General features: G+C 36.9%; 1 protein-coding gene, 1 non-coding gene and 1 pseudogene across 3 annotated transcripts; 2 read left to right on the top strand and 1 right to left on the bottom strand.

Annotated features, from left to right (window-relative positions):
• Positions 1-17,846: 17,846 nt before the first annotated feature.
• EMC2 (ER membrane protein complex subunit 2) lies at positions 17,847-76,661 on the top strand. 2 transcript variants are annotated; one of them, XM_066379355.1, is made up of 12 exons: positions 17,847-17,931; positions 33,659-33,772; positions 34,282-34,346; positions 36,639-36,724; positions 44,755-44,812; positions 56,398-56,483; positions 56,635-56,694; positions 61,436-61,517; positions 62,257-62,367; positions 63,407-63,511; positions 72,110-72,197; positions 76,527-76,661. In XM_066379355.1, exons 1-11 carry the CDS (start codon positions 17,892-17,894, stop codon positions 72,194-72,196), a joined length of 894 nt encoding a protein of 297 aa, XP_066235452.1. In that variant the 5' UTR covers positions 17,847-17,891; the 3' UTR covers position 72,197; positions 76,527-76,661. The 2 variants fall into 2 exon arrangements, with proteins under 2 accessions (XP_066235452.1, XP_066235451.1); XM_066379354.1 differs by lacking the exon at positions 76,527-76,661 and having other exon boundaries at positions 72,110-72,609.
• On the bottom strand, positions 66,357-66,464 carry LOC136401875 (U6 spliceosomal RNA). The gene has a single exon (XR_010750800.1). It is a non-coding gene; the product is annotated as a U6 spliceosomal RNA (small nuclear RNA).
• Positions 76,662-100,384: 23,723 nt separating the features above from the next.
• Positions 100,385-101,161, top strand: LOC136398100 (cysteine-rich secretory protein 1 pseudogene; annotated as a pseudogene).
• The last annotated feature ends 43,018 nt before the right edge of the window (positions 101,162-144,179 follow it).

Genomic DNA, 144,179 nt, shown 5'->3' on the forward strand with positions numbered 1-144,179 from the left:
TGCAATCAAGGTAGCTAGGTCTGCAGTGCTGACTGGGGCTGGGACCAGTCTCGAGATGTCTTACTCACATGGCTGGCAAGTTAATGCTGGCTGTTGAAGCAGGCTTCAGTTATTCACCACGTGGACATCTTTGTGAAGCTCATGATATGGCAGCGGCCTGTCCTCGGAATGAGTAGTCTAAGGAGAGAGCAAGGCAGAAACTCTAATGACTTTTATGATTTAGCCTTAGAAGTTATACTCCATCATTTTTGAGATATTCTATTGATAATAAAGGTCATCCTATTCAATGTGGGAGGGACTCTACAGTGTGTCCTAGTCAGAGGCTGAAAATCACTGGGAACCATCTTGAGGTTCCTTTCAGTCAGTGACCTTGTGCTATGGCTTGTTTTTATGCTAAGTGAAATAAGCCAGGCAGAGAAAGACAAATATATGATTTCACTTGTATGTGGAATCTAATGAACAAAGTGAACTGAGGAATGAAATAGAGGCAGAGGCGGGGTCACAGGGTGCAGAGGGACAGCTGTCAGACGGAAAAGGGTGAGGTCCGATGGGATGCGAGAAGGTGTAGGGATTAGTGAAATTATATATATATAATATGTATAATATATATTTTAGTGAAATTAATTATATTAAAATAATATATATATATTAATTTCACTAATATATATATATATTATACATATTATATATATATAACACAGAGGTACAGATAACAGGACAGCAAGTCCCAGAAGGAAGGGGGGAGGGAGTTACAGGGAGGGGGGCAGAGGGGGTGTAATGGGGGATATAGGGGTGAGAGTGAGGGTACTATATTGAGTGGGACACTTGAATCCATGTTAACACAATAAATTAAAGTTAATAAACATTTTTTAAAAAGACAGAGAAATCTCAGAGAAAAGAAAAACACTATTTTGAATATCACTTTCATATATGAGTCAGAGGAGCCGGAAAAAAGAAGAGGCAGCAGTGCAGAGCAAAGTCCACACAACTGAGATTAAATTTCTGTCTTCCTCTTGGAGTGGTACCTAAAATAGAAATTGAGTTTTATATAAATGCAATTTTTTTCTTGGACTTGCACAACTGAATTTGAGAGTCATACCTACTATGCCTCATGTAAATACTTCCTGAAATTAACTACCAAAGTTTTCTTTGTTCACTATTCATCTCCTGTTGCTCTAACTCTTTCTTTAAAATGCATAATTCTTCAATAACTGTTATTCCTATGAGTCTGGGATGTACTCTGCCTCCTTCCATCAAGAATCAATTTCATTATATCATTTTTTCTGGTAGCCCAGAATATGGACCACTTGTAATGTCTTTCTAGTTAGCATAGCAAATGCTAATTGACCCACCTTGGCATTTAGAAGGGTAAAGAGCAGGTTGACAATAAGGATCTTTTTTGGGGGGAAATTACTGATTAAATTTGGCCTTGCTTAATTAAGTTTATTAACAACTTATCATCAACGATAGGATGGCAGCTACCCACTGAATTACCAAGCAGCATTCTGAGTGCAATGTCTTTGGAGTTTTCTAGTGCTCCATGGAGATCTTTAGAATTTTAGAAATGCTGCCATTTTTCAGAGTTAAACTGTTATTCTTGGAAAGATGTTTGAAAATTTTAAATTACTTGGATATATTTGGAATCTGAGTGAAAAAAGAAATATGAAGTTCTAGGTAATTTCTCAATGGTAGTAGCATTAATTCCCAACCTAAGAAAAGAATGAATCATTACTGATTTATGTCTCATAAAAAACAAGCAAATTGTCAAACCTCTGTGGGCTATATATTCTACTTAGTCTTTTCTTCCACAGAAGGCAACCATTGCTAAGCTATTAATCATATACCAGAAAAAAAGACATTCTGTGGAGTTGAAATATAATTTCCATATGCCAAATAGCTTCTGAATCTAGCTAGCACTTCAGGAGAACACACACCTCTACCCCTCACTAAAAATGAAAGATTACAGCCAGAATGAAAGAATAATAATGGCTACTGTGGCAACTATGGAGATGCAGTGATAGAATCTCCCTTGAAGAATTTGCTATTCTGATGAAAGAAGTACAGAAAGCTGACAGCCTCTAGTTATTAATGCCTTCAGGATTATCTGTGCTTCTATGCTGAGGTTGTGCCCTTCTGGGCGACCCCCAACCAATGACTGAATGTGTGAGTCCTAGTATTTGACCATTTTCTGCCCACTGCAGGCTTCCTCTGATGGGTAATCTTTGTTCTGGAGCTTCTCTTATTGAGTTGGCTGATATTTCATCAGATCTAAATTATGGTGTGTGGCTCTTTCTGTCCAATCCTGCCTCCTAGTCTCTTTTCTTCACAGGTATCAAATGTGAATTGTGGTCTGAACGCATTCCCAACCCTATCCTGCTTCCTCCCCCTTTTATCTTTCACATGGAGTGACTTCTAATAAACCTCTTGCCTTCCTAATTCCATCAAATCTGCTTTCTAGAGGACCAAAATGACACAGCTACTATTTATTAAGAACATCATACATGAAGGAGTATATCATATTGTGTTTGGGAAAGTTATTTAATCACTTCCAACTGTATTTTCATCTGTAAAGTGAGGTTGTTGTAAGAATTAAATGTGCCTGACCAGGCAGTGGTGCAGTGGATAGAGCGTCGGACCGGGATGAAGAGGACCCAGGTTCGAGACACCGAGGTCGCCAGCTTTAGTGTGGGCTCATCTGGTTTGAGCAAAAGCTCACCAGCTTGGACCCAAGGTCACTGGCTCGAGCAAGGGGTTACTCAGTCTGCTGAAGGCTCGCGATCAAGGCACATATGAGAAAGCAATCAATGAACAACTAAGGTGTTGCAACAAAAAATTGATGATTGATGCTTCTCATCTCTCTCCATTCCTGTCTGTCTGTCCCTGTCTATCCCTCTCTCTGACTCTCTCTCTGTCCCTGTAAAAAAAAAAATTAAATGCAATAATATACAAAGAGTGATTTGTATAGGGCCTGATGAACATTAAGTATTTAATAACTGGTAAATAACACTAAGAGTGCTATTATGCCATATGCCAGATTCTGTGTGAGGAATTCTGTGTCTACTACTTGTAATTCTGATTATAATCAGCAAGTATTATGATGCTCATTTTACATATGAGGAAACTAGAGTTTCATGAAGTTAAAATAACTTGCCCATATTACTTAATTTACATAGCTAGAACGTTTAACCTGGGATTGAAACCCAGAAAGTTTTGTGGAAGAGAGCAATCAATGTACATGTAAGTTGGCAAAGAATCCATTGTTGCTTCCTAGAACGTAAAGGAGCTAAACAACCTCTAGACATGATATGGACAATTTGTAATTCATACAAACTACTCTGAATATTTTTTTTCATAACTGTAAGTGTATGCTTTTAATTACATCACATTTATGACATTAGAATCTGTTTATGAGTCACTTAAGACTAAGCATTTGTCTAACAACTTAGAAGAGCAATATACAATGCCACAGTCACTCCCTGATGAGTACTGGTCAGTTATTTTTGCTCTTAATTTCGGTTTGTATGATGTTTTCCCATGATTAGATTGAGGTTATATTTAATATTCCATAATCTTGCTATTGCTAGAAAAATTACATCAACTTAAATCATTCCCCCTGCCTGTCTCTGCCTCTATCCACCTACAGGACAAATGTTCAAATCCATTATTAAAAGATGCAAAAGAAATCTGTAATAGAAGCACAATGAGCAGAAAGAAATTATTAAAATGCTGAAATAGGCCCTGGCAGGTTGGCTCAGTGGTAGAGCGTCGGCCTGGCGTGCGGAAGTCCCAGGTTCGATTCCCGGCCAGGGCACACAGGAGAAGCGCCCATCTGCTTCTCCACTCCTCCCCCTCTCCTTCCTCTCTGTCTCTCCCCCCGCCCCCCCACAGCCAAGGCTCCATTGGAGCAAACTTTTCCCAGGCACTGGGGATGGCTCCATGGCCTCCGCCTCAGGCACTAGACTGGCTCTGGTTGCGACACAGCGATGCCCCGGATGGGCAGAGCATCACCCCTTGGTGGGCGTACCGGGTGGATCCCGGTCGGGTGCATGCGGGAGTCTGTCTGACTGCCTCCTTGTTTCCAGCTTCAGAAAAATACAAAAAAAAAAAAAAAAAGGTAAAATGCTGAAATAATTTCTAGTGAGGTAGCAGCAATTTAAACCAAGTGACATCTTTTGGAGCACACCTATATTGTTTCTTACCTCATAGTTTTAAGTTAAAAAATTGTTAGTAAATTTAAAAAATTATGTTACCCAAAGTTAAGAAAACCCCACCATATTTGTGATTGTGCTGTATCTTTAGGTATTAGGTGGTGGTGAATGGGGTTGGTGGAATGGTTAGGGCAGGGGTCGGGAACCTATGGCTCAGAAACCTATGGCTTGTGAGCCAGATGTGGCTCTTTTGATGGCTGCATCTGGCTCACAGACAAATCTTTAATAAAAATAATAATAACTTTAAAAATATAAAACATTCTGAAGACAAGATGGCGCTGGATAGCAGACGTACCAACTCCCACCTCCCAGAACCAAAGTGGATTACAAACTAATTTTAAGAACTATCATCTGGAAAAACCAATTTTGGACTAAACTAAGAGGACTCTTCAACCAAGGAACACTGAAGAAGCCATACTGAGACTGGGAGGAAAAGCGGAAATGCGGAGTGGGCTGCCCAGCTCCCTGGAGCAGATGGCAGCCAGGAGAGACTCGCATGGAGGGAAGTCAGTTTAGCAGAGAGGGGAGGGTCTTGAGTCCCAGGAACAAAGCCACAGCCTGCAGCCCTAGAGCCTAGAAGAGGCGTATGAACAGTGTTGAGCTGGAAAAAAGACAGGATACTGTGTGAGAAAGAGACTGACTGATTTCTCAGACCCAGGATTCTTCTTAAAGGGACTACGTAGAAAACCTCTCTCACAACCACTCACCCGGGGCTCCGGGGAACGGGGAGAGAGTGTAATTTAGGAGGCACAGGGAGAAACATTTTGGGAGACAGCCACCCTATCCCCTGGGACGAGTCACTCCCCAAATCTGAAGTGAATATTTCCCCGGGAAACAGCAATACCAGCAAAGGGAAGCAGGACACCAGCCAAACAAGCTCTCCTGCGGCACTCAGAGCAGTCGTTTAGAAGGAGGGAGCTTTTGGGGCTACAGTAGTGAGTGTTAGGGTCTGAGCTGCAGCACCCCCACCCACACCACTGAGGGCACGCCGGGGGGTGGGCGGCAGTGGGACTGGGAAGCGCAGTTCTGTTGGCAATGGTGGAAACCGGCTGGCCACCACTGAGGCCCAGGTGTGAGCTCAGTCTTGCCCAGGTGGGGAGGAGGGGACATGTGAAAGTGGTCGAGCCCAGCTGCGGACCGCCTGCAATCCAGTCTGCGGGAGAAGGGCGGGAACCCCAGAAGGGGTGGAGACCGGCCCTTGAGCAAGGGCGCAGGAGCACAGCCTTGCCATGCCCGCGAAACCAAGGTTTGTGGCCTGACTTGGGAGCTAGCTCCTCCGCAGGGGTGAGCCAAAGGCCAGAACAGGCGGAGACCCGCTACTGAGTGTGGGCACACAGTCCTGCCTGGCCTGTGGAGCCAAGGCTTGCAGCCCTCCCAAGAGTGGGCTCCTCTTGCAAGGGCAGGGCGAAAGCCCAGAATCAGGTGGAGTCCCGCAGCTGAGCAAAGGTGCTGCCACTGACCTCAGACCTCAGAGCCGAGCATAACACCACCCACGGGGGCAGGGCGAAGGTCAAGGCCATCAAGGCTTGTACACCTGAGCAAGTGATCACAGCCACCCCGTGTAGGAAAGGCAGAAACCACAGCAACAGCCCCAGTGGGAAGGCACCGGCAATGCCCATATCCAAACGCCCTACGCAGCAACAGCAGAGGGGGTGGCGGGCCTAAAGACAGACCATACCTAGGGAACAGAGGCCACACACAGTGGACTCCAGTGGCCAAGACCTTCTTTTACACAGAGAAGATGAGAAGGCAGAGAAATGCAACACAAATGAGTCAAGAGAAATCCCCAGAAAAGTACCTGAATGAAACAGATATAACCAAATTACCAGATGCAGAGTTTAAAATAACGATTATTAGGATGCTCAAAGATATTAGAACAACAATAGATGGTCATTACGAACACCTAAATAAAGAGATAGCAGATATAAAAACGGACATTGAAATAATAAAAAAGAATCAGTCAGAAATGACAAATACAATATCAGAAATGAAGAACACAATGGAAGGAATTAAAAGCAGGATGGATGAAGCTGAGAATCGAATCAGCTAGAGGACACGATGAATCGATAAATAAAGGCATGGAAGCAGAGCAGAAAAAAGAAAAGAGACTCAAAAAGTCTGAGGAAACTCTTAGAGAGTTCTGTGACAACATGAAGAGAAATAACATCCGCATCATAGGGGTTCCTGAAGAAGAAGAAAAAGAACAAGGGATAGAGACTTTGTTCATGCATATCATAGCTGAAAAATTCCCTCAATTAAGGCAGGAAAACATCTCACATGTTCAGGAAGCACAGAGAACTCCATTAAAGAGAAAACCAAAGAAATTAACACCAAGACACATCATAATTAAAATACCAAAACTAAGTGATAAAGAGAAAATATTAAAAGCTGCTAGAGAAAAAAAGACTATCACCTACAAAGTAGCCCCTATAAGGATGACTTCTGACTTCTCAACAGAAACACTTGAGGCCAGAAGGGAATGGCAAGAAATATTCAAAGTAGTGCAGAACAAGAGCCTACAACCAAGACTACTTTATCCAGCAAGGCTATCATTTAAAATCAAAGGAGAAATACAAAGCTTTTCAGACAAAAAAAAAAAAAAAAAATTCAAGGAATTCACTACAACCAAACCAAGGCTCCAAGAAATGCTAAGGGCCTGTTGTAAACAGATCAAAAGAGAAAAAGAACATAGCAAAAGAGGAATACAATTTTAAAGAATAAAATGGCAATAAACAATTACATATCAATAATAACATTAAATGTAAATAGATTAAATGATCCGATCAAAAGACATAGGGTAGCTGCGTGGATTAGAAAACAGGACCCATACATATGCTGTCTACAAGAGACACACCTTTAAAAAAAAGATGCACATAAACTGAAGATAAATGGATGGAAAAAAATATTTCACACAAATGGAAATGAAAAAAAAGCTGGGGTAGCAATATTTATAACAGACAAAATAGACTTTAAAACGAAGACTATAGTAAGAGATAAAGAAGGTCACTACATAATGATAAAGGGAACAATCCAACAGGAAGATATAACCATTATAAATATCTATGCACCTAATATAGGAGTACCTAAATATATAAAGCAGACTTTGATGGATTTAGATGGCGAGATCAACAGCAATACTATAATAGAAGGGGATTTCAATACCCCACTAACATCACTAGATAGATCCTCAAGAAAGAAAATTAACAAAGAAACAGCAGACTTAAAGGACATACTAGATCAACTCGATTTAATAGATATCTTCAGAACCTTTCACCCTAAAGCAGCAGAATATACATTCTTTCAAGTGCTCATGGTACATTCTCTAGAATAGACCACATGTTAGGACACAAAAGCAGTCTCAACAAATTTAAGAACATTGAAATCATATCGAGCACTTTCTCTGATCACAATGGCATAAAACTAGAAATCAACCACAACAGAAAAACTGAAAAATACTCAAACACTTGGAAACTAAATAGCATGTTATTAAATAATGAATGGGTAAACAATGATATCAAAGAAGAAATTTTAAAATTCCTAGAAACAAACGATAATGAGCATACATTAACTCAAAATTTATGGGACACAGCAAAAGCAGTCTTGAGAGGGAACTTCATAACATTACAGGCATACCCCAAGAAGCTAGAAAGAGCTCAAATAAACAACTTGACCCTACATCTAAAACAACTAGAAAAAGAACAGCAAGTAAAGCCCAGAGCTAGTAGAAGGAAGGAAATAATAAAGATCAGAGCAGAAATAAATGACATACAGGCTAAAGAAACAATACAGAGGATCAATGAAACCAGGAGCTGGTTCTTTGAAAAGGTAAACAAGATTGATGAACCTTTAATCAGACTCACAAAGAAAAAAAGAGAGAGGACTCAAATAAATAAAATTTGAAACAAGAGTGGAGAAATAACAACTGACACAACAGAAATACAAAATATTGTAAGAAAATACTATGAAGAACTGTATGCCAAAAAACTAGACAACCTAGATAAAATGGACAAATTCCTTGAAACATATAATCTTCCAAAAATTAATCTGGAAGAATCAGAAAACCTAAACAGACCAATTACAACAAATGAGATTGAAACAGTTATCAAAAAGCTCCCAAAAAAGAAAAGTCCTGGGCCTGATGGCTTCACAAGTGAACTTTACCAAATATTCAAAGAAGAACTAACTCCTATCCTTCTCAAGCTATTTCAAAAAATTCAAGAGGAAAGAAGACTTCCAAGCTCCTTTTATGAGGCGAGCATAATTCTCATTCCAAAACCAGGCAAAGACAATACAAAGAAAGAAAATTATAGGCCAATATCCCTGATGAATTTAGATGCTAAAATCTTCAACAAAATATTAGCAAACCGGATCCAGCAATATATGGAAAAAATCACACACCAGGATCAAGTGGGATTTATTCTTGGGAGGCAAGGCTGGTACAATATTCGCAAATTAATCAATGTGATTCATCACATAAACAAAAGGAAGGAGAAAAACCACATGATAATTTCAATAGATGCAGAAAAAGCATTTGATAAAATCCATCACCCATTCATGATCAAAACTGTCAGCAAAGTGGGAATACAGGGAACATACCTCAACATGATAAAGGCCATCTATGACAAACCCACAGCCAACATCATACTGAATGAGGAAAAATTAAAAGCAATATCCTTAAGATCAGGAACAAGCCAGGGGTGCCCCCTTTCTCCACTCTTATTCAACATAGTTCTGGAAGTCCTAGCCACAGCAATCAGACAAGAAAAAGAAATAAAAGACATCCAAATTGGAAAAGAAGAAGTAAAACTATCATTATTTGCAGATGATATGATATTGTATATAGAAAACCCTAAAATCTCAGTCAAAAAACTACTAGACCTGATAAATGAATTTGGCAAGGTGGCAGGATATAAAATCAATACTCAAAAATCAGAGGCATTTTTATACACTAACAATGAACTGTCAGAAAGAGAAATTAAGGAATCAACACCCTTTACCATTGCAACCAAAAAAATAAAGTACCTAGGAATAAATCTAACCAAGGAGATTAAAGACTTGTACTCGGAAAATTATAAAACATTGATAAAAGAAATCAGGGAAGATACAAACAAGTGGAAGCATATACCGTGCTCATGGTTAGGAAGAATAAACATCATTAAAATGTCTATATTACCCAAAGCAATTTATAAATTCAATGCAATACCGATTAAAATACCAATGACTTACTTCAAAGATATAGAACACATATTCCAAAAATTTATATGGAAACAAAAGAGAACACGAATAGCCTCAGCAATCCTGAAAAGGAAGAATAAAGTGGGAGGTATCACACTTCCAGATATCAAGATATACTATAACGCCATTGTACTCAAAAGAGCCTGGTACTGGCATAAGAACAGGCATATAGATCAATGGAACAGAACTGAGAACCCAGAAATAAACCCACAGTTCTATGGACAACTGATATTTGACAAAGGAGGTAAGAGCATACAATGGAGTAAAGACAGCCTCTTCAACAAATGGTGTTGGGAAAATTGGAAAGTTACCTGCAAAAAAATGAAACTAGACAACCAACTTACACCATTCACAAAAACAAACTCAAAATGGATAAAAGACTTAAATGTAAGCCGTGAAACCATAAGCATCTTAGAAGAAAACAGGCAGTAAGCTTTCTGACATCTCTCGCAGCAATATATTTGCCGATTAGTCTCCACAGGCAAGTGAAATAAAAGACAGGATAAACAAATGAGACTATATCAAACTAAAAAGCTTCTGCACAGCTAAAGACAATAAGAACAGAATAAAAAGACAAACTACACAATGGGAGAATATATTTGACAATGCGTCTGATCAGGGGTTAATAACCAAAATTTATAAAGAACTTGTAAAACTTAATACCAGGAACACAAACAATCCAATCCAAAAATGGGCAAAAGAAATGAATAGACACTTCTCCAAAGAGGACATACAAATGGCCAATAGGCATATGAAAAAAATTCTCAACATCACTAATCATTAGAGACATGCAAATTAAAACCATAATGAGATATCACCTCACACCAGTCAGAATGGCGCTCGTCAACAAAACAGAATAAGTGTTGGTGAGGATGTGGAGAAAAGGGAACCCGTCTGCAATGCTGGTGGGAATGCAGACTGGTGCAGCCACTGTGGAAAACAGTATGGAGATTCCTCAAAAAATTAAAAATTGAACTGCCTTTTGACCCAGCTATCCCACTGTTAGGAATATACCCCAAGATCAGCATAGCACTGTATGCAAAGAGGAAATGCACCCCCATGTTTATGGCAGCATTGTTTACAATAGAGAAGATCTGGAAACAGCCCAAGTGTCCGTCAGAGGACGAGTAGATTAAAAAGCTTTGGTACATATATACTATGGAATAATACTCAGCCATAAGAAATGATGACATCGGATCATTTACAACTACATGGATGAACCTTGATAACATTATACTGAGCGAAATAAGTAAATCAGAAAAACTAAGATCTATATGATTCCATACATAGGTGGGACATAAAAATGAGACTCAGAGACATGGACAAGAGTGTGGGGGTTACGAGGTGGGGGGGAGGAGAGGGAGGGGGATGGGGGAGGGGAGGGGCACAAAGAAAACCAGTTAGAAGGTGACGAAAGACAATTGGACTTTGGGTGATGGTAATGCAGCATAAGCAAATGGGAAAATAACCTAGAGCTGTTTTCTCTGAGCATATGTACCCTGATTTATCAATGTCACCCCATTAAAATTAATCAAAAATATATAAAACATTCTCATGCATTACAATCCATTCATTTCCTACCGCTCGTGTTCATGGTTGTGGGTGGCTGGAGCCAATCACAGCTGTCCTCTGGGACAACACCAAATTTTTATTGGATAATGTGTAACGTACACGGGTTGTTGTATGGCTTTCATGGAATTACATTTTAAAATATGTGGTGTTCATGGCTCTTTCAGCCAAAAAGGTTCTCGACCCCTGGGTTAAGGCATAGGCAACTGTTTACAGACATCCTGCCAGAAAACATAGGTGTAGATAAGCCCTCCTAAGTTCAAAAAGTACATGATTTATTATCTGAAAGATATAATGGCCAGTTAGTACCCAATGTGTCTACCTTTAAGATACTTTTGGCCAAGAGTAGTCAGTATGATCATAGAGAAGAATAGATGACCAGTAAAGTAAGTGATCTGTGGCCTGATGACAAGGGTAAAATACCTCAGAACTATAGGTCTGAATGAATAATTTGTTCACTTGTGGCTAGAGAGATGCTCCCAAACTATCAGAGAGAGACTGTAAAAAATGAAAATTACATCTGTAACAGATTAAGTTGTAATGATGAAAAATGTTTAAGTTGATATTCAGTATATTTTTGCATGAGCTTAACCATAATGCAATTTATTGTGAATACTTTTTTAAAAATCTTTTTACTTTTTAATTTAACATGGTTTCAGGTGTCCCACTCAATATAACACCCTCAATCCCATGCACTATGCCCCCCACGCCCCATGCAAAGTCTCCATTTCCCTTTCACCCCTTTACCTCTCACCCCCTACCTCTATCCCCCCTTTCCCTCTGTGACTTGCTGCCCTGTTATCTGTCTGTATACATTATATATACATAATTTGGCTAATCCCTTCACCTTTGTATAGCCAGTGGCCAGGGCCACCATCGTAGCAGCTGCCTGGCCCATGCAGGTTCGCATTGGATTCGGACAGTCGGTAAAGAAACAACGGAGCCAAAAACTGGTGGGCCATTGTTTTTAATCCTAGCTTGCACTTGGCGGGCAAGTAAAAACACACACTGGGCTCCAAAACTCACTCACATTCAGTGCTCACAACGCTACTGACTTATCCGAGTTTCCTAGAATCAAAGGTTTCTAGCTCACCAGATTTTATTCACCTCTGTTCCCCATCTCCTTCCTTCTCCCTGCACAAACTCTGCACAAACTGGCTTCTCACTCAACACTCCGCCATCTTGGCTGCTTCTCCTGGCCTCCTCCACATGGCCTTTCTCTGCTCTTCTCTCTGCTCTTTCCTGTCTAATGCTAATCTCAGGAACTAAGAGAGGAAGCTCCCGTTCTGCCCCCATTTTATAGTGTAGAAATCAAAACCTTTAATCCAATATACAAAATAGGGAAGTCTCTAATACAAAATCACTTATCTGGGGCATGATGGGGTTGCACCACCCCATATCAAAAAGGGTGGGAAAGGCTTAGTCCTAAAACCAAGCCCCAGGCTACAAGGATCCTGCCTGCCCACAGCCCACAGAGACACACATTAATATCACCTGGGCAACAGCCTCCACGTGGGCAGCGCCATCTTTAACAAAGTGAGCATAATACATTTTATCTGCCCAACAACCTTCTTTGATCCTGTTGTAAAGTACCATACCTTACTTCCATGGGTTTATGTAGAGACACCAAATCCAAATGAATTTTTGAGGAGTTTTATTGATTAAGCCGGCTGCATATGACTAATATGGGGTATAGCTGACCCAAATTGTGCGCATCATGAAATAGCCTTGCAGCTCATTATATAGACTTGATAACATACAGGTTTGGGGGAAGGGTAAAGAAAGGGGAACATGACACAATAATCAATTCATTAACAAGCTTATAACATTTGTCTATAGGATTTTAAAAAACATTTCTACATATTAAAACCTATAAGGTAATACAATAGTGATGTCACTTTACATATCAAGTAATTCACAAATCTTCTAGTGTCTACCTCCCATTCCTTTGTCTAAAGGTATATGTTACTCTCAGGATTCCAGGAAGGGAGGAAGAGTTAAAATCAGTGTAGGGTAAGTAAATTTTGTCTTTTTTTTTTTTTTTTTTTGTATTTCTCTGAAGCTGGAAATGGGGAGAGACAGTCAGACAGACTCGCTCATGCGCCCGACCAGGATCCACCCAGCACGCCCACCAGGGGCGACGCTCTGCCCACCAGGGGGCGACGCTCTGCCCCTCCGGGGCGTTGCTCTGCCGCGACCAGAGCCACTCCAGCGCCCATGGCAGAGGCCAAGGAGCCATCCCCAGCGCCCAGGCCATCCCTGCTCCAATGGAGCCTCGGCTGCAGGAGGGGAAGAGAGAGACAGAGAGGAAGGAGGGGGGGGGTGGAGAAGCAAATGGGCGCCTCCCCTACGTGCCTTGTCTGGAAATCGAACCCGGGTCCCCCGCACGCCAGGCCGATGCTCCACCGCTGAGCCAACTGGCCAGGGCAAATTTTGTCTCTTATTGAAAGGGAAAGGAAGTTCCTCAGATAACCTTTATTCTATAGTTAAAACTAAATGACCCAATTGTCCTTGCAAGCCAGAAAGCTTCTGCATTCTTCTCTCTCCTTTCTTGTTTTTTTTTTTTGTTTTTTTTTGGTTTTTTTTTTTGTTTTTTTTTTTTTTCATTTTTCTGAAGCTGGAAACAGGGAGAGACAGTCAGACAGACTCCCGCATGCGCCCGACCGGGATCCACCCGGCACGCCCACCATGGGGCGGCGCTCTGCCCACCAGGGGGCGATGCTCTGCCCATCCTGGGCGTCGCCATATTGCGACCAGAGCCACTCTAGCGCCTGGGGCAGAGGCCGAGGAGCCATCCCCAGCGCCCGGGCCATCTTTGCTCCAATGGAGCCTTGGCTGCGGGAGGGGAAGAGAGAGACAGAGAGGAAGGCGCGGTGGAGGGGTGGAGAAGCAAATGGGCGCTTCTCCTGTGTGCCCTGGCCAGGAATCGAACCCGGGTCCTCCGCACGCTAGGCCGACGCTCTACTGCTGAGCCAACCGGCCAGGGCCCCCTTCTCTCTCCTTTCTTTAGAGAAAGGATGGGCAAGAAGCCTGACTTTTCCTCCTAAAATATTAATATTAATTTTTGCAATTCTTTGGTACCTTACCACAATCCCCTCCCCTCACCCCCCTACCCTCTGACAGCTATCCTTCTGTTCCTTGTGACTCTGCCTCTGTTTCTATTTTGTTCCTCAGTTTGTGTTCATAGATTCTGTAAATAAGTGAGATCATATGATATTTGTCTTTCTCTGCCTGGATTATTTCACTTAGCATAATAAATCATTTAAATCTGAGATAGAATGACACAAAGAAGACTGGAGAGGAATATTGCAGGAAAAAGGAATAGCTGGGTAAATGTCAGACCCAAGGCACACAGAAGTTTGGCATGTTTGAGGAATAGGAAATGGTTTACAAATAGCTACGGGGTAAAGAGGGAAGGGCAGGTGATGACATAAAAGATGTAGAAGCTAGACTGAGGAAAACTGTGTAAACCATGGTCAAGTGTTTAGAGTACATTTTTATCACCAGGGTGAGCCATTTGAAAGCTGTAAGCAAAGAAATTTTGTAGTTTGACATATTTTTTTAAGACTTGTAAGGCTGCTGTATAGAACATTAGCTTTATACAGCAAGAATGAAACTAAGAAGTTTAGGAGGCTATTGGGGTATTCAGGCAAGAGATAATTGTGGCTTAGATTAAGGTAGTAGTAATGGAGTTAAAAGGAAATAGATGGATTCTAGGAACGTTTTGAAAGTATAATGTAGAACTTGCCAACAGACTGGATATACATATGTAGTATGGTATGTAAAAAAAAAGAATCAAGGACACTTCCCAGAATTTTAGTTTGTGCATCTAGGAAGATGGTTTCATCAACTATGATAGAGAAGAGCAAGTTCGGGAGGACTGGTGGCAGGAATCCAGAGTTCCATTTAGGATATGTTAACTTTGAGATACATTTTAGTCATCTAAATGAATATTTCAAAATAGTAGAACTGAGTTTCAGGGAAGAAATAATGACTACTGGATTTATGAAATTGGGAGTTGTTGGTCAAATAAGTTTGTAAATATGATATATATGTTTGCTCGCTTATAGTTTGCATTGGGTGTGGGGAACAGGCTGTAAGCAGGCAGGGTCTTTATAACCTAAGGCTTAGTTTTAAGACTAAGCCTTTCCCATACTTTTAATACTAAGATCTTTTCAAACTAAGCTTTTTCCTACACCCTTGACTATTGCATGATGTGGGGTGGTACACTTTCATGAGGAATCCCATCATGCCTCAGATAAGTGACTTTGTATCAGAGACTTCCTTGTTTGTATACTGGATTAAAGGTTTTGATTTCTACACTATAAAATGGGGCAGAGGACCTCATGCTGGAGGAGAGCAGAGAAAGTCCACATGGAGGAGAAGAGAAGCAGCCAAGATGGTGGAGTACTGAAGGAGAAGCCAGTTTGTGTAGAGAGAAAAAGATGGGGAACAGAGGCGAGTAAGGCTGGTGAGGTATAAACTTTTGATTCTAGGAAACTCGGATAAGTCAGTGGTTTTGGGAGCCCTGAACGGAAAGGGAAGTGTTTTCCCACTGTGTGTATTTCTTGCTTGCTGGGTGCAAGCTAGGATTAAAGCTAATGGCCCACCAGTTCTTGGGTCCATTGTTACATTACCATCTGTTCAAATCAAATGCGAACCTGCATGGGTCAGGCGGCTGTGATTGGTGGCCGTGGCTACTGGCTTTATAGGAGTCGTCAACATATAAATAATATTTATAGTCACAGAACTGGCACCTCCATGAGAGTGTCCTGCAGTGTCTCTTTTAATCTTAATAACAACTCAAAGTAAATATTTTCTCTGTATATAGCTATACTAGCTTCTTTTTATTCTGTATGTAAGCATCCTTGATGCTGAGTTCAACATACTAAAAGTCAACCAGCTACTAAAAACGGTGGAACATGGATTCTGTTGAGTTCTTAATCTTTCCATCATACCAGGTTGTTTTATTAAAGCATTCAAATATGTGAATTTGAATAGACTATTTTTAATAATTTTTTTTTTTTTTTTTTTTTTTTACAGAGACAGAGTCAGAGAGAGGGATAGATAGGGACAGACAGGAACAGAGAGAGATGAGAAGCATCAATCATCAGTTTTTCGTTGTGACACCTTAGTTGTTCATTGATTGCTTTCTCATATGTGTCTTGACCGTGGGCCTTCAGCAGACCAAGTGACCCCTTGCTTGAGCCAGCGACCTTGGGTCAATGCTGGTGAGCTTTTGCTCAAACCAGATGAGCCTGCACTCAAACTGGCGACCTTGGGGTCTCGAACCTGGGTCCTCTGCATCCCACCCAGTCCGATGCTCTATCCACTGTGCCACCGCCTGGTCAGGCGAGTTGACTATTTTTAATTAAAAAAAATTTTTTTTCAAATGTCTGCTTAGTCTGGAGAGAATGACATTCATTCAGAATCAAATCTGAGTTCATAAAGTTCATAAATTCACGATTCTTTCATATCCTTATGCATCTCCATCTCCTCTGTGGCTGGTGCCATGACAGCTTGTGGGAAGAATTTTTCTTCTTTCTCTTATGTTGATTGCCTCTTTTCAGTAACTCTTAACTATGACTGTTACAGAGGAATTTTTAGTCTTCTTTACTCATTTTACACATTCCCCTTTTTTATAATTTCATGTTCGCATTACTTCAAATACTAAATATATGCTATGACCTTCCAATTTTTGGATTCCACTTTAGACATTTCTCCTAGTCCTGACAACAATTAGCCAGGTGGGAAAGGGTGGGGAAGGAGGCTCCCTGGTGAGGTTCCGAGGAAGGAAGTGTAGGGGCTGTGATGGCCTCATTTGTATATTTACGCAGTACTTCTTTTATTCATTTGTTTATAGGCACTGCTGTCTTCGCTGTTCTTATGGAGTTTCAAATCTAGTGGCAGGCAGACTGAATCCTGGGGAGCGTTAACTAAGGGCATGGGTTGGTGCAAAGACATGAATGTGACATAAGGAATCCCTTGGGCCCTGGCCAGTTGGTTCCGTGGTAGAACGTCTTCGGGTCTGTAGATGTCTTGGGTTTGATTCCGGTCAGGGAAGACGGGAGAAACGACCATCTGCTTCTCCGTGCCTCCCCTCCCACAGCCAAAGCTCTGTTGGAGCAACTCCACCCAGGGTGCTGAGGATGGCTCCTGGGCCTCGCCTCAGGCGCTAAAATAGCTGTAGCCTAGGGCCCAGATGGGCAGAGCATCGCCCCATAGGAGGCTCCTGGTCCAGTCCAAACGCATGAGGGAGTCTATCTGCCTCCTCGCTTCCCACTTAAGGGGGGAAAAAAAGAATCCCTCGGCCACAGGTACATAATGCACCAAGGCTGAATCCCGTTTAGTGCCTCAGAGACTTAACGAAAAATTTGGAGTATATCAGTTTACTCGAGCATTAGAAAGGAAACGGAGAGCGAATACCACTGAGGAAGGAGGCAAGTTGGGGACAAATGTGGGATTCCAGCGGTACATTCCCTGCAGCAGGCCATGACGAGAACAAGGACCTTACCAGGGAGTGGAAAGAGAACGAATGCACTTACGTAGAGAAAAGGAAAAAACCGAGAGCGTACTCATTAAAATCCCAGATTTGTTAAAACTCCACGGTAATACAAACACCTCAACCCAAACAAGTTCTGTCCCACGCGCACAGCCCAGGCCACCTCCGCGTCCCGGCACGCCCCGCGCCGCTCAGCTCGCTCCGCCCCCTGGTCCGAGAGCCCCTCCGCAAAGCCACACGCACGTGCGCGGCGGGTCCCGCCTCCTCCGCTCTCTCTACCAATGAGAAACGATGTCGTAATTTGCTACCGCCCGGCCCCAGGTCACGTGACCGTGTCTCCCCGCCCTCTCACCCAGCTGCCTCTAGGTTCTCAGAAGATGGCGAAGGTCTCAGAGCTTTACGATGTCACTTGGGAAGGTAACTGCGGACGGGGCGGGCGCAGAAAGACCAAAAGTTTTGGGAAGCGGTGAGGGACTCCCCTTTCCCTCGGAAAGCTGGGTTGTGCGGTCTCTCTTCCGCCCTGGCGCTAACACGGAATGGTTGAGTTGACGTGGAGGTGGAGGCTGTGCTATTCCTTAGCGCGGCCACCCACCCGGGTCAGCGGCGTTACCTACCGCTTGTGGTCGTGGATAGACGGCCCTACCTCCGCGCCGATCCAGGGGCCCTGAGCAGCTTCCATCATGAGGCGGGAGGGACCTGGGGCTGCTGGCAGCGCGGAGGAGGCGGGATAGGGTCTGAAGCTTCTTTGCAGCGGCCCTGGAAGGCCTTTTTATTAAGTGCTGTGTTGTAAGGGTTATAATTCTGTGCCCCAGATCCATGAACAAATCGTATTCTGCCTGCCGCGTTTCGTTCCCTCATGAGAGCTGATTTCTTCCTTTTTAATGACTCCTCGTCCCCCATCTCAAAACACATTTACACACACAACGCAACTTCCTTTTTTACTCTCTACCCGGAATTCCTTTTCTGAAGGGGGAACGAACTCGTCTTGGGCATGTGCTCCAGTGTGATGGACTTCTTCCCCCATCCTAGTTCAATGTAAGACGGATTGTGTTCCTTATATCTGGAAGCTGTCAAACTTTGGACCATTTCTGCAACAGATTTTTTCCTTTTTTTAATTTATTTTTATTTTTAGATTTTTTTTCCTTTTCAAGAACTTGAGCAGAAGACATGCTTGAGAGAAGAGCCTTGAGTTTCTCTCACGCGTGAAATTTCTGTGATTGAAATTTAACTTCTCAGTATTTAACATTACACTTCAATACCTTATGTGTTCAAGGAATGTCTTCTTCCAATGGTTAAACAATGGCCTAATAACATGTGTACTTAAAGTTACATTGACTCATGATGAGTAAATCTTTCCGGTATCACAAAGATGCAAACATATATGGGAAAGGGTAAAATTTCTCTATACTCGAATTCAATGGTTTATTATTAACGTTTATTAACACTGTGAACCTCAATGTTTCTACCTGTATTGGAGAATTCCATTATATTAAACAAAAGTATTAAGTGTTGAGTGCTAGATCTTTGATGTATGAAGTTAAGTACCACACAGTCCCTACTTTCATGAGGTTCACAGTCTAATGGAGAAGACAAACCCGTCAATACGTAGTTTTGAAAAGTTTGTAGGATATATTTCTTAAGCTGGATGGTGGATATATATGGCTGTTATTTTTAATGCTTTTAAAATATGTTTTTAATATATCATGCTTTTTATTTTAAGAAAGTGCTAATTGGAAGATATGTTCAGTATAGATTTCTTAGGTGATAATGTCACGTACATAATCTTAAGGAATGAGTAGGTGTGTACTACCAGACAAGGTGATATAACTCTAAGTAATAATTTGGAGTACCCTATGGGCATTCTAAAAGGGGTTGATTTAATTCGGTTTAGAATGATAAATAATAAGTACTTCACAAGGTTGTTGAGGAACAAAAGAGAAAACCTGTTTAAGTGCTTTTAAAGTATAAAAAGATGATCTGGCTCCTACCTGTCTCTCCCTTCCTACCTGTCTCGAGCTTTGTCGGAAGCTGTTCTCCCTGAGTCTGAGGTGGCGGTGTTGGCTTTTGTTGAACTCCCTAAATGTGCCATGCTCCTCTTGTGTGAGGGCTGGACACCTGCTGTTCTTTCCATTACGAGTGGTGTTCTCTCATTGCCCTGCTCTTGCCCCCATTATACATTATCATTTCTCAAAATCCCCCTCAAAGGTTATATATTGCAGAGAGCTTTCCTTGACTATCCCACAGCCCTTCCCCCTTCCTCTTACCAAGATTTTAAAAAGTTAAAAACAAGCAGCACAACCTACCCCTGCTCCTTTAACTGCATGTTTTCATACTGGTGAGGCACGTACCCAGTTGTGATTTGCAAAATGAAACACAATAATACATTTACTCTGAGATAGTGTAAAATTTAACTGAATGAAGGGAGGGACCAGGCTTCTTTTCCTAGAGCCTGACATATGAGAGGATCTTGGTAATTATTTATTGACTAAATGAATTCTTAATTGGATTAATAATAAATGTTAACAACTGTTACAAAAAAACACTAATTTTTCTGGTGTTGGAGTAATTTATTTAGTATCTTAGATAGACTTAGGCAGCTCAGCTATAGAATATAATTTGTTTAGGGTTTAGACCTTTCCAGATTCTATTGTAGGGGGCTTTTAAGAAAGAGTAGTTTAGATTTTTCTTTCAGAAACATAACAGTAATAGATTTTTAAAATGTAAAAGGGTGATGGAAGGACTTTGAGGGATAGCCTTTTGTTTATATTAAATTTTTAGGATGAAGTGTCAGTTGAACCTGTTTCCTTAAGAATTCCATTGAATAGTGTCATGAATTAAAGTCGTAGAAATGGTTAGTTCAAAGAGTGTTGTAATTCTTGTGATAGGATTACAAAAGACCTATATAGTATGTTTAACATTTTCTTAGTCTCTAGTCTGTTCTACAGAAAAAAGTAGAATATATGGTTCATTTATTCAAACAGTTGAAAGTTACTGAGTTTTATTTGAAAAATTATTACTTAGGGATTTGGAGGTGAGAGAGAGTTACAAGGAGGGTATAGTCAGGTTCCTTTAGAGTATTTGGGCAGAATATGAGTAGGATGCCTAGCACAATGCCTGGCATATAGTAGGCACTAAATGAGTATTTGTTGAAAAAACTAAAAATTAAGGAATTTTAATTGTTCATGCTCTCTCAACTTCCTCTATTTTTATTCAGTCCTTCATACTACCACAATTGGTTTTTGTGCTTTATCACTCCAGTAAGGTTTCTAGGGAGACCTGATGCAGGTCTAATATACGTTTGTGTTTCGAACATCTGTACTACATGTGTCATTGCAGATCATCCCTCTGAAAGATTCTTTTCTTGCTTTCTTAGTAACATTTAGGTTCCCATCTTCTCAGACCTTCTCTTTTCTTAGTACTCTACATCTATTTGCTTTTTAATGTCTGGTGTCTCCAGTGCTGCTCTCTTTAGCTCCCTTCTTAATTTATTATTGGGGGTTACTAAATTTGAGATAAATAGGCTCCTTACTGATGTCAGCATAGATGTTAGTGGTTTGTGAATTCCCTGAAATTAGATGCAAAATTGAATGTATGTATAAACAGGTACTTATTTTTGGGAAAAGATGATTCAAAGTTCTCATTAACTTTAAAGAGATCTAAAAGTAAATGTCTTTCTTGGGCAATCTCAATGCCGCCTAACTTGATTTAGCCTATATGCTAAATAACATGTCAATTAAACGTATATTTGACTACTTTGCAGGGTACTGTTCTGGTTTCTGAGGTTACATGCAGTGTTCCAGCTCTCATAGAACAAACATCCCTTGAGATTTCACTACTAAAGATAGGATTTGTGAAGGTCATTTTTACAAGATAAAAGCTAGAAAGGTAGGTTGGTGCCCTGAATGCTAGCATTAGGCAATTGGACTTTATTTTGTAGATAGTTGGGAGCCACTTTCCTATTAAAAAATATAATTAATAACTACTTTTATTAAACTTAAAATTTTAAGTATTCATGTTGATGTAAGGTGGGCATGGCCATTTCTTTGATAGGGCATCTCTTATGAAATTCCTTGTTATCTTTAATAAAACATTTTTAGTTTTGCTTTCTTGACTATAGAACAAAATCATAAAGACTTTTGTCTTTTAGAAATTTATTATGTTCCTCATTATATTTTAAATATGATAGCAAGTTTTTCCAAGCCATTTACCTTAATGGAATCTTTTCAGAGCATCTAGCTTTGCTTCATAGAAATAAGTCTGCCTTTTTGCATTCAAGTTTTCTTTGGCCTAAGTAATAATACTTAATTACACTACATAATTACATTAAGTTAAACTGGCATGAACTTGTTTGCCTGCCAACACAGCTGAGTTTTTTAATATGTATAACAACTGATGGAAACAACCAGAGGCTAGGTGGTGAGGCATTTTAGTCAAGAACTTCTAAGATGCTGTGAGCATCATTAGTATATTTTACAGAATGAAATTCTTTGATTCTGACTGGAGGATGGTGAGAGTTTTTATTGAATCTTATGAATCTCACCCATCATATTTTAATTATAGTACTTATTTACATTCTTTACACACACAGATCTTCTCAGTCCTTCCATTGACCAGCATAGTGTTTAGAGTCAGAAAACAAGCTCTCAGTAAAGGCCTGTTTGCTCATTAAATGAACGCTAGTATATTTATGAACTTTGATCCAATCAATACTATCTGTAGTAATAGCACTAATAATGATGAAAATGGCTTACTGTATATTTTGTATAATCTCATTTAATTCTGACACATCCTGTGAGATTGAGTTTATTCCCATTTTACAGATGAAGAAGCAGACCAGAGAAGTGAAGCAGCTTGTCCAAGATCCCACAACTCACTAATAGGGAGTGCCGTGATTGGAGCGGCTCTTCTGCTTTCCTTGACGCATTTATTAACTAGTTAAGTTTGTCTACCCAGGCTGCCATTCTGTTATTCTTGGAACATGCCAACCTTTTTCTGTCTCAAGAACTTACATTCTCTATTTATGGCTGACTCCTTGTATTTTTCCCTCAGCTTAAAAAGTACTTCCTCAGAGAGGCCTTCTCTAACCATGCTTTCCAAAGGGTCCTCCTTCTCCCAGCCCCTGATATTATCACATAACCTTTTCATTTCCTTCACAGTAATTATCACTGTTGAATATTATGTGGTTTGTCATCTTTCTGTCCTACTAGAATGTAAACACTGTGAGTACCAGAACTTTGTTTCTTACTTTATCCCCAATGTACAGATCAGGCTTGGCACGTGGCAGGCAATTCATAAGTATTAGTTCAGTGATGAGGAACTCCACAGGCTCTGGTCAGTCATCACACTGTACAGCACGAAAGTTAACAGGACCATTGGGTTTCTTAAAAACTTGAATTGCTTAATGAAGTAAATTTTCTAAAATACGTACAGTATCTGGTAGTGATCTGCAGATTTAGTTTAGGTAGAGAAAGAGACTAGTTTGGAAGTTATCTTAGCTGTTTTAGCCTGAGATGATAAGTCTGGGCTTGAGCAGTAGCAATGGAAGTAGAGTAGGAGGTATTAACCTTAGAAATATTTCAAGAATCACGGGAGATAGATACTGAAGGGGGAGTCAGAAACAGTAGTCAAAATTGTAATCCTAAAGTGGCATTAACAGAAATGTAAACCCTGGGAAGGGAAGCCACAGTTGCCAGGAAAAGGTGACTGGTTTTCTGATGTACGTTTGAGGTAATAGTTTATCAAAGGTGAAATATGTTTTCTTCAAGAAATACTTTTAGCTTTATTAATTTTTAGATGAATATATTTAAGGCATTTCTGAACCGATTGATACAGGGTGGGTTGAGTACATGAACACAGAGTTTATTCTTGTATTATTAATTACTGTATTATTTTCAGTACAAACAACTGTGAACCTACTTTTATCCATCCCTGTATGTGACAAATAATTTTACATTGTATTTCTAGGAATATCTGGAGTGTGACAGAACCTACTGTATAAGTGTTACAGATGAAATGCCTGTATAAGTATTACAGATGAAATGCTGCTTAGTTTGCAAAAGCTGTATTTTCATACATAAACCATGTTTATTGTTTTGTGTTCAGCTGTTGTATTTTTTTTTTTTTTTGGTATTTTTTTGAAGTTGGAAACGGGGAGGCAGTCAGACAGATTACCACATGCGCCCGACTGGGATCCACCCGGCACGCCCACCAGGGGGCGATGCTCTGCCCATCTGGGCCATTGCTCTGTTACAACCAGGGCCATTCTAGCGCCTGAGGCAGAAGCCATGGAGCCATCCTCAGCACTCGGGCCAACTTTGCTCCAATGGGAGCCTTGGCTGCAGGAGGGGAAGAGAGAGACAGAGAGGAAGGAGAGGGGGAGGGGTGGAGAAACAGATGGGCGTTTCTCCTGTGTGCCCTGGCTGGGAATCGAACCCGGGACTCCTGCATGCCAGGTTGATGCTCTACCACTGAGCCAACCGGCCAGGGCCAGCTGTTGTATTTTTATATAATAATGTTTGTGACTGTGTGTTAAGGACATTCTTAGCAGTAAGGCTTTTAAAAAGTATGTATCTTTCCTAAAGCAGTTGTTTTCCCCAGTCAACACTAAGAAGTACCCTTTGCAGATTAATTCATTTTTAATTAGGTTTACTCATATATATCCATATAAATGTTTTAGTGTGGGTAAACTGAAACCAAAGTTTCATTTAGAAAATACTTATTCTTAGTATGAGTAATGCATTCTTTTTATTGTTTAATTTTTTCCCCTCAAAATGCTGGAAGAAGACCACTAAATTGATTTTAAATCTCACTAATGGTTTGCAATGCACAGTTTGCAAATGTGCATTAAAATAAATTAATCCTTTTTTCAAATCAAATGGCCTTTTCTTTCAGAATGGCTATTTTCAATATCCTGAAGTCAAGAAGTCAACTAAATAAATTTGTGGGACTATGAATAATTTAAAATTTATCTTTTATCTCATCTTTTAAAATTTCCTGTAAACAAATCTTGAAATGGTATTTCAGTATATAGAATAAAGTGAAGCGGGGAAAGTATAGGATTTTAGAAAGGAGTTCTGGAGTGAAGAAATCAAGTAAGCAGCAGACATGTTTTCCAACTTTTAGTGGCCTCGGTCTCACCACAATGCCTCATGAAAGGAATAATCAGAATACAGGGGGTCCTTGGGTTATAGTTCAGCTCCATTCCTGCAGCAATGATGTAACCCGAATTTTGGTATAAGGTGAAACACACCCTAGCCTAAGTCACTTACCTATCCGAACACAGTTGTAAAATCATAATCTAGACTAGAACATAAAAATACAACTAAGCCACATAAAAAGTAAAAGGACATAAATATACTTTACTGTATGTACAGTGTACTCTAGTAACAGAAAAAATGACAAAGTATAAGTGTAAAAAAATTCCTTCCCTTTATCCCTGTGGTTGGCTTGCACACTGGAAGGGGCATTGCAAGGTAGGAGAGAGTGACCTACTGGGAGGAGGAAGCTGGAGAGGCAGGAGAACCTGCAGAAGGTGCTGGAGACAGTGGGTCAGGTGAATCAGGATTGTCTAAGGAACATGCAGGAGATGCTGGAGATGATTCTACCTGTACTACAGGTGTTTCATCTCGAGAAGCAGCTGATGTAGAGGGGACAGGATCTGTTGCTGGCCTCAATCTTCTTAAAGAATTGTTCTAAGCTAGTCTGGAAGGTTGATGACTTCTCTCCCAAAATCTGCCTATAGCATTGCAAGGCATCCTTAACAGTTGAAACACGTCTCAAGTGTTTTAAGCTTTTATGGGAGTGAGTGTCATAAACTCGAAACATCATTATGTGGAGATTGTTGTAACCCAAGGACCCCCTGTAATCATAGCTAATCTGTTTACCTTTGACCTTTAGTTTATTTCCCAGAGCTTGTGTAGTTGTTAATAAAATATGTAAGCAAATAATGAGCTGCTTACATACACAGTATATAATACAAACATGCCTTTGGCTTTGACGCTAATGCTTTTTTTTGGAGGGTTTAGAGCAGGGGTCTCAAACTCGCGGCCCGCCGAACAATTTTGTACTGATTTTTTTTTGTTTTCAACTGCAGTGAGAAAAGTGTTGCGTAACAGTTGCCTTTTGTAGACCTAGTGCGGCCCGTCGAATGGCTGTGATCTTGCTCTGCAGCCCACATGCTGAGTTGAGTTTGAGACCCCTGGTTTAGAGTAAAACGAAAAGTTTTAAGCCACCTTTGAGGAAGGAGTGAAGGAAGAGCCTTTATTATCAGAGGCAGAAGCAATTATCAGAAATTTTTCTTGAAGATAATTAAAAAATTTTTTTTCTTTTTCAAGTAAGAAGAGGGGAGATAGAGAGTCCCACATGCACCCCGACCAGGATTCACTCAGCAACCCCTGTCTGGGACCGATTCTCACAACCGAGCTATTTTTAGCACCTGAGTGGATGCTCCTTGGAGCCATTCTCAGTGCTTGGGGCTGATACGCTCAAACCAATCAAGCCATGGCTGCAGGAGAGGACGAGAGAGGAGGGGGCGTGTAGAGAAGCAGAGGGTCGCTTCTCCTGTTTGCCCTTCCTGGGAATCAAACCTGGGACATCTATAGTATACACTGGGCCGGTGTTCTACCATTGAGCCAGCTGGCCAGGGCTGATAATTAAAATTTTTGTAGCACATTTTACAAAGTGCTTTACATAAATTAGTAGGAGTCCTAAATTCATGTGCCAAGCAGATGGGGATAATGTGTGAAATTGGGTCAAGGTGATAGTGAGGCTTATGAATAACATTTGAGTCCATGCTCTACCTAAAGATAATCAGATTAAAAATAGCTACTCCCTCCCATCCCCTGCCCCCCAAAAGAAGAAAAGTAAAAACAAAATACATGTACTGGCCAAACAACACCCTAGGGTCTAGGTTTTGCATTATATCCAAACTTTCATCACAGATCTAGTAGGCTGTGATCTTTTATATTGTCTAGCTGAGGTTATAAATGTTAAGTGTTGGGTCCAAGATCACCGTACTGGTAAGTGGCAACATTAGAATTTAAACCTATGCCCTTTATGCCACCTCATGCTCTAATTCAGAAATTGGCAAATTTTTCTTTAAAGGTCCAGAAAGTAAGTATTTTTGGCTTTTTCGACATAGTTTGTCTTAACTATTCAGCTCTGCCATTGTATCACAAAAACAGCCATAGATTATAGCTAAATGAATAAGGGTACCTGTGGCTTTTGTTTGCTTTTTTAATTTTTGTTTTTTAGGATACTGGTTTTTTTTTTTGGGGGGGGTATTTTTCTATTTTTTTAATTTATTTTTTAATTTATTGATTTTTAGAGAGGGGGGGAAGAGAGAGAAAGAGAAAGAGGAGGAGCAGGAAGCATCAACTCCCATATGTGCCTTGACCTGGCAAGCCCAAGGTTTCGAACCGGCAACCTCAGTGTTCCAGGTCGACTCTTTATCCCACTGTGCCACCACAGGTCAGGCAGGATACTGGTGTTTTGATAAAACTTTTATGTACAAAAGAGGAGGCTGCAAAATTTGGCCCTGGGGCTGTAGTTTATTGTCCCATGCTTCTTATACCTTTCCCTCAATGAAATATGAAAAGCAAAGCCAGAGCTGGAGGGATTAAGGAAAGATAAATAGTGATTGGTGTTATAGGATGTACCATTCATTGGCTTGGGTAGAAGCGTCAAACCCTCTTGGTTCAGAAACCAGAGAATTAACACAGGGTATGAGAACAGGGAAGGAAGTAGAAGGTAGATTATTAACAACAGCTAAGACTTTTGAGCACATACTGTGCCAGGCACCGTTCTGCACACATAAATTAACTCAGTGCTCGTTGCACAGCAGTGTGATAGAGGTGTTCTTTTCACTTCCACTTTTATATGAGGACATTCAAGTGTGCTGTGACGAACTCACCTAATCACACAACTGGAGAGTGGCAGAGCTTGAATTGGAACTCGAGGTTTGAGTTTTGCATCTCTCCTCTTGACTGCATACTACTGCATTAGATGGATAGAAGAGAAAACTGAAGAAAGAAGATAAAAATGTAAAACTTAGGATTTGAAACAAAGAAAAACTATTTGGTAAGGAAAGGGATTGTAGGGCAAAATTGAAGTGTATGTGGCACTTTAAAAATATTTTTGAAAGATAAAAATATAGATGATATTTTTATTTTATGCCTTATTTTAAAAATACCTTGAAATACATATATTCTCCATTTCATTTTGTTTTTAAAATTTAGAGCATTTATCAAAAACAGGGAAATATTTGGGTGTTTTCCCATTTAGTCTTTAAGAAAATATTGGTACTTTTCTAATTTTCCCCTTTTCTTATGGGTGATTCTTCATGTTTTTATTAAGGTCCCTGGGAGAGCCTTGGACACAGAGTTGTGTTTCCCCCACCCTTTTGTTGGGTAACATCAGTGAAGAGTTTACCCTACCTCCATTTGGCAATGGCCTGCAGGAGCTGATTTGCCAGCCTTTTCCCCTGCCCCCTAATCTAGGTGGGTCGGACAATTCCGCAATTCCTGAGCACATTAGATATTTTAATCCTTCCCATGCCGTATGTGCTTTTGCTTTAAACTTCATTTAACAAATCCCCTTTGACCCTGAGGGCTTAATTCATATTATCACAGATGTCTTCTTTAACCCTTTTTCCCTTCCAGGTGAAATTAATCTTTTTTTCACCTTTATTTCTGTGCTCTGAGCATACTACTGTCTTAACTTTTATTACATTATTTTGCATTTGTTTACAGTTTTTCTGTTAGATTCTCAGGCACAAGGGATAATTCTTTTTTCATCTTTATATTTCTAGCATCTGTTTTAGAAATAAACTGTCATTATATTTTGAATGACTAAATAGAAGTGGATGTATCAATAGATGAAAGGGAAATGTTTTACAAATCAGAGGTTCTTAAGTAATACAGTGTTAAAACATGATTAAAGAAAACAGTAGAGGTGATACAAACTAACTTTATTTAATACTTGATGAGGTAGTCTCCTTTAAGAGAACTTCAAAATGGGGTAGGAGGCAGTAAGCTTTTTCATTTTTTAAATTATTTTTATTTAGAGAGTCGGGGAGAGAGAGAGACAGACAGGAACATCGAGCTATTCCTGTATATGCCCTGACTGGGGATTGAACCAGCAACCTCTGTGCGTCAGGATGACGTTTCAACCAACCAAGCTATCTAGCCAGGGCTTACTTTTTTATTTACTGATTGATTTCTAGAGAGACAGAGAGAGGAAGGAAGCAAGAAAGGAGGGGGAAAGAAAGCATTTATTTGTTGCTTCACTCAGTCTTGCACTGGTTGCTTCCTGTGTGTGCCCTGACCGGATTGAACCAGCAACTTTGTTAATTTGGGATGGCGCTCTAACTCCTGAGATGATCAGCCAGAGCCAAGAAGCTTTTATATTGAATAGAATAAAGAGCCCTTGCCAGATAGCTCAGTTAGTTAGAGTGTTGTTCCAAAGCACAGACATTGCAGGTTTGACCCTCCATCAGGGCACATATAGGAACTGATCAATGTACCTGTCTCTTTTTCTCTCTCTTCCTTCCTTTCTCATTAAAATAAATAAAAGTTAAAAAAAGAAAAGAATAAAGAACAAAGAGGATACAAATAGAAAAATATCTGATTGGCTGGGCCACATTGTCAACCTTTATGGGAGTAGGAAGAAGGCCCAGGGTTGGCTTGGTTTTGGAGAATTGGTTATATGGATCTACTGCATTTCTGTCAAGTGGAACATTTATAGAGACATAAAAACTAAGTTTCAGATTGCTGACATGGCACCTTGGGCCGAGTGGCTCTATCTTGGGCCTAGCAAGTTATTTCAGTACAGTACTTTGATTACGAATAAATAGAATAAGACTGATGGAAAATTGAAGACTGTTGATAAATGAGATATTTTGTAAAAAATGAGAATCAGTTTTTCTCTTTTATTTTCTAGTTTATAGGCAAGAATTCTGCTTAACGAGCATTGCAGAGAATTCCCATTTAACAGATTAAATGATAATTCTTGGAGTCAAGTGGTACATTTTATTAATTCATGTGGGCTAGCTTTCCTTAGTTTGGGTGTCAGGATATGGGCAAGAGAGAGAGTGTTGAACAGATCTGCAACACAGTAATTTATATTCCCGAGGCTCTTCTTTCCCTTTGAAATAATCTGCCAGGTTGAAAGAGAATGTGGACCCATGGTATGGGGATATGGTTTGAAAAAATTCTGAAAAACCAAAGATGTAGATCCAAAGATAACTATATGTTGTGTTGTGATATAATAAAGAATATCTAGTTGGTGTTCATCCCCGGTTCCTGGTACAGAGCTCCTAAATCCTTGTAATTTCCTGAGTGGTAAGGTTGATAGGAATATTTTTTGTTGCAATATTTTATCTCAGTTCTGGGTTCCTGATACAAGAGTCTCTAAGACCATTAGAATTTCTAAAGTGATAACTGTGTTTTTTTGTACACTATTGAGATCACTGGTGGCTGTCTAGCTTTAAGATGGTGGCGGGTCACCAGAAAGACCAACCCCTGATTAAGGGTTTGAACTTTCAGCCTGCCTTTGACCTCTTGGGAGTGGAGAGGGTCTGAAGATGGGGTTAATCAGCAGTGATTCAATCATTCCTATAGAAAGAAACCCTTATAAAGTCCAAACTCTAGGAGTTGGAGAGCTTCCAGGTTGGTGAACACATCAAGGTGCTGGGAGAGTGACATGCTCAAAGAAGGCATGGAAGTGCCTCTGCTCTCCACTGCCATTGGGCTGTTTCTGAGCTGTATCCTTTATAATGAACAGTGGTAAGGAAATCCCTTTCTGGAGTTCTGTGAGCCGTTCTAGCAGATGTAGAACCTGATAAGGGGGTTGTAGGAACCTGGACTTGATAGTCAATTGGCTAGAAGTAGAGATGGCCCTGATTTGTGATAAATTTGTAAAGTATGGACAATCTGGTGGGACTGAGCCCTTCACCTGTGGGGTTTTATGCTAACTCCCTGTAGTTGGTGCCGAAATTGAATCGAATTAATGGACAACAAGTTGGTGTTTATAGAGTTGTAGAATTGGTCAGTGTGGGGAAAACACCCCCTAATACATTTGGTGTCAGAAGTATTCTGTGGGTAGTAACCTTAACTGTGTATGAGATATGGATTAGATAAAGACAATAGCTTTAGAGAGAGAGAGAGAGAGGGAGGGAGGGACAGACAGAAAGGAGGGGAGAAAGATGAGAAGCATTGATTCTTTATGGCGGCACCTTAGTTGCTCATTGACGTTTTGTCATTTGTGCCTTGATGGGCGGTGGGGGGGGGGGGGGCGGGGGTTCTAGCTGAGCCAGCGACCTTAGACTCAAGCCAGTGGCCATAGGGTCCTGTCTGAGATTCTGAGCTCAAGTTGGTGAGCCCGCACTCAGGCTAGGGACCTCAGGGTTTCGAATCTATCGATAGGTCTTCTGCATCCCAGGCCACTACTATCTACTGCACTACTGCCTGGTCAGGCTTGTTAACTTTATGTTTAAAGGAATATTTTTAGTCAGATATTTGATTATTGGATTTAAATACAATAGCACTATTTGTTTTCGATTTCTGTTTCCTAAGTGAGTAGACTTTGTTTTTTTCCAATACTAGTTTTATATCAGTGATTAAAAGAGTAAATGTTGCCATTGCATTCTTTTAGTAAAAATTTTATGCATGCTACATAATTTGATGAGTTACTTAATGGGATAAAGCTTGTAGATGAATGTTTTGTGTGTGTGTGTGTGTGTGTGTGTGTGTGTGTGTGTGTGTGTGTGTTAAGCTGTCATGGTCTGAAAAGCATTTGTATTTACTAATACTTTTGCAGTCTAACTTGATTCCTTGGGATCTTCATGTCAACAATCGTGGTTTTTTTTGTTTGTTTGTTTTTTATTTTATTTATTCATTTTTAGAGAGGGGAGAGAGAGAGACAGAGAAGGAGAGAGAGGAGAGAGAGAAGGGGGGAGGAGCTGGAAGCATCAACTCCCATATGTGCCTTGACCAGGCAAGCCCAGGGTTTCGAACCCACGACCTCAGCATTTCCAGGTCGATGCTTTATCCACTGCGCCACCATAGGTCAGGCAACAATCATGTGTTTTTAAGCAGGCACAGGAAATATATCTCCCTGATGATTTTGGTTGATTTTCAGAGTACAAAATATTATACTGTAGTAGTTTTATGAGAGATTTGAGATCATTTCCAGCAAATAATAAGCTCTGTATTTTAAAACTGTTAAGTTAATAAACTTCTGTGTCAGAGTTTCAATGAAATTATATTGCTACTCAACTTATTTTTTGAACCTCCCAGTATTTAATTTGGTAAATGACAAACGATTTTCTTCCATCTGTATTTTAAAGGGCTTAATGGCCTTCTTTCTCTCTCCGTCTCCCTCTACCGCCCTCCCTCTTTTGCCTTCTGTTCTCCCCCTTCTCTGCCCTTTCCTCTTTCGCTCTAAATATCTTTTTATTGTAAAATAAAACAGAAAGAATTATACAAAACAAATTTACTGCTGAATTATTTATTACAAAATGAACACCCTCAATACCACTACCCAGGTCAAGAAACAGACCTTTGCTAGCCCTCCCAGAGTTCTTTCTGTGTGCCCCAACCCAGCAAGGCCCTCTTCCCCATCAGTAGCCATTAGCCTGACTTCTAGTAAATACCTCCTGGCCTATCTATAGATATTATACTTTAGTCTTGCCAATTTTTATGAAGTTTGATATATCTTAAAAGTCTCTTGACCTTTAAGTTCCCATTCTATCTCTTTGTTTTCCTTAAAATGTGTCTGTTGAAGAACTTGGCCCATTTTCTGACATGCCGAGTTGGTCATGTTGCTTTCCTTTTTTAGTTCATCATTATCTTCAAAAGGCAGCCCCTTCTATAGTATGAAATACAAGGCCTTTTAGAAACTTAATCTTACTTTTTACCTACTCATCTCCTAATCCCAGTCTGTTTCTTTAATTCTAACTACAAGCATTTTTGTTTATCTGCTGAATTCCTCTTCAACCTTTAACATTCAGTTCAAGATTATATCATATCATCTGCAGATTGAGAGTCAATCTGATTTCTGGGTTTTGGTAGAAGGAATTAATTGTAATGATTTTCTAATACCATTTTTATAAATTTAGTTAGGGTCTCTTGATCTCATGATTTTCTGTTTTCTTTTTTAGACTTTGAACTATAGGGACTCAGTGCATACAAAAGTAATGAAAATCCCACGTGCTTCTCTTATATTTATTCTCTAAGGGCCTAATGTAGTGTTTATTTAATTCATCTGTTCAACAGTTATGTCCATAGAAGAAGGTGGTACTTCAGATGAGTAGGTAAGATTTTCAGAGATAGGAGTAAGAAAGCATGTATGTGATTGGCGAATTGGACATTTAATTCTGCCTTAACTATAAAAGAGGGATCTTTTGTTTACTGGATTAGGTACTGTCCCCCAACCCATTCTATTATTATCAAAATGTTCTTTAAAACTTGAGTTTTCTATTGTATTACAGTATGCAAAGTTGTTCTCTTGGCTTTGTTGTTTGCTAGTGTTTTTGACCTTAAATTATTCATTTTATTTCTTACTGTAAATATAATCAAAAGATGTCCTTTGTTCTGATTTTTTGCTCTTTGTTTTTTAGCATAGTTGTATATCTTTATACATTTATGTGATGTTATATTAATGTTATTAAGGAAGTTTTGTGGTGAATATCCTTTTTGTGCTGATAGCCTATTATGATACCCTGATTATGAAAACTTTATATTCTTGAGTCAGTGGGTCAACTTCTGGTGCACTTTGAATTTTTGAGATTTCTTTATATTGTTTTTGTGAATTTGTCTGGGAAAATAATTCCTCGCTTTTATCAAATTCTGAACATTGAAAAAAATGTTAACCTGAAAAAGTGTTAAGATATGCAGTTGCTTAAAGGAATAGAGGATCTTTGTAGTGGATCCATGCCATTCATTTCTTTTAAAAGTAGTTTTAATGCACTTGCAGTCTTCCAAAGTATCTGTTTTTCTTGTTAAATTGATATTCTGGTTTATGAATTTTGAGATACATGGACTTTTATGTGAGTGTGAGTTTATTTTCTGTATCAAAAAAGTTTACTTCATTTTGTGAATTTTTTTGACATTGATCAAATATATATAATAAGTCTTTTGGTTTTCAGAAATGCGAGATAAGATGAGAAAATGGAGAGAAGAAAACTCAAGAAATAGTGAGCAAATTGTGGAAGTTGGAGAGGAATTAATTAATGAATATGCTTCGAAGCTTGGAGATGATAGTAAGTTTTTAAATTTTTTATACTTATGCTCAGCACATATTCATTTACTGCTCTTAGTTAAAAAAATTTTTTTTTGTTATTTTTTCTGGTGTTTAAATCAGTCTGTCTGTGATTTGTCACTTTAAAAATATTCTCGGGAAGACTTATGATACTTTGAGAAGGCTTTCTAATTTTTGTTAGTACTGAAGCTATAAAAATAGGCGTTTTTGTTTTAAAGCCCACAGGGCTTCAGTCCTGGTCTGGTGAAAATCTATTTCATCAAGAACCCTTTAGAACAGTGAAGGTATTAGATAACTGGAAAATTTTTTTACTTGATTTACTTTATTAAAATATTTTACAATACTGAAACATATAAGGATGCTTTCTTTAATTGCTGATATAATACAGTAAATCAGTTTTCAGTTAAAAGTACTATTTTCTATATTATCAAATGAGAATAATTTATTATCTAGTTTCTGTTGGGAGATTTTTATAGTAAACTTAGTTTTTTTCTCTCTATATGTATCTAGTTTGGATCATATATGAACAGGTGATGATTGCAGCCCTAGACTTTGGTCGAGATGACTTGGCATTGGTAGGTATTTAAATTATATTTTATTTTACATTTAATATACTTCATGCATTATATCTATATATAAGCAGTTAAGACTTAGTATATGGCTTATATAGAATGTTTTCTATAGCTGGTTGTCAAAGCTACTCTTATGAGTAGGTAGGACTAACTAGGTACTTGAAACACAGTAATATTCTTCAATCTTTTAAATACTCCTGAGACATAGATACTTAGTATCCCATTTTTACTGAAGAGGGTAAATTGATTGGTAAAGGTTATCCACTTACTGGGTAAATTATGCTGTATTATAGAGTTTTTTATAAGAAGCAGATAGTTTAAAACAACTTTATCTTTTAGGTTGTTGAATGACTTCCATAGTATATGTTGTTATATACTGTTTTGCAGTATTGTAATTACATACCTTAAAATATTAGAAAGTCCTAACATGTACAGAGCATGACTTAAATTACTAATACTGCTTTTAAAATGGAAGAATGATAGTAGCTTTATTTTGAACACTCATTTGCTAGGTATAATGCTAAATGCTTTGTATCATACTTTATTTGATTTTCACAATTATTTCTTGATTTGTGTTTAATATTATCATCATATTCATTTTGTAAATCAGGAAACAGCTCTCTGTTCTTTTGTTTCTATAATTCTGAATTCTTAAGTCTACTTCATACTCCTTCATCATGTAAGCCAGTAAGTATTACACAGAAACAGAAAATAGAAATACCAGGGGAACATATGCATATCTGAATTAGCATTATTCTTTCCAAGGTAATTTACATTAGGTTGGCTATTCACAGAATTCTAGTGGAGCTGCCAGAGGTGAAAAATACAATCTTTTTGTATTACCTTTAGAACCCGTGACACATAGCTTTTTTTAATATTTCTTGAGGGAAAATTTTGAGTTTTACTTTTTAAATAGCCAAAACCATTTGATAAATTAGGAGGTCAAATTAGATAATAATACAGATAAAGCAGGAGATCAAATTAGATAGCATTTTTTGGTAACATTTATTTATTTATTTATTTATTTATTTTGTATTTTTCTGAAGTTGGAAATGGGGAGGCAGTCAGACAGACTCCCGCAGGCACCCGACCGGGATCCACCCGCATACCCACCAGGGGGTGATGCTCTGCCCATCTGGGCCGTTGCTCTGTTGCAACTAGGACCATTCTAGAGCTGAGGCAGAGGCCATGGAGCCATCCTCAGTGCCCGGGCCAACATTGCTCCAATGGAGCCTTGGCTGCAGGAGGGGAAGAGAGAGACAGAGAGGAAGGAGAGGAGGGAGGGGTGGAGAAACAGATGGGCGCCTCTCCTGTGTGCCCTGGCTGGGAATTGAACTCGGGACTCCTGCACGCCGGGCCAACGCTCTACCACTGAGCCAACCAGCCAGGGCTAATGTTATTTATTTTTTAATGTTTCAGAATGTCTACTAGTCAGTTTGATTGACCTTATATTATGAATTTTGCTTTATGTCAAAGACATAAATGAACATCATTTTCAGTTTTGACTAACTTGAATATTTTTCTTAGCAGGGCAAATTTTCAGCTACACACTTTGAAGCTATACCTCCAGATCATATTAAAACTTATTTGGTTACTTATGCTTTGGAGCACTAGAATAGACCATTTTATAATCCTTACCATTTCTAGCACATCCAAGATTTATAATCTCTCATATGTTGCAGAGAACAGAGTAGGTACTCAATAAATATTTAACTTTTTAAATTTGTCAATGGGTGAATTCTGGATATCTGCCTAAAGGAGATTGATATTTCATAGATTTGGTGTCTGTATTTTATGACCCCAAATCAGGAAGTGTCTACTGACAAGATTAGTAATGACTTCAACTATGAAAAATCAAACAACGTGTTAGTAGTAGTTGCTAGGGACTTGAGAGTACTACCAAAGAACTTAATTTTTATCTAAAGAATGCCTATGAATAGTTAGAAGATACCAGGAAACTGTTGTAGGCATTTAAGTGGGGCCTGACACATTTTTAAGCCATTTTTAAGGAGGAGTAACATGGTAGTAGTTGAACAGTTATTAGTTGGCACACGTTCTGCTCAGTTTTTCAGTTACTAGTGTGACTCATGTCTGAGAACTGATTGTTTCTCTGACTGTAATTTCAGGGTTCTCCTTTAACCCATTATTCATTAGATTAATTTCACTTCATGTCATTAGATCACACTAATGAAATGATTTAGGAAGATATACAGTGAAGACTTATGTAGGCTGTTTCTTGTAGCCTGTTTAGTTAGGTAATATTTCTACAAGTCTTCTTTACCAATTTGTTTTTAGTTTTGTCTACAGGAGTTGAGAAGACAGTTCCCTGGCAGTCACAGAGTCAAGCGACTAACGGGCATGAGATTTGAAGCTATGGAAAGGTAACTGAATCTTGTAAGCCATGTGATCCCATTTTAAAATGTCAAGCATGGGCCTACCTTTCTGTTCTATGCTTATGGCATCATCATTGATTGTGTAAGATTTCTTGCTCCTGAGATTCAGAGTAATGTCAGGGTACTTTTCAGCATAAATCCTGGCCTTTACTTCTCAGTAAATAGGATTTGACATAAAATTGTAATCCACTTACCATCTCTGGTCTGATGAAATGAGATTATACTTTAGAATAAGAATTGATTTCAAAGTCCTGGATCCAAGAATTATTAGCCATTTACCAAGCAAATTACTTAACCTTAAGGTTTTTAGCCTTATTCCTCTGTAAAGCAAGAATATACCTTCTCAGGATTGTTTTGGCAATTAGTAATGATATATATGTAGGACCTTCATAGACACTAAAGGTTATTTATTATTATTACTATTTTATTGAGGTATAATTGACACATAACAATGTATTATATTAGTTTCAGGTGTACAACATAATGATGTGATATATGTATCATGAAATGATTATAGTAACTTTAGTTAACATCTGTTACCACCCATTGTCATAAATTTTTCTTGTGATGAGAACTTTTAAGATCTATTCTCTTAGGAACTTTATATGCACCACGCAGTTTTGTTAACTATAGTAACCATGCTGAACATTACAGCGCCAGGACTTACTTATGTATTTTGTAACTGAAAGTTAGTACCTTTGACCATCTTCACCCATTTCTTATGCCCAGTTGGGCAACCACCTAAGTTTTCTGTATCTATGAGTTCAGGGTCTTTTCGATTCCACATATAAGTGAAATCATACGGTACTTGTCTTTCTGTCTGACTTACTATAGTTAGCATAATCTCCTCAAGGTCCATTCAGGTTGTCATGAATGGCAGAATTTCCGTCATTTTTATTGGTGAATAATATTACATTGTATATGTGTCACAACCTCATTCATCATTTGATGGACACTTAGGTTGTTCTTTGTCTTGGCTGTTATAAATTTCATGAATGTTAGGGTGCATATATCTTTTTAAGATAGTGCTTTTATTTCCTTCAGGTACATACCCAGAAAGTGGAACTGTGAGATTAAATGGTGGTTCTGTTTTTAACTTTTTAAGGAAACTCCATATTGATTTTTCATAGTCATTATACCAACTTATATGCCATGAACAGTGAACAAGTGTTTTCTTTTCTTCACGTTCTTGCCAACACTTATGCCTTGTCTTTTTGGTACTTGCCATTCTAACAGGTGTGAGCTGATATCTCATTGATTGTGGTTCTGATTTCCATTTTTCTAATGATCAATGATGTTGAGTATCTTCTCATGAACCTGTTGACCATTTGTATGTCTTGAAAAGATATTTATCAGAGTCTCTGCCCATTTTATACTTGGATTGTTCTTTTTTTACTATTGATTTATATGAATTCTTTATATCTTTTGGATATTAACCCCTGTTTAGGTATATGATTTCTATTTTATTCTGTTCCATAGGTTGCCTCTTTATTTTGTTGATGTTTCCTTTGCTGTACAGCAGTTTTTTTGTGTGTGATATACTTTCACTTGTTTAGTTTTTCTTATGCTACCTTTGCTGTTGGTGTCAAATACAAAAAACCACCACTAAGACCAATATCAGTTTACCCCCTATGTTTTTTTCTAGGAATTTTTATGGTTTCAGGTGTTATATTCAGGTCTTTAATCCATTTTGAGTTGATTTTTGTGTATGGTGTAAGGTAGTGGTCCAGTTTCATTTACATGTGGCTGTCCAGTTTTTAACACTTTCTTAAAGAGAGTATTTTTCCTCCATTGTATACTCTTAGTGCATTTGTTGTAAATTAATTAACCATACATGTGTGGGTTTAATTCTGAAGTCTCTATTCTGTTACATTGATCTATGTGTCTCTTTATGCCAATATTGTACTGTTTTTATTACTATGACTATTACAAACTATAATATATCATAGTTTGATAATTAAGAAGAATGAGATGCCTCCAGCTTTGTCCTTTTTTCTCGAGATTGCTTTGGTTCTTTGGGGTTGTGTGCTTCCACACATAATTTGGAATTTGTTCTATTTCTGTTAAAAGTACCAATGGAACTTTTTTGAGGTTTGCACTGACTGTAAATTGCTTTGGGTAGTATCAGCATTTGTACTAACACTAGTTCTTTCAATTCATGAGCACAGAAGTCTTTTAATTTATTTGTGTCTTCAATGTTTTTATTCATCAATGTCATAGTTTTCAGTGTACACGGCTTTTTCCTCTTTGGTTAAATTTATTCTTAAATATTTTATTCTTTTTGATGAAGTTGTAACTAGGGTTGTTCTCTTGATTTCTCTTTCTGATAAATCATTATTAGTGTAATGCAGTGATTTTCAACTGGTGTGTCACAAGAATTTTTGAAACCTGCAATATCTGACTATTTAGTCAGGGGCACTGGCAAAAATATAGGTATAATTTTGATTATTCACACCAGACAAACATTGTTGTATTGACTATTGACATTTTTTGACAACCTAAAGGAAAAGAGGTCAGTGCCACTGACTAGTCAGGTATTGCATGTTTTAAAAATTCTTGTGACACACCATTTGAAAATCACTGGCTTAATGATGTCCTTGATTACAAATGTTTTTGATATTTTATAAAGTCCTGTTTATTTTCTTTTTCTTTCTTTTGCTGTTGGTGTCATATCTAGAAACCATTGTCTAATCCAAGGTCACAAAGATGATACTTAATTTTTCTTCTAAGAATTTTGTAGTTTTAGTTTATATATTTATGTCTTTGACCCATTTTGATTTAATATTTTTTATGGTATGGGGTAAGTACCTATCATCATTCTTCTTCATGTGAATATTCAATTGTCTCAGCACAATTTGTCTAGGCACCCTTGTTGCAAATCAATTAAGTGTAAATATGAGGGTTGATTTCCAGGCTTTTCATTCTATTTCATTAATCTATATAGTTTATCATATGCTACACCGTATTGATTCTACACTGTATTGTTGTTATGGCTTTGTATTAAGTTCTGAAATTGGGCATTGTGAGTCCTTGATCTTTTTTCTTTGTTTCCCCAAGATTATTTTGTCTATTCTGAGTTCTTTGAATTTACATAAGAACTTTGGAATTAGTTTATTACTTCTCACCTTTTTAGCTTGGTGGTTCAGGTTAAGACAGTTAAATTGTACTTCAATTGTAGTAGCTTTTTTAAACCAGATTTATTGATATACTTTTTCTCAAACTCTTCACTCCTGGGCTTATATGTTTGTGTGTGTGTACATTTTAATCTCTTTGGATCCTCTCTGCAAGTAAGCAAAGAGCATAGATAATTTAGGTTAGCAGAAACTAATTTTGAATCAGGACGGAGTGGATAAAATCTGAAAGGATTGCTCCTGAATCTGTGTTCTACTCGATATTACTTTTTGTTTTATTTCAAGTAGTATGAATTTCTAGATCATTCCTAAAATACATGAATAGCAAACCACATTCCACAGTTCAAGGGAAATGATTTTTAAAATTATGTTGTAAGGATTCTAGAGGTGCTAGTTTCGAAAGCATACATTTTTATATATATAATTCCTCTACCCTTTTCCAACCATACAAAATATTGATATAGTAGCAATAATTTATTTTTTAAGTATTAATTCAAGTATTCTAAGATACCCAGTAAAGTTTAATTTTTTTCTTTTTTCTTTTTTTTTTGTAGAGAGACAGAGGCTAGATAGGGACAGACAGGAGGGAAAGAGATAAGAACCATCAGTTCTTTGCTGTGGCATTTTAGTTGTTCATTGATTGCTTTCTCATATGTGCCTTGACTGGGGGACTACAGCAGAGCAAGTGACTCCTTGTTCAAGCCAGCGACCTTAGGCTCAAGCCAGCGACCATCGGGTCATGTCTGTGATTCTATGCTCAAACTAGCGACCCTGCGCTCAAGCTGGTGAGCCCACACTCAAGCCGGATGAGCCTGCACTCATACGGGCTACCTTGGGATTTCAAACCTTGGTTCTATGTGTCCCTGTCCGATGCTTTATCCACTGCATCACCACCTGGTCAGGCGAAAGTTTAATTTTTATTAAGCCTTATTCTTTGAAACTTAAATCACCATTTTATTTAGTAAAGTTTTAATGTTTTTATCTAAAGGAGTGGCTATTATACTGTATATGTTATCTTCATCAAATAGGATCACTAATCATAGATACTCAGTCATGACTGTGTAAATTAGAATCTGTGGAATTTAAAAAAATATGTAGTTGCTTGGTTTCCACTTTACTGAAATCAGTCTGTTTGGGTGTAATACAGGTTTTTCTTTAATAATCTCTGCAGATAGGCCCTGGCCGGTTGGCTCAGTGGTAGAGCATCACTCGGCTTGTGGAAGTCCAGGGTTCAGTTCCCAGCCAGGTCACACAGGAGAAGCGCCCATCTGCCTTTCCACCCTTCTCGCTCTCCTTCCTCTCTATCTCTTTCTTCCCCTCCCACAGCCAAGGCTCCATTGGAGCAAAGTAGGCCCAGGCACTGAGGATGGCTCCATGGCCTCTACCTCAGGCACTAGAATGGCTCCAGTTGCAGCGGAGCAATGCCCCAGAGGGGCCGAGCGTCACCCCCAGTGGGCATGCTGGGTGGATCCTGGTCAGGCGCATGCAGGAGTCTGTCTCTCTGCCTCCCCCCAGCTTCTCACTCGGGGGGAAAAAATCTCTGCAGATAAAAAGACAGGTAGGTATGAGAACACTATTGACTAAAGGTAAATTTTTGTGGACCTTCAATGTATTAGGATTCTCTAGAGATAAAGAATCAAGTATATTTGATAAAGAATCAAATATAAAAAATCAAATATATATATATACACACACATACCTGTGCACACACATACTGACATATATGTACATATGCACACACACACAGACCATATATTATATATATATATATATATATATATATATATATTCACACACACAAATGAAAATGAATATTTATTGTGAGGAATTGGCTTACAATTTTAGAGGCTTTGAAGTTCCAGGATCTGCTGTCTGCAAGCTAGAGACACAGTTAAGCTTGTGCTGTAATTCAGTCTGAGTCCCAGTCTGCAGACTGAGAACTAAGGGAGCCAGTGGTATACATCTCAGTCTGAGGATAGGGGAAGATGAGATGAGAAGTCCCAGCTCAGAAGTGAGGCAGTAAAATGGGTTGACTTCTTCCTTTCTCCACTTTTGTTCTAATCAGGCCCTCAGGTGATCAGATGGTGCCCACCCACGTTGGACAGACAATCTGCTTTTACTGAGTTATGGATTCAAATGCTAACCTCATCCTGAAACACCTTCAGACATGCCCAGAAATAAGGTTTAATCTGGGTACGCAGCGGCCAGTCAAGTTGACACACAACACTCACTTTTTACATAAATTATTTTTTCTTTTCTTTTTTTTCTTTTTCTTTTTGTTTTACATAAATGATTTTTTAAATTATGGTATAGTTTAACTTAAATATGTTCAAATACAAACTAGGTATTAGTGTTTTATGTGTATAGTTTTTGTACAACTATAAAAACAACATATGGGCCTGACCTGTGGTGGCGCAGTGGATAAAACATTGACCTGGAATGCTGAGGTCGCCGGTTCGAGGCCCTGGGCTTGCCTGGTCAAGGCACATACATACAGGAAGCGACTATGAGTTGATGCTTCTTACTCCTCTAACCCACCTCTCTTCCTCCCTCTCTCTCCTCTAAAAATGAATAAATTAAAATCTTTAAAAACAAACAAACAAACAAAAAAACATATGGCTCACTCTTCAACCACGAGCTCTGTATATGTTTCTAGACTCCTCCGCCCACCCTGCCCGCCCCCTACCCTCTCATCCTACCCAACCTTTCTTCCGACCCTCCCTGTCTCAGGGGAGAATCATCTGGACCCTTGCCCTCCTCTCCTCGGTTCCTGTCCTCCCAGTAGCCCCTCCCTCAGTCCCTCCTGTCTTCTCTGCCCCTAGAGCTCCTGCCAGGCTGCTGCAGGAGTGAGTGACACACACTGCGCACGGCAATATCTCGCTGTGGGCAGGGCACTCCATGCTGTGACTGTCCTTCATTTGTCCTGGACCTTCTCCCTCCCCAGTCTCTTCACCAGCCGTGCTGTCTTCCCCCTCCCGAGACCTGTCCTCCCCACCCTTAGCTGATGCGTTTACCTCCTGCCTCATAGAGAAAGGAGCTGACATCACAGGTCAGCTTCTCACCCCCTCCTGTGTCACGGATTTCCCAGGCTCGCCAACCCTCCCGCCAACCCTCCCGTTCCCTAAGACACACTGCATTGCAGGTCAGGCAGGCCTGGGGAGAGGAAAGGGAGGCGCTTATAAGGGGCACAAGAAAATACATTAATCAAAATAGATCATATTTAAATGCAAAGCTCTTTTTCAAAATCAAAATTAATGCAAAAAACAAACTGTATGGTTTCGTATCTTTCTTCATGTCATTTTTTAATATCTTTCCAGAGGTATTATATTTGGAAAAGATTCCCAGGTGATTCTCATTTACTGTCCTGTGAGAATTCTGCTCTGTAGCATTAATTTTGCTCTTCTTTGTATACTTTTTTCGTATTATTATTTAATTATTTTATCTTGTTTCCTCATTCAGTTGTAGATTCTCTTATGAGGCTAGCATACCTGTCACGTTATGTATTTGATATCCAAACTAACTTTTTTATTTGAAGTACTGCTGAGTCTTGATTGACTCAGTGTGGAAGGATGTGGTTTGCCCTTTACATGGTATGTACACATTTATAAATTGTCTCATTTTATTATTTATTTTAGTGTCTGCTATAGTTGAAGTACTCTTACCTATTGGTGTGATCATAATTACAAACACAGGCTTGGGTATTAAAATTTGGGGGCTAGTGTATAGTCAAAAGATGGGTTACATGATGATATTGAGTATTCTTATCTGTCATTAAGAGATAACTTTAAAGGAATATCATTAAGAGAAACATATAAAATGAAAAATGTCTTGTAGGCAACTTTGAAGAGATCCTAAGACTATATCTGTTATTCCTGGTTTTAGCAACACTGCGGTAAAAGTTTTTAAACATTGTTCTAAATATCTGTATTCATAAGTGGAGAAACTGATTGGAAGGGAGTTGGGGGTTGTGCATATTGTTAGAAGGAATTTCAGAATTACTCAGCTATTTCCTTGCATCCCAGTCAAGATTATTATATATAAGATATATAGTTAAGTTCTTTTTTTAATCTTTTTTTTAAAGATTTTATTTATTGATTTTAGACTTAGGAGAGAGAGAAAGATGGTGGGTGGTGGGGGTTGGGGACACGGGGGAAGCATCAACTTGTAGTTGCTTCTTGAACTGCCTCGACTGGGCAAACTGAGGGCTTCCAAGTGGCACCTTCAGAATTCCAGGTTGTCGTTTATCCACTGCACTATCACAGGTCAGGCTATAGTTAAGTTCTTTACGTGATTTCTAATGTATCCCTACTTTGGTTTTCTATAATGTTAATTTTGGCTTCTTAGTTAATGTGCTGTCATATTTGATTACCTTTTTTTGATAAATTTGCTGTTTCCCTTGAGTTGTAACCCAGCAAAGAGTATTATTGTATGCGTACTTAATAGGCGCTTAATGAGCTGAATCAGCTCAACTAAGAAAAGCTATTATAAATGTTCATTAAAGGAGAATTAATACATAGATCATTTCTTTGTAAATGTATTTGTTAAAATGAAACTTTTTCTTACGTTTTATTGGCTGTGATTCCTAGATATAACTAGACCACAGAGGTATCTCTTTGTGAGGCTAGTTTTTTATCTTTGTATTTAGGCCAAATTGAATCTGTGTGTTTTTGAAGTAAGTTTTTCTATATATATTTTATGTTACCTTTTTTTCTATAAAAAATAAAAATGACACTGTTAACAAACTTTTCCTGTTATATGAATATCGGAAGTCCTTTGGATAGCAATTGTAAATACATTCAAAGTGCTGGCAGTTTAATCGTTTTTCATATTTACTATTTGACACTAAATTTTAAGGTCATGATTTATTTGCTTTTCCTTTTTAAATAGATATGATGATGCAGTACAGCTATATGATCGAATTCTACATGAAGATCCAACTAACACTGTAAGTTAGCTGATTATTTTGAAGATCACCTAGTTTATTTCAAAAGGCAAATTTAATTCATTTTGGAAATAATGGAAAAATATGTCGAACCATGTTGTTTTATCTTTGTATTTTAAATAGTTCATGATGAACCATTTTAAAAACATAGGTTTAAAAATCTTTAGAAAAATTTGACTTAATGAGCAGCTTTCTTAGTAGAAAGAAACTATATAGTTGAAATTTAGGAAGAAATAATTTTATGTGCTTGCATAAAAGCCCAGCAGAGCTCAGTGTTTTTGTAATATTTTGTTGAAGTTTATAAAATAGTTATGTCTATGAAAAATGAAAGAAGTCATCTCAATCTCAGTAATTAGTATATGGAATTAATAAAGGTGTTTTGTTTTGGATTTCATTTTTCTGCCTTATACTTGCATAAGAGTGAATATATCATTTATAAATATATTGAAAGAAAGAAACATAAATATAATTTATTCTGATTTTGAACAAATTTTGTATCACTTTATTGGACAGAATATTTTTTCCAGATATCATTTTTTTAAAAATACTCCAGTGAAAAATAATTACTTTACTGTTGAGAACATTTTATTGATAGTTTACTATTGATATAATGGCTTCCCTCAGATTTACCTTTTATTAAATTAAAAATTAAAGAGAGACTTTAGATAGCATATCAGGCATTTTAAATGTTTTATGTTATGTCCATGCATACATATACTTGCTAAAAGAAAAATCTTCTTAGAATTTTTAAACAAAAACCAGTTTGAATTTAGATTGTCCTTTTATAAAAGAAAAAATTCTTATATTAACACATAATGCAAAGACATGGTTTTCTCTTAGCAGTATTTCATTAAAAATGCATATTTAAAAATGTTATAATATATAATTATAGATTATAAGATGCAGAAATGTTTAATAATTAACTATCAGTAATTCGATTCATTTTAAATAAATTATTTATGCTATGTTGGGAAATGATTTAATATTGAAGTGTACAATTTCTAGATAGCATTAACCAGGCATTCATCAGTCATAAATCTCTGATCTCTGCTTGCCCCTTTTGATTCTGTATAGTAGTAGTTTCGTATATTGCTTAAAAGATAGAGTTTTTTTCAGATATAATTGATGAGTAACATTATGTAAGTTTAAGGTACACATGTGGTGATTTGACACAGTATATATTTTGAAATGTTTTGTATTTTTATGTTTTTAATATTATTCCACTCCAGGGAAACTTTCCAGATTTTATTTTTTGGTAGATATTTGAATGGCAAGGATTTATTATTTTGTGAAGATTCTTTCTTAACTATCCTAGTAGCTTGCCATCTGTCTTAGTAAAATAATTTTTTATAGCCTGACCTGTGGTGGCACAGTGGATAAAGTGTCAACCTGGAATGCTAAGGTCCCCGGTTCAAAACCTTGGGCCTGCAGGGTCAAGGCACATACAGGAAGCAACTACTACGAGTTGATGCTTTCTTTTTTTTTTTTGTATTTTTCTGAAGTGAGAAGCGAGGGAGCAGCAGACATACAGACTTCTTCATGCGCCAACCAGGATCCACCTGGCATGCCCACTAGGGGGTGATGCTCTGCCCATCTGGGGCATTGCTCCATTGCAATTGGAGCCATTCTAGCACCTGAGGCAGAGACCATGGAGCCATCCTCAGCACCCAGGCCAACTTTGCTCCAGTGGAGCCTTGGCTGCGGGAGGGGAAGAGAGAGATAGAGAGGAAGGAGAGGGGGAGGGGTGGAGAAGCAGATGGATGATATTTCTCCTGTGTGCCCTGGCTGGGAATCGAACCCGGACTTCCACACGCTGGGCCGATGCTTTACCGCTGAGCCAACTGGCCAGGACCACGAGTTGATGCTTTCTGTACCTTCCCCTCTTTCTCTCTCTCTCTCCTTTCTCTCAAGTCAGTAATAAAGAAATAAAAATTCTTTTTACAAAACACTGGTCTTGTTTTTTTTTTTTTTAAGATTTTGTAATGTAATTATTTCAAATATAAGAAAGACTACCACAGTTTTGAAGGTATTTTTTTACCCAACCATACAGGTTAGGGCAAAAGTAGTTGTAATACTAATAAATAATGCAATAATTAATAAATAATATTAGAATAATCTGTTTCATATATTCACAACTGCAAACCCACCCTATATATTGAAAAAATGAAATCAGATGTCTGAGAAAAGTATGAGTTTCATATATTTTTCTCGTACTAAGTTAAAAATTAATAGCTTGTAATTTATTTTCTTAGAATTAAAAGTCAAACATTTTACTTTGGTCAGTTTAAGTTGATCATATTTTTAATAAACTTTTTAAGATCTAAAATAATATATAGCTACACATTGTTTTGTCCTTGTGGTGCTTTCTGTGTTTTACGACTTTAAGACTGGCCAAAAGGGAAATCCACATGGCACCCCTTGTAGACTACATATGAAGTGGTAGTAACTAAATCCCTCAGTTGTTAGGTAAACGTTTAAGAGCAAGGTGGCTAAATTCAGCTCTGGTAAATGTATTTTGCTTTTTTTTTTTTTTTTTTTTTTTTTTTGTATTTTTCTGAAGCTGGAAACTGGGAGAGACAGTCAGACTCCCGCATGCGCCTGACCGGGATCCACCCGGCACGCCCACCAGGGGCGAAGCTCTGCTCACCAGGGGGCGATGCTCTGCCCCTGTGGGGCTACCAGAGCCACTCTAGTGCCTGGGGCAGAGGCCAAGGAGCCATCCCCAGCGCCCGGGCCGTCTTTGCTCCAATGGAGCCTTGGCTGCGGGAGGGGAAGAGAGAGACAGAGAGGAAGGAGGGGGTGGGGGTGGAGAAGCAAATGGGCGCTTCTCCTATGTGCCCTGGCCGGGAATCGAACCTGGGTCCCCCGCACGCCAGGCCGACGCTCTACCGCTGAGCCAACCGGCCAGGGCCTGTATTTTGCTTTTATAAAATATACTGCTCACAAAATTTAGGGGATATTTTATCGTTTCATCTTCATTTTGAAATATCCCCTAGTTTTTGTGAGCATTATATTTGTCTAATATCCCCTGTTTTTCTCTCCTGCTGTAAATGTTAATTGAGTATGTTTCATGAGCCCCCATAGGGTGGTGTTACTAAGATTAAAGACACTGTTTCTATTAACTGCAAAAGTACTGAGGTAGACATTGAGGGAGGTAAAACCATATAAGGCCTAGAACTTATAAAATATAGTAGGGAAAGACTTTACTTATATTAAATAGTTGAATAATTATTTAGAAGACATCACAGTTTTCTTTTCCAAAGCAACCCTGTTATCTCAGAGGAGAAAGTCCGGTTTTGTTTTCATCTATAGTTAAAATTGAAGCTCTTACACTGTAGTTTTTGCACTAAGTGATTATATGGTTCTTTTACTGGTGTTTTGCATCTATGTTCCTATATGTCCAGTATAGAAATGAGGCTGTTCATTCAAGCTTTCAAGAGCTCTCCATCCTTTCATCTGCATTCATTATTATTTAAGAAACATTTGTTGAGTGCTTGCATTGTCCTTTGTGTTGGGAATAGAAGGATGAATTAGACCAGGGGTCCCCAAACTATGGCCGCGCGGGCCGCATGCGGCCCCCTGAGGCCATTTATCCGGCCCCCGCCGCACTTCTGGAAGGGGCACCTCTTTCATTGGTGGTCAGTGAGAGGAGCACATTGACCATCTCATTAGCCAAAAGCAGGCCCATAGTTCCCATTGAAATACTGGTCAGTTTGTTGATTTAAATTTACTTGTTATTTATTTTAAATAATTGTATTTGTTCCCATTTTGGTTTTTTTTTACTTTAAAATAAGATATGTGCAGTGTGCATAGGGATTTGTTCATAGTTTTTTTTTATAGTCTGGCCCTCCAAAGGTCTGAGGGACAGTGAACTGGCCCCCTGTGTAAAAAGTTTAGGGACCCCTGAATTAGACACCATCCTTGTCTTTACTTTTAGGGAGGTAGCATGATATAATGAATGGATTTATGGACTTTGAAATAGTAAATCCTGATTGTTTGAAGACTTGCTGCATGATTTTCGAGCCTTGTAGTCCTTGAAATATGTGTGGCTTGAAACAAAGCTATAGTATCTCATGAGTGACATGAGTAAGTTTTAACATTATTAAAGCATAAGGGCTACTTAGGAAAGAAAGAATAAAGTGATTGGAATGGAAATTAAAAAATTTTTCCTTTGTGAGAATGCTGAAGAGTGGAATACCTTTCCCCCATCTATTAAAAAGTTTTGAAATATTCTTTTGAAAAAGTAATTCCCCCATGTTAAAAATTAGAAACAATGCAAAACATTGTATAGTGAAAACTGGTAAGTCTTCCCTTCCATTCTTGATCTCAAGTCTTCTTTCACTTATTTAAAATTGTTCATAATTTCTTATGCATTTTTCCAGAGTTTTTTTTTCTTCTCATACACGTACTAATATGCATGTACATGTGTATATCCCTTTGGACAGGGAGAATTGTTAAAAATGCAAATGGTGACATACTTCATCTAGCAGTATATTTTAAAGATCATGCCGTGTCAGCACAACTTTTACATCATCCTTTGAGTCGCTGCATAGTATTACATTGCATTGATGTGTAGTCTCTTGATGAAAAACAGTTTAAGTCCCCTTTGGTGATCCCTTAGGTTGATTCTGATCTTCCTCCCAGAAGTAGTGTTGCAGTAGTTGTCATTTGTAGGGTATGTTCCTAGAATGAAATAGCTGAGTCAGCAGGTTCCATACCTTTTAAGTTTTCATAGATGTTACCGAATTTCCCACCACAAAGGTTATTTTAGTTGCCTACACTTTTCTGTTGTATATGAAAGTACTGCTTTCCCTGTATCCTCCCACATAGAGTATTTTTGTTTTTAATCTTTGCTGGTTTGATTGGTTAAAATGTTGTCTTGTTATAATTTGCATTGTGAATGATGTTGAATGTCTTTTAATATGGTTAAAAAGACATTTACTTTTTTTCTGAACTGTCTCCTTTAACACCTGTTTCAAATGAAAAAATGTTTTTCTGTTCTGGTTGAAGAGAGGGCATGGTTCTGGGGTTCTGTCTGGTTAGCCTCCCCTTCTGCCTCACTCATTTATGTCTGAGGAACAATGTTTTAGTCCTGCCAGGTAGCTCAGTTGGTTAGCGGTTCGTCCTGAAGCTCTGAGGTTGCTGGTTAATTCCCAGTCAGGGCACACACACAAACAGCTTGATGTTCCTGTCTCTCTCTTTCTCTCTCACTGAAATCAATAAAATGAAAACATTTTTAAAAAGTAACAATAGTTTATACCTCTGAGTTGGTTTATTGTATAGAGTAACTAGAGATGCAACAAGAAGGTCTACGTTTGTGAACAACCTGGTATATTACACTTCAGAATTTTACTTTTTATTATTAGAAAATGGAAAATGTGAAGTCAAATTTTGATTAGGGAAATAAATGCCCGCAGGTAGTTTTAGATAGAGCTTTGTCAGTTATGTAGGAGATGGTTTGAAGAAGGTGAAGTAAGTAATTTGGAGGTTGTTCTGTCTCAGACCAGAGGCTTTAGGGATCCAAACCTAGGACAAGTGGAACTGGAGGGGATGGGAATGGATGAAGTATATTTTCTAATAAAAGTATACACATAATTAAAGTTAGATGTGAATGTTATTTTAGAAGAGTAACTCTCAAGTGAAAATTTTTCTCACCTGCCTGTCAAAGTTGAATATTGAACTGGGCTCACTGTGAGCTTTTTTCCCTTAGATTACCCAAATAGCAGTCAGTTTTTTGTTTGCTTGCTTTTAAAATAACGGTAGAGTTTTTATCCTTTGAAAGCTCCTTGAGAGAAAAAATTATGTTCATTGCATGGAACAATGCCTGTAGCACATGGTAGGCCTTCAATGAATACCTATTGAATGAATGCCTTTCAAAAAGAAAATATAATTATTATCTCTTTAGATGAATTTTATTTTTCAGAAAGGTGAGGTTTTTGCTTTGAATTGTGAAGTCTGTTTTGCTATATCGAATATTTAAAATCTTGTTTTTGGAATTGGATGTAATTACCTTTATGTCAAGGACGAAGATGCTTTTAGAATGCCACATTTCCCAGGGTTATGGGCATTATTAGTCTAAGGAGAACCCGAAATCTGCTTTCCCTCTGTTGGCCTTTGGGTTCCAACATCTGGAGCAGCAGGAGTTCTAGACTGTATTTTGCTGGTAGGCCTTAATCCTTTAATCCTTTTTTTTTCTTCTTGTGGGGAAGTCAGAGTCAGAGAGAGGGACAGATAGGGACAGACAGACAGGAAGGGAGGGAGATGAGAAACATCAATTCTTCGTTGCAGTTCCTTAGTTGTTCATTGATTGATTTGTCATATGTGCCTTGATGGGGGTGGGGGGCTACAGCAGACTGAGTGACCCCTTGCTTGAGCCAGTAACCTTGGGCTCAAGCTGGCGAGCCTTGCTCAAACCAGATGAGCCTGTGCTCAAGCTGGCGACCTCGGGGTCTCGAACCTGGGTCCTCCACATTCCAGTCTGTCGCTCTATCCACTGCACCACTGCCTGGTCAGGCTCCTTTTTTTTTTAATTTTTTTTTTTTAACAGAGACAGAGTGAGTCAGAGAGAGGGACAGATAAGGACAGACAGACAGGAATGGAGAGAGATGAGAAGCATCCATCATAAGTTTTTCGTTGCGACACCTTAGTTGTTCATTGATTGCTTTCTCATATGTGCCTTGACCGTGGAGACCAAGTAACCCCTTGCTCGAGCCAGCAAGGTCCAAGCTGGTGAGCTTTACTCAAACCAGATGAGCCCGTACTCAAGCTAGTGAGCTCGGGGTCTCGAACCTGGGTCCTCCGCATCCCAGTCCGACGCTCTATCCACTGCGCCACGGCCTAGTCAGGCTGGTCAGGCTCCTTTAATCCTTTTTAAGCTAGTGTCTCTGCTAAAGTGACCTATTTTTTTAAGATGTGACTTGCTTTTCAGGAAAAAATTGCTAGTTAGCCCCCTTGTATATAATGTTACATAATGTTATATAAGGCAAGTAGCAGTTTTGATTAAGATTTATTCATGGCCATAAAAACTTTTTGAAGTTTTATATTTTTATAATAAAAATTCTAACTCCATTGTTAAAATCACTTAAAAATGTGTAACATTTTTCTTTTTCTTTTTTTTTTCTGAAGCTGGAAACAGGGAGAGACAGTCAGACAGACTCCCGCATGCACCCGACCGGGATCCACCCGGCACGCCCACCAGGGGCTAAGCTCTGCCCACCAGGGGCGACGCTCTGCCCCTCCAGGGGGGGGGGTCGCTCTGCCGCGACCAGAGCCACTCTAGTGCCTGGGGCAGAGGCCAAGGAGCCATCCCCAGCGCCCGGGCCATCTTTGCTCCAATGGAGCCTTGGCTGCGGGAGGGGAAGAGAGAGACAGAGAGGAAGGAGGGGGTGTGGGGTGGAGAAGCAAATGTGTGCTTCTCCTGTGTGCCCTGGCCGGGAATCGAACCCGGGTTCCCCGCACGCCAGGCCGATGCTCTACCGCTGAGCCAGGGCACATTTTTCATTTTTAAGATGTAAACTGACTTTTGCAAAGATAGATTCAAACTAGAAGTTTAGAAAAATTCAGAACAGGGACATATTTTACAAGAAAAAAATAGTGTAACAAAGAAATACAGTTGAAAATTGGTGTTTAAAACTCTACTTAGCCCTGGCCGGTTGGCTCAGCGGTAGAGCGTCGGCCTAGCGTGCGGAGGACCCGGGTTCGATTCCCGGCCAGGGCACACAGGAGAAGCGCCCATTTGCTTCTCCACCCCTCCGCCGCGCTTTCCCTCTCTGTCTCTCTCTTCCCCTCCCGCAGCCAAGGCTCCATTGGAGCAAAGATGGCCCGGACGCTGGGGATGGCTCTGTGGCCTGTGCCTCAGGCGCTAGAGTGGCTCTGGTCGCAACATGGCGATGCCCAGGATGGGCAGAGCATCGCCCCCTGGTGGGCAGAGCGTCTCCCCTGGTGGGCGTGCCGGGTGGATCCTGGTCGGGCGCATGCGGGAGTCTGTCTGACTGTCTCTCCCTGTTTCCAGCTTCAGAAAAATGAAAAAAAAAAAAAAACCTCTACTTAACATTTAGTCGAATTAATGCTATTTTTAAATCGTTTGCCATGTAAATGATGTAGAAGTGACTGCACATACTTGGTATTGAAAAGTTTAGACATTTGTAATACACCTGAGAAACAGTTACCACAATCAAGAGAGTGAACAAAACTGTCATTCCTTTGCCTCTTTTCATTTTGTTTCCTATAAATATTATTGAGCTTTCTGCCTGACTTGTGGTGGCGCAGTGGATAAAGCGTCAACCTGGAAATGCTGAGGTCGCCGGTTCGAAACCCTGGGCTTGCCTGGTCAAGGCACATATAGGAGTTGATGCTTCCAGCTCCTCCCCCCTTCTCTCTCTCTATCTCTCCTCTCTCTCTTTCTGTCTCTTTCTCTCCTCTCTAAATGAATAAATAAAAATAAATTTAAAAAAGTATTATTGAGCTTTCTTGTGGGATACAGTTAAGTTACTTGCCAACAGTTTGATCCTTTGGTGCCTTCGCTAGACTGTAACAAATCAGTGTTTATACTAGGGCTAATCCCCATTGCATCCTCTGGGTACTCTCTTTAGTACCCCAGGAATCATAGCACTTTCCAATTTGACTGTTAGAAAAGGGCACTGTATCCAGCCTGTGTGAGCTCTGAGCACTTTTCCTCCTAAACTTTTCTACTGGTTCTTTCTTTAGCTTGGGTAGTTTCCCCATTTCCCCATACACATGCACTGATCAGTACAAAACTGAGTACTCCTCAAGGGGAACCTCCAGAGTCCTTATTCTGTATTTTCCCTCCATTGCTCTGTCCTATGAACGCCAGCTTCTTACCTTTCCAGACGCTCAGCTTTTCTCCTGAACTTGTCTGTTGGGCTCAACCTAGTTTTCTCTTCTCTCTGCACAGCACCCTTGAAACTCTCAAGGCAGCAAGCCACGACCATAAAAAGAGGACTCACCTCATTTGTTTCCTGCCTCTCAGGAGTCTATCTTGTCCTACCTGTTACCGTGGAGTTTAAAAATGGTTGTTTTTTATATTTAGTCCAGCTCTTAGGTTGTTTTAGGCAAGAGGGTAAATCTGGTCCCTGTTCATCTCTACCAGAAATGGAATTCCCGTTTAATGTTCATTTAAATGATCATGCTAAATAGAGATTGGTTCTTGTGTCAGAACATGGAATTATTTTTCTCAAAACCTGGAAAGGACTGGGTAGTATGTGACTTAATATATTATTATTGCCTGTGTGGTAGTAATTGCCATGTAGGTGTTTTTTAAGCTGCCATGGAGTTTCATTAGAAGTCTGACTTTAATTATGACTTAGAAGTTTGTTTTGATCTTCCGAATCTTAGTAGACGTACTGCTGAAGGCCAGGTTTTCCATGACTAAGCACTGTGCTACTCAGATAGTAGAAACATTGGGGCATGTTTCCCCGTTTGAATATTAGAATCTTGTATTTAAAATCTTTTCTTATACTTCAGTGAAGTGTTTGTTAAATGGAAAACATTTTTTAAAATAGGCTATTGCAAATTTAATACTGAGTTTGTTTTTCATTAAAAATTATGACATTCTATCTACAGATATACATAATTCAAAATAATAGAAACAAATTATTTAATTTGCAATATTTCAGTTTTTTTTCAATAAGTTTTATAGGAGGATCTAAGATGGGAATCAAATTTTAGATCCTACTTTTAGTGTTACCTCTTGATGCATTTAAGTTTAAATTTCTATTTTCCATCATTTATAAAAGAATTGTTTTTAAAAAGGCATTTAAAGTATTAAGTTTCTTTGAACCCTGATGGCAGTACTATATAAACTGTATTCTGCAGAATGCTGCTGACCTAAACTTATTGTTGTGTGTTCAGCATTAGAGGAATGGTTCTGTTGTCAAATCATTGAGAAAATGAGGTAAACAACATTAGGTGTTTTAGTACACCCTTCTTCACAAAACTTATATTGTGCATAATAGTGACCACTGCAGTGTTTATACCCTACTCTTACTATGATTATAGAAGTATCGTTGCTATTCATGTTTATACTTTGATTTTTTTGTCTGAGTTTTGATACTTAAATGCATATTTTTAACAAGTTTCTCTGTCTCATCTCAGCTAGTGCAAGTCCTGTACGGTTTGGGGCAAGACATCAATATCAAACTAACCAAGCCTGTGCCTTAAAGATTTCATAGGGAGAGCTTTTGGCAAGGCTTAAAACACAAATATTAAACACACAGGCAAAAAGAAGGAAGATAGAATTCATTTAATACCATTATATTCTGAATATTATGTAGTTGCTTTATATTGATACCTAGAAGATTGGTGGTGTTACTGAGGCTTGTGGGCGTTAAATATTTTGCCCTTGGTTAGAGAGCTGGTAAGTGATCATACTTGGAATTCAGGGTTTCTTTTGAAACCCAGACCCTGTTCTCTACCATATTGTCTTTAGAAGAAGTCGTGTCATGAAAAATGAAAGGAATAAACAATTAAATATGTTTCTAATGATGTTGGTGAAATTAGTTGTTATATGTCCAGAAGATAACCGTTTTATAATTACATGTTAATTTATTTCCCACTTGTTTTTAGAAAGACTTCGAATAAGGTTTTCATTTGAAATCTAATATTTTTCCTAAAGACTTTAGAATTGAGTTACTTTTGGAACTTTTATTCTACTTTCCTTATGAATTCTTGAGACTTTCTAAATTTTACATATATTATGGTACTTTCATTGTTTTACATAGTGAAATTATTTGAAAAATATCTTGCTCCAGTCTTCCTCCCAATAAGCAGTGTCCTCAACACAATTTTCTCTTTGTTTTTTTAATGTCTACTGGCCCTATTTTAGTATAGGTATCCCATCTGGGACCCTCTTTGCTTTGACCTCCACCTCTTCCACTCTGCTACAGCCTGTGTTACGATCTATTCCATGTTGCCACACTTCCCTTGATATCTTTATTTTTTTAAATTTGATGTATCTTTCTCATATTTTCATTATTTTGGCATATTTGATGAATTTATAAATGTCATTGATTTTTACATTTATTTAAAAAAATTTAAATGCAAGTTTAAATGTTTTGTTAATTTTAAAATATGTCTTATAGGACCTATATTAATCATTTGAACAACTCCTAGGCAGATTGTTGTCTTAAAATTGTGGAAAAAGTTGTCAGAAACCATATTTGTATGATGACATTCAAGTGGCCATGGTGAGATTTATTTTCTAATCTCCACTATCCCTCTGTCTCTTAAGATACAGATCTTATGAATGAGACGAGAGTAAAGGATTTTAGGCTGGATAAAGATTAGGATTCCCTGCTGGCTTGTAATTATCAGAATCTGGATGGTTATTTATTTGAATGAAATGATGCATACATTGTGTACATCAAAAGTAAAGCGTATGTGATTGTTAGAGGAATGTTTGAATTCCCTGGTGGGATGTCATGGGGTATGTTTATAAACTCCCACTAAGCAGAAGTTCTACAATGGAGTTTCACTGGCATTGAGATAATAATTTGCACAGTCAAATTACCTTCTTTACAAAAACCCAGAGAATCATGAGTGCCTAATCCTTTATTAATGTCAACCCATAGGCTGCAAGAAAGCGTAAGATTGCCATTCGAAAAGCCCAGGGAAAAAATGTGGAGGCCATTCGGGAACTGAATGAATATCTGGAACAGTGAGTGTCTTACAAGAGGATTGTGTTTTGTTATTCCGATAAATCTTTTTTAATTAAAATGGAATTTGCATTTGATTTTCCTTTTTGCCTCCATGCTGTTTATTTACCACATTTCTACACACTTACTTTTTTTCCCTTTATCTCTCACCAGATTTGTTGGAGACCAAGAAGCCTGGCATGAACTTGCAGAACTTTATATCAATGAACATGAGTAAGTTGTTAAGCACATATAAAACTTTGTTAGGAGCACAGTTTTCATCACTAGTGTAAGTTGAGAAGGTTTAGTGGTTTCCGAAGGATTGGCAAAAAGGTGAGAAGGTATGAGTCGTGTCATTTTAAATGAACAAAATAATTAAATGAAAAAAATAACATATCAACGATGTGTTTGGTTATAATATGTCAATTGCTTTAATAGGTCGTGTATGTTTTACTAAATTATTTTTGTTTGGGAAATAAGTTTTGGTTTTTTTTCAAATACATAAGGCATTTTTTGGAATTAGAAAGGCCAGTATTTGCTGAGCTAAGGTTATTTTTAGTGAATCAAAATTGTGAATTTTTAGATTTTAAATTGTTCTTTTAATACAAAGAGTATTATACTCCCTGCTGTTTAAAAATTCTGTCAATTGTATGCATTTATTAGTCTTAGTACTAAGAGAATCAGCTTTTCCAAAGTAGAAGCATTCTGTTGCCTGGGTAAAAAACAAGAATAATCAAGAATGTTGAATGCTGTAGGAACTGGCTTATTGGATATTTAATGTTTTTGTTAGCTTTTTTATTGCTGCAGTGACAGGAGGAAATCCCAGTGTGAGCGGATTAGCCCAGTCTTAGTGCAAGTTTTCTAATATCACAGCATTAACGCTAACCTCCATCTAGAAGTAGGACTTTTTTTTCTTTTAGTTCTTCTAAATCTGAAGTATATCACATTGTTTCTTTCCATCGTATAGAGAGAATAGAATCACATTCTCATGCACATATTCTTGCTATACATGAATAATCTCATTCTCGTACTACAAATAGCTGACACAGGAAATAAAATAGAATGAAGACACTTGTCTCTTGTCTTTGCCCAGAGCTGTATATGTAATGTGAAGTGGAGAATTAAGATAGTTAACTGCACAGTTCTAATACAAGTGAGAGCTATAATTAAAATTATAGCCATCATTTATAATGAATATGTACTATATTCTGGGAAGCAGTCTTCAGTTCTCTACCACATTTGACGATCAGATTCTCTTTGTTTTCCTGTATGAAATTATTTCCCAAATCATGTTCAGTAAGATACGTGTAAGCTATGCGTTCATGTGTGTAAACATACTCAGGATTCGTTTATGTATGTAAGAGTGGTAGTATATTTGTATTAAATGGTGATAATGTCATTTTCATAGTTTATAAGTCAGTATTTATAAAATATGCAGTATATAAATTAAATAACATGTACTGAATTTTCAGAATGCAAAAACAAGTTTTATTTTGTCTGTAAAACAGATGACAGTTATTTAAAATGTTTTTATGCTTTTTGAAGATCTGTGATTAAAACCAGTTAAAAATATTTCATATCATCAAGGAAATTTTTTTTAATTAAATACCTAATACAGAAAATTTGGAAAACCCCAGAAAGAATAAAGATGAAGACAAAAAGTATGTGTAATTGCATCATCCTAAGTTAACTGTAGTTTATATTTTATTTTTAATGCCTCTTGACACAAACTAAAACCTAAAATAGAATTATCTTTTGTCGCCTAATGCTTTTCATTTAGTTATATTTTGTCAAAAATTTTTATCACAATAAATTATCCACAGTGTGATTTCCATGGCTTTATATTATTTCATCTTATTAATGTAACCTAGTTTTCTTAATTTATTTTCTAGGGGAATATAAAGGTTGTTTTTTATTCTCACTATAATGCTGTACTGATTATTTTAATTATTTCTTTGGACTAAATTTTAGAAGTAGAACTACTTGATGAAGTGATATGCACATTTTTAGGGATTTTGATAAATCATTCCTAATGTTCACTCTCACAAGAGCAATAATTGGTGTCCCTTTAACGACACAGGTGCTATCATTCTTTTTAATCTTTGCAAATTTTAGTAGGTGAAAATTGGGTACACGTTTTAAAAAATTCTTTAAGAGTTCTTTATATAAGTTATTGGAACCTTTGTTCTTTTAGAAATATATCCTTGTTATATGTCTTTTCATAGTCATTTTTTAAACATACAGACACATTTTAATTTTAGATGGTCAGATATTTCCATTTATATTGCTTTCATGTTTTCTGTCCTCTAAGAACTATATATAAATGTATCACCTAGTTCTGAGTGTTTATAATATTTTTTTATTTAGTTCTTAAAGAGGTTATACTTTATTTTTAAGCTATCATTAAAGTTATTATTTGTTTCGCTTTATAATGGTTGTATTCAGTTTTGCTTTGTTTTGATTCTCTAAAGTTATTGAGAGAGAGTTAATGTACACTTAAGAGAAATGAACTGAAAAAATTCTAAGAAATTAAAATACACAAAGACAGAAAAGCACCTGAAAAATTTCTTTTTAGAAGAAATGATAATTGTGTTTGAATTTCTTTTTTATCTTGTATCATAAAACTTTTTGGTCTTAAATAAAGCTGATCATTTACAGAATGACCATTTATTATTTTCAATTGAACACTTAGAAAGAATATTCAGATTTAGAGGATGTAGAAATAAATATCTTTTAGATTTTTTGAAATGAAGGCCAGAATCTGTTCACTTAATTTATTTTTACTTGTTTGGGCAAGTCTTTGTAGCAGGTAGGACTTTTTTTTTTTTTTTTGTAGAAGTGGTAAATTATTATGGAATGTAGCTTAGCACATTTTTAAAGAGACAGTGGCAAAAATGTAGCATTTTAGGAATTGCTAGATGTATTTAACATTTTGACATTTCTGCATATGAATAGTTTATAAGCTATTTTAAATATTATAGGGTCATAGGTATCATTGTTAGTCTAGATATAGAAAATTCTACTCTAAATTTCCACAGTAAAATGTTCATATAAATCTATTCAGTGCTTTTATAGAGAGAAAAGAGCATATAGAATTCTGCCCTGTATTTTTTTATATCTTTAAATTACCTTTAAGTTTGCTCCTGATTTATAATTTAGTTGTTCAGATGGTATATGTTAAATCAATTGACCATATTGAGATACTTGTTTTAAATATAAAAGTTATAATTTATGTTAGCATTATCAATATATATTATAAACAAAAATACATTTTAAAAACAAAATCACTTAAGTTTTTTACTTGATTTGTAGTTAAAACTAGATGTTTTATCAGTAAGCACCAGCTTGTAGTACATACAAGTTAATTATGACAGTTTCTTTTTGTAGGTCCAGCCTTACTGTCAAATTTTATAACAAATGGAATTATTAAAATGTTATAAGGAAAAATCAAATGTTGATAAAGCATTCTAGGGACAAATACATTCATTTTTGTGAGGAACAGAAGAACTTCAAAAACTTTATTGAGTAAAGGAAACATTTAGAAGGGAACAACTGTCTTTTTGGTGACGTTACATGTTTAGAGCCCACTTTCTTCTTGTCTTACAGAATGATAAGTAAATATCAGCTAGATAAATAAATACTGTGTCAGTAATTTTGTTCTAGACATTTATTCTGTCATTTGTTATATACCAATCATATGTCAAGAACCAGGTTTTGGATAAAGAAATGAAAAGGCTAAATTAGCTGCATGATCTTTGATAAGAGTCTATCTATAGGAACCTTCATAAATCTAAAATACTGTGATTTGGGTGTAAGCTGCAGGGTGTTTTGGTTCCTCAGTCCCTTTGGATTTGATTGTCATACTGGTTTTTATGTTACCATTGAAACCTTCATCACCACCACAATTTTTCATTGTGGTGTGTAGTGCTTATAGACAGTTTGCATAGTGGTTAAGAGCATAGACTGGAGTGGCACACAGCCTGTTTCAATTTACTCTCTGCGTCTACTTTAAATAATATATAATGAGCATGTGATAAAAACTCTTTACCAGTCACGTGTTAAGTTGCAACATATTTATTTTGAAAAGTACGTATATTGACATTAGTACAAAGACAGGTAGATACCTTTCCTTTGTATATAGGTAAGAAATGCCAATACTGACTGTAGGAAGCCTTTTTCTGATGGCTGTTCTCATCTTCTCACTGGGAATAAATCTGAGGACACCCATATTCTTTACGACTTCCTGCAAAAAGTGAGGATATTCATATGACTTTAAACATATAAAATATATTAATGGGTATTATAGTCACATGGTCTAATAAAACAGTTTTTCCAGAGCCCTTTGCAGTGGTTCTTTTCTTAGGTTTTCAGCAAGATTTTTGTTTCTTCCACATGATTAAATAGCAGTAGAGTGTATATCAGTGCCATTAACTTGATCTACTTTTCATGGGTTTAGAAATTTACAACTTTATTATGATTTTGTACTTGATGATAAACTTAAGTCATGAAAAGTCTTTGTAATAGAATATGTTGGTAAATTTATGTTTGTAAAGTATTTTTAGTGAATAGAGAGTATTTAATAAAATGTTTATTTTCTTACACTTTAGCTAGTTGATTATTTTATTAAATGATTTGTAGAATTCTAGAAGTTATTTTATATCTAACCTGATTCAAGATCTGGAAGCTTACATTGTTAATAATGTTTGGATGTCATTGCAGTGACCCAGTTTTAAAAAGTATAATATATACAATATATTGATTGTTCATGGACTGCTTTAGGACTTAAGCGTCTGTTTATTCATTTCATTAAAAAACTAAATATTTGTATTTATGAATTGAGGATAAGTCATTTATTAATTAAGCTATTAGGGTGTAAAATGTCTAACATCACTAAAATTGTTTTAGAATTATTTTAAAACATAACTAATATAAAATTTATAACTTAAAATTAATTTCTCCTCTTGGTATTTTTCAGCTACGCTAAAGCAGCCTTTTGTTTAGAGGAGCTCATGATGACTAATCCACACAACCACTTATACTGTCAGCAGTATGCTGAAGTAAGTGTTTTCAAAGCCAACAATTGTGATTTTATTTTTGTTGGTGTGGGTATTACTATGGAACTAAGATTATGTCCTTAATGTTAGGCAAGTATATAAATATTTAAAACATCTGATGAAAATTGACATGTGGGAGTAAAAGTTTAAATTTTTAATACTATAATGGAAATACTGATTTCTCAGTTAAAAGCACTATTTAAAACAGTGAAATTCTTTGTATTTTTTATTTGTATGCTATCTTCTTTTCTAATTATGAATTATGCCACAGTTGTCACCACTTAATGGCTTCTAAGACATTTATAGTGGTTATGATTTTTAAATTTGTATTGTAGCAAATTGATATCAAGGTTAGTATTTTGGAAAGTAGTAAGTATTTATCTTATTTGCTAACTATTAAGGATTCCAGTCTAATTTAATCCTATAAAGTTAGAAGGACTTCATTTTTTTAAATAAATTTTTATTAATGTTAATGGGGTGACATCAATAAATCAGGGTACATATATTCAAAGAAAACATGGAAGGACTTTATTTTAAAAGATTGATAATAGAATAGTTTTTGGGTGGAGGTTATGCTTTAAAATTTAGATTAGCTTAAACAACTTTAAAGTGAAATCTTTTAAATATCTTGCATTTGTTTACAGAACAGCAGTTTCAGTTACTAATGCCTATGGTATGATGAAACATGCTATATTTCAAAGCAGTAAAATAAACAAGTTTCAGCATGCTACAATTTTTACAGGTTAAATATACCCAAGGTGGACTTGAAAACCTTGAACTTTCAAGAAAGTATTTTGCACAGGCATTGAAACTGAACAACAGAAATATGAGAGCTTTGTTTGGACTTTACATGGTGAGTTAAGGTGCATGTTTAATGTTATTTTACCAAATCTGTCATTTAAAATCCATTAACTATCCTGTCCAATAGTTTCTCCTTTTTTTTTATAAGCATATGAATTTTAGTTAATTATGAGTAATAGGCTATAAGGCTATTTTATTTTGGAATGGTCATACATCCTATCTATTTGAAATTTCATTGTAAAATGTTTTTTATTGTATTAGAAATAAAATCTTCCCTTATAAAATTAAATAGTAACAAAAATATGTACTATTTCTTTTTTTCTTTCATACTATCTGTTTCTTAATTATTTTGACATTCTTGGGATTTTGCCCACAATTGTTATATTTCTTACCTTAAATTAAAATTGTATATTTTTAAACTATGGCAGTAAAAGACGCATTAGAAATAAAGTCTCTAATGTCAAATTAAAACATTTTTATGGTATAGAAAAAACAGTTTGGAAGTTGTGGGGAGCATGTAATTAAAAATTCCTATTTCTGTACTCCAAATAAAAGGCTTAGAAAAGTGAATTAACAAGAGCTTTGGGGTAGGAAGAATTTGCTGAGCTTTAATATATATATATAAAATGAACCCCTCTCAACACTCAGAATGCCTTAAAAATATACTTTTCAGTAATAGACCAGTTCTTTGAAACTTGAATTTATCCTAGTCTTTTCATGGACTTTGGATGAATGTCTTGTTGGGACTCAGTGAAAAGAAGTAATTGCAGAGATGAAGGCAGGAAGAACAAATGACATAATTTTCCGGAAAGAAATGAATTTTACTTTTAAGAACTATAGTAGACAATAAATAATTTTAGATATTATTTAAGATATCCTTTTTCCATTACTTATTTTAATATTCAATATTCAGTATTTTAATATATGTTGTGATTTTTAAACATAATTTTGTTCACTTTATTATTATTTTAGAAATTGTTTTGGTACAATTTTTAAAAAAGTTATTTCAAGCAACTGTGACCTTACATTTTTAATTATCTTGCTAGAAAAAAGGCATTTTGTTTTTATAATGTTTCTCTTTTTGTTTTTAGTCAGCAAGTCATATTGCTTCTAATCCAAAAGCGAGTGCAAAAACAAAAAAGGACAACATGAAATATGCTAGTTGGGCAGCTAGCCAAATAAACAGAGCTTATCAGGTTAGTACTGATCATTTTATGTTATAATCTAGACCTGGTCATGTATTGTATTTCTTAGTTACTGTTTCTGTTTCTACAGACTACAAAGCCATATGTCTGTCTTTGGATTACTATGCCTTTGGGCCTTTATCAAATGTGTTTTAACTGTGTAGAATTAACTTGGATCACTTTTCTTTTGTCAAGAGGAGTCTGTTACTATTATGATCCCATAATTAGCCTTACAATCTAGAAATCTCAGTAGCTCTGCATTTGGGAACTAAAAGGTAATTCTGAAAATCCAGAAAGGATAAACAAATTGCAGGATGCATTTTAGAATAAATTGGGTATGTGAGTGTATTACTAACCAGGGATCTCAAATAATGAAAAAGGAAGAAGAAAAGCCTAAAAGTAAGCTAAGCAGACTGTAACAGAGTTTATGTGCTCTGCTTGCATGTTCTGATTTGAAGCTTGTCCCTAAGGGAGTCTTCAGGAAGGCCTCATGGAAAAGCATCTTATATCTTGCATGTTTTTAACTTATCTGTCCATACTCTATATTTGAAGGATGATTTGGCTTTTTATAAAATCTTTGGCTTACATTACTAAGTCTCTTAAACATTGTTCCGTTGTTTGTTTGTTTTTTTCATTTTTCTGAAGCTGGAAACGGGAGAGGCAGTCAGACAGACTCCCGCATGCGCTTGACCGAGATCCACCCGGCATGCCCACCAGGGGGTGACGCTTTGCCCCTCTGGGGCGTCGCTCTGTTGCATCCAGAGCCATTCTAGGGCCTGAGGCAGAGGCCACAGAGCCATCCTCAGCGCCCGGGCCAACTTTGCTCCAATGGAGCCTCGTCTGCGGGAGGGGAAGAGAGAGACAGAGAGGAAGAAGAGGGGCAGGGGTGGAGAAGCAGATGGGCGCTTCTCCTGTGTGCCATGGCCGGAAATCGAACCCGGGACTCCTGCACGCCAGGCCGACACTCTACCGCTGAGCCAACCGACCAGGGCTGTTCCGTTGTTTTTTAGGATAAAATATTGCTGTCAGGAAGTTTGATGCCATCTTATTTTATTCCCCTTATAAGTGACTGGGACTTTTTGTATGGTTGTCCTAAGGAATATTAATTTATTTTAAAAATACTATAGTATGTTTTGCTGATTACTTTTGAGGCTAATTTTCTCAAATATACTATCGGCTATGTGGAGTCAGCTCTCTTTTAATTTGAGAAATTTGCTTTTAAAATTATACTTTTAAATATTATACCTTTTTGTTTGATTGCTTAAGTTTTCTTTTTCAGGTTTCCAATGATAAGTTTATTACCTTTGCTTTCTCACTTCATCATTCATTTTCTTTAAATTTTTTATCTGCCATTTTCTTTTTTTTTTCTTCTATTAATTTTTATGGAGTTAGTTCATAATCTTTTTCTTGTTTCCCATGTTTCACTGAGATAATTTTCTTGGGCTATTAGGAGAAGGTTTTTTTGGAGTAAGGGAATCAGAGATAGAACCACATAACTTGTCCAACTTGACTTCCCTGTAGCTTCCTCTTTGTTAATGTAACTCAAATATGACCTCTCTGTATATTGTCTGTTAGAACGAGGTCTGGTTCAGAAAGATTTACAGGCTTCAGTTGTCTGTTCAACTGCTAGAGTTCTACATAGATCTTGAGTTTGGATCTGTTGCTCTCAGCTTTAACTGTTGAGTTTTGTTGTTATTTGTTTTGTTGTGTTTTCTTCTGGGATTTGCTCCCTCTGGGCATCACTACCTTCCTTCCCCTCCCTTATCTGAGTCGTCTCTCCTGCTACCCCCAGGGTTTCGATCCTCCTCATGTGGTTTCAGTTTCCTGTATTTTTGTTCAGTGTGAGGGGGTTTTTTGTTTTGTTTTGTTTTTGTATTTTGTTTGTTTGCTTTGGTTCCTTTTGGAAGGGGGTATTTGCTAGATACTTAGATATTTTGCAGTTGGTGAAGGTTAGACTTGTTTAATGTTATGTTTGAATGCAGGTTTTGCACATCTCTTTGATTTAGAGCCTTTGAGACTGTCCTGATTTTGCAGGTCCTTCGCAGATTCATCAGTGTACACTTGAGTTTCTTTTTGTGGCTTGTAGAGTCCTAGATGGTCCTCTTTTAATTCCTGGTGCTCCAACCACACAGCTGTTGATTTTTTGTAGATCCTGCTATTGTTGATACAGCCACGTTCTAGGGTTTTGGAAGATTACCTGCAGTGTAGTTTTTTAGAAGTTGTCTTTGGTTTTGTTTTCTGTTATTTTAATTTTGGTTTTAGTGCTGTTTGTTTTTGTACTCCCGTTTGGAGGAGGTTGGGAAGGTTAAGAGACTCAGTGCCCCCATGATCATATTATTTCAGGTAACTTTGTGTATTTTCATTATATGTATATAATAGAGAATGTTAGTTTTGTTGACATATAAATCATAATACTTATAAATATTAGGTACATTGTGCTTCTTCAAATGCAATTTGAAATAGCTGAAATCTCTAATGGATTCATACAGAGTAGGCTTAGAGAGAGCTTAAAGATAAGACTGGCGTCTTGAATGGTATGCAGACTACATTGTTTTTAAGACATTTTTGAGAAGCAACTAGTTGCTTAGAGAGTGTGTTTTTGACATGGGATGACTGTATTTTTAAAATCAATTTTTATTAAATTATAATAGTAAAGAGAAACTCATCATAAAAGTACTTTTCTTTTTTTTTTTTTTTATATAATTTTATTTTTTTAATGGGGTGACATCAATAAATCAGGATACATATATTCAAAGATAACAAGTCCAGGTTATCTTGTCGTTCAATTATGTTGCATACCCACCACCCAAAGTCAGATTGTCCTCTGTCACCTTCTATCTTGTTTTCTTTGTGCCCCAAAAATATGGAACGCTTCACGAATTTGCGTGTCATCCTTGCGCAGGGGCCATGCTAATCTTCTCTGTATCGTTCCAATTTTTAGTATATGTGCTGCCGAAGCGAGCACAAAAGTACTTTTCAATGAACTGTACAAGATAATGTATCCAGATCAGTAAGTGGAAACATTACAGTACTCCAAAGCTCTCCTGGTGCCTCTTATTTTCTACTCCTGCCCCCCTCAAGAGTACTGATTAGTAGTCCCATAGCTTTTGGCCTTTTGGAACTTTATGGAATTACACAGTATATTTTTATTTGCCTAGCCATCATCACTATTATGTTTAACAGATTTATCCTTTATGTCTGTAGTTTATTCATTTTCATTGTACGATAGTCTATATGAACATACGTTTTATTTAGTCAGTTGATAAGCATTTGGATTATTTTCTGTTTCAGGCTTTCTGATAACAGAGTGAATATTGTTTCACAGGTCTTTTGGTGTACATACACATATTTCTGATGGTATAGTTTTGAGTGGAAATACTAGATAATGGAATGTCTGTATATTTAACTTTACTAGATAAGCTTGTTTTCCAAATCAGTTATTTATATTCCCACCAGCAGTATTAGAGAGTTCTTACAGTTCCACACCTTTACTAACACTTGATTCTGTCAATTTTTGGAATTATAGCACTTTTGTTATGTGTGTGTGGTATCTTGTGGTTTTATTTTACATCTGCTTGGCAACTAGTAAGGTTCAACAGTTATTTCATGTGTTTTGACCATTTCAAGCCTTATCTTTTTCATTGGTTTATGACTTTTTTGTTTTTCAGTTTTCTGATTATGCATAGCTTTATTTTATGTGTAGCAAATTTCTTCAACTCCTTATTTGCTTTTACTTGCAATTGACTTTGATGAACAGAAGTTCTGAGGTTAAATATGTTTAAACTTATCTTTCCTTATGGTTTGTGCATTTTATGTTCTGTATAAGAAATTTTTTATTACTCATTGTTATATCTTTAGAGTCTTTTTTTTCCTTCTGCTTTTCACATTTAGATCCAGACACTATTTGGAACTGATACTTATATGTGTGATGAGAAATAGGAGACAGTCTCCCCCCTTTGAGCTACCCAGAGTATTTCTGTCCATCTCCTCATTCTGTCATGGGTCCTGTTCCATGGAAGCCCATACCATGCAGTAGTTTAGAGAAGGACAGAGCTTATAGATCCCTGTTGTTTGCTTCAGAGTTTGGCTCCGACATTTATTAGCTACGCAACCTTGGATTAATTATATATCGTCTCTGGGCCTTGCTTTTCATCTTCAGGATGGGTATAATAGAAGTCTTTAGAGGATTGAAGGAGTTAATACGTAATTTTTACCAAATCACAATAATACACATTACATTATTTTTGCTAATCACATGTTATAAGTTCATTTGATTATGCCTGTTATGTTCATTGAATTATAGTATTATACAACCATAACAGTTTCAGTAGTAAACATTTATAGGAACTTTGTTGTAAGCTAGGTACTTTTCCTGTTTTACAAATGAGGGAAGTAAAACATGGAAAGATTAAATAACTTTCCTGAAGTGACAGAGCTGTAAGGACAGAGCTGCTTTCAAATGTAGGCAGATCTGACTCTGGTTGGTGTTCTTAATGGCCACAGTATACTGTCTCTTAAAGAGGTGTCAGGTATCAAGTATCTAAATCTGTAACTATAGTTTCTAACTCCTTTTTTAATATTTTCTCATGTAAACAATTAATATTCTGCCCTCACTTGCCTCTTTTCATTTCAGACCTAAAGTTCTCAATAATAACTAAATTCATAGTTTTTTTTTTGTTCGTTTTGGGTTTTTCCCCCATTTTTTCTGTTTTTCCCATTTTTCAGTAACAGAAGCAGGGAAGCATGCCCTTCCCTACCTTATGAGATGCACTTGACCACTAACCACAACTCCATCATTTCAGTAACTCAAGCCACTGAAAGATCTAAGCTGTACTCTTCAGTTATATTTTCCCTCCCTGCCATTCTTATTGAAAATTTTGTATGGTATCTTACTAGATGCATATTTTTCACAGACTTATTTTGTAAGGTCTTAGTGTTTTTTAGAAAGAGCTCTGAGAGCCTCACTTACGCTCTTCGCTCTTTGAGTTTTGCACTATAAACTCTGTAATTCTCAGATGGTTTATGTATAAATTCCATAATTCTCAGATGGTTTGTGCATCTTTATTGAAGGTATGATTTGGTTTTTCTTGACTCTGTACAACAGGGTAGTACAATTAGTTTTTGCCAGTTTCTGTAATCTTGGAAGTTAACACATCACTTAGTCGGTCATGTCAGGTTTCTATATAACAACTTCCAATTCTCCTCAACTAAGAATCACCCATTGTGCACAATTTATTTCTGCCTTTAGACACCAGTAACAGGTTTTAAATAAAATTTCTTGTTGCTTTTGAAGCTTACATGTTCTGTGTTTTTTCTACAGAGGCTCAGGTTCTCTTTCTGTGAATCCGATTTCATAAATATTTGTATCTTTCATCCTCTGTTAACTTGATGGTTTATAATGATGACTAATTTGCTTATCATTCTGTAGGTAAGCTGTTTGGCTTGGGCTCAGTTGAGTAATTCTGCTAGTCTCAGCTCGGCTTATTTACATTTCTTCCTTATGCTAGTGGTTGGTAGCCTCACTTAAAAAACTAAAATGAGGCTCTCTATCTGCTGGGAGTGCTGGGCCTGCGCCCCTCATTAGGCAGTCTAACCTATATTTACTCACATGGTGGTCCCAAGGTTCCAAGAGCAGCAAACAGGAAAGTCCAGTGTGCAAAGGCTTTTCAGGCTTCCGTGTGTGTCAGATGTTGCTAGTCCTCCACTGAGCAAAGTAAATCACATGGTCAACCTTGATCAGGGGTGCAGTACTTGACTTCTCAATGGGAAGAAAGAGATGGGTGGGATATTTGGCAGTTTATTACACGATTGTTTAACTCCATAGCCCATGCTTCTGCTTATGTTTGTTTTGCCTTTTTATCCACTTGGTTGGGGTATAATTTACATAAAATAACATGCACACATTTTAGATGTGCAGTTAAGTTAGACAAATATATATACTCCCCTCTCAGCACCACCTCATATAAGATACACAGTATGTATCTTCATCACTCCAGAAAGTTCCCTTCTGCAACTCTGCAGGCAGCCCTACTCCACACTGCAGACAAGCACTGATTTGATTTTTATCACTATAAATTAGTTTTGCCTGTTCTAGGACTTTATATAAATGAGATCATAGGATATGTACTCTTTTGTGCCTGGCTTCTTTCACACAGTGTAATGTTTCCAAGATTTATCCATCCAGTGTTCCATTTTATTTATCCTATTATTTTGTATACCTATGTTATTTTCCACCAGTTGTGTAAAGGTAAATTTTAGCCTAACTTACCCCAATGGATAATCATTGACCTTTGAATTTTATAATCAAATTTTTATTATTTGATAATCAAATTTTTATTACTATAATTCCAACAGGGAATTATGAAAGAAGAATTTTACTTAAGCAAAATCTAACTATAAAAACAAAAATGCTGACTTTGTGATTAATGTGGAAAAGTATAATTTTCAGAGATTGACATTTTAGTAAGTAAATCTCTGATATCATGAGAACTTCATGACTCATGTCTAGGCGTATAAACAAATAATAAAGAAACATATTCCTTATTTTAATGTTTTTCTAGGCATTTATAAATTAGAGAAAATGAGATTTTAAGAACTGCTTTTCTTTCTTTGTTTCTACTTAATAATGAAACAGAATATGGCTACTGCTTACTCTTCAATTAGGTAATTGGTTTAGCATGTTCAGTAGAGGAAGGCAGGTTTGATTAATGCTCATGAAAAACTTTAATGTGAACCTATACACAATAATTTTCCAGATAAATGCTTCTTTGGTATACTGTTAAATTTATCTGTGCTAGTGATTCATATGTTACTTATAATTGTGGAGGTGATTTTGTTACTATCCTTTTGGGAAATAGAAAATTAAATCATGATTTGAGGGGAAAAATAGGATTCTGGCTTAATCAGTTAAATTGCCATATAATTCTGGAATAGACAAAATAATTGCATGTCAAGAAAAATTTGAAATGATTGATTTATATTTCCAACTTTCTTTTTATTTGTTCTGACAAATAAGTTTATTTGGTTCATTCTAAGTAGCACTCGTCAATAGTATTGATACACAAACCTAGGTGATATTTTTTATTAGCAAATTTTTAAGAAAATCACAGATTCATATTTACTATTTTACTTTAAGTATAAAACAAGAAGAGTGCTGTATTTTAAAATACTTGTTACGACTTCAGCACTACAGGAATTTTTATTTTTATTTTTTGTGCTATGTAACTTGTTACTGTGTGATATCGTGTTTTGTACCCCTCCCCCAACCCATCAAAGCTTTTCCTTAGAATAAGACCTTTAAGTGTCTGATTAGGACCATTCCTGTTTACTTTGGATAGCCAGTTGTAAAAGAAAAGGCTTTCTGTTCTTGGTGAGTCCTTGTGAAAGTGCGTTTATCAACTGGATAATGGGAGCAATAAGCACACACCACATCCTTGATTCACCAAATTGAATTATGAAAAAGCAAAGTTTTAAATGTGGTATTGCTGTTATCATATTTTGTGATTATGACCTGTATGTCTGTATGTTTAACATTTGAATTCTTTAGTAGTGTCTTAAGAAAGTTAAAGGGATCTTGATTCTTACGAGATTTTTCTTTTCTCCTGGCATTTCCTCTAGACATCCCCTTTAGTTACTCTGTCAAATGAGCTTCAGCCACAGAAGCTAATAGTTTAGGAAGTAAGGGAACCATAATGTTAAGCTGCAGCCAGAGAGGTCAGAGGCAGGTTACCAATTCCTAAAACCTATTGCTTCTATGATGTTACCTGTGCTTGATCACTTAATATTTCTCAACAGGTCATGAGAAGTTTGCCAAATTAAGTTAATTACAAAAGAGAAGGAACACATCATAAATCAAGTACTAAGTACTTAAGACAGCATTGATATTTGAAGGAAAGATCAGTCACATGAAAATGTATTGAGTGCTTAGATATTAATTGAAAATACTATGTGTTGTTAATAGTAAATGTTAATTCTTTAACCATGGGGAAAATAAGTAATATAGATATAGTAAACCTACCCCCATAAGGATCATTTACTTATCTTGTATATCTGGAGTGTTAAACAGATAAATGGTGGGTATAGTTAGAAAACAGTTTGAAATCAGCATGGCGTGTTCAACAGAGTTTCCCCACTGATTATGTGCACTATATTGAACTTAATCTGTCATGAATTTGGTTTAAGTATATAAAGATAGTATTTAATATGTTATCTTTTATTTTCAATGTAAACTCCAATTCCAGTTTGTTTTTATATACATATATAGTAAATTACAACTTAAACTAGAAATATATATTATAAAGTATGTTCACATCATTGTAATATGTAACAAAGTTTTATTTGACAGGTCTTTGCTGGAGAAGCATGATACTACCCAGTCAACTAATAAATCTGGAAAAATTTAAATAGGAACAACTTGAAATAATTTTAGAGATATCTTGTACTTTAAAATGTTTAATAGAAAGTACTTTACATTTATATTTTACCTTTGTTTGAAAACATTTGATTTCATGCTAGTGATAAAATAATGTTTACTCCTTAGCAATGTGAAGGTAAGGTTGTGATATTGAATCTACCACTGAAATTGAGCCTAATTGCATTTTTAAAAATTAGTTTGCAGGTCGAAGTAAGAAGGAAACCAAATACTCTCTTAAGGCAGTCGAAGACATGTTGGAAACACTGCAGATTACCCAGTCTTAAGGTTTCAAAAACTCTTTCACATTACATTTCACAACTGCACAATTGAACTTATTAGCCTGTGACTTATTAACTGAATGCCCAGTGCTATTTATATACTAATTTTCTGTTAAGGCAATTGTAAAGAATGTGTTTATATAAACCTAAAAATGTCTTTTATTGTTAAGCAGAAAGATGGGGAAAGTTTATGGAAGAAAATTTAAGAAGAGTCTCACTGATTGTATATTATTCTCTTAATATCACAGTTTTTAAATCATCATCTGATATAGAAATAGCCTTGTTAAATAAACCATGAATTATTAAACTTGCATATGAAGATCATATTCTTTTTGTTATACTTAAGTAGTGAAGATATTGTTTTAGAACTCAATTTCTAGTTAACTCCTATCTGCGATCGAAATACATAGCATATATAACTGACAGAGCAAAATACTGGCAAGTTATTTTTGTTCTCTTTTAGTGTCAGGTTGGATTTTGCTTTGTGTTTCAGTAGGCTATTGTTTTATGTACTGTAACATTACTCTGCTAAATCATGCTAACGTATGTCATTCTCTAAAATTCAGCAATATCTTTGTAAAATTTGTTTTGCCATAGAACATGGTTAGATTGTTACCTATAAAATGCTTTAAGGATCATATATGCTAATGAAAATTTAACCTTTATGAAAGTTATATTTATTTAACCTTTAAATTACATAAAAAGAATATTTGGAGTTCTGGAGAACAGGAATTAAAGGGATTTCCACGGCTGAGTAATTTTTACTTTAGGAAAAAATAAATAAACTATCTTTAGAAGAAAAATTTTTACAGTCCTCATATCTTATTACCTCCTTAATAATTGGAATTTCTTCCCTTTTTTCTTTTCATAATAATCTATCATTACACCACTCAACAGTATTTTGCATGTTTCAGTAGACTAGAAAGAACTTTGATAGTTAAACAGTTTGTTTAGACAAAATAAATTTTTAGGATAAACAATTGTTCATTTAAGAAAATATTTATTGATGGTATTAGTTTTTAACTTATATATGCTACATATAATACATATTATATATGTATAGTCTTATTTATTTATACTAACATTATACAGAAACTCCTGCTCACAAGTCATTGCTGAATTTGGGCCAATAGGGATCACGGAGGAATTGACAACCTAAAGGTCTTTAGGAATAAAACCTGCCAATATCAGCATTTTAACCTTTCGTGTTATTCTGTTATTCTTCCTACATATTCTGATTCTTTCATGATGCAGTCCTTTTCATTTTATTCTGCCACTAGTAATGAACAAATATTAAATACCTACTCATATGAAGATAATTCTTCTCAACTAATCTTTGGTATCACCAGATGTACTCTTTTTGCCCATGAATTTATCAATAGTAACTGCATTTTCAGCATAATTAGCCAATTCAAATTTGTTTGGTACAAAGAAAATAGTGCCCACATACTATTCTACTACCTTTCTTCTCTTTAACCTTCTTCTCCCATCAGTCACTAGAATAGTGTTTGCTTTAGCAATTATATTTGTGTAATATAGTGCCTCATAACTATCAGCCTTAGTTTCACTTTATTTTTTCTAATTTTAATACCTTCTTGCCCCAAATTTTTATTAAGATATCATTAATATTTATCTTGTAGACTTTTAATTTGTAGACTTTTAATTTAAATGTACTATTTAATAATCAGGTCCTGGCTGGGTTGCTCAGTTGGTTAGAGTGTTGTCCCAATGCACCAAGGTGGCAGGTTCGATCAATGATCAGGGCACATACAAGAGTCAATCAGTGAGTGCATAAATAAGTGGAACAACAAATCAGTGTTTCTCTCATTCTCTCTTCCCCCTCCTCTTTCTCTAGAATTCAGTCAGTTAATAAATATTTAAATGTACTGACAATGCTATTGTGGCAGTTTCCTGCCCAAATATTACCTCCACTTCTTCCTTATAAATAGTATCTTATTTTGTTCTGATCAGAGCAGAGATCCCGGTTCCTCATTTTTTTATGGTCTGTAATATGAGAGGCAGGACTTTTTGTGTTGAGGGACTATTCTGTATTTGTACTGTCTAGAATGATGCACATTAGCTGTATGTGTGGCTCTTGAGCTCTTGAAAAATGGCCAGGGTAACTGAGAAATTGAATTTTTAATTTAACTTTATTGAAATTTAAATAGTTGAATGTGACTCATAGCCACCATATTAGACAATCGAGATATCTAGAAGTGTGGGCATATGAACTAGTTAAGGTTAATGAAATGAACAGAAGAATGTTGGGAAGGGCCTTCCTTTCAAATTAAAGAAATCAAAGCTTTGTGAGATGAAGCTTTTTGCCTCTTTCTCCTCCTTCTGTCCAACAACATGCCTAGAGGTATAATAGTCACCTACAGCCATGAAACGGCAAATACGAGAATTAAAAGCTACATTTCAAAGATGTTTCCTTAGAAAGATTAGGGTGATCCCGGACCCCTGATGGCATTGTTGAACACCTGAACCTACATGAGCAGTTGCCAACTTCTGTACTTACTACATGAGAAAAATAAACTTGATTTCTGCTATTTTAACTATACATGTTTCTGACTAATTTGTCTACCACTTAACTTTTTTAAACATGAACACTCTTACTTTAGACATACTAGGAAAGCTATTTCAGAATATAATCACTTAAAGTAGATAATTATATATATAACAAAAGAAGTAATATCTTGTTGCAACTCAGCATCCAGTACTTAAGCCAACAGATGTGAGAAAAGGGCATATTAAACAGCTTTAACCATAAGGATAATATTGACTTGGGAGTAGAGAGGGATGTAGAAAAAAAAAGTAGAAATGGAAGACCAATATTTTAGTATGCTGGAAGCATACAACTTTTATTGGCAAATATTTTAAATAATGTATTTTTTCCTAATGCCACAATACATTTATTCTCAAAGCAACTTCATTTTACTTCATTTCATAGAACTATAGGACTTTAGAAGGGACAAAAAAGATCCTTTAGTTGTATTCCATTTTAAGATGAGGAATTCAGTTTCAGAGAAATTAAGCTGAGAGAGCAAGGAATAAGACCAGGATGTCAGAGGCTCTCAAGTTAGTTTTCTTTCTAGTATACTCTGAGGTATGTACCGTATTTCCCCATGTGTAAGATGTACTTTTCCCCCTCAAAATTTTAGGGGTCTAAAAGCTGGGTGCTTTTTATATAGTGGTTGTAGATTTTTTACTTGCATTTCCCGCTTTTTCACACTTGTTTTTGTGCTCATTGTTGAAGACATTGATTTGTCATTAGACATAGAGGAGGGCAAGCTAATGGATGGGAGTTTTAACAGTGATGAGGACTTGTATCAATTTTATGATGAATAAAACTTGAGTTCAATAACTTTATATAATACATTTTTTTCAAATTTTGGGTCCCAAAATTAAGTTGCATCTTACACATGGGAACATCTTATACATGGGGAAATACGGTATCTGTTCTTTGATATATGTTTCCACTTTAGAATAACAAAGATAGAGCCACATATATTTAAGGGACATTGCTTGTTAGCAGAACTGGGAAGATAATTTATATTTTATAAAACATTTTTTTAGTGAAATTTTAAGCCAAAATTTTATTTTGAACTAAATTAAAATTAAGTGCCCATTTAAAATGTTGCTTCATTTATAGTTAATGTGGGAACTATTTAAGACTCTTTAGAACCATTTTAAACCTTTCACTTTGAATCTCTGTGGGTGCTGTCTCCCTTTTTACTCTTGGTTAGTAACCTCTTGTTATAGGTTGAATTGTGTTTTTCTTATTCATGTTGAAGCCCTAACCCTGGATACTTCAGAATGTGACTCCATTTGTAGATAGACTCTTTATTTTATTTTATTTTATTTTTTCATTTTTCTGAAGCTGGAAACAGGGAGAGACAGTCAGACAGACTCCCGCATGCGCCCGACCCGGATCCACCCGGCACGCCCACCAGGGGCGAAGCTCTGCCCACCAGGGGGCGATGCTCTGCCCATCCTGGGCGTCGCCATGTTGTGACCAGAGCCACTCTAGCGCCTGGGGCAGAGGCCACAGAGCCATCCCCAGCGCCCGGGCCATCTTTGCTCCAATGGAGCCTTGGCTGCGGGAGGGGAAGAGAGAGACAGAGAGGGAAAGCGCGGCGGAGGGGTGGAGAAGCAAATGGGCGCTTCTCCTGTGTGCCCTGGCCGGGAATCGAACCCGGGTCCTCCGCACGCTAGGCCGACGCTCTACCACTGAGCCAACCGGCCAGGGCCTGTAGATAGACTCTTTAAAGAGACAACTGAGGTAAAAGTAGGTCATACGGTTTGGCCCTAATCCAGTCTGATTGATCTTTTTAAGAAGGCAAAGAGAAGATATCTTGTTCATCCACAAGTCAAAGGCCAGCTCCTCAGAAGAAATCAACCCTGCTGACACCTTGATTGGGACTTCGGGCCTCAAGAACTGTGATGAAATAAATTTCTGTTGTTTAAGACACCCAGTTCTCTGTGTACTTTGTTAAGGCAGCCATAGCAAAGTAATTTATATAGCTTTCTTACTGTTTCTCAGAGAAGGGGAATTGACGAGATAAGCCTCTACCCAGTACCAGATATTCTTGTACCCAGCTTTACCTCTTTTCCTCTTACAGTAGAGGAAAGTAGCCCCACCCTTTTCTGAGCAATTTCCCACCACTCTCCCCTTATTTTTTTTTTGTATATATATACTAGAGCTTCATGTATTTGCCATATTTCCTTCTACCCCAGAGCATCCTGCCTTTCTCAAATCGTCCTATCATCTCATTTCTTTACATTTATTCTTAAACTGTTTCTTTTCTTCATTATCTCCTGTCTTACTTCAGCTAGACTTTTCCAGTTAACACTACAATTTTTAAATCTGTTCTTTCATTTTCAAAACCCTCCTCTAGCTACTATCCCATTTCTCTTGCTCTCTCTAACAGCCAAATATCTTTAGTTGCCTAAACTCCTATCAGTTCTTCCTCTCCCATTTCTTAGATTGCTCTACTATGGCATTCTTCCCCCATCGTCATTCCTTCGAAATACAGTTGTACCTTGAGATACGAGTTTAATTCATTCTGTAACTGAGCTCGTAAGTCAGTCAACTTGTATATCAAATTTCCCCCATTTAAAATAACTGAAATAGATTTAATCTGTTCCAGCCCTGTGAAACATCCCCAAACCATCCTAAATTATGAAAAAGACATGTTTTTAATTAAGAAACACACATGTATACTTTATCAATGCATAACAAAATATATGAAATAAAAGAAAATTTTATTTTGTTTTTACAGAGACACAGAGAGAGAGTCAGAGAGAGGGATAGATAGGGACAGACAGACAGACAGGAACGGAGAGATGAGAAACATCAATCATTAGTTTTTCTTTGCACGTTGCAACACCTTAGTTGTTCATTGATTGCTTTCTCATGTGCCTTGACCGCAGGCCTTCAGCACACTGAGTAACCCCTTGCTTGAGCCAGCGACCTTGGGCTCAAGGTGGCGACCTTGGGGTCTCGAACCTGGGTCCTTCCACATCCCAGTCCAACGCTCTATCCACTGCGCCACCACCTGGTCAGGCAAAAAACGTTTTTTTTTTTAATTTAAAAATTTTTTAATATTTTTTTATTCATTTTAGAGAGGAGAGGGAGAGACAGAGAGAGAGAGAGAGAGGAGAGACAGAGAGAGAGAAGGGGGGAGGAGCAGGAAGCATCAACTCCCATATGTGCCTTGACCAGGCAAGCCCAGGATTTCAAACCAGCGACCTCAGCATTCCCAGGTCGATGCTTTATCCACTGCGCCACCACAGGTCAGGCAAAAAAAAAACCAAAAACGGTGTTTTAATACTGTATTCTTACCTTGGAGACAGACGAGTGCGGCTAACGGAGGTGAATGGCAGAGGACGAAGGAGGGAGGAAGGGATGCAGGTACTGTAGACACGTAAAAAAAAAAAAGCACTTTCTTAACACTAAATGTAAACTAAAACTGCATTTTTTTACTTTAAACAAAAGTAGAACTGCACTTTACTTAAAATGAAACCACAAAAACTTAATTAAAAAAAATGCACTTTCTTACCTTGAAACTTAACCTAAGCTTAATATGTATTTTTCACTAAATATCACCTGTTTTTGCCTTTTTGACTGCACTTTCAGCACTTTCACTTGTAGGACTTTTGAATAAAAATCTATCCCAAGAGGTTTGCTTTTGCCTGCCTTTTAAAATGTTACAGGAATGTGACAAGTGTCATTGAAAAGTGCTGAAGCTCGGCCAGTTGAAACTTTTTCTGGGTGTTTCTTTTCAGTGAAACTTGAAAGCTTCTCCCACATTGCCAGCACGTCTTTAATTTCACTTGTAGAAATCACTTCCTTCGACTCTACCTCCTCCTCACTACTAATCTCTTGCGGAAGCTCCGTATGTTGCATCATCTGTAGCTCCTTCAACTCCTCAGTTGAGAGTTCCTCTTCATGTTCCTCAATGAGCTCATTTATGTCACCCTCAACTACCTCCAGACCCATTGACTTTCCGAGGGACACAATCTACTCCAACGCTTCTATCTCGGTCTCGGTCTCTGGTTCGAATCCTTCGAAGTCCCTGTCTGCAACAACATCAGGCCATAACTTTTTCCATGCTGAGTTCAAGGTTCTTGTAAGCTCTTGCCATGCCAAGTCAATAATGCCTAAACATACCACGATGTAGTGATCTTTCCAAAACTCTCGAAGGTTTAGATTTGTATTCTCAGTCACCTCAAAGCAGCGGTGGAACAAGTGCTTTGTGTAAAGTTTTTTAAAGTTGGAAATGACCTGCTGATCCATAGGTTGCAAGATTGAAGTCATGTTGTGTGGGACATAGAGGACTCTCACGATTTGAACTCGAGAATGTCATCTTCAAGACCAGGTAGGTGGGCTGGAGCATTTTCAAGGATTAGTAATGCTTTCATTGGGAGTTTATTTTCTTGAAGATACTTCTTCACTGCAGGACTAAAGACGAGATTTACCCATTCAATAAAACCCGCTGCGTAACCCATGCCCTAGCATTGGCACTCCACATAACCTGCAGTTTTTAAGAATCTTGTGAATCTTAAAGGCTCGAGGATTTTCAGAATGATACACTAGCAGTGGCTTTACTTTACAGTCACCACTAGTATTTGCACACAGAGCAAGGGTCAGACGGTCCTTCATGGGTTTATGGCCTGGCAGCTTCTCTGCGGTGATGAAAGTCTTCCGGGGCATTTTTTCTCAAAACAATCCTGTTTCGTCACAGTTGAACACTTGTTGGGGGATATAGCCTTCCTTTGCAATAAGCGCAGCAAAACGTGTGATGTACTCCTCAGCTGCCTTAACGTCAGCACTTGCAGCTTTACCTTGCCTCACCACCGAGTGGATGCCAGATCTCTTTAAAATTTCGAACCAGCCGTAACTTGCCTTAAACATATCTTCTGCTGCCTCTTTTGAGATTGATTGTTCTTTCTTCTTCAAGTCGCCGTAAATAATACATGCCTTTTTGCATATTACAGTCTCCATCACGGTATCTCCTGCCAGCTCTTTCTCTTTCACCCACACCAGCAGAAGCTTCTCCATTTCTTGGATATTTGTCCTTAATTGGGACAGAATTGTAGTTCCTTTCGCTGGATTTGCACTTTTGATGGCATCCTTTTGTTTAAGGATGGTACAAATTGTAGATGCATTGTGGTCATACAGCCTTGCCAGTTCAATCACTCGTATACCACGCTCATGTTTTTCTATTATTTCTTGCTTTACTTCTATCGACATCATTCTCCTCACTGCTGTCCTTTAACTCACTTTCTTCAGCCCCATGATAGCACACCAAAGAAGTTAGTAAAAAATGCAAAAATGATGCAAGAACGAGTACAGCGCACGAGATTCAACTTGATTCTGTGGGTAACACGTGAGAAAGAATAAGATACTGGTGTTGTGCTGCTGATACTAGACCTGTGCGCCAATGCGCCAACTAGTGGCAGCTTCCCAAATCACGACTTGTATCTCGGAATTTTGCTCGGATATCGAACAAAAATACTGACCGAGTTGCAGCTCATATCTTAAAAAAGTATGTTGGTCTGCTCGTATCTCAAGGTACCACTGTAGTTTAATCTCTTATTATCACTCTAACGGACATTTGTAGTTTTTTAAACCATCTTGCATCTATGTTATGTTCTTATACATCATAAATCTGTTCATTTTACTGTATTTTCATTATCACCACCACCCTAACCAGGCTACCCACCCGATTCCTGGAGTAGAACAGTAGCCAGATGGCTAGATTTCCTTTCTCTTGACTTCCTCCCAGTGCATTCTCCACTGCAGTTAGAATGTTACTAACGTAACTAAAGGTGTCAGTTTATCTTTCCTCCTAGTTAAAATTCTTGAGTTGTTTCCCATTTGTTGCTCTTTGGCCTTCCAGGTTCTATATATCTAGTATCGGATCCAGGAAGGAGGATTCAGATTTCTTTAAGTATAAACTGTCTTTCTCAGTTTATATACCATGGAGTTATGCTTCCTTCTTCAATAAACTTGGCACTCTTTGTTCCTTCTGTGTTTTTTCTTCAATAAACTTGGTACTTATTGTTCCTTCTGTATACACCAGTGACCTCAAGAATTTTTAAAACATGCAGTACCTGACTTTTTAGTCGGGGACACTGACCTCTTTTCCCTTAGATTGTCCTCCACCCCACCCCCCAAAAAAGGCAACAGCCAATACTACAATAGCTGTTTCGTGTGAATGAATCAAAATTATACTATTTTTTTCAGGTTGACAAAAAATATGTATTTTTTGGTGTTCCACAGAATTTTAGTAATTAGTGTATGTGTGCCATGAGATGAAAACAGTTGGAGCCTTTCTTGACTTCATTCTCCAGAGGTTAGGCCCCTCTTTTTTTCCTACTGGTATTTTTTAAATAACACTTTATTTTAAAATACTTTTAAGATTCATAGGAAGTTGCAAAACAGTACAAAGCATCCCAATGTACTAGCTTTTATGTGTTAATGTAACCGCAGAACATTATTAAATTAGGAAATTGACAATACAACAATACTATTAACTCAGGTACTGACCTTACTTAGATTTCACAATTTTTACATGTTCTCTTTATTTTTTCTGTTTATAAAATGTTATATCTGTGGACTCATGGTACCATCATACCAATAAGGATATAGAACTTCACAAATACCTTCTTATTACTCCTTGTTACACCTTCATCTAACACTGGTGCCTGGCACTCACTGATAATTTTATCAATCATTATAATTTTGTCACTTGAAGAATGATATCCAGATGGAGTCTCAGAATATTTACCTTTAGATCCACCAGTGCTGTTGCATGTGTCACTAGTTTGTTTCTTTTATTGCTATTGTTACATTTCATGAATGTACCACAGTCTGGTAATTCATTTATTGTGGAAAGACATTTGAATTGCTCCACAACCAAGTGGTGTACATTTCAGATGTCCAAAAGTGCTTCAATATATGAAAATTGGTCAGTGCAATCCATCATATTAAGAAGATATAAAAAACGTGACAAAATGCAATACCCATTTAAGATAAAAACAAACAAACAAAAAAAAAAAAACAACCAAAGTGATAGAAGGGAAGTTTCTTCAGTCCAACCAAAAACAACAAACTTACCATTACTATTATACTTTTGTTCCTATTAAGACAGAATGAAGCAAGGGTGTGCAAGCTCAATCACTTCTATTTGACACGGTGCTTGGTGTATTTCTTGGTGCCATGTGATAAGGAAAGGGGACAAAAAAATGGAGGAGGGGACAAAGAAGAAGTAACTTTCTATTTACAGATAACCTGATAGTCTACATAGAAAATCCCAGGGAATCTCCAAGAACATCCTGGAACCTTAATAAGTGAGTTTTGTAAACATCAGAGAATACAAGGCCAACAAATGCCAATTGTATGTGTACATGCTAGCTATAAATAATACTATTTATAATAAAATTAAGTATGAATTTTTAAAACCATGTACAGAATGTTTCCTGAAAAGGACAAAAGCTAAGGGAATAAAAAAGACCTAAAAAAATGGAGAGACATATTAGATATATTTATGGATTGGAAGAGAATATTAAGTTGTCAGTTGTCCCCCAAATGATCTATATATGTTTAATATGATTTCTGTTGAAACTCCAGACAAATTCTTTATAGATAAACTTTCTAAAATTTGTATGAAAAGAGCTAGAATACTCTCAACAGCTTTGACAATAAAGCTGAGGTCTTCAGACTACCAGATATTATAAATTATCTTCCTACAGTAATTATGACTGTGGTATTGCGACTTATTGTGTGGTTTTGCCAGACTGATAGACAAAAAGAGAGTGGAACAGGATAGAGAGTCCAGAATAGTCCCACACCAGTATGACAAACTAATTTTTGTTGCATCAGCAATTCAATGAAAGAATTGTGTTGGGAAAACTGAATATTAAAAATGGTATTGGAAACAATTGGAGGTTTCATAACAACAAAACCTTAATCTAGACCTTCCACCTTCTTAAAAAATTAACTCAGAATGGGTCATGGCTCTAAATGTAACATGTAAGACTAAAATTCTTAGAAAAAAATATATCTGACCTAGGGTTAAGCCAAAATTCTTCAAGTGACAGCAAAGATGCAATCCTTTTAAAAAAAATAAATTGGACCTTGTCACAAAATCTTTTTCTGAGAAAGCCTCTGTTAAAAAAAGATGGGAAGACAAGCCAGAAGACCCCATTAAAGAAGACAAGCCACAGATATTTGCAAATATATTGTGACCATGATATATAAAGAACTTCCAAAATTCAATACTAAGAAAACACTGTAATTAGAAAAAGGGCAAAGACAAACACTTCACAAAGAGGCTGTAAAGATGGCAGGTATGCACATGAAAGGATGTTCGACATCATTAGCTATTAATAGGGAAGTGCAGAGTAAAGTTTTAATGACATACCATTGACCACCTAATAGAACGGCTAAAATAAAACACCAGCAATCCTATGTGCCAATGATTATGCAGAACAACTTGAAAATGTCAAATGTTTAGTTCCTTTAGAAAATGGTTGTATACTTTCATATTATCATATACTTTTCATTTGGATCATTTGCCTCTATATTTTTAAGTGATTGTCTTCCCCATTAGATTCTTTCAGCTTCTAACACAATACCTGCACAAAGTACGTATTTGAATGAAAAAACATACTCTGCACATTATGGCATACTATGTTTAACAAATCTTCTACAAGTAGTTTAGCTTCATTTCACTCCGTTTCCTGATAAAAGAAATTGTAATCAGAATGTCATTTCAAAAATCTAATCTTATCAGGAACAACATTATGGCTAAGGCTGCCAGTGAGATCATATATGTGCCACGTAAGTAACAACAAGAAAAGACAATACCTCACAATTTGACTATTCTGAGATACGTAAGCCTGGATCATTCTCATTTTTCTCCAGTTCTAAGGATCTTCTGAGTGGTCAAGAGTGATTAAGGGGCTGAGAGTTCTCGTTAATGGTTCTCAAAGTGTAGTCATTTTTTAACTTGGTAAACAAGCAAATCATTGAGCCTCACCCCAATCTGCAACATGAGAGACTCCAGCAATTTGTGTTTTAACAAGCCTATCAGGTACTCTTGAGGCCCACTAAAATTTGAGAACCACTGTCTCTACTGGACTTAGTCACCTGAAGACTGGAAGAAGCAGGTGATTGTGGAGTTCTGTTATCCCCTTTGTTCTTTTACTATGTTTGTATATGGCATTCTTTGTGTCATCCCCTTTTATTCTACTTTATTAATTGTTCCCATTTTTTTCTGCAACCTTATTTTCTCTACATACCATAATAAAGAACTGAGGTGTACATGTTTGTTTTGTGTATTGAATGGAATGTTTTTCTTGTAAATTTAAAATTAGTATCATATATACTATGCAGAATTGTTGCTATTTTTCTCAGAATTCTAGCTGAATTTATTTGATTTATATTGGTTGCCTTCAATAGCTTTTTAAACTTTTTTTTTAAGAAGGGGGATAGAAGTAGTTCAGTAGCTTTTTAAAAAGAGAAATTCTGTCTGCACACATATACACAGATTTTCATATATACACATCTCCCCCATATATATATTTGTAAATTTTTTTGCACTAAATTATAATAACCACAGTGGGGTGTAGAAGGAATGAGCTTTGTACTATAGCAGGCATAGAAGAAAGCAAGAATAATATCAAGTCCTGTGTTCTGTCCTCATTGTTTCTTAATATAAAATCAGATTAATACTTAGATTTTGATGCCCCCAAAATTATATTGGAAGCACATTGCAACTAACCATTTTAGCTACACATAAGTAAATTTTAGTAGGATCAACTGCTTCTCTACTATTATAAGAAAATATAACATTATAAAAAATACAACTTATTTCAACTCTTTAGGTCCTAGAAAAATTTCTCTACCTTAACAAACTGCTGCCACTAAACTTGGAGATAGTAACTTGGCATATAAGTCACCGATAGAGAAACACCTACTTGGAGACGTCCAAGTAATAATGAACCTTTGTCAATAGAGAATGGATAGAGACTGAAGAAATCTGAGTTTATGCTAAGTAACTCGAGAGATATACTATTATTAATTCCCTTTAAATGTGAATTCAGTTTCCTTTTAGGTAACTTAATTATTACATGGAAATATGGGTAACAATTACGTGAAAAGGTGATTGTGTCAGACGAATCACCAAAAAAGTTGAGGTTTATCACAAAGCGTGTTCTTTAAAAACTCCAGGTAACAATCTATGTGCTATAATATCACGTCAATTTAAAATGAAACTGAAGGTCTCCAGAGTGGTAACTATACCCAGTGGTTTCAAGGGTTGGATTCAAATGACAACTGATTTTGGATCCAATTTCACTATACTGGTTTACATGTCATATTCAGTATGACAGAGAAAACCAGAGACAACACAGCCCCACTGGTTTATAATTCCCTGATCTCCCCTCTAGTCTGACTAGAATATTGTATATATAAAATTATGATGAGTTCCTGTGAGGATGATCAGAGTTGGGTGATTCCAGATTTAAATGACTAAAGAAAAACTATAAAAATTGTCTTGCTAAAAATGTTCAAATAACATGATATGTTTCTTATTTAACAAAACTAATAAGAAATAGAAATGGTACCAAATGAATGGTTGCATCAGAAGTGGCACCCAAGAGTCAAAGCTCTGATGCTTGTGCACGCGCAGTCTTATGAATATTGGAATGAGAAGGACTTTCAAAAAATAAGTTAAATATGTAAAAATAATTGACAACAATATTTTTTATTATTTTGGGGGGATACTACTGAGTATTTTTTCAGCATGAGATTTCTCTTAAGGTTTTTCTTAACAGGGAAATAAATATTTACATGTCCAAAGAATCATTATGGAGTATTTTGTTACTATATCTGAATTTAGCTTAACTTTAAATTTGAGCTTAATTTTCTATTAACAATCTCAGATGTTGGTAGATTTTTGAACTAATTTTAAGCCATTTGATTAGAAATAAAACATATGATTACTATTATTATTTTAATGAGAGGAGGGGAGGCAGAGACACAGACTCCAACATGCACCCCGACCGGGATGCACCTGGAAAACCCACCAGGGCCGATGCTCTGCCCCTCGTTTCTCTGTTGCTCAGCACTAGGAGTCATTTTCTTTAGCACCTCAGGTGGAGGCCAGGGAACCATCAGCGCCCAAGGCCAACTCGCTCAAACCAATTGAGTGATGGCTATGGGAGGAAAAGAGACAGAGAAAGAGAGAGAGAGAGAGAGAAGGGGGAGGGGGAGGGGTAGAGAAGCAGATGGTTGCTTCTCCTGTGTGCTCTGACCAGGAATCAAACTTGGACAGACATCCATATGCCGGGCTGATGCTACCACTGAACCAACCAGCCAGGGCCAAAACTTGATTTTCAATTGTATTTTTTTTCTTCTACAAGCCTATAGAAAGTATGCCACCTAGAGTAAGTTTTGTACTTTTTAAAGTATAAAAACTGCTGAGCTGGCTTTTTATGTTATTTTAAACTATGAGGTCATGTTTTAATCAAAATCAACCTACTATAATCATGGGAGTGCAGATGTCTCTTCAAGATAGTGATTTCACTTCCTTTAAATATGCTACCAGAAGTGGGATTACTGGATCATGTGGTATTTTTAATTTTAATTTATTTAAAAATCTCTGTACTGTTTTCCATAGTAGCTGTACCAGTTTACATCCCTACATTTACATGCTGGACAGGATGTGGTCCCTGTTTCACCACATCATCTCTAGTATTTGTTATCTCTGGTCTTTTTTTTTTTATATACTTCAATTGGAATGTCAATTTTATTTAGTCATATATTATAAAAACTAAACAGCATATCTGGCTGATTGACAAAATTCATTCAACTGTTAAGGACGAAACAAAACCATCTCAAGAGGTACAGTTATACAGATCTTGCTTTTACCTACAGGAAGATATTAAGAGAGAGAGAGAACTGAAGCAGAATGCAACATCTGGAATTGTCCAACTGATAAACTTGAGAGAAAGAGGAAAGAGAAAGGGAGTTAGAAGGAAGACTCTCATATCATACTTTCTCTCTTCTTCTTCAGCGAGCCTTTTAACTTCTTTCACAGGCTGTCTTCTCTCTTCAGTTTCTTTTCTGTTATGGATGGCACCGACTCCTTCTTGCGGATTTCTCTCACTAAACCATGGAAGGCGTCATTAATGCAGAATCTGAGGGCCGCGGAGGTCTCAAAGAAAGCACAGTTATATTCTCGGGCCAGACCCATGCCTTCTTCTGTAGAGACCTGAAAAATGAGCTCTTTAAACTTGGCAGCTTCCGGGAACGACTGGCAGTCGGTGACAGTAGCAGACGATGAATCCCTCCCCACCTCTCATGTACTGCTCCCGCATGGCTGTGAATTCTGCGTGCGAGGCTTGTCTTGGCAGCCACAAGACTTACAGTAGATCTCAATCTCTCTGGTCTTTTTGATGATAGTTATTCTAACAACCTTTTTATGTACTTGATCTCTTCTTTGTAAAAATGTCTATTAAGGTGCTTTGCCTTTTTTTTTTTTTTTTTTTTGTATTTTTCTGAAGCTGGAAACGGGGAGAGATAGTCAGACAGACTCCCGCATGTGCCCGACCGGGATCCACCCGGCATGCCCACCAGGAGCGATGCTCTGCCCACCAGGGGGCGATGCTCCGCCCCTCCGGGGCGTCCTTGTGCCGTGACCAGAGCCACTCTAGCGCCTGGGGCAGAGGCCAAGGAGCCATCCCCAGCGCCCCGGCCATCTTTGCTCCAATGGAGCCTTGGCTGCGGGAGGGGAAGAGAGAGATAGAGAGGAAGGAGGTGGGGGGGGGGGTGGAGAAGCAAATGGGCGCCTCTCCTATGTGCCCTGGCCGGGAATCGAACCCAGGTCCCCCGCATGCCACGCCGACGCTCCACCGCTGAGCCAACCGGCCAGGGCCAAGGTGCTTTGCCCATTTTTAATTGGATCATTTACTTCTATTTATTTATTGTTTTGCTATTGAGTTATAGGAGTTCCAGATATTTTTTGGATATTAACCCTTTATCAAATATATGGTGTGCAAATATTTCCTCCCATTCCTATGTTGCCTTTTAATTTTGTTCATTGTTTCTTTTGCTCTAGAGAAGCTTTTTAGTTTGATGTGGAATTACTAGTTGATTACTGCTTTTTTTGCTTGTCCTTTTAGTATCATATTCAAAAAATAATTTACAAGATTGATGTCAAGGAACTTTTTTCCTATGATTATTTTGTAGGAATTTTATAGTGTTATGTCTTATGTTTAAATGCTTAATCCATTTTAAGTTAATTTTTGTGAGGGATACAAGATAGGGGTTCAATTTTATTCTTTGGCAAATGGTTATTCAATTTTTCAACATCATTTATTAAAGAGACTGTCTTTACCCCTTTGAGTATTCCTGGCTCCCTGTCAAAAGACTCAAAACCATCAACACCAAGATCAAAAGGTTGAGAATCTTTCAAAGAGAAGTTTCTAAGACACCGAAAGGACCGAGTTCTGTAGAAGACATTAAAGTTTAAATGCAAGCAAGAACAGAAAAGGTGGTTTTGTTCCCAAAGTGGAAGTCAAGTTCATCAATTATGTGAAAAATGCTTCTGAATGACTGACCAGGAAAATATTAAGATTTCTGGAAGTGAAGAAAGTCTCTTTAAGAAAAAAGTTTAAAGAGTTTGTTAACATTTTCTGTCTTATTTCATTTCTGTATCAGTTGATATCTGGCTGTCCTTTTTATAATGCATAATGAAAACTTTACCATGTCTAATAAATGTATTCAGGTTTCATTGCTAAGGATGTGTTGTTCAAAATGCATGTTTAGTTTTTATATTGCAATTCCACCCTTTGCTTGGTTTTTAGTATGTATGGAAAGTTATGATAGGACAGTAGCAGTGGTGATCAGACAAATGGAAATGGTGGGGAGACAAAAATATACATGTGAAATAAACTCAGTATTTTAATAAAGAAAAATATATAAATCCACAAATATAATATATTTGTGATTTTATTTCTGGGCTCTCTATTGTGATCTATTGGTCTGTGTGTCTGTTTTCACACCAGCATCATACTGTTCTGATTATTATAGCTTTGCAGTATAGATTATTATAGCTTTATAGTATAGTTTGAAATTAAGAAGTGTGATGCCTCCAGGTTTGTTCTTTCTCGAGAGTGCTTTGGCTAATCAGAGTCTTTTGTGACCCATACAAATTTTAGGATTTTTTGTTTGTTTCTTTGAAAGATTTCATTGGAATTTTGATAGGAATTACACTGGATCTATAGGTGATTTGTGCTATATGAACATTTTAACAATATGAAATCTTCTGATCAATGGACATGGACTATCTTCCCATTTGTAACTTATTTTATTTCTTTTTATATAGGTCTTATAATTTTTTGTGTGTAGATCTTTCACTTCCTTGGTTAACTATATTACTAAGTATTTCATTGCTTTTGAGGTTACTGTAAATGGGATTTTACTCCCCCCCCCCCCCAGTTTATTGTTGCTGTATAGAAACACAACTAATTGTTTCACTGTTGATTTTGTATCCTGAAAGTTTACCAAACTTCTTTATTAGTTCATTTTTTTGGTGAAGTCTTTAGGATTTTTTGTATACAAGATCATGTTATCAGCAAACAAAGGCAACTTTAGCTCTTCCTTTCTGGTTTAGATACCTTTTATTTCTTTTTCTTGCCTACTTGTTCTGACTAGGTCTTTAGTACCAGCTTGAACAGAAGGGGTAATAGAGGGCACCTATGTCTTATTCCTATCTTAGAGGGAAATTTTTCAATCTTTCACTGTTGAGTATGATGTTAGCTGTGGGTTGTCATATATAGCCTTTATTATATGAGGTATATTTCTTCTATACCAATTTGCTGAGTGTTTTTTTCATGAAAGAATTTTGAATTTTGTCTAATGTTTTTTCATGTCTATTAAGATGAGTGTATGATTTTTGTTTTATATTCTGTTAATTTGGTCTATCAGTTGATTGATTTGTACATATTGAAACTATTCTTACACACCAGGGAGACATTTCTCTTGATTTCGGTGCATGATCATGTTTAATGTGCTGTGGAATTTGGTTTGCTAGTATTTTGTTGAGAATATTTACACATGTATTTATCAGGGATATTGGCCTGCAGTTTTCCTTTTTTGTAGTATTCTCATCTCACTTTGGTATCAGATTAATGATTGCCTAATAAAATAAATTTGAAAGTGTTCTCTCCTCTGCTTCCTCTTCTTCCTTTCCTCCTCCTCCTCTTCCTCTTCCTTCTTCTCTTCTTCTTTCTCCTCCTTCTCCTTCTCTTTTTTGGAACACTTTGAGAAACTATGGCATTAATTTTTCTTTAAATGGTTCATAGTATTTATTAGTGAAGTCATCTGGCCCTGGGATTTTCTTTGTTGGGCAGTTTTTGATTATTGATTAAATCTTCTTACTAGTAATTGGTCTGTTTAGATTTTCTATTTCTTTATGATTCCATTTTGATAGGTTGTATGTTTCTAGCAATTTATTTATTATAGTTTGGCCAATCTGCTGGTTTGGGATTGTTCATAGTAGTCTCTTATAATCCTTTGTACTTCTACGATATCATTGTAATGTCCCCTCTTTCATTTATAATTTTATTTATCTGAGTTCTCCCTCTTTTCTCTTGTTAAGTTTGGCCAGAAGATGGTCAGTTTTATTTTTCACAAAAACAACTCTTAGTTTCATTGATTTTTTTCTATTATTTTTCTATTCTCTATTTTAGTATTTTCTGCATTGATTTTTGTTGCATCTTTACTTCTAACTTTGGGCTTAGTTTATTCTTTTTTCTTTTTCTTCTAGTTCCTTAAGATGTAAAGTTAGGCCATTTATTTGAGATCTTCCTTTTAAAAATATAAGCATTTATTCTTGTAAACTTTCATCTTAACACTGCTTTTTCTGCATCCCATACATTTTGGTATGCTGTGTTTTCATTTCCATTTGTTTCAAGATTTTCTAATTTCTCTCTGATTTTATCTTTAACCCATTGATTTTTTAGGAGCATGTAGTTTAATTTCCATACACTTGTTAATTTTTTAGTTTTTCTTTTCTGATTGATTTATATTTCATATCAATGTGGTCAGAAAAGACATGTGGTATGACTTCAGTCATTTAAATTTGCTAAAACTTGTTTTGGATCTAACATATGATCTATCTTAGAGAATATTCTTCAGAAGAATGTGTCTTTTGCTATTGGAGTGAATGTTTTTCTTATATCTATAAGGTTATTTTGGTCTAAAGTATAATTTAAGTCAAATGTCTCCTTATTGGTATTCTGTCTGCATGATCTATCCATTCTAAAAGGAGGGTATTGAGGTCCCCTACTAGTTTAACATTGTTGTCTACTCAGATCTGTTAATATTTTCTCAATATATTTAGGTGCTCTGATATTGGGTACATAAATACTTACAATTGTTATATCCTCTTGATTAATTGACCCTTTTATTATTATATAATGATCTTCTGGATCTTTTGTTACAGTTTTTTACTTAAAGTCTATTTTGTCTGATATACATATAGCTCCCCCTGCTCTCTCTCTGTTTCCATTTGCAACATGTCTTTTTCTATCCCTTCCCTTTGAGCCTATGTATGTTCTTGAAGCTGAAGTGGGCCCCTTGGTCATCATAGAGTTGGGCCTTGTTTTTTTCATTCATTGAGCCACTTATGCCATTTGATTGGAAAATCTAATGCATTTATATTTAAATAAATTATTGATAGGTAAGGACTATTTTCATCTTTTAAATTGTTTTCTGGCTCTTTTGTAGTCTCTTTGACCCCTTCTTCCTCTCATTGTCTTCCTTTGTGAACTGATGATTTTCCATAGTAATATACTTAGATTTCCTTTTTTTTATGTTGTCTGCATCTAGTATAAAATTTTATTTACCCTGAGGCTGACATAAAACATCTTACACATGTAACAGTTTATTTTAAAATGATAACTAAACTTTGTTCAAGGACAAACACTACCCTTTTACTCCTCTAATCATACATTTTAGGTTTTGATGTCACAGTGTATGACTTTTATATTATGTATTCATTAACAAGTAATTTTAACTCTAGCTTTATTTAATACTTTTTTTTTCTTTAGCCTACAGTTAAGTAGTAAACACACCATCATATTATACTTTTGGAATTTTCTGAATCTGACTAAATACCTAACCTTTACCAGTATATTATACATTTTCATATGTTTTTAATTCATGTTCCTAATTAATGTCCTTTTTGTTACTCCTTTCAACATTTCTAATAAGGCAAGACTTGTGGCGATGAACTCCCTCAGATTTTATTTTTTGGGAAAGTGTTTATCTCACCTCCACTTGGGAAGGACAACTTTGCAAGGTAAAGCATTTTTGTTGGCATTTTTTCTTTCCCTTTCAGCACTTTGAATATATCATATCATTCTCTCCTGATTTGTGTGGTCTCTGCTGATAAATCCACTGATAGCCTTATGGGGATTCTCTTGTATGAGAGATTTTTTTTTCCTCTTGCTGCAATTAAAATTCTTGCCTTATCTTTGATGTGAAACACTTTTATTATAGTATATGTTTTAGAACATTGTTTTGGATAGAAATTTTAGAATGACCTATTAAGCTTCCTGAATTTGGGTGTCTAAATCCGTCCCCGGGTTTGTGAAGTCTCAGACATTATTTCTTATTGAAACTTTCTACCGCTCTCTTAGTCTTTTCTCCTCCTGAGACTTTTTGTTTTCTTTTTCTTTTTTCTCTTAATGGTATCCTGTAGGCTTTCTTTATCTTTTTTCTCTTAATGGTATCCTGTAGGCTTTCTTTATCTTTTTTCTCTTTTCATCCCTCTGATTTCGTAGTTTCAAGTGATATATTTTTGAGCTCACTGTTTCTTTCTTCTGCTTGGTTGCCGCAGTCTGCTCTTAAAACCCTTATTGACTTCTTCAGAGCACTCTCACTGTATTGTAGTCTTCACTTCCAAATTTCCTTTTGATTCTTTTATCTGTGTATTCTATCGCTTTGTTAAACCTCTCAATTTGTTCTTGTATTATTTTCCTGATTTCATTGTTTATCTGTTTTCTTGTAGTTCTCTGACCATCTTTTTTTTATTTATAATTTTAATTTGTGTTTACATAGATTCAGGTGTCCCACCAAATATATTTCCCCCCACCCCCTTATTTTCCTCGTCCCCCCATTCCCCTTCGCCCCAATGCCTTCCCCCCTTCCCTCCAGGATTTTCTGTCCTGTTCTCTATATCTGACCATCTTTATAATACTACTTTTAAATTCCTTATTTGATAATTTCTGGATTTCCTTTTTTTTTTTTTTGTATCACATACTGCAAATTTAGTGTGTTCTTTGGTGATGTCATGTTTTCTTAATACTTTGTGAGTCTCAATACCTTTGCATAGATGTCTACATATTTGAAGAAGCAGTCAACTCTTCCAAAGTTTATGGACTGACTTAATTAAGGAAAGGCCTTCACTTGTGTGGGCAGAGACAGTGGAGTGTGTTGTAACCCGGGTATAGTGGTTCGAGCACCAAGTGTGGGTGTGAATGGAAGTTCTGGGTCCTGGGGTGGATGTGATGTCTCAGTGATACAGACTGCTGGAGTTGATGACGTTCATAACTATGTAGTCTTGATAAGTACTATTGGGATTACCGTTGGATGCAAGGGCTACTGGTTCCTCAATATCACTTCCAAGCCGGCAGTGTTGGTGACTGGAGCCACTGGTGTGCACAGCAGGTGCTGACTACAGACATACACCTAGTGGTGGCGAGGGGGCAGGCAGCAAGGGTGGGGCCAAGTGTGGGTGCACTGGGAACTGCTGCATCCCCGCTGTCAGCATGCACTCCTGTGCCACAGAGTCTTGCCATGGGTGTGCAGATGGCAGGAGAGTTTGGTGACAGGAGTTGGGCTGGGAGTGTGCAAGTTCAGAGCTGAAGGAGCCAGCCTTGAGCGTGTGCACAGTGGTGGGTCAGCCACTGAGTTTGGGCTGGCATTTCACACACATGGCAGGATGTTGATCCCCAGCTCTGGCAAGGAGGGAAGGAGAGGTGTGGAGACAGAGACTCAGGCATCTGGAGTCTGTGAACTTAGAAACCTGTGGGGTGAGAACCAATGACATCTGCAGGGGTTCTGTTGCAGCTGTGCTTGTTTCCTTTGTGGCTAAAACTGCTAGGGTCCCCTGTGGAGGGACCGCACTGGGAACTGTGGTCATTTCTACTATGTGGTTGGCACTGCTGGCCCCTGCCCCGTATCTGTATATGTCAGCTTTGCTGGTCCTGGGTGGGGAGAAACGGAAGTGGATTCTCTGTGCGGTATCCTGAAAGGCTGGGGAAGCTGATCGCCCTCACTCTGCTCTCCCTTTCTCAGCAAGGGAAACGCTTTCTAGCTGGGCAGTTCCCTCTTGGTGCTGAGCAGTGCCAGCCTGGAGACGGTGGAATGATGCATGCAAAATGGAGCTTTTCTTTCTTTCCTTTGCATGTCGTTATTTGCAGGTGTTTATTGTTATTGTTGTTTTGTTTTGCTTCATGATGTTGCTGACGTTTCTTAAGTGGACTCCTGAGTTCTCCCGGAGCTGTTTTTGTTGATGGGTAGCTGTCTAATTATTGATTTTTATGGGGAAACAGAAGCTTGGGTTTCCTACTCCACCATATTAGTGATGTCACTTCTTAACATTGACATTTCATAGTGACTCTGACATGGAAAGAGTTCATAAAATTCAGTGCAAAATATTTGGGACTTAGAAAACAAACCTGAAGAGGTCATGAGCCTCTTATTTTGTCTCTGCCCTAAAAGATCCTTTTTTAGGTTTTGTATCTGTTGATATGTAATGCTTGGAATTTTTGCTTTGGGGAGCTCAGAATTTAGAACAGTTGTGGGTGAATGATGTTTCTTGTAACATCCCACAAGGATCAGATTTTTTAATGAAATACTGCTTTGATTTATTCGTGTTCTGTCTAAATGACTTCTACAAACTAGAGGAAAAATTTCTTCAGTGTAGAGGTTTTGTCCTCAAATGTTTTCCCCTACAGCATCTAACATATATTGTTTTCACAGTGGATGCTATACATATGTGTTGTTTTGACATTTTCTTCCCAGGCCAACTGATGTTGGTGAGGAGTGTCATTCAGTTGCTAAATTTTAACACCCAAATTAGTTTATCAGACTGCGAATTTAGTTGATGAAGTTTGAAAACTGTTTGTGGTTTTGTTATTTTATTGAGTATGGCAAATTTTATTTAAGGCACAGCAGGGCCTCCTTGATCGCAGTTATGTATTGCAGAAGTTCAGCGTGAAAGATTTATAAAATCTCCCAGTCCACTAAGAGTATGAACTAGACAGAAAAATTACCCAGTGAGTAATAGTAAATGTCTATGTCTTTTTTTTAAAAAAAAAAACTAACTTATTTTTTAGTTATAAGGAATGCATGCATTTTATTTATAATATAGCTTCAAAACTTAAATACGCTGCCCAGAATATCTTTCAGTTGCTATGGGGAGTTCTGTTATTCATCAATGTAAGGTTTCCTACTTGGCAGCATCATGTATTTTTGATGGCATCTGTGTTTGCTGGTTGTTGCATTTGCAGTGGAACTTGTATTTCAGCCAGTGGAAGAGGGAGGGGAAAAGAAAGCAAATTAAACTTGACTTCTTGGCAATGAAGCAATAGCTTCTTGTTTCTTGGACCCGTGTATTCCAAGAACACCAAACAACTACAGTGGTGTGCCATAGTTGCTCTACCTATAACTGGCCATTTTTGCATTATAATAAACTTGTATAATAATATTAAAACCCCAAAGTTAAAAACTAAATATTATGTCTTGTCAGTTGACATGGCATTTTTCAAGTGGAAACATGGGAAGTTAGCCTGTGTAGAATGAGGCTCGATTTATTTATTTATTTTAGCCAAAGGAAAATCATCATTAGCATTAATATCCTTGTATAAGCTTTTATTTATTAAAACAAATGAGAGTTTAAATGAACCAATTAAAAATTTTTCCCTCAACTTTTAAGAGAATACTTTTAAGAGTTTACTTTTAGTAAACTCAAGATCTGGGACATCTTTTTAAAAACAACTTTCAGTATGTGTTTTAGAGTCAGTGCACATTTAGCTCAATCCAGTATTCTAAACACATCTATATCTATCACATAAACCCGTGATATTTTATGTTCTTAAAGATTATCTTCAGGTATCCTAAGAAATACATTTTTAATATTAAGAATATAGATGCATCTTCTTAATATTGATTTTCAATATAAAGAACCAACAATTCCTTAATGTTGACATATTAAATTATATTTATTATAATTTGTAAATTTGTAGATTATGTTCATTATAATTGATGTTTTCATTTTATTTTATTTTTTTGAATACTGGCAATTTATGAGGCAAAATTTAGTTTACTAAGTTAACTTAGAACTTTGTGTATACACCAACTATGTTGCACAATTGTATTTCTGGATGTTGGAAGCTTATTATAAATGAATACAATGGCAGTGTCACTATGCATGAAACAGAAGGCAATATGAGCACAAAAATCTAATTAGATCTTGCCTTCAAGGAGCTTAAAATTTAGTTTGAAAAATAATGAGTAAGAATAAAAATTATGTTAGTATGAATAGCAAATTACTATCCTGTAGGTCAGGATAAGAGTAATTCCTATTTGCCTAGTGACTAATTGTGTTAGTGATGTAGGCCCTCAGATGAACAGGTCACTGCAGGTTGAGGGGTTCTGTGAAGACTTCAAAGATGAGGAGAGACTTGATCTTGATACTGAAATATGGATAGTTTTAGGTAGAGTACAGTGATACCTTAAGATACGAATTTAAGTTGTTTTGTAACCGAGCTAGTAAGTCAGTCAGCTCATATATCAAACTGCCAATACTGGACCCGTGCACCAATGCGCCAACTAGCGGCAGTTTCCTGAATCACGACTTATGTCTTGGAATTTCTCTCGGATCTCCAACAAAAATATGGACCGAGTCATAGCTCATATCTTAAAAAAACGTATGTTGGTCTGTTTGTATCTCAAGGTACCACTGTATTAGCATTCTAGGTAGGGGCAACAACTTATGCATCTTAGGAGAAAACCATCTTCTAGAAGCACAGAGTAGATCTTTTTGCTAGGATAAGTATTTAGAAAAGTAAGTGCAGTAGTCTTCCCTTACTCACAGGTTCACTTTGCATAGTTTTAGTTACATGTATTCAACTATGGCCTGAAGATATTAAGTGGAATATTCTTGAAATAGACAATTTATAAGTTTTAAATTTCATGTCATTCTGAGTAGTGTGATGAAATCTCATGCCATCCTGCTTAGAATGTGAATTGTCCTTTTGTCCAGAGTACCCACACTGTTTACGCTCCTCACCCACTAGTCACTTAATAGCCAATGGTATTACAATCTTGTTCCAGGAACCCCCCTCCCCACCTTTTTTAAACTTAATAATGGCCCCAAAGTGGAAAGTAGTGAGGCTGGCAATTTAGATATGCCAAAGAGAAGCTGTAAAGTGCTTGCTTAAAGTGAAAAGCTGAGTATAGAGTGTGGTACATACAGATATGTGTGAGTATAGAGTAGGGTACATACAGATATGTGTGAGTATAGAGTAGGGTACATACAGATATGTGTGAGTATAGAGTATGGTACACACAAAATACAAAATAAGGTATTTTGAGAGAGAGAGAGGGATCAGAGTCACATAACTCTTATTACATATATTGTTGTAATTGTTCTACTTTATTATTAGTTATTGTCAATCTCTCACTGTGCCTGATTTATAAATTAAAGTTTATCATAGGTGTGGATATATGGGAAAAAACATAGCATATATAGGGTTTGATACTATCCATGGTTTCAGGCATCCATCAGAAGTTTTGGCATTTATCCCTCAGAGATAAAAGAGGACTACTATATAGAGGAATAATGGTGGAAAGTGTTACTATATTAAGACAAATATATTTTTTTTAGCAGTTAGTAATTTACAAGGAATTTCTATGCAATGCTCATTTCATCTTGAGCGTTACTATTTGGGAAATGGCCAAATAGGAACAAATGTAGGCATAGGCTTCCATGCAATTCTAAAGGAAAAGAGAGAATGAGAGAAGGGAGAGCAGAAAGGGACTAAATTTAAGGCCTATGAAAATTTTGTGGATAAAGGAAGAAAAAAATAGTACAGAATAGAGGACTAAGGAAATGTTAACAGTTACAGAGCAATAAACATTGAAGGAATGAATGATATTACATACTTTATCTCATTTCATATTCACAATAATCCTAACCTAATTTAAATGAGAAAGTGGCAAATCAGGAAGATAAATAATTTGCCCACAGTTACCTAATAAATGGTGAAGCAATGATGAGTTAAAGTAAGGTCTGTAATAAAGTTCATGTTTTTCCTCAGCATTCCATCTCTCTTAACACTCAGGATGTCAGGAGAGAATCAGAAAAGGGTGATAATAATAACAGTTAAAGGAAGAGTTTCAGCAAGAAAGGGCTCTGCATTAGATGTGGCAGGGAGATCAAGTGAAATGAGATTTCAGAAGAGATCCTTAGACTTGCCAAGGGCCATGAAGGGCCAGTTTTAGCATCCAGAAGAAGCAAAGCTATATTTGTTGGAGTTAAGGAGATGTGTTTGTCTCTTCCACACAACAGTTGTGCTTTATGTTGTTAGTGTTGTGTCTTGTTCATCCCCGCCCAAACCCCCCGCCCCGGTACCCTTAAGTCTTAGCACAAATTTTTGCCTGCAGTAGGCACCAGACTGAGCTCTTACAAGTTCACGACTGATGTTGATTGCAGGTCAAAAAGTCTTGAAATGATCAGTCTAAGGTCCTGGTGGCTATTGAAGGTCCAAAGGGTAATAGCACTCTGAGGGGTGGGTGATCCATAGAAGAGTTGATGATTTGAAGATGGTGGTAAATGAAGACAACATGGGCATCACTGTTGGAAAATAAAGATGGGTAGTGTATACATCACCAAGATCTGCCTCTGGAGTCCAATGAGAAAATTGGGCCTCCCACCTCTCCCTACTCTGGCACTTCCTGTTGTAGTGGCTGTGAGCCACTAATGCCACCAGAATACAAAATTTTAGATGACATGGGGTCATAGAAATTTTGGTCTATCTTAAATAAATGGGAACTTAAATTTTTCTTGTAGTCCAGAGTTGGTTTTACATGCTGATTTTTCCTAAATTGATTTGTATTCCAGTTTGGTGGTGAGAGCTGGCGTCTGTGTGTCTGCCTACTCCACTGCCATCTTCTAATCCCGGGAACTTAAATTTTTAAAGAATTTACTATATAAAAATATATTAATGCTCCTAAAGTGTTTTTTTTAATAGATGAAGAAAAACATTTAGTATAATTCTATATCCTTTTATAAATTTTAAAAAAATCAATGAATAATGTGCAAATAACATGAACAGATAATTTATAGAAGGAGGCACTTGGCAAAAATACAGTTCAATAAATATTTATTGAATAAAAATCAAGCCATGGGAGAAATCTAAGCAAAGAAACAGGAAGTAGCCAGATTTAGCAATAGCCTGTATGTCACACGGTAAGAATCTACTAAAGTGCTGTTCATATTGAATAACATTATCTTTTTTTTTAATTTTTATGAGTTTATTTGATGAATAACATTATCTTATTAGTATTTTGGTTGATGTACTGTAACAGACTTGAGCTGATGGGTTAAAGAGGTAGGCAGATTGATTCAGGTGAGAAAAACAATGAAACTATGGTGGGGATTAAAGAGATACAAGAAAACTGGCAGTTTTAAGAAATATTTAAAAGTTAAAAGTAGTAAGACAATGAAATAGATGTGGCAGAAGGTAAGGGATAGCAAAGAGCCTAGGAAAAATTCTATTTTACTCAATCCCGTGTGTGCTACCTCAATGGTAAAACATTTGATAGGAAGTAAACAATGGACAACACATGCATTTATTACAAATTCTTGAAATAGAGTTCGAAAATCTACTTATAAAAATAAATTCTAAATGTATTTTTTATTAAATAATCTATTTTTAGAGGAGTTTTAGGTTTACAACAAAATTGAGAGGAGCATATAGAGATTTTCCGTATGCCTCCTTCCCCTTATATATGCATAGCTATCACCCACTAGAGTGGCACATTTGCTCTCAAGAATGAACCTACATTGAAACATTGTTATCACCCAAAGTCCACAGTTTTCCTTAGGGTTCACTCTTGGACTTGCACATTCTATGGGTTTGGACAAAACTATAATGACATATATCTATCATTATAATGTCCTATAGAATATTTTCTCTGTCCTAAAAATCCTCTGTGCTTTGCCTGTTTATCATGCCCCCATCACCAAGCTGGCAACCACTGATCATTTGTCTCCATAGCTTTTTCTTTTCTAGAATGTATTTTCTTTGAAACTGAAGCTACATGGAGTTATGAAGTTTTGTATTAGTCATATATTTAATACCATCTATCTTCCAAACTAGAATTAAAAAATAAGAAAATTTTGATAAAAAATTTTAAATTGCTTATCAGTAAATGTTTCTTAACATAGTCATATCAAAAATAGTTGAGGGGAAATAGTTTCCTCAAGTGTGATTGAAAATTCTTTTAAGATTTTGGGGAAGAAGAGAAAGAAGGGGCCAAGATGGCCGGGTGCTGAAGAAGAAGCCAGTTTGTGCAGAGAGATGAAGAGAGAAGATGTGCAGATGGGGAACAGAGGGATTACAATGAAATTCTTCTTGTTTTTAGCTGTGGCTGCTTGCTTTCTGCCTGGTTTGCTTGTAAGAGTTTGTGAGGCAAAACTACCTGTGGTTTTATATAATGAAGTCCAAACTGGTTCAACAACTGTACAAGCAGAGATTGTTGATTTGCATAACAGCCTCCGGAGAGAAGTACTTCCTACAGCCAGAAACATGCTGAAAATGAGTTGGAGCAAAGAAGCTGCACACAATGCAGGAATGTTGACAAAGTATTGTGACTTGATAATGAGCAATGCACTTAAGAGGGGAATTACAAATACTTTTTGTGGAGAAAATATTTATTTGACATCTTCTCTTACCTCATGGTCAAATGTAATTAAAATCTAGCACAATGAGTCTAAATACTTTAAGTATGGCCAGTGGACACCAATGGATGAGGACAAAACAGTTGATCATTACACTCAGGTTGTTTGGGCTACTTCTTACCTCATTGGCTGTTCTGTGTCACCATGCTGCAAAAGAAAGTTGTCACCTGAGTATCTCTATATTTGTCACTATTGTCATGAGGGAAATGAACCTGACAAAAAGAATGAACCTTATAAGCAGGGAAAACCATGTGAAGACTGCCCAAATAACTGTGAAGATAAACTTTGTACGAACCCCTGCATCTACTATGATGAATACATTGACTGTAAGCTACAAAAAAGAATTCTTGGATGCAGCCACTCAGGAGTTCAACTACAGTGCAAAGCCACTTGTTCATGTGTCACTGAGATAGCATAACTATTGTTATTTACAACTCTAATGTGCTGTTAAGGAAATATCTGCTGGGTTATATTATTGACTTTATGTTGCTTTAGTTGCTTCTGCTGAAATTCATTTGGTTTTAATTATACTGTACTGGAGATCTTAATTAGCAAAAATCACCTGCCACCCACTCCTGTCCTGATAAATCCTGAAGTAACTTTGTTTTACACTTTCTTACTGCTGGAATGAAAGGTCCAGTTCCACACCAGCCTCTTATTAAATCTTCAGATTTATAGTTCTCGGGTTGACATAACTCCACTGATGGTATAACTGGGTCCCTCTTTCTCTGTTTTAACTCCTTCCCCTCCTTTGTCATGTCTCCAACCAGCCTGAAGTTTGTCTTCTCTGTATAACCTACGTGAACTAATAATTCTTCACCTATGAACTTTACTTCCAGTTATTAAAATAATTTTAAAAAAAAGATTTTGGCCATTAGATTCATGGTGTTGAAATAAAAAACAATACTTTTATTAATTTTATTGAGAGAACTCAGAAAGGGTAGGCATTATTTAATATTTCTCTTTTGCATCAGGTAACACAAATGTTGATTTAGAGATTCTTTTTTAAAATTATTTATTCATTTTAGAGAGAGGAGAGAGAAAGAGAGAGAGCGAGAGAGAGAGAGAGAAGGGGAAAGGAGCAGGAAGCATCAACTTCCATATGTGCCTTGACCAGGCAAGGCAGGTGTTTTGAACCAATGACCTCAGCATTCCAGGTTGATACTTTATCCACTGTGCTACCACAGGTTAAGCTTTTTTTTTTTAAGATTTTTTAAAATTAATTTTTAGAGAGAAGAGAAAAAGAGAGAAAGGAGGGAGAGAGGGGAGAAGCCTGAGGCATCAACTTAAAGTAGTAGTTGCTTCTCATATGTGCCTTGACTGGGTAAACCCAGGGATTTGAACCAGCAATCTCAGCATTCCAGATTGATGCTTTATCCACTGCACCACCACAGGTCAGGCTGATTTAAATAATCTTTTTCATAACATAGCGTTTGATCTGTGTATAATTTTATATTAACTGTAGAGAAAAAAAGAAGTTCATTTCAGATATATAGAAACTTTATAAAGATTCTAACATTCAGTTTTCTATGATATATGGAAATGCTCTTTCAAAAATGTTAAACATTTAAAAAAACTCATTTAGTAACATGAATATATATACTGAAAAATGATCAATGTTTTCTGCTTTGGTATTGCTACTTACCCAGATTTGTTAGGAAGGTAATCCATAGAAATTCTATTTGTGCACATTCAAATTTGATTTGATTTAGAATGTCAATTAGGAGAGTCTAGAAAATATGAATAATATAAATAAAATAAAGAATACCATTTTGTGGCACAAATGTAAATGAAGACATATTACAAGGTTAATAAACAGTTTCATTTAATTTTAGGCTTTAATGCAACACTTAAAGTATTGCTGTGGCTCAACTAAGTTATTGAAATGGGTAACAAGGGAATGAGTAAGATTACTAGCATTGTAACAAAGCCCTGAAATGAAATGTCGCTTGGACAATAGCAAACTGGCTCTGTGCCAGGGAAGGGGAAAATATTAGGAACACAAATATTCCGTCAACATCTTGCATTTGAAAATGAATAAAAGAAGTAAATGTTATCTTAAACTTATTAGACCTTCATTTCTAAAACAAATGACAGAAGAGGATCTGGATTTTTTTTGAGTAGGAGCTATTGATCCCTTTCCATTTTAAGAATAGATATTTTCTATATTAAGACTTTCTTCGTGCATTTAAAGATCAGGTTAAAGGGATTAAACAAACAAAACAAGACAGCAAATTCATAGACACAAACAACTCTGTGGTGACTACCAGAGGGAAAGGGTTTTGGAGGGAGGCAGGAGAAGGGTAAAGGGGTCTGTATGGAGATGGAAGGAGCCTTGACTTGGGGTGGTGAACGCACAATACAATCTACAGATGGTGTATTACAGAATCGTATGCCTGAAACCTATATATTATTTTAACCAATGTCACTCCAATAAATTCAATTTTTTAAAAAAACTTCAATTAGACTAATCTAAAGCAACAAATTTTATCAAGGGGGATCTGGAACAGATATATGTCTTTTAGGGCCCAAATTATATGTTTAAAAATACTAATCTTCTTTTACATAAACCAAAAAGCTTCATATTTTCCTTTCAAAAGTAGCAGGACAGAAAGTGTCTGTAGGTTAGGACTGCACAGTAAACAGTGAAAACCTCAAACCATGGACAGGCTTATTTCCCAATATAGAAAAAACCAAAATGCTTTGTTCTATAACAGAAATTATATTGCCTATAGGAAACATTTCTATAAAACAAAGCACTACCTTTTAAATAATTAAAATTACAAGTAAATAAATAAAGATATTAGTATCGAGAGAATTCAGCAGTACTAAAACCCTTTGAACCTGAGGTAAGAGGTAGAGTCTGATTTGTGCCTACTGTGAGATTACTTCCTTAGTTTATCATGTGTTTTGAGTGTCACTGATTAGTCCCCTCTTCCTAAATCTTTAAACACATCTTTGATTTGCTATAGTATTTGCTGAATTTTTAAGATTATTTACTTTCCCTTTAATCCAGTTGTTGGGCAAACAAGTGTGTAACAAATGTGTTAGGCTTGCTCACTTGTACTTTGCCTGATTGGTGCATGAGCACGGGGCAGCACCACGTGTGTATCGTCTATGTAAGGCTGCAGGTGCATGCCCTCAGGACAGCAGATTATAGATTTCAGATTGCCTGCTGCCATTGGGAGGGGCCTTTGCTTGCTATTGTTTACCAGAGAATGTTTTTTTTTTTCTCTCCAGTCTGTTTTGCTCGTGAGTCCTGAGAGAGAGGGAAGCAGTTTACCCTGCCTGCTTGCTTGTCTACCATTGGGAAACTCTAATAAATGGAATGGCTCACCATCCTCTGGCTCAGGGGTCCCCAAACTATAGCCCGCGGGCCGCATGCAGCCCCCTGAGGTCATTTATCCCCCCCCCCGCCTCACTTCTGGAATGGGCACCTCTTTCATTGGTGGTCAGTGAGAGGAGCACATTGACCATCTCATTAGCCAAAAGCAGTCCCATAGTTCCCATTGAAATACTGGTCAGTTTGTTGATTTAAATTTAAATTATTCTTTATTTTAAATATTGTATTTGTTCCCTTTTTGTTTTTTTACTTTAAAATAAGATGTGTGCAGTGTGCATAGGGATTTGTTCATAGTTTTTTTTAGAGTCCGGCCCTCCAACGGTCTGAGGGACAGTGAACTGGCCCCCTGTGTAAAAAGTTTGGGGACACCTGCTCTGGCTCCACATTTCTCTACCATCTGCCTGAATCCAATGGGAACCTGCGTGACCACGGCACCTGGTATTACACTAGTGAAGAGTTATTGCAAATCCAGTTTCTTCTTTGACTTGAGTCCGTAGCAAGTTCTTGCATCTTTCAACCTGAGTTCTATGCTACTGCCATTTGCTAGCCTGGCAGCTTTGTAGCTCAGTCTGATTTAGTTAAAAGGATGTTAACATTGTGGCTGATTTGAACTGTTGGGAATAAGATAGTCAGCTGGTGGAAGCCAATTGATTCCACACATATTTAAGACCTAAATGCTGAACCTGTATGGTGCATGTAACTGTTTTGAAAATTGCAAAACAGGAGTCACATCGTGCCACAGACTGGCTGTGGTCTAAAATGCCCCAAGCTTTCCGAATTTTCAGGCTTTTCCCCACTTTCTAGATTACACCAAATCAATTTCCTTCAGTTAAAGCAGTGGTCCCCAACCTTTTTTGGGCCATGGACTGGTTTAATGTCAGAAAATACTTTCACGGACCGGCCTTTAGGGTGGGACGGATAAATGTATCACGTGACCAAGACAAGCATCAAGAGTGAGTCTTAGACGGATGTAACAGAGGGAATCTGGTCATTTTTAAAAAATAAAACATTGTTCAGACTTAAATATAAATAAAACGGAAATAATGTAAGTTATTTATTCTTTCTCTGTGGACCGGTACCAAATGGCCCACAGACTGGTACCTGTTTGCAGCCCTGGGGGTTGGGGACCACTGAGTTAAAGCATCAGGCTAGCCCTTTTGGTTTATTTATTTTTTCTTAAAACAACTAAGAAAAAAGTTGATTTTGGGGGGAAAAACTATAAAGTTTGTGTTAAGGATAAAGCTCAGTAGCACTAAAATGCCCAAGTCTGTGTTTGTGTGGATCCATGGTAAACAAAATAACACAATCTATTTATTTTTGGAAAATAGAAAAATTGGGATATACTGAATCGTTCAATCTCTCTAATCTTTGAGTAGAGTCTGGGTTCTTCCTTCAGTTGTATTTCTGTTCATTTCTTTAACACTCATGGGTTTAATAGCTTATGTAATTCTGACTTCTAAGGTTGTTGTAAGAATTAGTCATATAATAATGATAAATAATACTTGTACATATGAAGCACTGAGTGAGGGAAAGGCACTGATTTGAAATAACAGTTGAATATTACCAGTACTATTAGTAATGCTACAACCACTGGGGTCCTTATCATGAATTTCCTTAGGGATTTTCCAAAGAAAGAACTGGAGGAAGATTTTTCACTGTCTATTTAAAAATCTTTCATGAGACTTTCCTTGACTATTTTTTTTTGGCCTACTATTTGAAGGACTTAGAATGCCTTTCCTTTTCTTCTCTAAATATTCTGCCTGAGGGATAAATTAAGCCCTCTCTTTTTAGTTTTGATAATATTCTGTATCAAAGCCTATAACTTTAGGACTTAATACTCTATTACATACTTAGTTTTATTTGACAGTTTCATATTTATTCTAATCTCTTCAATGAGTTCATAGGCTTTTCAAATGCCATCTGAAATTATTGCTTTACATATATAAAAAGTATTTTTGTAATATTCAGCATCATAGTATAATTCAGCCCCATGAATTATGGATGCTTAAGTGATATTATTATGTTAATTGAACTACGGTTCAGGTGAATAAGGACAAGAAGAAACTTAATCACCCAGTGTAGAGTTTCATCTGATGAGTGGGATATCAGGAGAAACTCTAATATACAATTCTGTACATAAGCCATAGGTTGTGATTCTAACTGCCTAATGAAATGACATTAGGATGTACTGTTGAAACCTTACATTCAATTTGCACCAGTTAAAATTGTTTTCCCTTATATTTGTGTTCTCCTTCTTGGTTAATTTTACTATTATTTTTAGTCACCAAAGTATAAACCTTGAACCTTGTTCTCCCCTTCATGGTCATGAAGGTTCTCCCTCTGAAATGCCTCTTGACTCTCTCTTCTCCATTCACCTTTCATTTACTTGATGCAGAGCTTTACTCAGTGATGACATATGTTCCTACTTCGTCTTCTAATCTCTCTAACTTCCCAAGGTACCTTAGGAACCTTTAATTCTTTTGAATTTCTTAAGGAATTAAGACTAACTTTCTTGATTGGCCCATTGAGGTCCTTTCTTGCCTCAGTATTGTTATTGTTGGTGGGTAAAGGTAAGGCTATACGGTCACACATAGACCTGGATGCAAGTGTCATCTTTACCACCTTCTGTGTGATTGCTCAGGCAGGCTTCCTAACTTTACCAGCAGTTTTCATGTCAATAAACTGGTAATGATTAGAACAATAACGGTTTTCAGCTCCTAGAATTTTTTGTGAGGATTAAATTAGCTATAATCTATTGATAGTGCTCAGACTGTGGTAAGTGTTCAATATGTTAGTTTTCATTTTTATTTACCATTGTTTCAGCCACCATGTCTATTGCCTACTATGCTGTGAGTTTCCAGATTCCATCTATCTGCTTATATGTTCCCCTTTTTATCTGATGAACTCCTACTTGTTCTTCAAAGCCCTATGTAAATGCTGCCTCTTAAGTCAAGATTTCCTTGACTGAACTGAATTAATTGCTCTATTTTCTAAGTTTCACATCACATTTCATACTAATAATTGAGTTTATAACAGTGTTATAACTCTATATTTGAAAGACTTTTTCCCTTATACATTTGAAAATTTTCAAATGTATAGGTAGAGGTTATATCTAATTCATCTTTATATTCATAGTGCCTAGCACCATGTTGAATGAAAGAATATGCAAATATTTCAACTTGTATCTTGGTTTTAAACTCTATTCCTCTTGAACTAGTTAACTAAAAAAATGGAAAGCTAAAAGTCTTTTTTAAAGGTAATCCAAAAAAATAGTAAATTAAAATCATTGCCCTGGCCAGTGGCGCAGTGGCTAAAGCATCATCCCTGAGTGCCGAGGTCACCAGTTGGATCCTGGGGTTGTCAGCTATACCTCAAGGTCACTGGATACGGCCCCAACCAAGGCAAGTATGAGAAGCAATTAATGGCTTCACAATTAAGGGGAACAATAAATTGATACTGCTCTCTTCCTTTCCCCTACCACCTTGCTCTCTGCCCCCTTCGTCCCCCACCAAAAAAAACCCCCCAAAACACATTACTAATTTAGCAATGCTACAAAAGTGTAAAAGATAAAGTAAAAAGCCACCCACAATTATACCATTGTCACATAATTTCTATTATTTTTTTGGCATTTTCCCTTCAAATTGTTTTTTCATAAACACATATTTACATTTTTGTAATTCTAGTGAACATTCAATTTTTTGTTCTTTTGTTTTTTTAAAGTATTATATTTATATACTTTATATGCTATTACAGAGAATTTATAACCATTATTTTAAAAAAGAATTTATTATTTTTTTGTGTGACAGAGACAGAGAGATAAAGAGATGGGCAGATAGGGACAGACAGAAAGGAAGGGAGAGAGATGAGAAGCATCAACGCCTCATTGCGGCATCTTAGTTTTTCATTGATTACTTTTTCATATGTGCCTTGACCAGGGAACTACAGCAGATCGAGTAACCCCTTGCTCAAGCCAGTGACTTTGGGCTCAAGCTGGTGAGCCTTGCTCAGACCAGATGAGCCTGCGCTCAAGCTGGCGACCTCAGGGTTTCAAACCTGGGTCGTCTTTGTCCCAGTTCGACGCTCTATCCACTGCGCCACAGCCTGGTCTGGCAAAAAAGGAGAAGTTAATTATTCAAGTTAGTAAGTATATTTTCTTCCCTCCCCAGAGTAATTATTTACTGTTGTATATTTCTGTCAATCCTTCCTCTCTTTCCTTGCTGTTTTAAATAATTCTGTAGTAGACAATTGGATGACAGTAGCCTTTTATCTATATTAGATTAATTCCTTCATATACATTTCTCAAATGCTTTAATAATGATTCACTTCAGTCATGTACTATGCAAGTATTATAACTACAGTATTTAATCAGGCCAGTAGTGGCAGAAGAAAATGGTAGGGTAGAGAATTAAGAAAGGAAGAGGAGGTAAGTATTTTTTAAAATAAAACTATGCATCTTAAGGAGAAATAGCTAACCTTATCTTCCTTTGCTATTTCTTCTTATGAGGAAACCATGTTCACTCATTAAATATTTATCAAGCACTTATTAATTGAGCACTCAAATGCTGGAGATATACAAAAAACAGAATGCCTACTCTCAAAAAGCTTGCTTTTGACAGAGAGACAGGCATGTAAACAGGCAATTAGAATACAAAGAAATAAGGACTATAATGGAGATAAGTACATCCAAATACTAAGGAGCACAGAGAAAGAACAACTAAACCCATATTGGAAGTTTCAGAAAATTTATTCAAAAATATTGTTAGTCATTAGAGATATAAACCTGAAGCTCAGTGAGCTCCAGGTCTGGTGGAGGATACCAATGTATATTTAAAAAATAGATACACTATGTATAAAATTTCAAATAACTTTCTAGACCAAAATAAAGATTTCAAATGAAATATCTGGAAATCTATTATATGACTGAAGCAGGGTATATAGATGAAGTGATACATAGAACATTTGCAAGGTGGACTCAGGACCGGCAGTTAGTGTATTGTGTAGGGAGTGAGCAAGAATGGGAGAAGAAGCAAGCCACATCCCTTTTTCTGTATCCTTCCTGCAGCCAAGGCTGCTTGGGGAAAGGGGACAAAAATTATTACCTTTGAATGAAGAGAAGGGTTGGTGAATATATTGGACTAGCCCTTTTAATTTCTAAATCAAGCCTGAATTTTTGCAACCAAGTAAGCTTATGGGATTCTATTCCAAGAAGAGGTCAGGAGAAATGAAAATGAAGGGACTACCTAAGTTTTTATTCAGAAAGGGTAGTATTGCCCCCCATTGAGCTGAAAGGTAGTAGGAAATTTTTTGGATGTTGTACTTATAAATTTTTCATATATAACTTACCAGTTGCAGTGGTTGTACACACAGTCTTAGTTTCCTAGATCAGTGGTCCCCAACCCCCGGGGCTGCGGACCGGTACCAGTCCGTGGGCCATTTGGTACCGGTCCGCAGAGAAAGAATAAATAACTTATATTATTTTCATTTTATTTATATTTAAGTCTGAACAATGTTTTATTTTTTAAAAATGATCAGATTCCCTCTGTTACATCCATCTAAGACTCACTCTTGATGTTTGTCTCGGTCATGTGATACATTTATCCGTCCCACCCTAAAGGCCGGTCCGTGAAAGTATTTTCTGACATTAAACCAGTCCATGGCCCAAAAAAGTTTGGGGACCACTGTCCTAGATGGCCAAAAGCTTGGTATAAGTCAGATATGTTGCTTAGTTTTAAGGAAGTGGGCCAGTACTGGTGAATTACCACAAATCCATCTCTTCTTATTTGTTAAGAGATCTTCCAGGACTTTTAGGAGGTTACAAAGCTATCCAGCTAGAAACTACATTTCCCATCCTCCTTCACAAGTAAGTGTGCGTTGTGACTAAATTTTGCCTAGGGGAATATGGAAACTAATTTGTGCAACTTCTGAGTCACTCACTCAATAAAGGAGGTTGATGGCCTTCATAGCTCCTCTCCCCCTTGCCACTGACTATGACTTGATAAGAACTGGAGGAACTGCCTTGGACCCAAAGCTATGGGAGCTACATGTTGTGAATGACAGAGCTGCCCTGCCATCCCCACCTCTGGATTGTTATATGACACATGTCAATTTATATAATTTTATATATTATTTTGTATATATATATATATATTATACATATAATATAACAACTTATTTTGGGGAGTCTTATAGTTTAGACTATTTTCTGTTTATTTCAGGAAGATTAGGGGTGTAAAGATAGGGTGCTCCAAGAAAATGGATAAAAGCATAAGAAGTAGGTGAGTTCAGGTAAGTATAAGTATTTTGGTGTGACTAGTCTGCAGGGCATATGAGAGAAAGTGGGAAGAGTTGAAGTTGGAGAAATAGACAGTAGCCAAGTCATGAAGAGCCTTCATGTCATGTTACCAAATTTAGATTTGTTACCTAATTCCTGTCAGCTGTTAGGAAGCACTGAGAGTTGTTGGGTGGAGGACGGGGTTAAAGCAAGATCACATGGTTGTCCCATGATGCTGTGCATTTGCCAATACTCATATAACTGCAAACTCAAACGAATGCATTTTACCAGATCTAAATTTCAAAAAAAGAAAATTAAAGATCACATTGACAATAGTAGGGAGATTGATTTTTTTCCTGTCAGACTATTGGATTGTCTCTGTCTTTAATCCCTTTTTCTAGCGTTCAGTAATCAAGAGTAATGTGATCTGGTTTCTGTTCATTTCAGTGAAGTGCATATAAAGTCTCTGGACTCCAGCATTCAGTATGAAATCAAAGGAACAGAAGCAGCTTTTCCAGAGTCATCTTCCCTAAGCTGAGCTATTATGAGTGCTAGGAAGGCTGGCACTGTTGGTGGAGGGACATGTCGTTCTAGCAGTGCAGCATTCAGAAAATGCCGGGCAACTTCTCTTTTCAGATTCAAACTGATTCACATCTAAGCCATGCCTTTTTAGAGAATTACTTTCCAATTACGTTGCTGACAAATCCTTCCTCTGTAGTGATTTACTCATATCACACTGTTTTTTTCATCATGTGCTTGCTGAATCACAGCGGCACTAAGTTCCATGACTAGGGGTCTTGAATCTTGGGGTGCATACTTTAAGAAGAGTGAACTGAGGTATTCCCTGGTCTCATTAGCTGTTGTTCTTTTCACATGTTATATATATTTATATATAGGGTGATAACCACAATGGGCCCAGTTGGTTGTAGTCTTCCTATAGGAACTACACTGAGGGTTTTAGACTTAATATTAACCAACAAAATGAAACAATTCATTCACACAAGTAGGAAACACTCTTCCAGCTTGTCAGTTTTTTCTTTATAGCTCAGTGTTAACATTTACAGGTAAGCAGGTTTTTCCTAAACTTTTTTTTTTTACCATTTGCTTTTGTTTTGTTACTCTCAAAAGATAAACTAGAAAAAATTTTCTAGAGAATTATCTCCAGATGACTATTCTGTATTATTCCAGAAGGAAGGACAGCTAAAGTGAGTGACACTTTGGCCTGCCCCGATCATGTTTGTGCAGTGACATTTGCAATCCTACTGCTCTCTTCTCCTTTGAATTGTGGATCCAAAGCCCGAGGTATCGAAACCCCTGCCTACTGCATACAGCTCCTCTCAGCATGCCTGCTTTGCCTCCAAAGCATTTTCAGCAGACATGTTCAATTCATAAAAGGAGGATATGATAAATTCTACTTTATTTTGAATAGAAACCATTGCCAAAACTTAAATAAATTTCTCTTTGGCCCTCCTCCTTTATTTGAGAGAGACAGAGACAAAGCAAGTATAATTGTTGAGAGATTTTAATTTTTTAAAAAATATCACCATCTAAAGCAAGGTCAGTATAAGTTACCTGACTAGCCTAGCCTTAGGTCTAAAATGCTGTCCAATGGAATATTTTTAAATAATGGTGGGCCTGAAATGCTTGATAAAACTTTCTAAACAATTAAAGAAATATTGATTCATAAACCAGTATTTAGATACTTAGTATCTACTGGGTACCAAAAACTAAGTAAGCTTAGTATTGTTAGCTCTGTTTTAGAGATGAGGAAACTCAGGCACAATTAATTCCAAGCACCTGCTTAAGCTAGAAAGAAGGAATAGTACCAAAGCTCCTAAGTAGTTTAATTATCCTCCCATCCAGCTTGTCAAGGTGTTGACAATTTGCATGGCAGTCTAAGACTAACACATGAAAAGAAAAAATAGAGAATTAAATCCAGAACCATATGATTGAGACTTTGAGTATAATATTCAGAGGATAGAGTACTTAATGGGGGTTATAACAATTGGGCAGTAGGCAGAATGGTAGACTTAAACTAGGTCTTGAGGATGATGGACCTAGGTTAAGTCTGTCTGCACAGGCAGAGGGGAGGGAAAATGCAGTTCAGTCATGGAGGCATATGCAGAGCAAAGTCATGCGGTGGGGAAAAAGGAGAATGTAAGTTCAGATGTTTTCAGTGCTGCATACATTTAACTTTACTCTTTCTTTAAGTTCAATAATCCATCAGCATGACCCATTTCCAACCATATGGACAAATAGATTTTCTTTACAAAAACTTATTTTGGACTTTTAGAACTGAAAGATAAATTTAAAAATCTCTTCTGTAATTTGGGTACAGTGAGAGTTTGTAATTCATAGAAGGTTATTCAATCACCCTCTTGCTTATCTGGAATTCAATGTGCTTTCTTCACCACCGCACTGTTCAGGCCGGTGGGGTATGCATAAGGGGGCTGGTGGGAGGAGAGAAAGCCTATAGTACTAGGTATGCTTAAACTGTCTCCTTTCCAAGTACTAAGCAGACCCATTCCTGCTTAGCTTCCCAGATTGCCGGGCTGTCAGATGGAAAGGGAAAACAAAGCACATGAAGTTTCTTTTAAGGTGCACATGTGGACTGGTGTTTCCTTTCTTGGCTGTTAGAAGGTGCCTTCATCACGGTACAAAAGAATTTTCTCGATACTGTGGGGATTTATTGGCGCAAGTTATAACGTGCCACGGAGGCTCTTTCTCTCTCTGCAGAGTTATGTCTGATGGGTGACAAAGCAAATACACAATAGGCTTCTGAGATATGATGTGCAGAGCTGGACAAGAAAGGAGTTTGAAGGTTGAAAAGGGAAGAGAAAAAAGAAACGGGATGGGTTTGCTCTTTTACCTCAATTTTGCTCTTATTATGGAAATCATACTGTTAAAAAACAGAACAAAACAGTCCACAGTTCACAGACATTAGCCTTTGGCTGGGAAACGAGAGCTGTTCTTTTAGCAGATAGGTAGGCCAGAAGTTGTAGAAGGAGAATGGGGTTTAAAGAAATACTTTATTCTAAGAGGATTCTTAGAAGGTCATTCAATGGATGTTCTTAAAATCTACTTGGGAGGTCTTCAAAAAATAGGAGCGATCCTTTTTCACGTGATTCTGCCTACAAATGGATGCAGAGAGATGGACTAGATGCCTTCTAGTCCAGCCTTGTAAATCTGTGATATCATTCAAGTTATTTAATCAAAGGAACTGGCTTTCAGATATTTAGAATTATTTAACAAGGACATGTTAGAAACTCTATCTTGTCTAAGTGAAATGACACCATTATTAATATAGTTAAAAAGATGGAGGTCTAGGGAAAAAATTGCAGAATGAATTCCTGAAGCCATTGTTAACTGAAAAAGTCATGTCTAAGTAAATCAAATTTCCTTGCAGTAGAGGACTGCCTTAAGATATACTGTACTTATAAAAAGTTAAGTCTGTCACAGAAGGCTGTATTTCCCTCTGTGCCTCTGTATTGTTTCTGTGACTTGGGGTGTGCATCCCTAAATAAATGAGCAATTTTATCTTCAGCAAAGTGAGGTCTCCCCGCCAGTGGAGCATTGCATGCTATTGCGTTGTTTATGAAGAGTTTATATTTTTCCGATTATCTTTTATAAATGCCCTGATTAAAGAGCAGCAATTCCAAGCAAATAGGAAGTTATTATTCAAAGACTTATTACTTTTTACATAAGGTCTCTTTGGCTCTATTCATTAAGTAGATACCTATGTGCCAGGCTTAATTAAAAACATTGGGAATAAAATGGAAATAGATCAACATGGTCCTGGTCATTAGTATTCATTGTATGGACTCTCAAACTCTCAGAGAATATCATACCTAGTAATAATTTATTAGAATTAGGAGAAAGGTTCTTTTGTATAAAGCTATATTATTGCCAGAATTATTCTAATACTTACAACAGAGAATTCTGAAATTGTAAAGGACTTGTAAAATGTGTTCTTTTGAGTCAAGAATCCATTTTAAAAATCATTGGTATTTCTAGATAAATCAGATTTTCCAATTTATTCATAATTTGGTAGGCTGGAGTATATTTTCCTAGATCTGCAGCATTAGTAAGGGATACTTGCAATAAGAAGCCAATTTCAAATTTTGTTTCTTATTTCTGAAATGGTTTTCTGTCATAACTCTAGAAAACAAGCACGATGAATTTTTCAAATTATCATTAGGCAGCTCTGGCATAGTTTATGTTAAGAGGTTTTGGCCTGTTTATGTACCCTGGAATTTGCCAAAATTAGTAATATGATATTCCATATTTAGCAAACATATAGAGCAATAAATAAGGACATATGACTATTGGGGAGTGCTGTTTTAAATTCTTTTTTGTGGCATTCATGAAATGCAGGGGTCTTCCAACTCAAATTCTACAATATTAGGCAGCAAGTTGTACTCTGAACCAAAGCAGATGGTGATCAGCTCTATTCCTATTATCAATTCAATACAGCGATGGTTACCAGACCTTACTTACAACTTTAACATTTGGAACAGATTAACAGCAGTTAGGCTGAAATGAGAAACCTCCACTTTACTAAAAGGTTCAGAACATATCATGCTGTAAAATCAGAAAGACTAGTAAGAAAATTATGAGGGAAAGAGTTCACTGTCTACCTTGGTTTCTCCTTGCAGGACATGCTATTTCCCTTTGATGAGTGCCTTTCTCAAAGGAATTTTAATGTGGAGTATTGTGAGGATTAGGCTCTATTGGCCTATCAGCCTCCAGAGGTGCCCTGTTCCACAACCTGTTGTTGAATTTACTTCGGTGTAGTCCTGAACAATCTAGGCCTTGAGCACACAAGGGGGATTGTTTGCTGCTTTGGGAAGGGTATCCCTTTTCAAGAAGGTCACACACACACACACACACACACACACACGCACGCACACACACACGCACACGCACCCTGTAAATTCTGAGATTCACCGAGCCACTGAAATTCATAACACGTTTGGGCTACTCAGTTTTGGCCTATGGATTTGAGTATATTTGGTTAATTGCTTTGCTTTCTCTGCCAATGCCAAGCACTGTCCATTTCTCACAGCAATCTCTGTGGCATCTGTTGGTCAGATCCATTCCTAGGACATTATAGGACCAGGGTAAATCAGTGTGTGTCCTGCAAGTCCAATTTTTACGCAGATAAAACCAAGTTAAATTGAACATTAAGGGCAGCAAGTCTTACAGCTATCAGAACAAAATGTAGAAATAGAGAAATGACCTAGTTCAACTCATTTATGTGATATCAAAAATGAAGTAGTGAGAGGTTAAACAGTGTTCCTAAAGAAACTACATAATTGTTTTAATGTAGTTGGGGTGTGTAGTAGATGTGATGATGAAGGACGTGAGTGTTGCTAATGAATCAATATTCTATTATGATCATGGTTCAGAGACAGAGGCAAAAAGGTAGGTTCCCCACTTTTTATACCCGATGGTGGCAGCACTTCTCTTGTTCTGCTAAGCTGAACAGCTTGCCAGAGGAACTGTTCAGAGAGAGGCCAACGGCCTTCGTGCATTTCTGTTTATTCTTTAGCCAACACCTGTCTTCAAGCTTGATTGAAAACCCTTTTTTCTGTTTCTTGGTGTGATAGGAAATATAAATTCCTTTTTAGGGATGGATTTGTGGGGCCTCTTATGCCATACAAATCAGGGAGGATGAAAACTGCTTAGTTCCAGACAATAAGAAGAGTGTCTGCTTGAACTGAATGTTGGGGTGCAGTGTTAGAAATGCAGACAATGAAATGAAGAGAGACCTGGAAGAGGGTGGCAAGAGGCCAAAGAAAGAGAGAACCAGGCAAGGAACAATCATTGCAAATTATAAGACAGGGATTGCTTTTTACCCTAAAAGTGGTAAGAACATTAAGTGATTTTAACTGATAAGGGCATGATGGGATTGGTATTTTGAATCTATTGATACATGGCTGCAGTCTAGAATTAGGATTACTAGAAGCCAAGAGTTGGTAAAAACCAGTTAGTAGGTTCTCACAGTAGACCAGGTTAATGATAACTTTGACTAGCATGGTTCTTCAATTCTTTATTCTACTCATATCTATATCTATTTATACTATAGCACTATGTATTTTTAGAATACCAATTATACTACAGATACTGTTTATACTCTGATTTTTTTTAACTTCATGATTTATTGTGAACATTTCTTGCCGTTTACTATCCTATATACATTATACATTACTTTTTTGCGGACATATAGTATTCTCCATAAGATGATATTATAGTAGTTTATTGAATCATTCCCTATTGGTGCGTATTTGAGTTTTCAATTTTGCAATGGATAGTAGACAGTAGTACTACTATGTACATATATCCTTGCTCACATTCATGAGTTTTTTCATTAGGATAACTTTCTAGAAATATAATTTCTGGGACAAAGAGAACTTATAAGCCTCAAATTTTGTAGGGCATTGCCAAATTTTGTGTGACTACAGTTCAAGTTCTTTTTCCAGTATTGCTGATACACAGGAGCTGCATGCGAGTTGTGTGCAAGATCTCTCCACTGCATGGACTCAGATGGGATTCTTCCTTATGGTGTAAAGTACCTTACAAATAATCAGTGCAGCCCTTACTTCTTTTGTTCCTGATACTAGAGATAAATTTTTGAATTGGAAAGGACTTGTGAAATCAGAATTAAGAATTCATTTTTAAAAATCACTCATAAATCTGAATTTATCATATTATACAGTTTATTCATAATATAATAGAACAGGTAAGTTTATCTATCTTAGACATGTAAAAATCATAATGCTTGCACTCAAGCATTAAAATTTTTAAAATAAACTTTATTCTCTTAGAGCATTTTTAGGTTCATAGAAAACTAAGCATTTAATAATTACCAAAAGAAGAAGAAGATAAAAAGACAAAGAAATATCAGGGACACATATAGATGTGTATAATTGAAGAGAAAGAAAATTCTTTTTCATTTAACTCTTTTAGAGGGTACTGTTATAATTGGTTAATGCTGGAAACTGCTTACAAGAGTATCTATCATATCACAGAAACCTCTATTTGCTTCTGAAATGAAAGAAGTCATCATAAAGTTAAATGAAACTTGGTAATAATTTTTTTTAAAGTTGATATATTTTATTATTTCTTTCTCTTCTCTAGTTGATATTTATGAGAATTTGTCTGGCGGAGAAGACCTTGACTGTGATGGCTGCCAGGGAGTTTTTATTCCCACAGCGGCATTTATATTTCTAATCAGATGAACATTTTGGCCAACTTGGAACCATCTGATTTGTGTGTAATCCAATTCCTTGTTGTAAGTCAAACAGCTACCTTTCAATTAAAATAATACCCAACTCCCATTCATCTTTATCTTACTTTAGACACTCTCTTACTACATAGTAGATACTCAGTAAATTTATTAACCTAGAAAGCAGCTGTTAATTGGTTGGAGATTCTGTTATGGATCAGCCTTGCTCTGAAGATTAGCAGAATACTCTGTTAATGCCAGAAAAGCATGTCTGATGCAACCAAAGTGTGTGTAGTGGGTTCAAATCTTAACAGATGATCTGGGTAGCAACAGCAACAATGAACACCTTAGTAATTTTCACCAGTTATAATGTGTTTTAAGATAAGTACACTTCTACTATACACTATACTTTTTCTCAGCTGTCCTGTGTTCTCAAGTAGTCCAAAAGGGGGAAAAAAAAGATGTTTGGCAGAGCCAGCCAACAAAAAGACAGCTTACCAGACTCGAACCAAATCATCAAATAGGAGCCTTGTTTCTTAGAATCTTACGGATCCTCATTTAATAGGCCTTTTCCTCTTTTACTCTACAGCATGAATACTAAGACCACTCTGGTGTCTCCTTAGCCAAGGAAATTTTCTCTGCTAAACCCTTGTGAACTAACACTTCAGAGGAAGAGTTTATTTTATTTTATTTTTTTTAATAAATTTTTATTAATGGTAATGGGATGACATTAATAAATCAGGGTACATATATTCAAAGAAAACATGTCTAGGTTATTTTGTCATTAAATTATGTTGCATACCCCTTGCCCAAAGTCAGATTGTCCTCCGCCTCCCTCTATCTAGTTCTCTGTGCCCCTTCCCCTCCCCTTAACTCTCTCCCTCCCTCCCTCCCATGTCCTCCCTCCCCCCACCCCTGGTAACCACCACACTCTTGTCCATGTCTCTTAGTCTCGTTTTTATATTCCACCAATGTATGGAATCATGTAGTTCTTGGTTTTTTCTGATTTACTTATTTCACTCCGTATAATGTTATCAAGATCCCACCATTTTGCTGTAAATGATCTGATGTCATCATTTCTTATGGCTGAGTAGTATTCCATAGTGTATATGTGCCACATCTTCTTTATCCAGTCTTCTATTGAAGGGCTTTTTGGTTGTTTCCATATCTTGGCCACTGTGAACAGTGCTGCAGGAAGAGTTTAAACTATTACCTTTTTTAGGAGCATTGCATTTTATTAGGGGATCTTTGAAAAGGAAAGAAAAACTTTATGACTCAAAGTAGCAGTGTATAGTGGAGGAGATTTTTGGTGATGACTTATAGGTACTATTTAGGAAGTTCTTTTTAAGGTGTATATTTAGAAAAGTACTTTTTTTTTCTTTTACAGCTTCTCACACCAGATAAGTTGATGTCTACTTGACTGAATGTACCTGTCCCCTCTTCTCTGAAACACAAAGCTGCTTCTCTATAATCTATCTTCTGCCCCTACTGTTTTCTTGAAATCTCTGATGATTCAAAAGCCAAATTCAATGGGTACTCTTTAACTCTCATCCAACTTGTCTCCCCTTTGCTAATGACTTTCCCTCTTGAAACTTTCTTTGGTTTCATCATATCATGCTCTTGATTACCCCTCCACCTCTCTATTTTTCTCCCATTATTTTCATCAGCTTTTTCTCTTCATTCCACAGGCTATTTTAGTTGACACCATTGATAACTAATATTCTTTGAGTATTCCACCACCCAGGCTTCTACAATATTATTCAGGCCACATTTTCTACAGTACCAGTTATTACCTCATTATCTTTTACAGTTGGTCACAAGAGGAGTAAGAAAACCATATTTAGAAGAATGGTGGAGATGGAAACAGAGACAAGTTGGAGTATTAGTCAAACCACCAAAACTTACTGCCTTGACTCAGTGAGTCCAGGTTGACTCTCCAGGAAAATGTATCTTTCTACAGTAACTTAAAAAATTATGGTACTTAGAACTTGAGTCTCTGTTGTCTTCTCACCTCAGTAAGATGCCTCAACAGGGGAACTGAATGGACAGTTCATAATCTCTTTAAAACCCATTGGCCAAAGATAATCACATGGCCCCATCAAATTGTAAAGACAGAATAGTGGTGAGCATTACTAATGAGAACAGAACTAACGTTATCTACATTTTGAGAGAAAGGGTTCAATAATGTGAAAGAACATCAAGTCTGAGAAATGAATTTATTGGAACCTACAGTATTACAGAAGTTCTTTAATTTTCTCAATGTATGGCACCTGCGGTATCTCAGTATTTTTTTTTCATGGATTCCTAGGCCAAAATAACTAACTATATTGTTATTTAAGTGGTTAGGTCAAAACAACTTATAATGTATTTATATATGAACAATTTGGTAGCGTTTTTGAGAAAAAAAATAACACCTTCTTGAAAGAAAAAGTTTATTTTAGTCTTAACCACAGTTATTTACTAAAAAGATCTGTGGACCTCTTGGGCACTGTACACCTCTCAGACATCGGCACCAGATTGGCACCACCACCCTCATTTGCTTTTTTTAAAATTATGTCTCTTTATTTATTTTTATTTATTTTTTTCAGAGACAGAGAAAGAGTCAGAGAGAAGGATAGATAGGGACAAATAGACTGGAACGGAGAGAGATGAGAAGCATCAATCATCAGTTTTTTGTTGTAACACCTTATTGTTCATTGATTGCTTTCTCATATGTGCCTTGACCGTGGGCCTTCAGCAGACTGAGTAACCCCTTGCTCAAGCCAGCGACCTTGGGCCCAAGCTGGCGAGCGTGGCTCAAACCAGATGAACCCGCGCTCAAGCTGGTGACCTCGGGGTCTTGAACCTGGGTTCTCCACATCCCAGTCTGATGCTCTATCCACTGCACCACCGCCTGGTCAGGCTCATTCTCTTTTCTACATTGATTTTCACTCTTATATTTTTTTTGTCCAGCAACCACCAAAATTCAGCTTCACAAAGATATGACATCACTGAAAGGAATGAAGTATGATCCAATGTTGAAACTCTGCACTACCTTGAGCTAGGAGTCCACACTGCCTGACAGATTTTGAATATTTCTGTATTTCCCTTGAAAATTCAAAATATCCCATACCACCTTCTAAGTATACTTCAGTGTCCTGGGGTATTTTGGTGCATAGTTTGGGAGACACAAACCTATTGTCCTAGGTACTACAGATAGATCACCTACTCCTCACATTCGTTGGAAGGTAGGTGTCATCGTTCTCAAAGTAGATGAGAAGACTAAAATTTGAAAAAGACAAGAATTCTACCCCAAGCCTCCGACTTGGTCATTAGCCGAGCAAAGGCTTGAACCCCAGCCTCTGGCTTCAAGCCCCATTGCATCATGCCATGTGTCATGAGATTTGCAGGGTTAAGTTTTTCACAGCTTCCTCTCCCCATGACCTCTACTGGGTTTCAAGCAACATCGAAATGACTATTTTTTAAAAAACATGTGGAAGTGCTTGAAACTCATGGAAATGATTTTAAGTCATGTCTACATTTTTTGCTGTAAGGCACACCTGCTAGAAAATAAATTTTCTTGAGCAGAGATTAAAGAACCTTAAAATGGCCTTAAAATAGCCCCACGGAGGATTGTTGAAGCTTTGAAATCAAGACAGTACATTTCTAATTAATTTGTAATTATTTTACTGCTAATTTTTAATGTGAAATTGAGGATGGACCACATATCACTTGTTCTCCAGCTGTCAGGACAGTCCCTCAGCTAAACCTTCTTCACCAGCTGTTGCCTAATTCACTATGGTCCATGTTGGCATTTTTCCAACTCTGCCTGCACATAATTTCTAAGTCTCAACAGCCCGTGCAAAAATGAACCATAACTATAATCTTTCATGTTACTCATAGTTCTTTTTAATTATCTGAAATACTACCTGATAAATAGTGCAATCAGAAGAGTTCCAGTTTAGCAGTAACGACTTCCACATCACTTTCCTGCTCTCATCTAATTTGAAACAGGTTTTGGATTACTACCTCTAAATTATGTAAACTCCTAATCAATGATTAATTTAAGAATCTTCATGCTATTGCCTTTTTTTTTTTTTTCATTTTTTGGTGTGTGGTTCCTAAATGTCAACGAATTCAGGCCAAGTCAAATGAAATATTTTTCTCTAGACTTTTTAGGCCTTTATTTTCTATTCAGCTTGTTGAGGGGATGAACATGGGAGATTCGACCAAAGAAGAATAAATCCTTATGACAGAAAATGTTGTTAATGTAGAACTTAAAGTATATTTGCTTTAAATGCCTCTGAACTAGATTATAGGTCGGGAATATGTGAAGTGGAAAACTGTTTATTTAAAAAAAAATCATCAACAAATGGCAGTGGAGTGACATATATTGAGCACCCTGTAAATGCCAGGCATTGTTCTTACATTCGTTTTGTAGATAGGGCAGCTGACCATTGAAACTCTGAGGATGTTTCCCGAGTTTTCCCATGAGTAAACGGGAGGGCTTGCATTCAAGCATAGGTGCACCTGACAGCAACACGACAGCTGTGGCCTTTGCAGACAGGGCTGTGCTGTCTTCAGATAAAGATATGTGGGGATGGGCTCATGCCTTTTCTGTGTCTTAGCTGTGGTAGTACATGAAAACATTATATTAACTTTCATCAAATACAGGCTGATGTAGGTTTACAATAATTAATAAATAATAAAAGAATTAACTCTGTTTCATGTATTCACAACTGTAAACCTACTTTTGCCCAACCCTTATTTATTGAGAGCTATAATATGACTGGCATTTTTCTAGAAACTAATTAGTGCAAATTATAAATATTGACATTTGTTAATAACATATGCATTTTCTAAAAATTTGTGATTTAGTTTTAGCTCTTTTGTTATTTGAGATTAGAGATCTTAATCCCAGTGAGATGATGATGATCTAAGATATTGAAAAAAAAATCTTTTTTTAATTTATTTTTATTTTTTAGCTAGAAAGAGAGACAAGAAGGAAGAGAGATAAGAGGCATCAACTCATAGTTGTGGCACCTTATTTGTTCATTGATTGCTTTCTCATGTGCCTTAACTGGAGGGCTAAAGCAGAGCAAGTGACCCCTTGCTCAAGCCAGTGACTTTGGGCTCAAGCAAGCAACCTTGGGCTTCAAGCCAGTGACCTTTGGGCTCAAACCAGTGATCATGGGGTCATGTCTATGATCCCACACTCAAGCCAGTGACTCCACGCTCAAGCTGGTGAGCTTGTGCTCAAGCCAGATGAGCCTGCACTCAAGCCAGTTTGGGATTTCAAACCTGGGTCCTCAGCATCCTAGGCTGATGGTCTATCCACTGCACCACTGCATGGTCAGGCTACAAAACTGAAAAAATCTTGGGCTGTGGATCCATGTTTGACTTTTCCATTTGGTACCTTGGTGATCAAGAATTAATTTCTATGGTGCTCAGTTTCTTCATTTGTGTAATGAGAAGATTGAAATATATGACTGCTGAGGCCCCTCTGAGTATTAAAATTCTGTGGGTTTTTTTTAAAGCACACTCATATTCTATAGGCAATTCCTAGGGATCCATGTGAATACAATGAAATGCTGGTGGCATGTATATCTCAGACCTGAAAGAAATGCTTTGGATTAAGCTTTGGGAGTATAAATGAGGTGAAGTAAATGAAACATTTAAAGTGCTATATTGTTTGTATTGTTTTCTATTGCTGTGTAAGAAATTACCACAAATTTTGCAGCTTAGAACAATATGCATTTATTACCTCATGGTTTGCTTGGGTTAGGAGTCTGAGCATGGTTTAGCTAGGTCTTCTGCTCAGGGTTTCACATGGTTGCAATCAGGTGTTATTGGTCTACATTCATTTCTAAGACTTGGTTTTCTTCCAACCTCTGTATATTGGCAGAGTTCATTTCCTTGAGTTTGTAGAATGGAGGTCTCTATTTTCTTGTTGGCTGTCAGCAAGGAGCAAGTGGCTCTCAGCTCCTAGAGGTTGTCTGCAATTTTTAGCTCTATGGCTTCTTCATAAGTCCTCTTTCCTCCTGTCTGCTGAGATAAAGGCATAAATAATTGTAGTGGGTTGAATCATGTCCCTAAAATTCATGTCTATCTGGAACCTCACAATGTGACCATATTTAGAAATAAGGTCTTTGCAATTGTAATTAGTCAAGTTAAAGTGAGGTCATACTGGAGTAGAATAGGCCCTAATTGAATGGTATGTGTCCTTATAAGAAGAAAGAGGAACAAGATACATAGAGAAAAGACAGGCATATGACAATAGAACCAGAGATTGGAATTAGACTGCTACAAGCAAAGGTACACTACATATTTCTGACAACCACCAGAAGCAGAAGAGGCAAGGAAAGATTCCTCCCTTGGAGCCTTCAGGGAGGGCATGGACCTCTAGACACCTTGGCTGCAGACTGCCAGCCTCCAGAACTGTGCAAGAGTAAGTTTCTGTTGTTTTGAGCCACTAAATTTGTGGGACTTTGTTATGGCAGCCCTTGAAAACTAATACAATAGCATAATGTGATCAAGGGCAAAAAAGTAACTCATTACCGTTGATATATAATGTAATCAAATCAAGAGAATGACCTTCTATTACTTTTGTCATTTTTGTTGGTTAGAAGTAAGTCATCCATGCCTCCCATGCTAAAGGGGAGAGGATTTATACAAGTCAATGACTTATTGAGATCACCTTAGAATGTATTTGCCACATAATTTTGTGCAAAGTTATATTACTTTATTTTGTGAAAGTGGCCTTTCCATTAAGTAGGAATTGAATTAGGCAACCCTATCTAACTCTCTTTACCATTTCTAATTATTTCAAATTTATCTGAAAAGATATTTTATTAAAAAATTTCAATGTGGCTGATATATTTTTAAGTGATGGCTCTTTTAAGTTTATCACCCCTGACAGTTTCTGTGCTCTTAGCTGTCTTTTAAAAATGGATTTGTTTATACTTAGGCTACAAGCTGCGTTTTTTGTTTTTTGGTTTTTTTTTTTTTTTTCAGAGACAGAGAGAGAGTCAGAGAGAGGAATAGATAGGGACAGAGAGACAGGAAAGGAGAGAAATGAGAAGCATCAATCATTAGTTTTTCATTGCAACACCTTAGTTGTTCATTGATTGCTTTCTCATATGTGCCTTGACCATGGGGCTACAGCAGACCAAGTAAACCCTTGCTTGAGCCAGCGGCCTTGGGTCCAAGCTGGTGAGATTTGCTCAAACCAGACGAGCCCGTGCTCAAGCTGGCGACCTTGGGGTCTCGAACCTGGGTCCTCCGCATCCCAGTCTGATGCTCTATTCACTGCACCACCACCTGGTCAGGCTGGCTACAAGCTGTTTTGAAGATAAAAGTCCATCATTTGAAAGTACAAAAGGTAAAATCAGAAGTTTATTAGCTAAACCCTTCCTTTTTAAAGGCTAACAGACAATGAAAAAATGCTCAATATCACTAATCATCAGAAAGATGCAAATTAAAACTAGGAAGAGATATCACCTCACACATGTCAGAATGGCTGTCATCAGTAAATCAATAAGTAACAAGTACTTATGATGGTGTGGAGAAAAGAGAACCCTTGTGTACTGTTGGTGGGAATGCAGACTGGTACAGCCACTGTAGAGAACAGTATGGAGTTGACTCAAAAAATTAAAAATGCTGTACTTTACTTCCCTGTGACTGTTTTGTACAGCATAGTGAATATGGTCAGTAATATTATAATAACTATATATGGTGCCAGGTGGGTACTGAAAATACCAAGGGAACATTTTGTAAAGTGTATGGTTGTCTAACCACTAGGCAGTACACCTAAAACCAATACAAAGTAATATTGAATGTAAACTGTAATTAAAAAAATAAAAATATAGTAACAGAAGTAAAGAAGAAGCAAGAAAACAAAAAATAAAAATGGAACTGCCTTTTGATCCAATAATCCCACTTCTGGTAATATATTCTAAGAAACCTGAAACACCAATTCAAAAGAATATATGTACCCCGTGTTCATTGCAGCATTATTAACAACAACCAATATTTGGAAGCAGCCCAAGTGTTTATCAGTAGATGAGTGGATAAAAAAATTGTTATACATTTATACAATGGAATACTACTTGGCCATAAAAAGGAAAGCTTACTTTTTGTGACAGCATGGATGGACCCGGATATTATTATGCTAAGTAAAATAAGCCAGTGAGAGAAAGACAAGTACTATATGCTTTCACTTATATGTGGAATCTAATAGACAAAATAAACTGATGAACAAAATAGAAACAGACATGGATACATGGAACAGACTGACAGCTGTCAGAGGGGAGGGTTTTGGGGGGCTAGATGAAAGAAGGCAAAAGGATTAAGCAAAGAAACCATGTATATATTTATATATAACACATAGACACAGAGAGCAGTGTGGTGTTAACCAGAGGGAAATGGGTGAGGGGGGTCGGTGGAGGTGGGCAAAGGGGGGAAAATGGGGATGGAAGGAGATTTTATTTGGAGTGATGGGCACACAAAGCATTGTGCAGATGCTGTTTTATTGAGTTGTATACTTGAAACCTGTATGTTTTGGGGAACCAATGTCACCCCAATAAATTCAATAAAAATTTAAAAAATTTAAAAATCATGTGGTTTTAATTTGCATTTCTCTAATGATTAGTGATGTTGAGCATTTTTTCATATGCCTATTGGCCATCTGTATGTCCTCTTTGGAGAAGTGTGTGTTCATTTCTTTTTCCCATTTTTTGATTGGATTGTTTGTCTTCCTGGTGTTGAGTTTTACAAGTTCTTTATAAATTTTGGTTATTAACCCCTTATCAGACGTACTGTCAAATATGTTCTCTCATTGTGTAGTTTGTCTTTTTATTCTGTTCTTATTGTCTTTAGCTGTGCAAAAGCTTTTTAGTTTGATATAGTCCCATTTGTTTATCCTGTCTTTTATTTTACTTCCCTGTGGAGCTAAATCAGCAAATATATTGCTCCGAGAGATATCAGAGAGCTTACTGCCTATGTTTTCTTCTAAGATGCTTATGGTTTCACGGCCTACATTTAAGTCTTTTATCCATTTTGAGTTTATTTTTATGAGTTGTGTAAGCTGATGGTCTAGTTTCTTTTTTTTGCAGGTAGCTGTCCAATTTTCCCAACACCATTTGTTGAAGAGGCTGTCTTTACTCCAATGTATGCTCTTACCTCCTTTGTCAAATATCAGTTGTCCATAGAGCTGTGGGTTTATTTCTGGGTTCTCTGTTCTGTTCCATTTATCTATATGCCTGTTCTTATACCAGTACCAGGCTGTTTTGAGCACAATGGCCTTGTAGTATAAATTGATATCAGGAAGTGTGATACTTCCCACTTTATTCTTTTTTTTTAAGATTGCTGAGGCTTATCGTGTTCTTTTTTGGTTCCATATAAATTTTTAGAATATGTGATCTATATCTTTGAAGTATGTCATTGGTATTTTAATTGGTTTTGCGTTGAATTTATAGATTGCTTTGGGTAATATAGACATTTTAATGATGTTTATTCTTCCTAACCATGAGCACGGTATATGCTTCCACTTGTTTATATCTTCCTTGATTTCTTTTATCAATGTTTTATAATTTTCCAAGTACAAATGAGATACCACCTCACACCAGCCAGAATAGCGCTCATCAACAAAACAACACAGAATAAGTACTGGCAAGGATGTGGAGAAAAGGGAACCCTCATGCACTACTGGTGGGAATGCAGACTGGTGCAGCCACTGTGGAAGACAGTATGGAGATTCCTCAAAAAATTGAAAATCGAACTGCCTTTTGACCCAGCTATCCCACTTTTAGGAATATACCCCCAAAACACCATAGAATGGTTTCAAAAGGAGAAATGCACCCCCATGTTTGTGGCAGCATTGTTCACAATAACGAAGATCTGGAAACAGCCTAAGTGTCCGTCAGAGGATGAGTGGATTAAAAAGCTTTGGTACATATATACTATGGAATACTACTCAGCCATAAGAAATGATGACATCGGATCATTTACAATAACATGGATGGACCTTGATAACATTATACGGAGTGAAATAAGTAAATCAGAAAAAACTTAGAACTACATGAATCTATACATAGATGGGACATAAAAATGAGACTCAGAGACATGAACAAGAATGTGATTGTAACGGGGGTGGAGGGTGGGGGGGATGGGGGGAGGAAGGAGAGAGGGGGTAGGGGAGGGGAGGGGCCCAAAGAAAACCAAATAGAAAGTGACGGAAGACAATTTGACTTTGGGTGAGGGGTATATAGCATAATCAAATGTCAAAATAATCTGGAGATGTTTTCTCTCAACATATGTACCCTGATTTATCAATGTCACTGCATTAAATTTAATAAAAAATGATTAAAAAAATTTATAAGCAGAGTTACAACAAGTTAAAGGATATAATAATAATTACTTACCAAGTACTTTATGTCAGATTTTTGCTAAGTTTGGCAGAATAAATCTTTATTAAAAAAAATTTAAAAATCAGTAGCACCAATTGACCAATTGATATTGGTCAACTGATCAATATTCCATTGAGTACCTACCATATACTCAGCACTTACAATTTTATTAGGTATACTTTAGTACTTATTCACTATTTTAAATGATAAAATGGCATGGTAAAACATAAGCTATAAGCATTACAAAAGTCTGCTGTCAGATTACTCTACTTAGGTTATACTTAATTAAAATATTAGTAGATTTCCAGCATATTTATTAGATTTCACAGAACTGGAGTTCAGTGATAGGAGGGACCAACAGAGCAAAGCGATAACTCTACTTAACTATAGGTACTCTGTGGTTTCACATTGTTCTACAAATACTATGAAAAGCAGTCAGGTTTGTGAACTAATATTGCAGACACACCTCTCATATTTTCCTATAGATGTCTTTGTGCATTGTGAGACAGACGTGTGTTTTCCTTTGGTACTGCCGTAGAACTCCCTTATGGGATAGATTTTAACTCTTAGCTTTGGGGAAAAAATTAATCTCTCCTTGTATGTAAACTTGGTGTACATCATGTTGCATAACTATTTTAGGTCATAGTCCCTGTATGCTTCAAATATTCTCTGAGTTCAAATGTTTTATCAGAGATAGTTTGTTTGAAAATCTATCGGTATCGTCAAAGACAGAGGCTTACATACTTTCATACACTTTAATAAAATCAGGTCCCTAGGCCCTGGCCATTTGGCTCAGTAGAGTGTCGGCCTGGCGTGCAGAAGTCCCGGGTTCGATTCCCGGCCAGGGCACACAGGAGAAGCGCCCATCTGCTTCTCCACCCCTCCCCCTCTCCTTCCTCTCTGTTCTCTCTTCCCTTCCCGCAGCCAAGACTCCATTCACAATCTAGGGTTTTTATTAAACTATATTTACAGTATAATGTACCCAGGATGATTTTTGGATTAATTGATAGGAGGAGTAGGGGTACTAGGTGTATTGCTATTAGTGTATTTTCTCATGTGTAGTTGGACTTGATGTTATTAATGTGGTGAGTATGTTTACCTGGTTGAGTTATGATTATGGCCCGATGCTGAGGATGGCTCCATGGCCTCTTCCTCAGGTGCTAGAATGGCCCTGGTTGCAACAGAGCAACGCCCCAGATGGGCAGAGCGTCACCCCCTGGTGGGCATGCTGGGTGGATTCCAGTTGGGCGCATGCGGGAGTCTGACTGCCTCCCCGTTTCCAACTTCAGAAAATACAAAAAAAAAAAAAAAAAAAATCAAGTCCCTAAACTATTCCTCATTCTATAATAATCCAGTCAAAATTTTTTCCTCTTGCCAAATTCCTATCTTTAACATAGCATGAATAATCATTATTGGTGTTTAATACTGCCAGAAAGAGGTATTAAATGCTCTAATCTCAGAAATATTATTTGGATAATATAAAATATGGAAAAATAAAGTACACTTTAGGTTTTTTAGAGTTGTCATGTAATATCATGAAGTGAAATTGCCTTATATAAAGAAATTCATATGGTTGAGTTCCAGGCTCTGGATTTTAGCAAAATGAAGTGAAAGGTTCTATAGATCCCTGATGAAACCTAGACCATCAAAGGCAGTGGTTATCCTTTGGGTTTTCTGTATGGGTCTCTCAATGAGAAAGGTCAGAATTGGACAGATAAAATTACAAGCTCTGGGGTGGATTAACCCAAGTTCAAATTTGAACTTTGGCACTCTTTAGCTATAAGATGGGAATTTATGATGATTAATTAATATAAATTGTACAGCATGAAGCCTAGCACATAGGAAGTGTTTAGTATACATGTAAGTTAAAATGAATCAATAAAAATGAAATTTCAACTCAACACACATTTCCAAGTATCTATGAGGCAAAATTAGGCTAAGGAGAAATTTGCAAATCAACTTGGGATTTCCTTTGGACTAGAATTTTTTTTTTTGTATTTTTCTGAAGCTGGAAACAGGGAGGCAGTCAGACAGACTCCCGCATGCACCCGACCAGGATCCACCCAGCACGCCCACCAGGGGGCGATGCTCTGCCCATCTGGGGCGTCGCTCTGTCTCAACCAGAGCCACTCTAGCGCCTGAGGCAGAGGCCAAGGAGCCATCCACAGTGCCCGGGACATCTTTTGCTCCAATGGAGCCTCGGCTGCGGGAAAGGAAGAGAGAGACAGAGAGGAAGGAGAGGGGGAGGGGTGGAGAAGCAGATGGGCGCCTCTCTTGTGTGCCCTGGCTGGGAATAGAACCCAGGACTTCTGCACGCCAGGCCGGCGCTCTACCACTGAGCCAACCGGCCAGGGCCTGGACTAGAATATTTTGGTACCACTGGCCACCTATTGCATGTCAAATGATATGAACTCATCAAATTCTTTAAAAAAAACAAACAAAAAACTATGAGTGATTCTTATTTCAAAATAGGGAATTGGGCTCAAATAATAATAATAACATGGAGATATGTGATTTAAGTCCCCATGTGTTTCCTCCCTAATACAAGCTCTTTTTGCTCCAACATGCTGCCTCAAAAAGTAAAGCCTCCTCCTCTTCTGGAAAGCAGCCTGAGGTGACCTTTGAAGATGGTTTGCTATTCACCTCACCCAGAGAACCCCACAAAATCATGCAAATTAAGAGGTTCAAATCTTTGTGTTTACTTCAAGAACACTCATGAATCTGCCCAGGCCATCAAGGGTATGCATATCTGAAAAGCCACCATGTATCTGAAGGATGTCACTTTATAGAAGCCATGTGTGTGCCATTCCGTGGCCGAATTTTGCCTTATAAACACTTGGAAATGCGTGTCAAGTTGAAATTTCCTTTTTTATTTTATATATTGAAATTGAAAATGCTTAGTTTGGACATGTTGAATTTGAGACTTCCACAGGAGGTGTAGGGTAGGAAGTTGAAAATAAAGACATAAAGCTCAGAATACTTCTGGATTAGAGATATAAATATGGAAGTGATCATAGTGTACATAATAATTAAAGCTTTGGATGTGATTTTCTCAGAAAAACATAGCAGGCAAGATAAAAAGATTGTCTCCTAGCCAGGCTTTTGGAAGTCTAGCATTTGATGGCTGGATAGGGGGCACTGAGCCTGCAAAGAATGTGATATTCCTGGTCAATACAGGAATGTGATATTCCTAAATTTCTTACTTAGGATGTGAGGATGGAGCAGGTGTGTAGTTATGATGGTGATGGGTACTCTAGCTGGGTAACATGAAACTCCAGTTTTAACTAAATTATTCCAGAAATTTTCTCTTTGATGAGCTGGAGTTCTTAATGATTCCAAGCTAATAATTAACTTTTTTTTTGGTATTTTTAATGGGATTTCTCTTTCCTTTGGGGGTAATGAAGACAAATGTCTACTTTAAAGAATGTGGAGAAAGTAGGGTAAAAGGAGTAAAATCCCTATTATGATGAATTGCATAAACCTTCTCTTTTTTGCAAAGTGGGAATGAGTGATTTTGTTTAACCTAAAAGCATGTATAATAGAATTCCACTTGGTAGAAATCATTCTATGGGTGTTTTTTTTATACTCTTCGACATCGTCCTGCCTATAAACTTTTTGAGACAAGGACCACAAGTTTTTTAATTACAAAATTTTATTTTATAAATTAACATATGGTAACACTGACTTTGTTTTGCTATGTACTTCTATGAATTTTAACACTTGGATAGATTTTGTAACTATCACAGCAATCAGGACACAGAACCATTTCCTTACCCCAAAAGACTCCTTCATGTTATTTGTACCTTTTCCCTACTCATCCCATGGCAACCAGTCATCTAGTCTTTTAATTTTTTTATTTTTTATTGTAGTGACACTGGCTAACAAAATTATGCAGATTTCAGCTGCACAATTCAACAACACATCATCAATACTGTATTGCATGTTTACCACCACTGATCTATTCTCTGTCCCCATAGAATATCTTTTTGAGACTGGCATATAAATGGAGTCATGGAGACTGTAACTTTGAGGCTGGCCTCTTTCATCTGAGAATAGTGCCTTTGAAAGTCATCTATGTTGTTGCATAGATCAATCATGCATTCTTTTTATTTCTGAATAATATTCCATTATATAAATATAGCAGAATGTGTTTATCCATTCACCTGTTTAAGAATAACCATAGTTTCCAATTGTTGGTAATTATGACTAGAGCTGCTATAAACATTTAAGAATAGATTTTTGTGTGAACATAAGTTTCCCTTCTTTAAAAAATAGTCAAGAGTAGGATTTCTGGGCCATATATAAATAACTTTAAAAAACATCGCCCAACTGTTTTCCAGGGCAGCTATACCATTTTGCATCTTGGTTTTTAGAACCCAAATGAGATATACACCTATTAGAATGGCTAAAGTTTTAAAGCCATGTCAAGCACTGGTGAGGATGTGGAAAAACTGAAACTTATACATGACTTGTGGCAATGCAACATGTTACAGCTGTGTGAAAAAAGATGGGGGGGTCACAGTCTTTGATAATCTAATCCTGGAAGTGACACTTCATCACTTTGCCACATTCTGTTAGAATTAAGTTGCTAAACCTAGTCCACACTCAAGGAGAGGGGATTACATAAGGGCATGACTATTAAGGAGGAGGGATCATATTTAGAGTCATTTGAGAAGGCTGCCTAAAACAGGAATTTAAAGAACATGAGAAGAAAGAATAACATATTTACAGAGATTACATTTGCATGAGTATTTACCACTTCTGTTTCTCTTCTTTTATTCCTGATGTTCTAAATTTCCTTCAGCTCTAATTTCCCTTCTGTCAAAAAAAAATTCTTTTTCAATTATGTCAGAGCAGATCTTCTCATAGTGTACTCACTTAGCAGTCCTTTTAAGAACATCTTTCTTTTACTTTTTTTTGCCCATCTCAAAGGAGGTAGAGGGTAGAAGTTGAAAATAAAGATATTAAGCTCAGAATAGTTCTGGAGTATACTGGGCAGAGAGTTTTTTGTTTGTTTGTTTTGTTTTTTGGGGTATTTTATGAGAGAGAGAAAGTGAGAGAAAGGCAGGAAGAGAGAGAGAATGAGGAGCATCAACTCGCAGTTGCTTTCACTTTAGTTGTACATTGAGCTTCTCGTATGTGCCCTGACTGGGGCATGCCAGTGTTCTCTTGCTCAAGCAGCAACCATGGGCTTTTTATGCCAGCAACCTTTGGGCTCAAGCTGGTGAGCTTTGGGATCCTGTGGATGATCCATCCATTCAAACCGGGACTCCACGCTGATGAGCCCATGCTCAGAGCCACCTACTTCAAGGTTTGAACTGGCGACCTCAGCACTCTAGGTTGATGTTTTGGCCCCTGCACCATCAGCAGTCAGGCATCTTTTCTTTCTGCTCTTTAAAAATGTTCAGTGGCTTCTGGTCGTCATGTTTTCTGATGAATTTGAATTGTAACTTTTCTATAAATTATGGGTTATTTACTCTGGTTACTTTAAAATTGTTTCTTTGTATTAATTTTCAGCCATTTGATTGTGATGTTTCTGAGCATAGGTCTCTTTGAGTTTCTCCTCTTTGAACTTCACTGGGCTTCTTGAATCTGTAGGTTTATGAATTTCACCATATTTTGGAAATTTTTAGCCATTTATTTTATTTTTGAGCCCTGGATTCTTCTTCTGGGACTTCAATTCCCCAAAATTTAGATCCTTTGGTGTATTACTATATATCCTTGAGGCTCTGTTCCTTATTCACACCCCTTGCCCCCACACTTGTGTTTCAATTAGGTAAATGTCTATGAATCTACCTTCAAGTTCACATGCTTTTTAAAAATTATCTCCAGTCTTGATATTGAGACTTTGCTGTATTTTTAAATTTTTGGTTTTTGTTTTCTCCAGTTCTAATATTTCCATTTAGTCCTTATTTATACCTTGTACTTTTTTTGTTGAGATTTCTTTACATTTTATTTCTAGAATATTCTCCCCTACTTGTTGGAACATTTTCATATAATACAAAGTCTTTGTCAGATAATTCCAGTATCTGTGTCATTTCAATGTTGTTGTTTATTGGTTGTCTGTTTCCATGCAGGTTGAAATTTTACTAGTTATTTATATGCCAAGTAATTTTATGTTATATCCTATCCTAGATATTTAGAATGTTACCTTATGAGATTCATGGTCTTGTGTAAAGCCTATATAGAGTGTTAGTATTTTTGTTTTTAGCAGGCAATTGACCCAACTAATGTAGGTCAAAAGTTCTGTCCAGTCTTTTGCAGTTGTGGTTTTAATGTCAGTTCCATTTTCAAAGCCTTTGTTATGCTATTCTGATATATCCCATGTACATACCATTAAGTGGCCAGTATGGGACTTAATCTATTACTTTAGTTTTCATAGTCTTTGTTCACTGTTTAAGATTTTATCCATTCATGTGCAACTTGGCGGATGAGCCCAGGAATTTATAAATAATTTTATGGTGTTATTTTCACAAACTCCTTCCTGTGCCCAGAACTTTGCAGTTTCCTGATGTTCCCACTATTAATTTTCTGCCTAGTAAGTTGAAACACACTTCTCATGACTGTACCTATATCTGGGGCCCACTGGTGGGAGGAGAGAGAGAGAGAAGAACAATGGGATTTTGCCCACCCTCTTTGGGTTTGGCTTTCCTTACTCACTGAGCTCTAAAACACATTCTCTTTTTAGTATGTCAAAGTTTAAAAAAAAAATTTGGCCTGAGTTTGAAAGGGGAAGTCGTTTTGCTCAAATCTTGTGCCTTGTTCATTTGAATCAAAGCCTGTACTTTATCTGGAACCTAGCATAGGAAGCAAATGGTGAGTCCAGTTATCTTGGGTAAGTACCATGTACTGAGGGAATTTCTTATAAGAGAGACATGTAAAATTAGCTGTAAGATGAGGCCTCAGAAGCCAGAAAGTGCAAAGAGGAGGGTACAAGGGAGAAATGGCTAGTGGATGTAATAGGTCTTGGCCCTGCCGTGCTAGCTTAAGTTAAAGTTGAAACAGTACTACCATCCCTGAACAAAGGCAGGTTCAAGTCTTTTTGAGGTCTGTTAGATCTTCTGAAGATATAAATTCCAAGTCTATAATGGCTTCCTTTTATAGGATATGTGTCTACTTAAAACCATAGTTCTGCCCACAGTGTTTTAATAATTCAAATATCACATTTTTTATGTTCCTGGGAGATCTGTGGAACTCAAAGTAAATTAAAGCCAGTTTTACCAACCATATTCTTACCACTTTTCCAAGGTAAGAACACAACAGAATCCTATTCCAGAACAGATAAATTCTTTAAAGATGTAGTTTTATGAGAGTAAAACATTTAATGTGTATTGTCCCTTTTTTCCCTTCCAGGAACTGTATACTTAAAACCATGTGGCTGGTTATCAGAATAAAAATAAAATGATTTTCAAAAATAAACAAAAGCTTCTAAGTGGTGCATAAAAATGATGTCATTGAAATCTGAAAACTCTCTTTAACAGTTTATGTTTATATAGTGATGTCTTGCTGATGTCTGATGTAAGAAAAAAACAACCCCAAAAAGAAAAAAACCCTCTTAGAGAAATTAGCTACTTGAACCTGGGCTGCTGAATGCATTTAGTAAATCCTACAATTTTGGTAAAATATCACATCATCTAAATGAAAGAGATAAACTTGAGGTGTAAGGGATATGAAATGTGGTTTGCATTCTTGACTCTCTAGGCGGTAGATATTGGAAGGTGATAAGTTAAAGCTTCTGAGGAAAAAGGTAAACGAACTCTGAAGCTGCCAGTGATATATCCTGGCTGGACTAAAATGAAGGCATTTTCACTAGTAAGGCAACTGAGAAGCTATTGACATGGTGCTCTTTTAACATATTTTATCTCTCAAAATATAATTTCCACATTGTTACATCAATGTTTTTCTTACTGGAGACATTACAGTTAGGTACACACTAAAAGTGGCTCCTCTTTTCAACAGTGAGAAAAAATTATGTGCATCAATAACATGAAAGTAAATAATGTTTAGTTAAAGAATGAAAAATATAAATAAGGTACATCTTAAAAGACTTTTTCTTTCTTCATAATCAGTGTTCATGATAAGCAGTTTACACGAGAAGCAAAGCTCTCTGAGCATCTCTGAGGATGAAAAGTAATTTGTTATGTGAACAATACCAAAGCTGCTTGTAGGTAGTTGATCTAGATATGGGTAGAGATTAGATTGGGGCGGGTGGGAGAAGACATCATTATATTGCTCACACTTTCTAGGTGCCAATCTTGGCTTCCCTATTTATTAGCTTTGACTTTAGCCCATTGGTTGTTATATCCTAAACTTTATTTATTTGATTATAAAATGGAATTTATAGTGTCTATTTCATAGGGTTGTTGTGAGCATCAAATCATCATACAAAATGCTTAGCATAAGTTTTAACATGAGCATTTAGTTAACACATTATAAATGTTAGCTACTACAATGACATAGAAATTCTGTGGAACAAATCAGGTAATTCAGTGAAAGTTCTTTTCATGAAAAAATGTCCTTGGATATATAATTCAGTCCAACAAGTTTAGGGTCACTGACTTTCCATTTTTCAAAATCAGGTGTATTAAAAATGGGTATAATAAATGGGTTTTTACTATAAATTTTTTATTGTTTAAATTTATAAAATTAAGCACTATTCAAACATTTACAGAAACTGGAAAATATGCCTATGTACTCTCATGTTTTTATGAACTCAGTGTGAAAACCCTAAGTAATGTAGAATATTTTTTCCTTTATAGAGATTCATGTACAAAATTTAGTACAGATCCATTTAGCTGCCTATCCCACAATCTCACTCTACTGAGACTACTGAACCTTCATATATAAGACTTGAAATAAAAATCTCTGAATTAGCTTTGAATCTTTTTTTTAAATTTTTTTTAATAATTTTATTTTTTTAATGGGGCGACATCAATAAATCAGGATACATATATTCAAAGATAACAAGTCCAGGTTATCTTGTCGTTCAATTATGTTGCATACCCATCACCCAAAGTCAGATTGTCCTCTGTTACCTTCTATCTAGTTTTCTTTGTGCCCCTCCCCCTCCCCCTTTCCCTCTCCCTCTCCCCCCTCCCCCTGTAACCACCACACTCTTATCAATGTCTCTTAGTTTCACTTTTATGTCCCACCTATGTATGGAATAATGCAGTTCCTGTTTTTTTCTGATTTACTTATTTCACTTCATATAATGTTATCAAGATCCCACCATTTTGCTGTAAATGATCCGATGTCATCATTTCTTATGACTGAGTAGTACTCCATAGTGTATATGTGCCACATCTTCTTTATCCAGTCATCTATTGATGGGCTTTTTGGTTGTTTTCATGTCCTGGCCACTGTGAACAATGCTGCAATGAACATGGGGCTGCATGTGTCTTTACGTATCAATGTTTCTGAGTTTTGGGGTATATACCCAGTAGAGGGATTGCTGGGTCATAAGGTAGTTCTATTTTCAGTTTTTTGAGGAAACACCATACTTTCTTCCATAATGGTTGTACTACTTTACATTCCCACCAACAGTGAATAAGGGTTCCTTTTTCTCCACAGCCTCTCCAACATTTGCTATTACCTGTCTTGTTAATAATAGCTAATCTAACAGGTGTGAGGTGGTATCTCATTGCAGTTTTGATTTGCATTTCTCTAATAACTAACGAAGATGAGCATCTTTTCATATATCTGTTGGCCATTTGTATCTCTTCCTGGGAGAAGTGTCTGTTCATGTCCTCTTCCCATTTTTTTATTGGATTGTTTGTTTGTTTGTTGTTGAGTTTTATGAGTTCTTTGTATATTTTGGATATTAGGCCCTTATCTGAGCTGCTGTTTGAAAATATCATTTCCCATTTAGTTGGCTGTCTGTTTATTTTGTTATCAGTTTCTCTTGCTGAGCAAAAACTTCTTAGTCTGATGTAGTCCCATTCATTAATTTTTGCCTTCACTTCTCTTGCCTGTGGAGTCAAATTCATAAAATGCTCTTTAAAACCCAGGTCCATGATTATGTACCTATGTCTTCTTCTATGTACTTAATTGTTTCAGGTCTTATGTTTAGATCTTTGATCCATTTTGAGTTAATTTTAGTACAGGGGGACAAACTGTAGTCCAGTTTCATTCTTTTGCATGTGGCTTTCCAGTTTTCCCAGCACCATTTATTGAAGAGGCTTTCTTTTCTCCATTGTGTGTTCTTGGCCCCTTTATCAAAAAGTATTTGACTATATATATGTGGTTTTATTTCTGGACTTTCTATTCTGTTCCATTGGTCTGAGTGTCTATTTTTCTGCCAATACCATGCAGTTTTGATTGTTGTGGCCCTATAATATAGTTTGAAGTCAGGTATTGTAATGCCCCCAGCTTCATTCTTTTTCTTTAGGATTGCTTTGGCTATTCAGGGTTTTTTATAATTCCATATAAACCTGATGATTTTTTGCTCCATTTCTTTAAAAAATGTCATTGGAATTTTGATGGAAATTGCATTAAATTTGTATATTGCTTTGGGTAATATGGCCATCTTGATTATATTTATTCTTCCTAACCAAGAACAAGGTATATTCTTCTATCTCATTATATCTTTTTCGATTTCCCTTAACAATGGTTTATAGTTTTCATTATATAAGTCCTTTACATTCTTTGTTATGTTTATTCCTAAGTATTTTATTTTTTTTGTTGCAGTCTTGAAGGGGATTATTCTTTTGAATTCATTCTCAAATGTTTCATTGTTGGCATATAGAAAGGCTATTGACTTCTGTATGTTAATTTTGTATCCTGCGACCTTACTGTATTGGCTTATTGTTTCTAGTAGTCTTTTTGTGGATTCTTTGGGGTTTTCGATGTATAGGATCATATCATCTGCAAAAAGTGATACCTTTACTTCTTCTTTTCCGATATGGATGCCTTTTATTTCTTTGTCTTGTCTGATTGCTCTGGCTAGAACCTCTAGTACCACATTAAATAAGAGTGGAGAGAGTGGACAACCCTGTCTTGTTCCTGATTTAAGGGGGAAAGCCTTCAGTTTAGTGCCATTTAATATGATGTTAGCTGATGGTTTATTATATATGGCCTTTATCATGTTGAGATATTTTCCTTCTATACCCATTTTGTTGAGAGTCTTAAACATAAAATTGTGTTGTATTTTATCAAAAGCCTTTTCTGCGTCTATTGATAAGATCATGTGGTTTTTGTTCTTTGTTTTGTTGATATGGTGTATTACGTTAACCGTTTTACGTATGTTGAACCATCCTTGAGATTCTGGGATGAATCCCACTTGATCATGATGTATTATTCTTTTAATATGTTGTTGTATTCGATTTGCTAGTATTTTGTTTAGTATTTTAGCATCTGTATTCATTAGAGATATTGGTCTGTAGTTTTCTTTTTTTGTGCCATCCTTGCCTGGTTTTTGTATGAGGATTATGTTGGCCTCATAAAATGTGTTTGGAAGTATTGCTTCTTCTTCAATTTTTTGGAAGACTTTGAGTAGAATAGGAACCAAGTCTTCTTTGAATGTTTGATAAAATTTGCTGGTGTAGCTGTTAGGGCCTGGACATTTATTTTGGGGGAGATTTTTAATGGTTTTTTCTATTTCTTCTCTACTAATAGGTCTGTTTAGGCTTTCTGCTTCTTCTTGACTCAGTCTAGGAAGGTTGTATTGTTCTAGGAACTTATCCATTTCTTCTAGATTGTTGAATTTAGTGGCATAAAGTTTTTCATAGTATTCTACAATAATTCTTTGTATATCTCCGGTGTCCGTGGTGATTTCTCCTCTTTCATTTTGGATTTTGTTTATATGAGTTCTTCCTCCTTTTTCCTTGGTAAGTCTTGCCAAGGGTTTGTCAATTTTGTTGATTTTTTCAAAGAACCAGCTCCTTGTTCTATTAATTTTTTCTATAGTTTTTCTGTTCTCTATTTCATTTATTTCTGCTCTGATTTTTATTATCTCCTTTCTTCGGCTAGTTTTGGGTTGTCTTTGTTCTTCTTTTTCTAGTTCCTTAAGGTGGGAAGTTAAGTGGTTCACTTGGGCTCTCTCTTCTTTGTTCATATATGCCTGAAGTCATATGAACTTCCCTCTTATCACTGCTTTTGCTGCATCCCATAGATTCTGATATGTCGTATTGTCATTTTCATTAGTCTGTATGTATCTTTTGATCTCTGCACTTATTTCTTCTTTGACCCATTCATTTTTTAAAAGTATGTTGTTTAGTTTCCACATTTTTGTGGGATTTTTTTTCTCTTTTTTGCAGTTGAATTCTAGTTTCAAGGCTTTATGATCAGAAAATATGCTCGGTACAACTTCGATTTTTCTGAATTTGCTGATGTTGTTTTTCTGGCCCAACATATGGTCAATTCTTGAGAATGATCCATGTACACTGGAGAAAAATGTATACTCAGTCACTTTGGGATGAAATGTCCTGTAGATGTCTATCATATCCAGGTGCTCTAGTGTTTTGTTTAAGGCCACTATATCTTTGTTGATTCTCTGTTTGGATGACCAATCTAGAGCCGTCAGCGGTGTATTGAGGTCTCTAAGTATGATTGTATTTTTGTCAGTTTTTGTTTTAAGGTCAATAAGTAGCTGTCTTATATATTTTGGTGCTCCTTGGTTTGGTGCATATATATTAAGAATTGTTATGTCTTCTTGATTCAGTGTCCCCTTAGCCATTATGAAATGGCCATTTTTGTCTCTGAGTACTTTTGCTGTCTTGTAAGTCAGCATTATCAGATATGAGTATTGCTACGCCTGCTTTTTTTTGGATGTTATTTGCTTGGAGTATTGTTTTCCAGCCTTTCACTTTGAATTTTTTTTTTATCCTTGTTACTTAGATGAGTTTCCTGTAGGCAGCATACAGTTGGATTTTCTTTTTTAATCCATTCTGCTACTCTGTGCCTTTTTATTAGTGAGTTTAATCCATTTACATTTAGTGTTATTATTGACACTTGTGAGTTCCCTATTGCCATTTTACATATTGCTTTCTGTTAGTTTTGTGTCTTGTTTGATCCTTCTCTTTTGTTTTTCTATCTTTTGTTTTTATTTGGTTGTATTCCATACATCTTTCCTCTGTTGCTATCTTTTTTATCTCATGTGCTTCTGTGGTGGTTTTTCAATGGTGGTTACCTTTAAGTAATGAAATGGGTTCCTACCCTGTTCATTGTAGCGCACTATTTTGTGAGTACTTTTGCACCCCGTCGTCCTTTGCTACTGTTAATCTCCATCCTCTCCCCCCCTTTCTTTTTGTTGTTGTCACAGTTTAAATTTGGTTTTATTGTGTTCTTGGTGGAGCTTTTACTTGTGGCTTTGTTTTTTTTTTTTTGTTCTTTCTATCTGATTGGAGAACCCCCTTTAGTAATGCCTGGAGTGAGGGTTTTCTGATGATAAATTTCCTCATCTTTTCTGTATCTTTGAATGTTTTTATTTCTCTTTCATATTTGAAGGATAGCTTTGATGGGTATAGTATTTGTGGCTGAAAGTTCCTGTCTTTCAGGACTTTAAATATTGGGGTCCACTCTCTTCTAGCTTGTAGAGTTTCTGCTGAGAAATCTGATGATAATCTAATGGGCCTTCCTTTATATGTTGTATTCTTCTTTTCCCTGGCTGCCTTGAGAATTTTTACTTTGTTTTTTGTTTGTGCCAATTTCATTATGATGTGCCTTGGAGTAGATTTGTTGGGGTTAAGAAAACTCGGAGTTCTGTTTGCTTCTTGAATTTGAGGCTTTAATTCTTTCCACAGGCTTGGGAAGTTCTCATCTATTATTTGTTTGAGTATATTCTCCATTCCATTTTCTCTCTCTTCTCCCTCTGATATACCTATTATTATTATGTTATTCTTTTTGATGGAGTCAGATAATTCTTGTAGGGCTATCTCATTTTTTTTTAATTTTTGAGTCTCTTTCTTCTTCTCTCTGTTGTGCCTCAAGTTGCTTGTCTTCTATTTCACTAGTCCTCTCTTCTATCTGGCCTGTTCAATTAGCTAAGCTTGTTACCTCGTTTTTCAGCTCGTGAATTGAGTTTTTCATCTCTGTTTGATTTGTTTTTATAGTTTCAATTTCCTTGGAAATATATTCTTTGTGTTCATTGAGTTGTTTTCTGAGCTCCCTAAATTGCCTTTCTGTGTTTTCTTGTATATCTCGGAGGATTTTTAGGATTTCAATCTTAAATTCTCTGTCATTTAGCTCCAAGGTTTCCAATATATTAAATTTTTTCTCCATAGATTTTTCCTCATCTAGCTGTGTTACCTCTCTTTCTTTTTTATCCATGATATTTGATTTTCTCTTCCTTAATGGCATCTGAGGGTGGTTTTGTTGATAGTATTAATGAAATTTAATAAAGAATAAAAAGTTAAAAAAATCGAAGAGTTGTTTTTTTTAAAAAAAAATTAATAGTGAAATAAAGAAAAATAAAATAAAATAAAATTAAAATTAAAAAGGAGGAAATTATTTCCCCCCTCCTTTTTCCCTCTCCTCTCCTCTCCTCTTCCCTCTTTCTTGAGAAAATCTTGTGGTGAACTGTGAATTATATTGTACTAAATAGAACAAACAATGCCTGTAATGGAGGGCCTGAATTGGGGAAAAGTAATAAAAGGGCAAAAAAAGAAAAAAAAAAGGGGTATGGACCCACAATAAGCAAATAAGGAAAAAATTTGGGTCAAGAATAAAATGATTTGCTTTTAGGTGTTGGTTGACTAAGAGTTATGATGAGAGGAATAAGAGGGAAACAGGAAAATGGGGGGACAAATTAAAAAATTACTATTGTATTTAGTGGAACAAGAACTAGATAAAATGGAGAGCCAGGGATGGGAGCACTGCTAGTGAGTTAAAAAGGTGAAGTAAAAACCCCCAAAATGCCACAAACATAAGTTTGAGTCCCAGATAAGATAATTTGTTCGTTATTGAGGTTTGAATGAGAGGAGACATAAAGGAGAAAGGAAGAAACTAATATAGAGGGAGAAAAGAAAGAGAGAGAGAGAGAGAAAAAAAAAGAGGGAACCACTAAAAGAAGAAAAAAGAAAAAAAGAGGAGAGAGAGAGTTAAGGGTTTTGGAGTGCAACCCTCATAGAGAGAAAGGAAGAGGAAAGAAAAGATAATGGGAGATGTAACACTTATGGGTAGTGTAGTTCAAGGAGAGGAGAGAGTAAGACTGGCAGAAAGTTAAATGACCAAATTGGAGGAGGAAAAAATATATATCAAGAATGAAGATAAGAGAAACAAACGAACAAATACAATAAAATGGGATAGGTTATAAAGTCTGCGTATTATTCTTGATTTTGAGAGGATATCTTCTTGCTTTTTCTTTTCTCTCCCTCTTCCTGGTCGGTGACTCTGTGCCCCGGGTTCTGCCCCTTTGGCACGCTCAGGTAGAGGTTTGCAGTTGATAAGTCTCTATGGCGATGTCATGTATTGTGCTTTAGTCTCGTTGGCAGTCGAGGCTCATTAGCATTTATAGGCTCTGCCAGTGAGAGAGTCCGTGTTCCTGGAGCCTTTCTCCTAGTCTTTCCTTCCTCAATTAGTAGCCTGATAATCCAGCTATGGGGTTGCTGCTGCCTCTGCCTGGATAGTAAGAGGCTCAAAGAGCTGGCAACTCCTCACTCTATTCCCACTCAGCACAGGGCTCTGGGTAAGGCTCAGTCAGTCAGAGCTGCTAGCATAATCAGGTGGGGCTTCCACCCACTCAAAGACCTCTGGCTCTGCCACTCTGTCCGGTAACACGGGCAGGTGCCCACTCCCGGGGTGCTTGGAGGAATCTCTCGCTCACTATCTGTGCGCACAGACCAGGATATCAGGCCGCAGTCTCACACTCTGAGTGAAACCCCCACCTGCAGGGAAAAGTTCCAGCGTTGGAATTGGCTCTCGCTCCGTCCCCGTGCGCGGCTTTTTCAAGGCTGGGGTGGCCTGAGATTCCACTTTTGGCCCACTCAAAGGCCCCTGTCTCTGCCCCTCTGTGGGATAACACAGGTGCACACTGCCAGGGCACTCGGAGGAATCTCTTGCTCAAATATCTGCGCGCGCAGACCAGGAGATCAGGCTGACCGCCTCACCCTCTGAGTGAAACCCCCACCTGCACAGAAAAGTTCCAGTGTTGGAATTAGTTCTCGCTCCCTCCCTGTGCGTGGCTTTTTCAGGGCGCTGGGGTGGCCCGGAGATTCCGCTTTCTGCCCACACAAAGGCCTCTGACTCTGCCTCTCTGTGGGACAACATGGGCGC

The sequence above is a fragment of the Saccopteryx leptura genome, chromosome 3 (genome assembly GCF_036850995.1).
Source record: "Saccopteryx leptura isolate mSacLep1 chromosome 3, mSacLep1_pri_phased_curated, whole genome shotgun sequence".
NCBI lineage: Eukaryota > Metazoa > Chordata > Mammalia > Chiroptera > Emballonuridae > Saccopteryx > Saccopteryx leptura.

What these genes read in the sequence shown, in the direction of transcription:
- EMC2 (XM_066379355.1), top strand. Translation starts at nt 17,892, where the DNA reads ATGGCGAAGGTCTCAGAGCTTTACGATGTCACTTGGGAAG. An exon ending in TTACGATGTCACTTGGGAAG is followed by an intron (nt 17,932 to 33,658) that starts GTAACTGCGGAC and finishes TTTGGTTTTCAG; the next exon opens with AAATGCGAGATAAGATGAGA. An exon ending in AGATTTGAAGCTATGGAAAG is followed by an intron (nt 36,725 to 44,754) that starts GTAACTGAATCT and finishes CTTTTTAAATAG; the next exon opens with ATATGATGATGCAGTACAGC.